The sequence below is a fragment of the Mauremys mutica genome, chromosome 5, assembly GCF_020497125.1.
Source record: "Mauremys mutica isolate MM-2020 ecotype Southern chromosome 5, ASM2049712v1, whole genome shotgun sequence".
Lineage (NCBI taxonomy): Eukaryota > Metazoa > Chordata > Testudines > Geoemydidae > Mauremys > Mauremys mutica.
In genome coordinates, this window is record NC_059076.1 from 603513 (window position 1) to 745252 (window position 141740).

The window sequence follows — 141740 nt, forward strand, 5'->3', positions numbered from 1 at the left end:
GACCCTACCGAATCCCAGCAGCCAAAAGAGAAGAAATCAAGGCCGAAGTAAAGAAAATGTTAGAATTAGGCGTTATTGAAGAATCCTATAGTCAGTGGTGCAGTCCAATTGTTCTAGTGCCCAAACCTGATGGTACCACGAGATTCTGTAATGACTTTCGCCGACTGAATGAAGTATCCCAATTTGATGCATACCCCATACCACGCATCGACGAACTGGTTGACCGACTGGGTAGTGCCCGATTCTTGACTACACTGGATCCGACAAAAGGGTACTGGCAGATTCCCCTGACCAAAGAAGCTAAAGAAAAGACAGCGTTCTCCACCCCAGACGGGCTATTCCAGTACACTGTTCTCCCTTTTGGGTTACATGGGGCCCCAGCCACATTCCAGCGCCTCATGGATAAGCTGCTGCGCCCCCATACTAGCTATGCAGCTGCATACCTAGATGATGTCATCATCCATACGCCAGACTGGGGAACTCACTTGGAGAAAGTTGAGGCAGTACTACGCACCTTAAGGGGGGCTGGCCTCACCGCTAATCCTGCTAAATGTGCCATAGGACTAGCAGAGGCTAGGTACCTGGGATATATTGTAGGAAGGGGTATAGTGAAGCCCCAAACTAATAAGCTAGAGGCGATTCAAAACTGGCCCCGGCCGACCCGAAAGAAGCAGGTCCGTGCGTTCCTAGGCGTGGTAGGCTACTACCGACGTTTTATTCCCCACTTTGCCTGAAGGGTGAGTCCTCTGACGGACCTGGTGAAGGCTCGAGGTCCAGACATGGTGAAGTGGCCCGACGCTGCAGAGGGGGCATTCATAGACCTTCGGACAGCCCTCTGTAATGACCCCATACTCATAGCCCCGGACTTTACCAAGGAATTTATTTTACAGACAGATGCTTCTGAGGTGGGGTTGGGGGCAGTTCTGTCACAAATGATTGGAGATGAAGAACACCCGATTCTCTACCTAAGCAGAAAGCTGCTGCCAAGAGAACAGAAGTATGCAGTAGTCAAGAGAGAATGCCTTGCTGTCAAATGGGCCATGGAGACACTGCGTTATTATCTCTTGGGCCGGCGATTTACTCTTGTGGCGGACCATGCACCCCTCCAGTGGATGCAGAGAAATAAGGAAAAGAATGCAAGGGTCACCAGGTGGTTCTTATCCCTCCAACCATTCCAGTTCCGCATACGGCACAGGGCTGGATGCCACCACGGCAACGCTGATGGTCTTTCACGAGCACACTGCCTGGCATCCCAAGTTGCCCAACCCTATGGTGTTGAGCAGAGGGGGTGGATATGTGATGGGACAAATCCCTAGCACTGTGGTAACCAAATGGCAGTTGCTCCAGGTTAATCAAGGCAGGCTAATCAGGGCACCTGGGGTCAATTAAGATCTTTCTAGAAGGCAGTGGAGATAGCTACACTGATTAGAACACCTGCAGCCAATCAAGGCAGGCTAATCAGGGCACCTGGTTTAAAAGGGGAGCTCACGCTAGTCAGGGGAGGAGGAGCCAGAGGAGAGAAGTGCGTGTGAGGAGCTGGGAGCAAGAGGTACAAGGAGCTGAGACTGAGAGCGTGTGCTGCTGGAGGATTGAAGAATTATCATACAATCCAGCATTATCAGACACCAGCAGGAAGGACCTGTGGTGAGGATAAAAAGGTGTTTGGAGGAGGCCATGGGGAAGTAGCCCAGGGAGTTGTAGCTGTCATGCAGCTGTTCAGGGCCGCCCAGAGGGGGAGGCAAAGGGGGCAATTTGCCCCGGGCTCCGCAGGGGCCCCCAAGAGAACAGCGGAGGCTCCTGCCTCCGCCCCTCTCCTGGAGCCTCAGCGCATCAAGCGACGTGTCTCCGGCCTAGCCCCTGAGCCCCGCCCCGCTCGGAGCCGCGTGGTGAGGGGGCGGGGCTGGGAGCTCCGGGCTGAGCTCAGCTCCCTCCGCTCGGCGTGGAGCTCCCAGCCCCACCCCCTCACCACGCGGCTCTGAGCGGGACGGAGCTCAGGCCCCGCCGGAGACACGCTGCGGCTGTCGGGCGAGGCGCTGAGACTCCGGGTGAGGAGGGAGCCGGGGGTAAGAGGCTGGGGCTGGGGCGGGGGGGAAGCGGGACCCGCCGCCGAAGCGCAGCCCGGTCTTCGGTGGCGGGGGGCCCCATCCGTTCTGGGACCCGCCGCCGAAGTGCCCCGAAGACCCGCGGCGGGGACCCCCCCCCCCACCGCCGAATTACCGCCAAAGACCGGGCTGCACTTTGGCGGCGGGTCCCGCTTCGGCGGTAATTCGGCGGCGGGGGGCTCCCGCCGCGGGTCTTCGGGGCACTTCGGCGGCGGGTCCCGGAACGGAAGGGCCCCCGCCGCCGAAGACCCCGGGCCCCCGGAATCCTCTGGGTGGCCCTGCAGCTGTTACAAGAGGCACTTTAGACAGCTGCAATCCACAGGGCCCTGGGCTGGAACCTGGAGTAGAGGGCGGGCCTGGGTTCCCCCCAAACCTCCCAACTCCTGATCAGACACAGGAGGAGTTGACCCAGACTGGGGGTTCCACCAGAGAGGAAGATCACTGAGGTGAGCAAATCCGCCAAGAAGCGCAGGACCCACCAAGGTAGAAGAGGAACTTTGTCACACCAGGCAGATGAAATTTTTATAAATCTATAGTTGCCTATTTCTGGTATTGACTGCAGAGTGGAGAGCTGCTGTAAATGGAAGAATAAATGTTGATATGTGCCAACTTTTCCCACCCCTTTTAACATGTTTTTTCTTATTGGCATGACTGAGACATGTGGGCATAACAGAACCACCTATCCCCTCAATTTGTGCTTTGTTTTGGGTGGTTAATCAGTTAGCTAGAGTGAAAGGGATAAAATACAGGTATTTAGAGGGCACACCTCCACATGGTATTTTGCTCTTTTGTAACCTAATCAACTTACACCAATGCAAACTTAATGTACATGCAGTTAAACTGGTTTGTCACTTTTAAAGCAGTTTAGCTTGATCTGATTATTTTACTGAATTCAGAGAACCAGTATAAACATGGTTTAAAGTAGTTTAAATGTGTCTGCACTAGGAGTTTGCTCTGATGTAATAAAACAATTTAACATTGATTCACATATACTGGTGATCTTTGCTAATATAGATAAGCCCTCATATTCGGTGAAAGGTCTGCTTTACAGCTACAGAAGCTAGAACATTCTCATGCTCTCGTGCTTAGAGATTGTAGTCCATTATTTTGAGAGAGAGCTAGTCTCTTGCATGCAAGACACCGCCCAGGTTTAATGAGCTCTCATAAAATGATTTATTCCAGAATGAGGCAAGTTGGATTCACCTGGCAACAACAATTTTTAAATCTACATGAAACGTCCACTAAAAAAGAAGTGGTTTCCACAGAAATGTCTATGCATATTCAGTTTAAGAACATAAGAGTGTCCATACTGGGTCAGACCAAAGGTCCATCTCACCCAGTATCCTGTCTTCTGACAGTGGCCAATGCCAGGTGCCCCAAAGAGAATGAACAGAACAGGCAGTCATCAAATGATCCATCCTGTCGCCTATTCCCAGCTTCTGGCAAACGGAGGCTAAGGATGCCATCCCTGCCCATCCTGGCCAATAGCCATTGATGGACCTATCCTCCATGAACTTATCTAGTTCTTTTTTGAACCCTTGGCCTTCACAACATCCTCTGGCAAGGAGTTCCACAGGTTGACTGTGCACTGTGTGAAAAAATACTTCCTTTTGTTTGTTTTAAACCTGCTGCCTAATAATTTCATTTGGTGACCCCTGATTCTTGTGTTGTGAGGAGTAAATAATGCTCCTCATTTACTTTCTCCACACCAGTCATGATTTTATAGACCTCCATCATATCCCCCCTTAGTTGTCTCTTTTCCATGCTAAGAAGTCCCAGTCTTTTTAATCTCTTCTCATACGGAAGCCATTCCATACCCCATTTTTCCCCTTGTCCCCACTATTCTCATCTTGTTCCTTCCTTCAGCAGAGAGCATGGCTACTTCTGCTGCTGAGAATTAGGATAGAACTCTTCTAACATTCAGGACTTTATGGACCAGCTCTTCAGTAGCGTACAGTAGAGCCCCATTGACTTTATGCCAATTTAAACCAGCTGGGGATCTGGCCCAATGAATATGTAAATTGTGCTTCCCTCTTCTAGGGATAGGATCAAGTCTATTTTGCCACGTCACCTTCTAGTGGCAACATTCAACATTGCACACAAGCCCTAAAACTATTACACAAGCAGGAATGTTGCTCGGGTTATCACTAGCAATTTAATATTGACAAGTCTCCCAAACTCCACTGTGCAAAATAAATGCTAAGTGGAAGAGAGGGTCTCCCAGCACTTTTTAATGAAAGCAGACCACTTCCATTTACATTCTTTTCTCTTCCTTTAGCCTAGCATTACCAGGATGGAAAATGATGAAAGTGTATTAAGGAGGAAATTAGAAATGGTCTGTGGTGTTCCCCTATTCTGGAGTATTGTTGAAGAATGGGCCCAGGTGGAATCATTCCAAGCGAGGCCAGATGACCTTCTCATTTCCACCTACCCGAAATCAGGTGAGTGCCACTGATCTATTAGGAGATTCTTCTTATGCAGCTAAAAGGCACAAACCCAGGGCAGAAATGGAGGCTACTGCCCAACTCTTATACTACATACATGCCACATTCACACCATAACCCCTTTATCAGTTCCTCAGTTACGTATAGAAATCTCTTACTCAAAGCCTCCTCCATCTGTGCCTTCGTGATCCCTTTTCCTCAGTAGCTGGTCCCTGTGAGTAGAACTGGGCCCAGCTTTCCTGCATCAGAGCACGTGAGCCCAATCCATCCAATTAAAGGGGGCTGGGTTACACCTGGGCCTATAAAGGGCTGCCAGAGAGCAGGAAATAAGAGGTGAAGGAAGTGGGTGGGATAGGCTGTGCCTGGGGAAGGGAAGCCATGGTGGAGTAGAGCTAACTCCTGCAGTGGGTCCCTGGAGCAAAGGGCTAGGTGCTGAGGAAAGCAGCGCTGAGCCTACTGCTCCAGGAAGGGAGCAGAGCTGATTAGAACTCAGTGGGGAACTACCAGGAGGAGAAGTGCCAGACTGTTTTCTGTTGCTCTTCTTGCCTGTGTTATGCGAATAAGCCTTCTCAAAGGTGACTGGGCAGGGCAGGGAGTGTTTGGAAGCTGGGGAGAAGCCATGCCCTGGGACAATGCTGTGCATAGAAAGAGAATAAGACCACAACCCCCTTTGTCCTAACAGGGATGTGTTCAAAAAGTGGCAAAACATTCCTTCCATGTTGCTCTCTTACCATCATTTACCATAAACTCTCCTGTTGCTGCAGCAAAGAATCCTGTGGCACCTTATAGGCTAACAGACGTTTTGCAGCATGAGCTTTCGTGGGTGAATACCCTCTTCTTCGGATGCAAGTTGCTGAATGCCATAGACTTTGTGGGCTAACACTGGAGTGCCCTCACTCAGTGTTCAGGAAGGGAAATTGTCAACTTGATTCTGACCAACATGAGCTGGGGGTGAGTTCTTCTTTCACAGGATGGATGAAGTGGCTTTTTGCCCTCAACATAGGCTCAGCGCTGAAGAGTGGCAGGATTCTATCAATTCACACCTCCATTTGTGAGTAGTTTATTTCCCACAAGCCTAGTGGGAAATTTGCATTGGGTCTTCAGGCAATAGCAGAAACATTGTGATGTTATATCAAGTTTGTTGATATTGGACTTCCATGATGATAGGCCCTTTGAGTCACTTCGTTACTGACATCACATATTCAAGCGCAGGCCAAGAAAGCCCAGGAGCACTGATTTCACCACCCTCAAAGTCTGTTGCTAAAGGCCAGAGGCTAGAAGGGATCATCATCTGGTGTAAATTGGCATAACTCCATTGTCTTCAATGTACACTGGGAGAGGATCTGACTCCGTGTTTATGACCTGCCTACTGCATGCTAGAAGAGTATTTAGCGAGGTTGCTTTATATTTCCAGGCACAACCTGGTTCAGTGAAATTGTGGACATGATCTATAACAACGGTGATGCAGAGAAGTGTAAACGGGATGCGATTTACGTTCGGGTCCCTTTCATGGAGCTGATCATCCCAGGAATTTCAAATGGTAAAGATTCGCACACTGCAGGCAGGCTCCGGGAGAGATTGGAGCTGCAGCTTTGACAACCCTCCCTTTAGGAATTGTGTTGCCCAAAACTGAATACGAGGATATATACTTACCTCCCTGGGCTGTTGGGAGGGTTGGTTAACTGGCGCCAAATTCTGTCCTCAGATATATACAAGCCAATCTCCCAGACTGTGCTGGGAGATGCACGTATAGATCTGAGGATAGAATTTAGCCTTTACTGTTTCTAAAGCACTCTGAGTTCTTTGGAATGAAAGGCACTCTGAATCTGATCCATAGTGCACTGAAGTCAGTGGAAAGATTCCCACTGGATCTGACCCTATATAAGTGCAAACTGTCAATGGTATTAGGATCCTGTGCACAAAGAACTTAAATATGAACTGAAATGTTTTAAAAATAACTTAATACAAAAATTGATTAAGGTGGGATTTTCAAAAGAGTTTATAGGAATTAGGTGCCGAATTCCCAGTTATGATCAACAGAGGTTGAGCACCTAACTCTCATATTTTCTTTTGAAAATCCCACCGTAAAGGTAAGATTTCCACTGTTCGCAAGGGGAGTTGTTAGGTGCTGAGCTCTTTTGAAAATCTGGCCCTAAAAGGGGTATAGAATATTATATGTTCACACTCTGACATTTTTAAGATGTGCTACTATATTTTTACAGAGCTATAGTCACACCTCATTAAAAGATGGGGGTGGGGGAGAGAAGATTTCTCATACAGCTTCACATAAGTACATTTCACTTGTATCAGAAAAGTTAGAGATGGACACGGCTGATTAGATGATCTAGTCTCACTTCCTGAAAACTACCCCCTGTGGAAACTCTGCCAGATGTGCACACAACTTGTGTGGCAAAGTACCTGCTTCTCCTCAGCTGGCTCAGTCCCTTTTTGCCTTGGAGACACAGGCTTGGGCAAAGTAAAAGCCTTCCCAGTCACGCAGGGTCTGGCTGATCCTCCTCTCAGTCAGTCCCTTGCTGTCTTACTCCGACAGAGTGCAGTCTTCCTTGCTGGAAGAGGGCAGAGCCTTGCTGCACCTATTTGCTGGCAGCTTCTCTGCTTCTCTCATCCCCCCCCCCCGTTTCCCTGCCAGGGAGGGTTTAAAAAGGTCACCAGCAATTGGGGCCAGCTGAACCTAATTAGTTCCCTGGTAACCCCTGTTCCAGCTGAACCTAATGTCTCACAGCTGTCTCTCCTCAATGGATAGGGAGAAGTCTTTTAAGCCCCCTGGGACTAATTCCTACCCTTCCCCCCCCCCCCTTTGTAGCCATTTGGCCTGGGTTTGCCACACTTGCCTACCCAGCAGTGAGGGAGATTTCACCAGCTCCACTTTCAGAACCAATGTATGGTTCTTTAGTTGCTTAAATCTACTTCTATCCTTATCCACATCTATCTGGACTTCATCCAGTAGAGAGAGACAGAATGGCAGCTCAGGATTATTAGTGGCTGCGGGCCCAATTCCTCTCTTCGTAACAATGGCCCTCTGAGTATAAACAGTTTACGATCAAAGCTGTAATAGTCCTGTTTTTCCCTTTAATCCCTTTTGTATTTTTTAGGTGTCGCACAGCTGGCTAAAATGCCCTCTCCCCGATTAGTAAAGACCCATCTTCCTGTTCAACTCCTTCCTGACTCCTTCTGGGAAAACAACTGCAAGGTTATTATTATTTCTTTGCATTGCGGTAGCAGAGGCTCCAAACAAGATGGACATCCCATTGCACTACACTCTGTGAATACACATGCAAGAGAAAATTCCTGCCCTGCAGAGTTTGCAATATAAATAGACAAAGGAAGCACTACTATACCCATTTTACAGATGGAGGACTAAGGAATGGAGAGATTAAGTGACTTGCCCAAGATCACATAATGAATCTGTGAGAGATCCGGCAGCTGAACCTAGATCTCAGGCAGTGCCTTCTCCATATGAGCAGCCTTCTATCTGAGATTTGCCACTGGAAATTAATACACTAATGGATTAAGCTGGAGTTTCCATAGGATTCTAGTGCTACTGTGTGTTTAGTTGTTTTTTTTAAACATACACAGAGATTCTCAGTGACTAAATCCAACCACCATCCTAAGTACTGATGGTCAAACAATGCATCACTCAAATGAGCCTAATTTGACATGAGATATCATCCCTGAATTTCTACAATCCATGCACTTTGCAGACATATTTGATACCCTCAGCAGTTTGCTTTTTTGACCGCCCTTGCACACTGCGTGCACATCTTCAGAGAACTATCCACGATGACTCCAAAATCTTTTTCCTGACTCGTTGTAGCTAAATTAGCTCCCATCATATTGTATGTATAGTTGGGGTTATTTTTTCCAATGTGCATTACTTTACATTTATCCACATTAAATTTCATTTGCCATTTTGTCACCCAATCACTTAGTTTTGTGAGATCTTTTTGAAGTTCTTCACAGTCTGCTTTTGTCTTAACTATCTTGAGCAGTTTAGTATCATCTGCAAACTTTGCCACCTCACTGTTTACCCCTTTCTCCAGATCATTCCACTAGTTACCCCTCTCCATTCTGAGAATTTACCATTAATTCCTACCCTTTGTTCCCTCTCTTTTAACCAGTTCTCAATCCATGAAAAGACCTTCCCTTTTATCCCATGACAACTTAATTTACGTAACAGTCTATTGTGTATAAAACTCACTCGCGATGCTCATGCGAGCTCATGCTCTCCTCCCGCACTGATAGGGCCCAGCTTAATGCATGGAGGCCTTCAGTGGCAGAGGCCAGGAAAGAATTAAGTGAGCACAAAGAGCGGAGGCAGGACATGATGCTGAGGCTAATGGGGGAGCAAACGGACATGATGAAGCGTCTGTTGGAGCTGCAGGAAAACCAACAAGAGCAGAGACCCCCACTGCATCCACTGTCTAACCGCCTGCCCTCCTCCCCATGTTCCATAGCCGCCTCACCCAGACGCGGGGGTTTTTTTTTGTTTTGTTTTTTAACCCTGCTTTGCTGGCTGCGCCATATTCCCCCGCCCCCTTTGCCGCTCCAGCCACACCGTTCCCCTGCCCCCCCCCGCTTTGCCGCTCCAGCCGTGCCGTGTTTCCCCCCCACTTTACCGCTCCAGCCATGGCATGTTCCCCCCCCCACTTTGCTGCTCCAGCCGCACGGTTACCCCCCCTCCTGCTTTGCCGCTCCGGCCGCGCTGTGTTTTTGTTTGTTTTTTTCCCCTGCTTTGCCGCTCCGGCCACCCCCCCCCCCCACTTTTTTTTTTTTTTTTTGCTTGGGGCAGCAAAAAAGCCAGAGCCGGCCCTGTTGGAAACGATCGCATCAAATGTAATGCCAAACCCTTCTGGACTGGGATTGGTTCCTTTCTGAAATTATCTTTCTATGGCCTCCAGCATCTGAAAGAGGAATACCCAGGCACCATGCAGTCACAGGGAGATGGATGGGCACGTCCCCTCCCTGAGAACGTAAAGGCACAAACTTAACATAGTACACCTCTACCTCAATATAACGCTGTCCTGGGGACCCAAAAAATCTTACCGCGGGTTATATTGAACTTGCTTTGATCCACCAGACTGCGCAGCCCCGCGTTCCCCCCCCTCCCCCCGGCCCCACCGAGCACTGCTTTACCATGTTATAGCCGAATTTGTGTTATATCGGGTCACGTTATATTGGGGTAGAGGTGTATTTTCTTGGGCTGTCCTAATGTTTGGTGATGTGCCTTGCTAGGCTGGAGACTCAGGCCTGGACTACACTACAAAGTTAGGCTGACATAAGCTGCGTTAGGTCGATTTATTAATGTTTGTTTCCAGTATAACACTATTCAGTTGTAAGGGGCTAGAGACTTTGTGGAGTCACTAAGGTCAGGTCCTGGGATACTTTGAGTTGTTCTGGTTGATTAAGGAGGGAGACTGATGCACAAACTGTGATCACCGCAGTGCAGCGCCTTAGAGCCCAGGTGCTATAGAAGAAGAGGGAAATTGAGGCACCCATGAATCATTTAACAAGTAAAAGGTCTTTGGTTCCAGGGACGGGTGAATTCTGAGCAATCTCAGGCAGTTCATTTGCCATCTGACCAATAATGTCTTATTTATTTATTTAATTAATATTTACTGGTTTTTGCAGCAGTTACTGTCACCTTCACTCATGCTGATTAGCACTTTCCTGCCGGGGATAGCTCCCAGAGTGAAGTAATATTAAATGTAAGCAACACCGGCAGAATCTGGCCCTGGAATTGATAGGTTGATTTTGAGTGGTTTGTTTATTTTACTTTAAGCATAAACAAAGCAGCAGGCTCAGAAGAGGTGGAATTAAAGGTCTGGATTTTCTCCATTATGCTGTGGATGGTTTAAATGGTTGTGAGCCAGAAGGGCTCAGAGTTCAAATTACTGATTCATCTTTCCAAACAGAGATCACCTACCATTCCAGCAAGGAACCAGTCACAGTCGGCAAACCTTGCTGTGACTCTATGGCATAGCTTGGAGGATTGTAGCACAAGCAGCTCTGCTGCACTGGCTCATAGGGAAGCCGGCAGGGGTTAGAAGAGGGGAAATTAAGATGTTGAAGGCCTAACATTGGGATGTGAGAGGGGGCAGCAGCATCTCTCTTGTCCCACATTAGCTGGGATAGGCCAGTGTGGTGCATTATATAAATGGTAAACTCCCCTCGGGGCTGCAACCATGTCTTCTCCTGTGTCATGTAGGCAGCTGCTGAGCACAGTGATGACGCCCATCAAAAACATAACAATGGAAAATCAACTAGCAGTTGTGTTGGCCTAGGAGAGGCCTCTCGCCATCCCTGAAAATGGGTATGGTGGCATGGGCTTGCAGGCCTGCCACAAAAAGAGCTGTGGAGTGAGCCACTTGCCATCAGTACCTGCATTTGACAACGCTGGCACACTATCATGTTTGACTACAGATTAATGCTATTCCATTGCTCCTCAGCCTCAGGCGAGCAGAAGAGATGTCGCTAGAACAGCGGTTCTCAAACTTCATTCCACTCTGCAACCCCCCCTTCTGACAACACAAATTGCTACATGACCCCAGGAGGGAGGACCAAAGCCTGAGTCCACCGGAGCCCTGCCGCCCCGGTTGGAGGCCATAGCCAAAGCCTGAGCCCCGCCCCCACTGCCTCAGGTGGGGGAGGGGCCCAAAGACAAAGCCCAAGGGCTTCAGTCCCAGGCAGGTGGGGGTCCCAGCAAGTCTAAGCCAGCCCTGGCAACTCCATTAAAATGGGGTCATGACTCACTTTGGGGTCCCGACCCACAGGGGAGAACCGCTGAGCTAGAATATTGAAGATCCTAAATGAATAGGCTGAATATCATAAGTGCTGTTTTGGCTGGAAGAACAGTGGATGGGGTTCCTGCTTGACTGTTCCTTGCGGGATAAACTTGGTTCTTGACTGGATTTTTGTTCTCTCCTCTTCTTTCCAGGCACTACATGGATGAGTGAAATTGTGGACATGATTCTGAACGATGGAGATCCTGACAAATGCAAGAGGGATGCAATTTTCAACAAAGTGCCCATGTTGGAATTTGCTGCCCCTGGAAAGATGCCACCAGGTAAACGTAGGACTAGTGTCGGGTGATTCCAGACAAAAAGGTCAATGATTCTGTGTGGCTGGCTTGCAGCTCAGGAGAGGAAAGAAGGGATTATGGCTGGAGCACTGGCCTAAGACTCAGAAGATCTAGGTTTGGTTCCTGACTTTCAGTGAGACTTGGATGCTTTTGGAAATGTTACCTTTAATGCCTTCTCTAGCGGCATCAATGATCCCTTTGAACCTCTGCTTCCCAGGTACAGAGAAACTGGCCGAGAAGTCATCTCCTCGTTTAGTGAAAACCCACCTCCCAGTCCAGCTCCTTCCAATGTCCTTCTGGGAAAATGGCTGCAAGGTAACCAGTAGCTGGGAACTCAGACCTTCTGGACAATGGGATGATAGGGGAAGTATCGTTTGCCTTGAGCACACAGAATACTCATGGTAGTCCCAACCTCCGCCAGGTTCCTCTTCCTCATTTTTACCCACTGACTCTTTTCTCCAGTGGGAAGAGTTTAATTGTGAGTTTCCATGGTGATATCTACCTAGAGCAGCATTTTTGCAGCTTTACCTTTACAACATTGGGATGCAAGTTTGTATTCATAGTTAGGCTGAGATTTTCAAAGATCCCTAAGGGATCCAGACATCCAGTTCCCATTAAAATTGGCCTCATGGGATTCCAGTGCCTTTAGTTGAGTGTTTTTCCAGCCTTCAGCTTTGCAGGCTCCCCCTGGGATCTGACAATCAGACTGGGTTCTTCCTGGCTCATACATCACCATCAGTAACAAAGATCCTGGAAAGCAAATTTTGCCAACATCACCAACATCTGTGCAACACCCATTGATTTAAAATACTGTTTCCTGGGCAATCCCCATTGTCTTCAATGGGGTTACCCACCCATAACTGGGGGGTAAATGTGGTCTTGCAATTGCAACTCAACTAACAGTTCCGCCTGATGGTATGAGAGCCAGAGTACAATCCAGCTCACTCCTCTGTAGCCATGTTGGCCCTGCAGGGCATGATGTATTTTGCCACGATATGAATGGCTATGTCTGAATACACATGGGAGCAGACCCACTGACTGCTACACCCAGGGGAGTAGAACGATGTGCCCCAAGGGCAGGGCACATCGGGATCGCATTGTTTCCATCCTTCAGAGGTAGGCTGGTTTAACCTGCAACTCAGGCTCCATAGGAGGTCCCCAGGGGGATGCACTGACTTAACTAATCCCCCAGGCATCCTGGTCACAATCCCTCCTTGGCAAACACCACTCCCTTTGGCAGTTGTGCTGACCGCTTGTTGTTCCCCTAGTGGAGTACTAGTACTGCCAGAGTTTCCATCCCTGCGGGGCCTGTGCACTAGGTTACACTGGCAGAAATGTGTGGTGTTGTTTTCCCCATTTTTACAGATGAGGAAGCTGAGAAACAGAGAGCTCGACCCAAGACCACAGAGCCAGTGGAAAAGCTAGTGTCCGAGCCAGGATTAGAGCTCCTGTAGCTTCCATTCCCATGCCCAGTCCATGGTGCGCTACTCTCAGACCACAGTGTCCAGGGGCGCTTCCAGTCCCTGCAGCTTTAATCTGGGCCTTGAGCCACAGTTTGGATCCCCTGCAGTAGGGCTGGGATTTTGAAAGGAGACTAAGGAAATTAGGCACCAAACTCCCTAAGGCACCTCTGAAAATCCAAGTCTAGAGCCACTCAGAACTCAAGGACACCGAGGCAATATGGATTCTTCTCTTCTTCCTGCCACAGATGATCTATGTTGCCCGAAATGCCAAAGATGTAGCTGTCTCCTTCTACCATTTTGACCTGATGAACAAGCTGCATCCAGACCCCGGCACGTGGGAGCAATACATTGAGAAATACATGGCAGGCAGAGGTGAGACTGACATCTGTTAGCAATTCATGTTCCTGAGGTTTTAAATTGATGCTGCTTGAAGCATAAAGGAAAAGAGACTTGCAACTGCAGGTGAATTTCTCCAGGCCAGGTTCTGCCTCTTGGTGGAAAAATTGGATGCTGTGCCTTTCAGTGTACTCTCTGTATACTAGGAAATGCAGTGAGAACTGAGGGAGGGAATTTTCCTAGTAGACCAGTGAGTTTGAGTAGCCTCCACTGCTTCTGGGCTCCCCTTCAGAGGGAGCAGTGGTTGGGGAATCTGCATAGCAATGCGGCCACTGGCCCAGACCTTATATAACTATAACGTAGGGCCAGATCCTCAGCAGCTGTAAATCAGCATAGATGCATTGACTTCAAGGGAGCTACACCTCTACCTCGATGTAACGCTGTCCTCGGGAGCCAAATTTTTTTACCGCGTTATAGGTGAAACCGCGTCATATCGAACTTGATTTGATCCGCCAGAGCGTGCAGCCCTGCCCCCCCACGGAGTGCTGCTTTACCGCGTTATATCCGAATTCGTGTTATATCAGGTGGCGTTATATCGAGGTAGAGGTGTATGGCTAATTTACACTAGCTAAGGATCTGGCCCATTTACTTTAATGAAGCTATGCTGATTTACACCAGCTGGGGATTGACTTCATTGAAAGTATGCCAGTACCCGCTGGGATCTGGCCCTAAGCTGTATTTATATAAGAGTTTGTTAATATCTAGTTTCTGCTCTAGTCACATAAAATAATAGATGAAGATTCTAACCTGACAGTGGAACCAAAGGGACAAAGAATTTGACCTAGTGTAGGCGAATAGCTGCAACTGGTGGTTTGTGCCCAGTTACCCAATTTACACGTGATGTCATAGTAATTGCACACACAATGCATTTCAGTGGCATTGAGCCAAAAGAGAACATGACCCCCAGGGACCTGACACGCTCATGTTACTAAGAGTATTTGTGTGTGTGCCTTTTTCTCTAAGTTTAGTTGCGTATGGTTCCTGGTATGACCATGTGAAAGGCTGGTGGGAGAAGAGAAAGGACCATCCCATTTTATACCTGTTCTATGAGGACATGAAAGAGGTGAGAGGGCAAGAGGTACCCACTTGAGGGGCCACTCCACACACACCAGGATGGAGGCAACGAATCTGACACCTGTTGAATGCCTTACCCTACTGTGCAATGTCCATCTGAAGAGCAGTCTGGCTGTCCTGAAGAGAATTTCTCTCTCTAGGGTAGTGCGGTCCACCATGAGTAAAAGGGCCAGACTGTGACTAGTTAAATGCTTTGGCTGGTGCTAATACTACCCCTGAGCTCCCTCCTTCCCCACTTATTCTCCCTTATCTAGAAATCATAGAATCATAGAATCTCAGGGTTGGAAGGGCCCTCAGGAGGTCATCTAGTCCAACCCCCTGCTCAAAGCAGGACCAAACCCAACTAAATCATCCCAGCCAGGGCTTTGTCAAGCCTGACCTTAAAAACCTCTAAGGAAGGAGATTCCACTACCTCCCTAGGTAACCCATTCCAGTTCTTCACCACCCTACTAGTGAAAAAGTTTTTCCTAATATCCAACCTAAACCTCCCCCATGTGTCTAGATTTATCATGAGCCTCATGATATCAAATGGATTTATCCTCATAACACCCCTGTGAGGGAGGTCAGTGCTGCTATTCCCCATTTTTACGGAACTGAGGCATAAAGAGGTTAAGTGACTTGCCCAGGGTCACACGGGAAGTGTGTGGCGGAACAAGGAACTGAATCCAGGTGTCCTGAGTCCCAAGCTAGTGCCCTAACCACTGGGGCATTTTGCTTTCCCAAAGCCTCTTGCCCATGCTGGAGTTCAGGCTTGTGAGAGTGCTTCTCTTGAAGAGCAAGCACCAAAAGAGAGCTCCTTTCTTTAAAGAGACTTTTACCCCTCTAATTTAAAAATGCTGATGTAGCACATTTATTAAGAGGCAGGAAGGGGAGGGGGAAGTTAGGGAAGCATATAATTAAAGATGGGGGAGCTAGTCTAGAAGGGACTTGACCTCTTGCTCAGGCCCAAAGTGAACCTTAGATGGGGATTTGAAAAAGAACAGTTGTTCCTGTTCCCTTTAATTTCACTCTGGAATTCCTGGTTTTAGCTGGGAGAGGAATTGGGTATTTCCAACCCAGCAGTACCAGAAATCTCATGAGAGCCTGATCTTGGGTGATTTCCGTACCAGAGAGATTTGGATAAACATCCCAACTATAGCTTTGAACCACACGAAATGGAATGAATCACTACCTTCCCAAGTAACAGTAATATGGGCTAGTATTTGGAGCTGGGTTATCCTGAAGCTTAGCATCCACGTATTGCTGAAGAACAGGAAGTGAAGTTTGAGAGCAAGGGACAGGTCCTTAAATCAGCAGAGTTCCACTGGTGTAGTCGTTAGGGCTGCAGCAGCTGCGGATCTGGCCCTAAGAATTCTGTGCCTGGCTGGGGAAGATGTGGCTGAAATGAGGGTCCCTCTGGAGTGGCCGTCTGCATCACTTTCTAAATAAAGTGATGGGACTGGTGAGTTACAGACCAGTCTTGGTCTCTCTCTCTCTACACATCTTGCACCCCCCAAAAAACTATGTTAAAATAACATTATTTGGGTAGCAAAGCCCAGTACTCAAAAGTTAGGCAGAGCCAGAATTAAGCTGGCCTGTGCAATGTGCTAATGCTAGGGAGGGAGACAAAGAAGGGTTTTTTTCTTTTTGGGCTATTAATCTCCGTTCTGTTTTGGGAAAGTGTGTAAGAATTGGGTGCAAGGTTGATGAAATGTATTGATGGGTTGCTGGATATTAGTTTTGATACAGTGGAACAACTAAGGTTGCTGGCATCTCATAAAAGTTCTAGACTTTCACTGTGTTACATGGTGGTAACCTGACTAGTTGAGCCACTGGGTCCCACCACCTGAAGTGCCACTTGTTTTTCTGTAGGATCCAAAGCGTGAAATTCGCAAGGTGATGCATTTCCTGGGGAAGGATCTGAAGGAAGAGGTTCTGGACAGGATCGTCTATCACACTTCATTTGAAATGATGAAAGAGAATCCCACCACAAATTATAAGATGACCCCAAATGATGTTATGGATCAAAGCATCTCCCCTTTCATGCGTAAAGGTAAGGATTCGCACAGGCACTAGCGAAGGGAAGGGCTATCGCTCCGGTAGTGTAGGAAAACTACCTGTTGCTGGTGCCATTAGGGACCCTGGGCTGGAACCTGGAGAAGAGGGTGGGCCTGGGTTCCCCCCAACCCTCTCCACACCTCTACAAAAGCGCTCCCTGAGTAGGAAGACAGGGAGTCAAGAGGGCTCTGACACCAAACCCATTGACTGACCGATGCTGAAGGTGGCTCAGTAAGCTGTAACCCTCCTCTCTAGGAGGGGAGAGAGGCTCTATTGAGGGTCACAGCAAACCTCTGAGGCCAGCCCTAACCGCCTAGAAGCGCAGGACCGCCTGAGGCAAAGCCGGAGCTCTGCCACAAGACAGAATGATACAGCGTGAGCCATTTGGGACTAAGCCTCTTTATTACTCTGTGTGTACAGCGCCTAGCACAATGGGGACCCAGTTTTGCTGTTCCCTGGACACTACTGTAATAAACATGTTTACTAATAATAATATAGGTGAGAGGGAATAATTTCCATACTAAAACTATGTTTAAAACAATCAATATGGAATGCAGGATCTGGTTAGCTGGTTTGCTTTCTCTGGCATCCACCCAGTGCTTCCACAAACTGTTAGCAAATTGACCAATACAATATTTCAGTTCACCAATTTTCCAGTGACTAATTTCCAGTTAAAAGCTAATTGCTACCAAAACATTTTTTTCAAAGTCTGCTCTTTTTATCAATTCGCTATCCTGGACACCAGCATTTTTCTTGATGCCTTTTTGTGCTCATTATATGGAAAAGGTGCTCAAAGTGTTAAGCTGTTAGGAGTTTTTATCCAATGAACATTCAGTTTAACTATATTTTTGTTTGTGATGCACAGAAAAATGTATTCACTTAATAGATCGAGGTTCAAATTCTCAGTTACACCCTCACAAATCTTTTGGAGCTTGAGGCAGTGGTTCTCAAACTTTTGTGTTGGTGACCCCTTTCCCATAGCAAGCCTCTGAGTGTGACCCTCGTTATACATTAAAAACGCATTTTAAATATCTAACACTATTATAAATGATGGAGGTGAAGTGGGGTTTGGGGCGGAGGCTGACAGCTCATGACCCCCCATGTAATAACCTTGTGACCCCCTGAGGGGTCATGATCCCCAGTTTGAGAACCCCTGAGCCAGAGAAAAGAATGTAACTGAGAGTAGAATTTAGACCATTAGTGTTTTCTTGATACTCTTTTTCTATTGCATTTCCACCACTGGGAGTTCTTCTGCTTCACCAAGAGCTCTGCTGTTTCATTCACTGTCTTTTTGTTTTTTGTTTTGTTTTTGTTTTTGTTTCAGGGATTGCTGGGGACTGGAAGAATCACTTTACTGTGGCCCAGAATGTAGGGTGACCAGATGACAAACATGAAATATCGGGACGCGGGGGGGGGGGGGGAGCAAATATCGGGACCCGAGGGGGGGTGGAGCAAAAAAAAAGCGCCCCATCTCCACCCAACTCTCAGCTCTGACCCCCAATACACTCCCAGCTCCCCCATCCCCTCGCTCCTGGGCCCCGAGCTGTGCAGCCGAGCCACGCTCCGGACCCCTCTTGCAGCTCCCGGCCCAGCCGCTCCCGGGCTTCATAGCACCAGCCCCACAGCAGAGGCTGCTCCACTCTGCCCCGCCTGGGACACTCGCCCCGGGCAGCCCCGCTCCGGCTGCAGGGAACTCGGGGACACCCCCCCCCCGGGCAGGGGGCGAACCAGGCAGCCGGGCCCGGCCCCTCCTGGCAGGAGCGTGTCTGCCCCACACGTGTCTCTGCCCCCTGCCTGCTCCACGCTGCCCTGCAGGCTGCAGGGCTGGAGTAGCCTCCGTGCTGCACTCCCAGCCCCGGCCATGGCCCGTGTGCAAACCTGGGAGGGAGGAGGAATGCCGCGTGCTTGGGGAAGAGGCGGGGCCAGGGCGGGGAGTTGGGGAGGGATCCAATGGGGCAGTGAGGGGCAGGGTTGGGGCGGGTCCAGGGCAGGGATTTGGGGAGGGGTCCAATGGGGGAAGAAGGGGGATGGTCGGGGGAAGTGGGGGGGGTGAAAGCCCCTCCGGGCTCCGTCTATGCACCGGAGCGGAGGGCAAAATTGCTTGTTTGTCCCGCGTCCCGACCGAACATCGGTCGGGACGCGGGACAAACAAGCAAATATCGGGACAGTCCCGATAAAATCGGGACGTCTGGTCACCCTACCAGAATGAGACATTCAATGAAGATTACGAGAGGAAAATGGCTGGGACCAACCTGCAGTTCCGAACAGAGATCTGAAGGAGCCTGGCATCTTAGTGCTGTAGTTCTAATTCACGGTTCTCTGTCGTTTCTGTTGAAAATAGCTTTCCCCCCCACCTCCTTTCTTCAACTAGAAGTAGTACACTGAGAAGTGTCTGTGCCCTGGTGATGGTCAGACACTTGAACCCGGAGTCTTGGGCCATCTAGACCATGGTGCAGTTACACTCCAGAGCAGAGGAATTGTGGAATCGACCTCACAAAGTCGAATTTGTGTGTCCACACTAAGGACACTAATTCGACTTTGTGAGTCCACACTAACGGGGCAAGCGTCGACACTGGAAGCGGTGCACTGTGGGAAGCTATCCCACAGTTCCCGCAGTCCCCGCTGCCCATTTGAATTCTGGGATTTCCCCACAATGCATGCTGGGGGGAAAAATGTGTCGAGCGTGGTCTTGGGTAACTGTCATCATTCAACGTGCTTTCGGACGTCTCAAGGGGAGATGGAGGAGCTTACTGACTCGCTCGGATCTCAGCGAAACCAATATCCCCATTGTTATTGCAGCTTGCTGTGTGCTCCACAATCTCTGTGAGAGCAAGGGGGAGACCTTTATGGCGGGATGGGAGGTTGAGGCAAATCGCCTGGCTGCTGATTACGCTCAGCCAGACAGCCGTGCAATTAGAAGAGCCCAGCGGGAAGCACTGTGCATCCAGGAGGCTTTGAAAGCTAGGTTCCTCAGGGAGCAGGGTAACCTGTGACTGTTCAGTTTCTTTACAGAGAAGCTGAACCTGCCCCTGCTTCAGTTACTGTTGACTTTCTTCTGCGGTTACATACCCCGTTCACCACGTTTTCCCCCCTTCCAACACACATTTAAAAATAAAGTTAATGGAACATTGTTAATTAACAACGTTTTCTTTATTAATGAATTCACGTTAAAGGGTTGAAACAGGGATGCAGACTGTAGTGGGTAGGGTGTGCAGTGATGTTAACACCGCTTCTACACTCGAGGAATGATAGGCTCCTGCTCCTAGAGCAGTCTGCAGTGCCGGACTGGTTGTTTCAACGGAGCCTGCCATCCCTCCTTTTCGGGACTCTGTGTGCGGGGGCTACGTGACCTTGTGGTGGGGGAGGACGGTTACAGATTCCCCTGCTGTGTGGCTCTGTGGTCCGGGACAAGGACCGCTGCATAAGTTCTGTAACCGCCCTCCCATGCCACAAAGTCACGTACCCCCCCACCCACACAGAACATGGAAAACACCTCCCAGACCGACCAGGGTGCCTACTGACTGCACTGTGTGTGTGACCCCCGTGTCTGTACCCTGATAAAGGTGACTGTCCTATGCAATTAACAACCCCCTTCCCCCCCCCCCTTCACAGACAGTCTTCTGTAGAAAAACTTGACGGAAATAGTAATTAACAGCAAACTACTTTTAATAATCAACTACACAGTTAGGGGATGAAACTGGGATTGGGGCTTTGGTGAGCCAGGAAGGGAAGGACTTCTCAACATTTAGGGAATGAGAGCCTTCTTGTATTTGTGCACTCTGCAGGGGTGCAGTGACAGTTTTCACGGCCCCTGTTGCCCCTCCTTCTTGTTACTTTGGGTGAGGGGGGTTTGGGACTTTGTGGCGGGGGAGGGCGGTTGCAGATACAGTGCAGGGGGGCTCTGTCCTCCTGCCTGCGGTCCTGCAGAACATCCACAAGGCGCCGGAGCGTGTCAAATTTTCCCTGGGCATTTCCTGTGTGGCTGGTCGGAACATCCAAGCTTGGACTGCTGTCCAGAGCGTCAACAGAGTGGTGCACTGTGGGATAGCTCCCGGAGCTACTAAGGTCGATTTCTGTCCACACATAGGCTAATTCGACATAGCCATGTCGAATTTAGCGCTACTCCCCTCGTTGGGGAGGAGTACAGAATTCGAACTAAAGAGCCCTCTAGGTCGAACTAATTAGCTTCCTGGTGTGGACGGGTGCACGGTTAAGTTGAATTAACGCTGCTAAATTCGACATAAACTCCTAGTGTAGACCAGGCCTAAGACACTTTAACAAGGGAGTGGGGCAAACAGGAGGGGAGAGGTAGCTTGGTGGGGAGAGAGGTGCTGGGGAGATTCAATGAAGAGAAAAATGAAATAGTGGAATTTGGTTTGGGAAAGGAGGCTTTCTTGATTTTGAAGGTATTAATTCTGAATGTACAGATTCATCAAGTATTGTAATTTCTCTAGAGAATGGTGGCTCATAAAGGGGATAGTGCCAGGGAGGTGGGCGACCAGTTCTCTCTTAAGAAGTGGTCCCCATTCTGACTAAATATGAGAGCTCCTGTATAAAACCACTTCTCCTTCTTCTAGTTTATGCTGACACAAAGTCAAATTCTACAACTGAAAAGTGCTTGCTCACCTGTGTAGCTTAGTCTATTCAGGTTCTTGTAGCCTTCCTGTCACCCTGGTATCTGTGCACCTTCCATTCACCCATGCAACAAGCAGCGTGTGCCTCCTTCTTCAACACTTGCAAGTGGGGACTTTTGAGTGTGTGCCTGGGTGCACAATGGGATCTCTTCTGCAAATAAGTGCTGCTTAACATGAGGAAAGGCTGCCCCCTAGTTTTGTTAATGAGCAGGGCAGTGAGCAAAAATATCAGCAGGGTTCACGAGTGGAAAATAAAATGTCTTTATGATGAAGTGCTACTTAAACTGGTCATCTTCAACTGCACGTTTTCACACTTAACGACTGGCCTTGTTTGACTTGTGCTGCTCTGAAAACCTGGAGGCCTACCAGCTAGAATATATAGAGAGAGAGTTCACTATTATGAGCACTCCTAACTTTATAATTATATTCGTATTCACTGTACAATGAAGTTTTGACTATAAATCTCAGTTTAACAAATAACATGACTGTTCCCTTCTGGGGTGACCCCTGGGTGAGTTCTTTGTAGCGTTAACCACTGAGAAAGAGTTGATTAAACACACCAGCAATTAACTAGTCTCACTACTCTTTAAATATAAAGTACCCCTAGAAAAGAATGCTTCAAGAAATCAAATTATACATTCTTGGTATATGTACATTACAAGAGTTTATTTTTTACTGGCAGTTACTGCACTTTGTTCTGTTTTGCTAAAAATCAAATAAGAATAGTACATATTAATATATACCCTCAAAACGAATGAATACTTCTTGCTATGCTCTTCTTGCCTGCCTGCAAAGAGATGATCAGATCCAAATCACCAGCTCCAGTACAGCAGACAGATTACAGTGGTGAATCCATATTGCACATGGACCATGCTGATGAATCATACATCATGATTACACTTGTACATGGATTACACTGCTGATTCGACACTGGACATAGCCTGTATTCCTGGATCCACATAGATTACAGCGCCAGATCGCCACTGGCTGCAGCGATACAACCATGTGGACATGGTACAATCATGTGGACGCAGCAGGGCAGTGCACACGGATGAGCCTGCTCGATCCACGTTGCGCGCAGCCCGGATCGCTGACTCCGGAGCGCAGCGGGGCGAGCCGGCAGCCTGCAGCCCTGCCATGCCCACCCCAAGCAGGACGCTCCTCTCCAGCTAAAGGCGCCCGGCTGTATTGCGTGCTGGGTATTTGCCCACGTGACGTCAGAAAAGCCCCTCGGGACGTCACAGGGCCCCTGAGTTTCCCACGGGGCGGGAGGGATGGAGGGGCTTTAGTGCGCGGGGCGGAGAAGGCAGCCAGCCAGCGCCCCCCACCGGCTGCCCAGCCCCACTGCGTGGGGCTGAGAGGGGCAGAGGCAGCTGATGCTATGGGGGAGAAGAAAGGTGAGAGGGACCAGGACATCTGGTCACCCTAAGAGGGAGGGGGCTTGCCCTGTGGAGCTTCCCTGCACAGAGACCAGGCTGCCCCTCTGCGCCAGCGGGGCGCAGCAACCCCAGCTATAGGGCACAGGGCCGGCTCCCAGCTCTCCCTGTGTACCCAGCCTCACTTTAGCACTGGTGTCCCAGCCCACACTCAGCTGGCAGCTGCCCTGGGCCCCAGGCTGGAAATGCTGCCGGCTCCCTCTGCTCCCCCAGATGTATTTTAAATGACACCCATTGCGCTAGCATCCAGGGAGCATGGCGGCAGTTCAAGCCCAACTCTGCCCTCAGGAGTCGCAGTCCAAGTCAGCTGGCCCAAAATACTAAACTGCAGATTTACCAGCATGATGATTCCTGAAAGGCCTGCCAGAACAAATATACCTTGGACCCAGAAAGGGGGAAATTTGGATCCTGACCTGGAAATGCCCTGGCCAGACAATAAAGTCTTGGGACTTGTCAGCAAGAGCAGCCCTGGTGATCTAAGAAAAGCCCCTCCATCCAGACAAGTCCATGTGGCTAAAACTCAGGAAAGCTTTAGTAAGCCACAGATCCCCAGGAGGTGTGTTTACACTTCTGTTTCATGTCCTTCTCCTGAGGTTGTTTAAAACATGGTCTGTGCTGGGGTTTATACCAGTTCAGGGAGTCTATGTATTTCTCTTGGTGTATAGTAACAATGCTTGAAAAGTCACTAGCATCTTTGGGTTTCTGATGTGGGAGCCTATTGTCATTGTGTCTCAGTCCTCTGATGTCTCCTGAGCGGCTCAACAAATCCATGGATTTTGCATCATGCTCTGAAGCCTTTACTGGGTTATATCAAGGCAGAGCTGAGATACCTAAAACTTATTTCACAAAGTACCACTTCATTATTATATTATAGCGCTACATCACATATGAGAAATGTTGGGGTCCCTCTATGGTGCTTCCAAATCACCTAATTGTCACAAGGATTCTTACATGGCATTTTTGAGGAATAACTGGTACACTATGCAGCTTAATTTTTTAAGTTCCATTCTATGCATCCGAAGAAGTGAGCTGTAGCCCACAAAAGCTTATGCTGAAATAAATTTCTTAGTCTCTAAGGTGCCACAAGTACTCCTGTTCTTTTTGCGGATACAGACTAACACAGCTGCTACTCTGAAACCTTACTTTTTTCTCTCTTTCATTCAAATTGTATCCCAAATTGCTTTGCTGAGTTAAACAACACAATAACAGCAGAGAGAAAAGTTATGTTTCCACCAGCTGTTTGAAATGAGATGGATAACTGGAGAGGCAGAGAGATTCAATCAGGCTGTTTCAGATGGCAATAACGGCAAAGGAGAAGCCTCCTTCACAGGCAGCACCCGGTTGCACGGAGGGAAGCAGATGCGGCCACATTAAAACAAGAGATGTGAAAAGTGAAAGGAGAGGGGCTAGACAAAATCTGTGAGATTGGCATCCCAGGAGCATGAGTTAAAGTGGTCAGTTTAGAACTGGATTTTGCAATGCATAGGGAGGCAGTAGAGTTGTTTGATGATGGAACTAATTTGGTCATGTCTTCCCACTCCAAAAAAAATGCTCACTTAACAGAAACAGGAGTCCCCAATGACTTTAAGATTTTTCTTTTCTGAATGGCCTTGTCTAGAAGAGTTTCCACTGTTGCTAATATTTCTGTGTTAGCCATGTGAGGAAGTGTGTCAGCACTGTGTCAGCTAGGCTCGCTTAAATAAGCTGATGCTGAAAATGGCTGATAGAGCCAGAAAGCTACCTACACTGGGGCTCCTAACATTGCAATGGTAGCAATCTTTTGCAAACATTTCCTAGTATAGACCTAGCCTATGCGTCTAATCAGCACCAGTTGCTCAGTTTGTGTTTAGGTTTAGAGAGTTCAGCCAGAGTCAGGGTTCATCTTAATACGGTGTAAATTTTTAATGGTGAGTGTAATCAATCATGGAAACAATTTACCATGGTAAAGTCTCCATCCCTGATAATTTTTAAATCCAGATTGGATGTTTTTCTAAAATATATGCTCTAGGAACTATTTTGGGGGCATTCTAGCACCTATCTTATACAGGAGATCAAACTAGATGTCCCTTCTGACCTTGGGAAGCTATAAATCAATCCCTTTCCAGGTTTAAGGTACATTGAAATCCCTGGGATGAATAAACTGGAAGGCAAAAGCCCTACTGTCCTTCTGTCTTTTGCTGTTCTGCTCACAGGGAGCTGGAAACAATGTTTTTGCTGTGCTGGCCCTCCGCAAACAAAATCTTCAATAAGGTAAGGCACGTTTCTGTTTCTAAGGAATTGACTAACTTGAAAGTTTTGTTGGCTTATCTATCTAGGTAGGTAGTGTGGAAAAATTGCCCCCTATCTGATATAGCAGCTGTGCCAGCAAAAACGCTCATGTAGATGCGGTTATACTAACATCCTTTTGCTGGTATAGCTTATTTTGTTTAGGGAACTGGTATAAGCAGTAAGAATTCTTTTGCTAGTTGTGGTAAACCCAGGACAAACAGCTGCCGGGGCGGGGGGGATTAGTCCCAGGGGGTTAAAAGGACTCAGCCGACCCACTGCAAGAGAGAACCACGGGGAAATAAGGTTCAGCTGGAAAAGGGGTTACCAGGGAACTAATTAGGTTCAGCTGGCTCCAACTGCTTGTGACCTTTTTAAACCCTCCCCTGCATGGAGGGGTGAGAGAAGCAGGGAAGTTGTCAGTAGGCTAGGTGTAGCAAGACATTGAACCCTTCTAGGAAGGAAGGCTGCACTCCCTCCCCAGAAGGGAAGGAAAACCAGCACAAGGGATTGACTGAGGAAAGGACTAGCCAAACCCTGTGCTACCTGTAAGGATTTGCCTTGCCCAAGCCTGTGTCTATGAGGGCTGGTCTACACTACAGGGGAATATCGATATAAGATATGCAACTTCAGCTACGTGAATAACGTAGCTGAAGTCGAAGTATCTTATATCGAATTACCTACCGTCCTCACAGCGCGGGATCGATGTCCGCGGCTCCCCATGTCGACTCCGCTACCGCCGTTCAGGTTGGTGGAGTTCCGGAGTCGACAGGAGCGCGTTTGGGGATCGATATATCGCGTCTAGATGAGATGAATATATCGATCCCCGAGAAATCGATTGCTACCCGCCGATACGGCGGGTAGTGAAGACGTACCCTGAGGCTAAAAAGAACTGAGCCTGCTGAGGAGAAGAAGGTACTTTGCCACACAGTATAGACTGTGTCTCCCCTAAGAGTGTTTTTCCACTATAGCTAAATAGGCACCCCATCTAGTGTAGACAAGGCCTTAGTTGTAAGTCTGGTATGAGACAATATGTGGCCCTGGGGAAGGTAGGGGAGAGATGGGGCCCTTTTAATAGGGAGATGTTGGCATTTCCAGAACAGTTCTGCTTTCCATGGCTTTGTTCTGCCCTTTGATGGAGGGCTGAGTGGTGTTAGACAGTTTAACAATACATTGCATATATAATCTTGTAAAGCACTTCAGGAAACCTTGAGATGAAAGGTGCTTTATTACCTTTATTACCTTTTATTACCTTTGCTAAACAAAGTTGCTGCAGGTATTTTGTAAAAGCAATGCAGTTTGTGATTGTCAGAAGGTATTAAATGTGTGACTGGTTATGGGCACAGTTATGCATAACAGTATGTAGGGGTCACTTCATCCTTCACTGAAATGCAGCCACCTCTGTGGTAGAACACGGCAGCTGTTTAATTGCTCACAAGAACACTACACAATGCTTTACGAAAGGAAGTGAGGAAGATGCTGTGATTATGGCATGTTGTTTATTCCCTTTTCCTCATAGCTCTGCTGTAGTCCCTTACCTTTTGCATTTGTTATGCTCCCTTTTAATCCTTATGTAAGAAAATGTACTATCAGCAATTTATTTTTGTCTTTAACAAAAAGTTGGTAACTGAAATACAATACAGTAATACTGGGTGTTCATCCTTATCAAATGCACTTTTCCAGTGCTCCCAAGTCCTGTACAATGCCATCAATTACATGCAAAAGTTCAAACTGACTCAGTTCAACCATAATTATTCTTCCCAATCCATAAAATTCAGAGCCTTTCCCCTTAGCCCTTCTCTCCCATTCACCTATCTTCCTGGAAATAGCATGTTTATAATAGTTCCTTGCAACACTCTGAAAGTCAGCAAATGGTGGCCTAGCTGGACCAGCAGGTCCCAAACTCTTTACCATCTGATCCTGTTCAAAGCAGACAAAGCTTGGGCCCGACCTTCCTGCATGCTAGGGACAGTGTTCACAGCCATCAGCTACTAATGCAGTACGAGGATACTACGGTCTGTATGGATATCCCAGCCCTGGCTGTGGCATGTTTCAGGGACACGGTGCAGGTGGTTTGAGTGCACAGAGCTTATCCTGCTGGGACAGAGTGACCCAAACTGAGACTGGGACTGACCTGCCAATCTCCCCCTTCATGGAAGGGCAGAATGGAGGTAGAAGGGCTCAAGGGGAACCCCCATGTTCCTTCTTGGAGCTGCTGTCCCTCCACCTTGTTCCCTCTTAAGTCCTCTTCCCTCCCCCCAGCCAGGCCCCCGAGCAATTTGCCCCTCATTGTGTCTGTCTTACCTGGCTGCTGGCAAGGCCCTGCGGCATCCAGCTGTGCCCTCTCCGTGGCTCCACGGGCAGGGTGCCCACAAGGAAAAGAGGCCATCTTGCTGCCCTTGGTGCTAGCACCCTGGCTGCCCCGGTGGCCAAGTGGGCTCCGTGCAGAGCCAGGCCTGGACAGGCTCCGCTGGGCTGGGTGTGTGGGAGGGACGGTGCGGTCTGAGCTGAGAGGAGTCACCAGGGGACTCTCAGGGCCTCCAGCCAGCCACAGGCATGGCCAGGGGAGAGTGTGAGTGAGTCCAGAGCAGGGCGCCCTGCCCCCAGCAGACACAACAAGGGGCCGTCGGCTCAAGCTCCACCAGCTGAGGTAAAATCATGAGGCGAGAGCCCAGCGCCAGTCTGAGCTCTCTGTCCTACGCCCAGCACAGGGGAGGGTGGAGGAGCTCGAGGTCGGCTTTGTTCTCCGTCCTCTGGGCCCTGCCTGACCCCTTCTGACAACAACATTTCTACGTGATCCCCGGGGGGGGAGGAGGGGCAGGGCCTGGGCCTCTCACTGCCCTGAGTGGGGGGAGATGGGGCCGGAGCCCAGGCCTCTTGCCGCCCCAGGTGGAGGTGGAGCTCCGATTTCAGCTTCAGCCCTGGGTCGCTGGCCCTGGCAACCCCAATAAAATGGGGTCACAGCCCACTTTGGGGTCCTGACCCACAGTTTGAGAACCGCTGCTGGCCCACACTCCGTTTCCCATAGCCCTCAAGGACCCAGCCAAGCAGAGAATAGCTGGAGCACAGTATGCTCTGGCTCCAGCCCCTTCGTGCCCCTTGCCCCGACATGAACCCTGCACCTGGGGCTGGGGACTGGCTTAGTGCTCCTCCAGCAGCTCTCCACCAGTGGGAGATGGCATGGCTAGACAAAAAGGGGTGTGGGACTGTAGGCAGCCAAGTGTGAAGTAGAACAGCCTTGAGGTTGCTCTACTTTATGCTGGGGGCCAGACTGACAGCCAGCTGGCCCTGTGATTGAAGATTTCGCTGCAAAGAGGGCTTAAAACCACCTGTGCCATCACCTCTGGCCCTCCATCCAGAAAGCATGTTCAGCACTGGATTGTTAAAGATGGAAATTCAGAAAGGACAGTTTTGTGTTTTGCTCTTTGTAGGTATAGAGATGTGTAGCAAAATCTCCAGTCCCTGGCCTAGAGAGTGTACAATCTAGGGGTGAAATCTTGGCCCCATTGAAGTTAATGGCAAAATTCTCATTGACGTCACTGGGACCAGGATTTCACATATGACAGGATGTGCTAGGTGGACAAAACAAATGTGGATTGCAGAGAGGGTGTTGGGTTGAAGTTTGGAAGGTGAAGTAACAATAAAATGAAGGTTTAGCAGGAAAGCTTAAGTCTCAGCTTGCCGGTTGCCTGCCAAAATGCCAGACAGGAGGGATTTATAGGTGTTTTGGCAGAGGTGGGTTTTAAGGAGGGACTGAAAGAATATAGGGTGGCAACTTTATGCATTTGTATGAGGAAGTTTTCCTACACATAAGGGGTGGCAAGGGAGAAAGCACAGCACCTCTACAAGTATCATTCCTTCCTGTGCCAAACGTGAGGGAAAGACATTCTGCTTGAAGTCACCCCAAAATTGTTAGAATCTGTTGGGGTCGTGTCCTTCCTATTTTACAGATTTTCTGTGTTGTGTATTATGATAGCTACGCATTATTTTATTGCAGGAGTCCCCAACCTTTTAGTGTGGCGGGTGCCGGACAAGCAGCCGCTGAGAATCAGCGTCATCAAGAGGTGTCGCCGTCGAAATGCTGCCGAAAATCAGCAGCATTTCAGCGGTGACGCTTCTTGATGACGCTGGTTCTCGGCGGCATTTCAGCGGCTGCTTGTGCGGTGGCCAGTAGGCGGGCGCACATAGATACCCCAGCGGGCACCATGGTGCCTGCAGGCACCGTGTTGGGGACCCCTGTTTTATTGTATTAATTAAATGCACCATTACAGAGAGATTAACAGGCTCTGAATCTCTCTGTCCCATCCCGTGTTGCAGTATAAATATAAACAATGTTGAGCCAGAGGAACCTGCTGAGGAGGCAGAAGAAATAAAACAGGTAAATATTTGCATGAGCAGAAGCACCCGTGGTGAGTGGTAGCTTTAATTACATATGCTCTTTTAAGTAAATAATGCATGACGCAGCGCGTGTTGTTATATATAATCACATGGGTTGTGTGCACTTTGAGTCGCATCTTTCCGACAGCCTCTCTGCTAAATTCACTATGATAAACATAGACATCATCTGGAGTGCCTTTGGGTTATAATATCATAGAAATCATAGACCTATAGGCCTGGAAGGGATCTTGAGAGGCAGAACCAAGTAAACTTAGACCATCCCCAGGTGTTTGTCCAGCCTGTTCTTAAAAACCTTCAGTGATGGGATTCCACAACCATCCTTGGAAGAGTATTCCAGAGCGTAACTACCCTTATAGTTAGAAAGTTTTTCCTAATCTCTCTTGCTTCAGATTAAGCTCATTACTTCTAGTCCTACCTTCAGTGAACATGGAGAACCATCCTCTTTCGTAGTAGCTCTTAGCATATTCGAAGACTGTCATCAGGTCTCCCCTCAGTCTTCTTTTCTCAGGACTAAACATGCCCATTTTTTTTAACCTTTCCTCACAGGTCAGGTTTTTTAAACCTCATTTTTGTTGCTTTGCTCTGGACTCTTTCCAGTTTGTCAGCATCTTTCCTAAAGTGTGGCACCCAGAACTGGACAAGTACTCCAGCTGAGGCCTCCCCAGTGCCGTGGGACAATTATTTTCTGTGTCTTTCAAATAACACTCCAGTTAGTACGTTCCAGAAAGATACTAGCCTTTTCGATATGTCCTACCCCATTTGTGTGTGTGCATGGATTTTAATGGGAGTTGGGCATCTACCTCTCTTAGGCGCTTTTGAAAATCACAATATATATCATGTAAGGCTAGCCCCTGATACTCTTACTGCACGCTGAATGCTAGTGTACTCCGGAAGTAGTCCCGTTTATTCATACAGGTGCTACTTGTGGAGTAAGGTCCTATTCATTGGGAGTACCTGTATCAGAATTTAGCTCTTAATAGCTTGCAATTTATTGTTATGCTACAAAGAATGAGTCCTTTTAAAATTTAAAGAAACACTGTCAAGGGATATAAAAGTAATTTTATTCTTCCATTGATTTCAAGAATAAAATGTCTTTCTGTTTTTATCTTTTTCCACTGTGCACATAATGAAATCCTACAGCTCCTCCCGCCCTCCTGTTTCTAACAGGATTTGGAATTTATTTGTCCTTTGATTTGTTTCATGTGTTTTCCCCCACCATCCAATAATCTTTGATTACTCAATCCAGATCCCCTCTTAAGACTCCTGAATTTTACCCTGTAGGCTTCAGTTGTAATCTGGAACGGTTTCAAAACCAGTTCCTTAAATTTACCATAGTTTGAAGCATCAGCAATAGGCATCTTATTGAATATGTCCAGAGCTCTCCCAGTCAATTTTGCAACCAAAGTGGTCATTTTTTGGTCCTCAGGAATCGCATGTAGAGTGCACGGTCTCTCAAAGGTGATGAAATATTCAGCAATATATCAATGGATTTGTCATACTGAGGGCATAACCGTTCCCATTTGTGGATTCTTGGGGAAGTGGGGCCAGCTGCTGGAGGGTTTTGCCTCTTCCACTCCATTACAGCCAGTTCATGCTTCTGGGCCACAATCTAGGCCTCGATTTCTTTGTCTTTTAACTCCAGGGCTAGCTGCTTCTCTCTTTCCTCCTTCTCCTGAGCATGCTGTCTCTCTTCTTGAGCAGCTTGTTGGGCTAAGCTGAGGGCTTCCATGGCTCTTTCGTGAGCAGCTTTTTCCCTGGCAATTTGCTCATCAATTTCCATTTGTCTTGATTCCATCTGTCTTCTATGTTCATTTTCCTTCTCAACAGTCTGAAACCTGTGCAGTTCTAGCTTCTTCGGAGCTTCACTCTCACTTTTTTTGTTGATTTTCCTGCCTCCATTTCCTTTACCCGAAATAAGCAAACAGAAAATAACAAACCAGTATCCATTTTCTGTTTTCTGGCCACCACACTTAAAAATCACTACCAGTGTCTCAAAGCTATCAGCTGTGCACAGATCCTCCTGACTGCACCACTGTGACAGGTTCTGTCACAGAGATCCCCTTGGGACTGTCACCTGACATGCTGGAATTACCTCTGAGCCCACTATCCCTGCCAGCTTGGGACTCCAGAACCCTGCCTTGTTGAGCCAGACATGCTAGCCTGCTGCAACACAGACCCAGGTCTAGTCCACACCCCCAAAGCTGCAGACTTTAACCAAAAACTGCTCAGCAGGTCCCCTATCTCCAGCACCCAGACACCCAACAACCAATGGGATCCAAACCCCAAATAAATCCGTTTTACTCTGATAAAGCGTATACAGGGTAAACTCATAAATTGTTCACCCTCTATAACACTGATAGAGAGATATGCACGGCTGTTTGCTCCTGCAGGTATTAATCACTTACTCTGGGTTTACTAATACATAAAATGATTTTATTAAGTATCAAAAATAGGATTTAAGTGGTTTCAAGTAATAACAGACAGAACAAAGTAAGTCACCAAGCAAAATAAAGCAAAAAAACCGCAAGTCTAAGCCTAATACATTAAGAAACTGTTTATAGGTAAAATCTCACCCTCAGAGATATTCCAATAAGCTTCTTTCACAGACTAGACGCCTTCCTAGTCTGGGCCCCATCCTTTCCCCGGGTACAGTCCTTGTTAGTTCCAGCTCAAGTGGTAACTAGGGGATTTCTCATGACTGGCAGCCCCCTTTGTTCTGTTCTACCCCTTTTTATAGCTTTGGCCCAAGTCAGGAATCTTTTGTTTCTCTGGGTCCCCATCCTCCTTCTAAATGGAAAAGTACCAGATTTAAGATGGATTTCAGCATCATGTGACATGGTCACATGTCCTGTGAGACCCCCCCAGCCTCCATTCTTCCTGGGCTGGCTTACACAAATACAGGAAGGCTTGCAAGTAAACAGAGCCATTTACAACCAATTGTCCTAGTCAATGAGAGCCATCAAGATTCTAAACCACCATCAATGGCCAACACTTTGCATAATTACAATAGGACCCCAGAGTTTTACTTTATATTTTTCTAGCTTCAGATACAAGAATGATACATACATACAAATAGGAGGAATATATTCAGTAGGTTATAACCTTTGTTATGATACCTTACAAGAGACCTTTTGCATAAAGCATGTTCCTGTTACATCATATTTACACTCATAAGCATATTTCCATAAAACATATGGAGGGCAACATCACAGGAGCTTCATTTTTGCTTTGAAAAGTAGATGGCCATATTTATGGGGGTTTGGTTTTTGTCGTTTACAGCATATTGCAGAAGACTCATTCTGTGCTGATGTCCAGGTGCAAACTTCCTATGTTGACATACCACCAGGAAATAGGTGGCGTTGGTCGTGATTACAAACAGAAGCTCAGGTGCAAACCTCAAATCTTGAACTACCAGACGAAGAGACTTTCCTCCCATTTGAAAGTGAGGTCCAGGTACAAACCTCAGATCTTGAAATATTAGAGGAGGAGACTTCATTGCCATCGCAAACGGAGGCCCAGGTGCAAACATCACTTATTGAAGTACTAGATACGGAGAGTTTATTCCCCATCGAAAGTGAGCCCCTGGAGCAGACCCCAGATCTTGACTTTCAAGACATGCAGGTGAAGAATTTATTCCCATTATTTGTTGAAGTTGAAGTGCAAACCTCATATGTAGACATACCAGCAGGGAATAAGTGGCGTTCGACACAACTACAAGCCGAGGCCCAAGTGCAAACCTCAAATCATGAATTATTAAAGACACTTTCTTCCCTCTCACAAAAGGAAGCCCAGGTGCAAACCTCCAAACTTTCAATAACAGAAGCAGAGGAGGTGCCTCTTTTCCCATCACTAACCGAGGCCCAGGTGCAAACTTCAAGACTTGCATTAACAGAAATGGAGGAGGAGGTGGCCCCATTCCTGGTAGAAGAAAAGCCTGTCCCCACAACTCAAAGTGAAGCTGCTGTGCAAACCTCGTATGTGGACATACCAGCAGGGAATAAGTGGCGTTCGACACGGCTACAAGCTGAGGCCCAGGTACAAACGTCAAGTATTGAGTTACTGAAGAAGCTTTCTTCCCTCTTAGTAACTGAGGCCCAGGTGCAAACGTCAAGTATTGAGTTACTGAAGACGCTTTCTTCCCCATCGCTAACCGAGGCCCAGGTGCAAACCTCTAAACTTGCAGTAACAGAAGCAGAGGAGGTGCCTCTTTCCTCCTCACTAACCGAGACCCAGGTGCAAACCTCTGAACTTGCAGTAACAGAAGCAGAGGAGGTGCCTCTTTCCTCCTCACTAACCGAGACCCAGGTGCAAACCTCTGAACTTGCAGTAACAGAAGCAGAGGAGGTGCCTCTTTCCCCCTCACTAACCGAGGCCCAGGTGCAAACCTCCGAACTTGCAGTAACAGAAGCAGAGGAGGAGGAAGCCCCATTCCCAATAGAAGAAAAGCCTCTCACCAAAACCGTAGCTGACGCTGCTGTGCAAACCTCATATGTGGACATACCAGCAGGGAATAAATGGCTTTTGACACGGCTACAAGCTGAGGCCCAAGTGCAAACCTCAGGTATTAAGTTACTGAAAAAGCTTTCTTCCCTCTTAGTAAACAAGGCCCAGGTGCAAACGTCAAGTATTGAGTTACTGAAGAAGCTTTCTTCCCCATCACTAACCGAGGCCCAGGTGCAAACCTCCAAACTTGCAGTAACGGAAGCGGAGGAGGTGCCTCTTTCCCCCTCACTGACTGAGGCCCAGGTGCAAACCTCCAAACTTGCAGTAACAGAAGCAGAGGAGGAGGAAGCCCCATTCCCAATAGAAGAAAAGCCTCTCACCCAAACCGTAGCTGACGCTGCTGTGCAAATCTCATATGTGGACATACAGGTAGGGAATAAGTGGCGCTTGTCACGGCTACAAGCTGAGGCTCAGGTACAAACGTCAAGTATTGAGTTACTAAAGAAGCTTTCTTCCCTCTTAGTAACTGAGGCCCAGGTGCAAACGTCAAGTATTGAGTTACTGAAGACGCTTTCTTCCCCATCACTAACCGAGGCCCAGGTGCAAACCTCCAAACTTGCAGTAGCAGAAGCAGAGGAGGTGCCTCTTTCCCCCTCACTAACCGTGGCCCAGGTGCAAACCTCCAAACTTGCAGTAACGGAAGTGGAGGAGATGCCTCTTTCCCTCTCACTAACTCAGGTCGAGATGCAAACCTCCAAACTTGCAGAAGCAGAAGCAAAGATGACCTTTCCTTCCCCATCACAAACTGAGGTTCACATCCAGTCTTCGTATTTTGAAGTACCAGAGTTGGAGGATGAGATGCCCAGAACCCCAATCAAAGAGAAGCCTCTCCCCCTAACACTGATGGAGGCCCAGGTGCAAACTTCGTATGTAGACATACCAGCAGGGAATAAGTGGCGTTCGTCATGACTACAAGTGGAAGCCAAGGTGCAAACCTCCAGGCTTGAACTGCCAGAGGCAAAAGAGAAGGCTCCTTCCCTATCCCAAACACAGGCTGAGATGCAAACCACCAGGGTTGAAATAACAGAAGAGAAAGCAGCACCTCTGACTCCTCCAGATGTTAAAATATTAGAAGAGGAGATGCTGAAGGAGGAGGTAGAGCTGAAGGTTCCATGCCCTGAATATACCGAGGCCCTGGTGCAGACCTCACTTGTTGAAATACCTGTGGGGCAGAAGAGGCGTTCATCCCGTTTATGTACCGAGGCCCAGGTGCAAACTTCATATCAAGAACTCCCAGTTGTGAAGAGCAAGACTTTGCCCCCACAAGGTACTGGGGTGGTAAAGAAGGTCACTGAGCGTGCAGCATCGAAGAAGTAAGTAGAAAAAGCTAGTTCTGCCATACTTTCCCTGCTGCAGGGCTGAGCATCCAATCTTTTCTTCTAGATCAGCATTGTAGAAAGCTAATACAGTGTTCAGTTTTGTGCAGATTTGAAAGGATTGGGTTGAAAGTTAGCTGTGAAGTCATTTACCGTTTACTCATCTCTTCAGAAAAACCTGTAGCTCTTGTACCACCAGTACATTCTTTGTATCCATAGATTCAGAGGATTTGAGAGCAGAAGGAGCCATTCGATCATCTAATCTGAGCTTCTGTATAGCACAGGCCATTACATTTCACCCAGTTACTCCTGTACTGAGCCCAGTAACTTGTTTGGCTAAAGCATCTCTTCCAGAAATTAGGGCTGTCAAGCGATTAAAAAAATTAATCCTGATTAATCATGTGATTAAAAAAAAGAATTGTGATTAATTGCATTGTTAAACAATAATGGAATACCATTTATTTAAATATTTTTGGACGCTTCCTATATTTTCAAATATATTGATTCAATTACAACACAGAATACAAAGTGTAGTGCTCACTTTACATTTATTTTTTATTACAAATATTTGCACTGTAAAAGACAAAAGAAATAGTATTTTTAATTCACCTCATACAAGTACTGTAGTATAATCTCTTTATCATGAAAGTTGAACTTACAAATGTAGAATTATGTACAAAAAAATAACTGCGTTGTTTTATTTTTCAATGTAAAACTTTAGAGCCTACAAGTCTGCTCAGTCCTACTTCAGCCAATCACTCAGACAAACAAACTTGGTTACAGTTTGCAGGAGATACTGCTGCCCACTTCTTGTGTACAAATATCACCTGAAAGTGAGAACAGGCATTTGCATGGCACTGTTGTAGCCGGTGTCACAATATATTTACGTGCCAGATGCACTAAAGATTCATATGTTCCTTCATGCTTCAACCACCCTTCTATAGGGCATGCATCCATGCTGATGATGGGTTCTGCTTGATAACAATCCAAAGCAAAAAGGACCGATGCATGTTCATTTTCATCATCTGAGTCAGATGCTACTAGCAGAAGGTTCATTTTCTTTTTTGGTGGTTTGGGTTCTGTAGTTTCCAGATCTGAGTGTTGCTCTTTTAAGACTTCTGAAAGCATGCTCCACACCTTGTTCCTCTCAGATTTTGGAAGGCACTTCTTATTCTTAAACCTTGGGTCTAGTGCTGTAGCTGTGTTTAGAAATCTCACACTGCTATCTTTGCGTTTTGTCAAATCTTCAGTGAAAGTATTTTTAATACAAATGTGCTGGGTCATCATCCGAGACTGCTATAACATGAGATATATGGCAGAACATGGGGAAAACATAGCCGAAGACATACAGTTCTCCCCCAAGGAGTTCAGTCACACAATTTTAATTAACACCTTATTTTTTAACGAGCGTCATCAGCATGGAAGCATGTCCTCTGGAATGGTGGCTGAAGCATGAAGGGACATACGAATGTTTAGCATATCTGGCACATAAATACCTTGCAACACCGACTACAAAAGTGCCATGTGAATGCCTGTTCTCACTTTCAGGTGATGTAAATAAGAAGCGGGCAGCAGCATCTCCTGTGAATGTAAACAGACTTGTTTCTCTTAGTGATTGGCTGAACAAGAAGTAGGACTGAGTGGACTTGTAGGCTCTAAAGTTTTACATTGTTTTGTTTTTGAGTGCAGTTATTTAACAAAAAAAATCTACCTTTGTAAGTTGCACTTTCATGATAAAGAGATTGCACTACAGCAGTGGGTCTCAAACTTTTTTCCAGCAGACCACTTGAAAATTTCTGGGGGTTTCGGCAGACCACTTAATGATCTTTCCAAATATTGTTTGTACAATTAGCTAACTATTGTAAAGTGCTTTGGATAAAAGCACTATACTGTATTTAAAAAAATATATTTAATTTTTTTTGTTCTACAAATAAAAGCACACAACTCATATTTTAATATCAGTAGTGTTACCTTTCTAATGGATGTGCCCTCTCTCCCCCACCACAGCAGCCCCTGAGCTGGGGGTGGGAAGGAGAGGGCTCTCTCCCCTGCTGCAACAGCCATAGAGCTGAGGCTGTGAAGGAGGGCCATCTCTCCCCAGCAGGCACAGCCCTGGAGCTGGGGAAAGTCTCCTCTTTCTCTGGCTGCTTCAGCCCTGCATGTCCCAAGTTCCCCACACTCGCTCATTTCACTCCACTGCCCCCTTCCACCTATGCCCTATTCCCCCCAAGGCCACCGACTCACCTTACATGTGCGTCTTCTCCAGGTTCCAGGCACCTAATTAGCGGAGCCATGCCTGTGTGGCTCCACTAATTAGGTGGGTGGCTCTTCATTCTCTCATATGCGGCCGCCCAGACGCACACCTTAGAGGAACTATCCATGGACCACCTGAATGGAACTCATGGACCACAGTTTGAGGAACCTCTGCGCTACAGTATTTGTACAAGGTGAACTGGCCTGCTAAACCCAGGGTTGTGAGTTCAATCCTTGAGGGGGCCACCTAGAGATCTGGGGCAAAATCAGCACTTGGTCCTGCTAGTGAAAGCAGGTGGCTGGACTCAATGACCCTTCAAGGTCCCTTCCAGTTCTATGAGATAGGTATATCTCCATATAATATTATATTCTTTCTTGTTTATCATTTTACAGTGCAAATATTTGTAATAAAAATAATATAAAGTGAGCACTGTACACTTTGTACTCTGTGATGTAATAGAAATCAATATATTTTAAAATGTGGAAAAACATACAAAAATATTTCATAAATTTCAATTGGTATTCTGTTGTTTAACAGTGCGATTAATCGTGATAATTTTTTAAAATTGTGATTAATTTTTTGAGTTAATCGTTTGAGTTAACTGCAATTAATTGACAGCCCTACCAGAAAGTCATCCCATGTTGATCTGAAGACATCAAGAGAGGGAGAATCCGCCACTTCCCTTGGTAGTATGCTCTAGTGGTTAATCACCCTCCTTGTTAAAAATGTGCCTTTTTTCTAATTTGAAATTGTCTGGCTTCAGCTTTCAGCCATTGGTTTTTGTACTGTCTTTCTCTGATGATTAAAGAGACCTTTAGTACCTGTTGTTTTCTTCTTGTGAAGGTACTTAGATGCATCTGAAGAAGTGGGGGGTTTTTTTACCCATGAAAGCTTATGCCCAAATAAATCTGTTCGTCTTTAAGGTGCCACCGGGCTCCTCACTGTTTTTACTTAGGCCAGGTCTACACTGAAGGGGATCGATCCAAGTTAGGCAACTTCAGCTACATGAATAACATGGCTGAAGTCGACATACTTAGATCGACTTACCATGATGTCTTCACCATGGTGCATCGACTGCTGCCGTTCCCCCGTCGACTCTGCCTGTGCCTCTCACCGAGCTGGAGTACAGGAGTCGATGAGAGAGCATTTGGGGATCGATTTATCATGTCTAGTCTAGACACAATAAATCTATCCCCACTGGGTCAATTGCTGCCCGCAGATCCGGCGATAGTGAAGACATACCCTTAGATACTGTAATCAAGTCCCCTCTCTATCTGCCTTTTGATAAGCTAAGTAGCTCTTTAAGTTTCTTACTGCAAGACATTTTCACCAGCCCTCAAATCCTTTTTGTGGCTCTTTTCTGCATCCTCTTCAATTTTTTGACATCCTTTTTAAAATATGGCATCGGTGTGGATGCAGTATTCTGGTATTGGTCTCACCAATGCTGTGTTCAGAGGCAAAATCACTTCCCCTGTTTACACACTCAAGGGTCTGGATGTCTGGAGACTAGTAATGGGGTGGCTTTTTGGGGGTTTCTCAATTGTCTGAAAGAGTTCGTTATAACATTCAGTGCATAGCTCTTTTGTATGTTCAGAAAGATTGAATTTTTAACTGAAGAGTAGGTTGTATTCCCTTAAATGCACCTAAAATGTTGGATTGTTATTCATGTGCTCATCCTCTTTAGGCAATCGGTGTATTTTTATTTTTTTATGATAACGAGATATATGTATTTATTTTACTTTTAACATTACGTGCTTTCAAGATGAAAAGCACTATATATCTACTAAAACATTCTTATTCTTATTATGATTTATTTATATTTGGAGAGTAATTTCTTTTCTCCTTTGGAATGACTCCAGTTGCTCCAAATAAGCAGCATTTCCTGGCAGAGAATCGACCTAGCAATGCCTTATCTTGCCCTCATCCCTAAACAAATTATTCGGTTTGAACCCTGATTGGCAGCTTGAGATGCTTGGCAGCTAGAGATGGGTCAGAGCCTGAAGCATTTATCTATTATGCCCTGAAACTGTGGGGATGTGGATGTAAGGGTCCTATATCCAAAGCACCTCAGATTTGGGTTTTGTTTGCCTAGAGCAAAATCTTGAGGAGCAAGTTTTGCAGAAGTGCGCCAAAAAGAAAATTAGAATTTGCCCAATGTTATTGTCAAAATTTTCAGATGTGTTGACCTATACCAAGTGAGGTTTACAAATCTAGGGGATTTGGTGCTAAAAACCCATTAATTTTGGCAAGAACTGGTTGTCCTGATCTTTTAAGCAGCTCTGAATAATCTGTTACCATATTTTATAGTAGTCCCAGCCAAAAAATGAGGTGGCACCACCTAAGGATTGAAAATGAGTATATATCACAAGGCATGGATAGTTAAACCCCTTTCCTTTTATTGTTTGTCTTTTTGTTGCAGACTAGCAAAAACCTCGACACGAGCAACACCAATATCTGTGCACTTACATGTAAAGATGACTCCACGGCGCCGGAATGGGAATAAAAAGAACTAGTAAAAACTTGAATTTAAACAAATAAAACCTTGTAAAATAACAAACTTAACCTGTGAGATTTTTCTGGAGATGGGCCTCACAGTTTGAATGCACAGGGCCATGCCCCAGCTAGTGTTTATTGGCATAGCTTCACTGAAGTAATTGGAGTTGTGCAGATACACACCAGCTGCAGATCTGACCTGTAATTTCTTACTTTGTCATAGTTAGTTGCTTGGCATGGTAAACTCCGGTTTTGGTCCTGTCCCCATCCTTACTAATTTGCTAGATTGCACACTGTGTAATTCACACACAAAACTGTGTTGCTACACCACATTCTAGTAAAATTTGGAACATAGTGCTCAAATGAGGCCTCATGCCGTAAACCAGGCAAAGCTTACTTTCCTTGTCTACACTATGAGTTTGTACCAGTTCAGATACATCATTGGCTGGCCATTAATTGCTCCAGTTGGGACAAATTTCCAGTGGATACTACTTCTGCCATAATAAAAGCATAAGCCTTGCTTTACTGAACAGTTACACTTGTGCCACTGCAGATATTTCAATTTGATGTTACGTCTGCATGATTGCACTGTAACTAGCATCCCTAGTTAGGAATGAATTGGGATTTAAATTATAGACCTCTTCTTTTATCAGTCTGATCATTTTCCCAAATAAAATGAGCTTTTTGGGCTTTGATTCCTAATGGAGCCTTCAGTTCAGAAGTTGCTTTTTTTCAGAAGAATTAACGGAAAACTGCAGTTGTTTGGAGTGATCCCAACATGAAGAAACATTGTTTTCCTGTTCAGAATCTTCTTGGCTATGGATGGGTCAAAAATGATTTGGAAATAAAATAGAAATGTCATATACACCTAGACACCACGGTGCAAATAAGTGATGGTCACATTACCACCACCCTATACCGAAACCTACCGACCGCTATGCCTACCTTCATGCCTCCAGCTTCCATCCCGGGCACACCACACGATCCATTGTCTACAGCCAAGCACTGAGGTACAACTGCATCTGCTCTAACCCCTTAGACAGAGACCAACACCTACAAAATCTCCACCAAGCATTCTCAAAACTACAATACCCGCACGAGGAAATAAGGAAACAGATCAACAGAGCCAGACGTGTACCCAGAAGCCTCCTGCTGCAAGACAAACCCAAGAAAGAAACCAACAGGATTCCACTGGCCATCACATACAGTCCCCAGCTAAAACCTCTCCAACGCATCATCAGGGATCTACAACCCATCCTGGAAAATGACCCCACACTTTCACAGGCCTTGGGTGGCAGGCCAGTCCTCGCCCATAGACAACCTGCCAACCTGAAGCATATTCTCACCAGTAACTGCACACCGCACCATAGTAACTCTAGCTCAGGAACCAATCCATGCAACAAACTTCGATGCCAACTCTGCCCACATATCTACACCAGCGACACCATCACAGGACCTAACCAGATCAGCCACACCATCACTGGTTCATTCACCTGCACGTCCACCAATGTAATATACGCCATCATATGCCAGCAATGCCCCTGTACATCGGTCAAACTGGACAGTCTCTACGGAAAAGGATATAAAGACACAAATCAGATATTAGGAATGGCAATATACAAAAACCTGTAGGAGAACACTTCAATCTCCCTGGCCACACCATAGCAGATCTTAAGGTGGCCATCCTGCAGCAAAAAAAACTTCAGGACCAGACTCCAAAGACAAACTGCTGAGCTTCAGTTCATCTGCAAATTTGACACCATCAGCTCAGGACTAAACAAAGACTGTGAATGGCTTGCGAACTACAAAACCAGTTTCTCCTCCCTTGGTTTTCACACCTTAACTGCTAGAACAGGGCCTCATCCTCCCTGATTGAACTAACCTCGTTATCTCTAGCTTGCTTCTTTCTTGCATATATATACCTGCCCCTGGAAATTTCCACTACTTGCATCCAACGAAGTGGGTATTCACCCACGAAAACTCATGCTCCAAAACATCTGTTAGTCTATAAGGTGCCACAGGATTCTTTGCTGCATATACACCTAGACCACGATTCAACAAAGTACTTAATTTGTACATGTACTTAAATTTTAGCATATGCTTAAGTCCCAGAGGTCTCCGTGGGAACCATAACTCTGAATTTCATAACTTTTGTGTGACTAAATCTCAACCTTGAAGAACCAGTGGCCACTAAAGCAGGTTAGAGATGTGTCAATTACTATGGGATTTGGGATTTGTAATACTGGAACTGTGAAACAGGTCTGAAACATAACACCTGCAATTTTCCAACCTACTTTCTCATTTGTTTGCCACACAAACCTTAAAAAAATTCTTTGTCAGTTAATCCTCTCAAAAGGCTTTTCTTCTCCTTTTTGCATTATGGATAATTTGATTATCAGCTTTGAAAAGTAACCACTGAGAATACTGGAACTTGAAACCTTTTTGCTTCCATTAGAAGTGACTCTAATTTCCCATGGAGCTATTTATTAAGAAGGAGGTTTTCAAAAGCACCTAAAAGATTTAGAAGTACTGCTTCCATTGACTTTCACAGGGACTTTTGCTTCTACGGGTTGGTCTACACCACAAATAAAGGTATAATTGCAACATGAGCAGGTATACCTGCCACTACCTTCAGGTAACAACATCAGTGAAGATATGACAGCAAGGACCCCGGCGCAAGTCAGCAACTCAAGTACATACCTAGAGTCCCTGGAGGGCTTGTACCACCGCATTTTCGCTGCTGTTGTTACCTGCACAAACTGGATTAAAGCAAGCACTGTACGCCTACCTGTGTTACAATCACACCTTAATTTGTGGTTTAGACATACCCTTAATCTCTTGTCTACCTAAGAAAGTTTTGCCAGTTGTGTCAATAGAGTTATACAGATATAATTCCTTGTGTCGACACTACTTATGGTATAGGAATGCCTTATCTTGATTTAACAAAATCCTTTCCAACGCAACATAAACAAAACCAAAAAAAAACCTGTTATATCATAATAAGTGTTGACGTGAGGTTATAGTGGTATGACAATGTTGGTTTAAATTCACATCATAGGTTATACTTTCCCATGTAGACAAGGCCATAGGTACTGTTGAAAATCTTGCCTCACAGTCACCTTTCTGGCCTGATTTTAATGGTAGAATGTGCCCTACATTCTGAAGGTTTTTCGGAAAGGTTTAAATTGAAATGTGATACTAAGGTCAACATTTTCTAAAATGGTGGCTCCTAAGTGTGTATGAAATGCATAAGTACGAGTCCTGATTTTCAAAAGTGCTGCAGACCCAGCAGCTCCTGCTGAAGTCAATGGGAGCTGTGAGCCACTGAGCATTTCTGAAAATTGTAAATAAAAACCACAAGCAATAGTTTCTCTCTGGACTTTGGTGGGGAACTACTGAGTGCTCAGCAACTTTGAAAATTAGGCTTTTATTTAAGGGTCAAATTTTCAGAAAAGGCACTTAAATGAACTGAGCAGATTTTTAAAAAGGCTCAGCACTCAGAAGTTCCCACGTTTTTCAGTGGAGCTGAGCATTTTTGAGAATTTGGATGCCTAAACTGAATTGATCGATTTAGATGCCTAAACTGAATTGATCTCTTCTGAAAATCTGGCCCTAGTAGATACTTAGCACTTGAAAATCTGGCCCTATTTGGCTATTGGAGGTTGCCAATTACGATGTTCCCCCACATACTAGATCTGTGGAAATAATATTTATTATTTAGTAATTGGAGCATAAAAAGGTGATAAATGATTCCTAAAAATATTTCCTGGTGCTTATCATATTACTTTCTTCCTGTTTAAGAGCTCTATTCGGGGTAAACATATTTAAGCTCCTTTTATTTTTGCCAGAGCACAAGTGCTGCCAGAGCTTCCAAGGGAAAGATCAGGTGAGTAGCAATGGGACAGAGTGTGCAGTTGGTAATACATTAGGTTGACATAAACTGGACTTAATTATGAAGAAAAAGAAGTAATTAGTTTAAATATATATCAGGATGTTCCGTTAGGTAAGAGATTTTTGCATGATTTTTTTCTGCAATTTTCTGTGGGGAAGTTCCATATTTTGTTTGTTTGGTGATGTAATTTTATATCGACTTCTTACAAGATCATCTTGTTGAGATAATGACAGGCAAACCAAAGCCCAGGTCTTGCAACTGCATCTGTGCTTTCAGGCTTCAAAGGAGAAATCTGACTAAGAGGAACCAGTTGCCGGATTAGGGCCCAAGAAGACTGCTTTCTGGTACATGTATATGCATCAGCTCTTAGGGCTTGTTTACATGGGGAAATTAACCAGAATACCTCCCAGTTTGGGCAGTCTATTCCAGACTAAAAGTCACTTTATTCTGGAATTATTAGTGGACTTTGTGAGTGCACAGATTATTCTGGAATACAGTGATTTTTATTCTGGAATAGTGTGTCCACAGCGGGGCTATTCCGGAATAGCCACTGCATAACAGTAAAATTGATTAGTGAAAATCGGGCACTGGCAGAATAGTTAATGTTACGAGGTTGGTGGTGAACTGCATTGGGGTATATAAGTGAACCCCACTTGTCTACTTAAATCATAGAATTAGTAGCAATTGAAAAACTACCTGTTGATTATAAGAACTAGGTATGAATTATTATTGTGATGGTAAATGATTTTGATTTGAGATATACTGTACTGTTCCAGGACACTGCCTTAATTTGCTTTAGATTCATGGATTTGGGGAATTTTGTCAATTTAAAAAGTCTGAATATGAAAAAGACCAAAAATTTCAAAATTGGGGATGTCATGTTAGACTCCTACATCCACATTTAGGCATCTAAATAACGGGTCTGATTTTCAGAGGGTTTGAGTACCCACAACTTCTATTAGTCAGAAAAAGCTTCATAGGATACTTATTTAGGTACCTAAGTAGAAACTATGGGGTTGAACTTGCGGTGCCTGTGTTTTAAATGTTGTCATGTGTGAATTACTAGTTATGCTGGATGGTATTGGGAGTGACAAATATTCACGGGTGTTGACAGAGGCTCAGAAGGTCATGGCAGTCAGAAAACATTGTTAAATCAGCCTCTGTACTAGTACTACTAGCTGATTAGAGGAGGGCTAATGTAATGCCTATTTTTTAAAAAAGACTGCTGAGATGATGTTGGCAATTCCAGGCCAGTAAGTCTAACTTCAGTTCTAGGCAATCTGGTAGTAAGGAACAGAATTATTAGACACATAGATGAACACAATATCTTGGGGAAGAGTCAAGATGGCTTTTGTAAAGGGGAAATCATGCCTCACCAATCTATTTCTTTGAGGGTGTCAGCACACGTGGACAGGGGTGATCCAGTTGATGTAGTATACGTGGACTTTCAGAAAGATCCCACACAAAAGGCTCTTAAACAAAGTAAGGAGTCGTGATAAGAGGGAAGGTCCTCTCATGGATCACTAACTCATTAAAAGACAGGAAACAAAGTGTAGTAATAAATGTTCAGTTTCCAGAATGGAGAAAGATAAATAGAAGGTCCCCTAAGGATCTGTACTGGGACATAAAATATCAGGGTTAGAAGGGACTTCAGGAGGTTCTAGTCCAACCCCCTGCTCAAAGCAGAACCAACCCCAACTAAATCATCCCAGCCAGGGCTTTGTCAAGCCTGACCTTAAAAACCTCCAAGGAAGGAGATTTCACAACCTCCCTAGGTAACCCATTCTAGTGCTTCACCACCCTCCTAGTGAAACAGTTTTTCCTAATATCCAACCTAAACCTCCACCACTGCAACTTGAGACCTTTACTCCTTGTTCTGTCATCTGCTACCACTGAGAACAGTCTAGATCCATTCTCTTTGGAACCCCCTTTCAGGTAGTTGAAAGCAGCTATCAAATCCCCCCCTCATTCTTTTCTTCTGCAATCCCAGTTCCCTCAGCCTCTCCTCATAAGTCATGTGCTCCTGCCCCCTAATCATTTTTGTTGCCCTCCGCTGAACTCTTTCCAATTTTTCCACATCCTTCTTGTAGTGTGGGGCCCAAAACTGGACACAGAACTCCAAATGAGTCCTCACCAGTGCTGAATAGAGAGGAACGATCATGTCCCTCGATCTGCTGGCAATGCTCCTACTTATACGTCCAAAATGCCATTAGCCTTCTTGGCAACAAGGGCACACTGTCGACTCATATCCAGCTTCTCGTCCACTGTGACCCCTAGGTCCTTTTCTGCAGAACTGCTGCCTAGCCACTCGGTCCCTAGTCTGTAGCAGTGCATGGGAGTCTTCCGTCCTAAGTGCAGGACTCTGCACTTGTCCTTGTTGAACCGCATCAGAACTTATGCTGGTCAACATATTCATAAATGACCTGAAAAAGGGGACAAATAGTGAAGTGGCAACATTTACAGATGTCACAAAATTCAATGTTGATAAGTGCAAAATAATGCACATTGGAAAACATCATCTCAATTATACATACAAAATGATGGGGTCTAAATTAGTGGTTGTCACTCAAGAAAGATCTTGGAGTCATTTTAGATAGTTCTCTGAAATCCTCCACTCAGTGTGCAGTGGCCATCAAATGTGCAGCAGCAGTCAAAAAAGCTATTGTGTAAGGAACCATTAGGAAAGGGAAAGATAATAAGACAGAAAATATCATAGTGCCACTATAGAAACCCCTGGTACGCCACTACCTTGAACACTGGAACTGGAAAAGGTATAGAGAAGGCCAACAAAAATGATGAACAGCTTCCGTATAAGGAGAGATTAAAAAGACTGGAATTGTTTATCTTGGAAAAGAGATGGCAAAACAGGGATACGATATTGGTCTATAAAATCATTATTGGTGTGGAAAGGGAATAGGGAAGAATTCTTTACCCCTTCACATAACACAAAAACAAGGGAACAGCCAATGAGATGAATAGGCAGCAGGTTTAAAACACACAAAAGGAAGTACTTCACACAACACACAGTCAACCTGTGGAACTCATTGCCAGGGATGTTGTGAAGGCCAAAAGTGTAAGTGGATTAAAAAAAGAATTGTATAAGTTCATGGAGTATAGGTCCATCAGTGGCTAAACCTTTGAGTGTCAAAAGGTGAGACTGGATGACCAGAGGTGGATCACTTGATAATTGCCCTGTTCTGTTCATTCCCTTCAAAGCACCTGGCATCGGCTACTGGGCTAGGTGGAACATGGGTTTGACCAGTATGGCCATTCTTATGTCCTTATGTACACAGTGATGTGAGTTGGTAGATAGCCAAGCTATCAGTGAGTAAGGTTAAGATGAATCTTAGTGTGTTTCTGCTCTTCAGGCAGCTGATAGGGATGAGGGGTTGGAGCCCAGGTTACTATGGGAGCAGGGGAGCCTTTGACCGCTGCTGCTGGCTCTCCTTAGGGAGGAGGAAGCCCTCCAGCCTCCACCACTGGTCCTTCAGTGAGCAGGCAAAGCTCACTCCTCCCTAACCCACCACAGCTGGTGCTGCCACTCATGAGACTTTGAGGGGAGGGGGCTACCCTGGCCCAGTATTCCTGTTCTATGGGTCACCCATCCTCAGGGCAGAGGGCCAGGAAAGTGGTGCTCTCCCCACCAGCCTTGGAGCAGATGGCTATGGGAGGCACCAGCCCCTCCTCATTGCAGAGAGCCCTATGGGGGATTCACCACCTCTGGCCCCTGCTATAGCAGCCTCTCCCCACGCAAGGCTCAGTGCTGTGGTGGCAGGTTGCCTCCCCAATGCCAATAAGCCTTTCTTGAATAGACCTTATCACACCGCTTATAACCGCACCACCTGCTGGCGGCCACTAGTGTCACCACATCTTTTTCTAAAAAGGGGGGGAGAAAAGAAAATATTTAGACCAAAAAAAATCCCTGTAAGTTACTATACTAAGTAACACAAACATTAGAACAAATAAATACCAATCATGCTACAGTTAAAAAAGCTAACCTTCACAGCCCTGAGACGGTGACATGCTTTCCAGTGGCCCTGCATGGGAAAATTAACAGGAGGCATATCCTCATACTCCCCTAACAAATCGATACATGAAGAGCATCATGAGACAGTCTGTACTTACCCTCATTTCCATGGTTAATATTTTTGTCTGGAAATACTGTGGTACTACCACAGATAAAGCCAAAGGATTAAATTCACCCCTATCAGAGGGATCAACACAAGGCTTATGTGCCACTTAAGTCTCATTTGAAGCCCTGTTTTTGAAGACTTAACTAATGTTTAGGATTTCTATTGGCCGTCTTTCTCCTCAGCCGAAACTAATGATTAAAAAACAAGTGGAAAGAGAAGAGCTAAGCAAGAAAGAAATGTCATAACCCTTTCTGTCTTTTTATTCCAGACACCTAAACTGTACTTGTGTTCCAGGTGTATCCATCGCCATCCAGGTTTGGAAAACCCACTCTTCTGGAGCGTGTCTGTTCATCGTTAGGAGTACTGGTCAAGTGGCTATTCCACATCACTGAGAGAGGCTGAGAAAGTGATTGAGAGTGAAAAATATATTCCTGTCCAGTCACCAAACCTGCCATGGCCTCCGCCACAGCCCGAACCAGTGTGTCAAAGAAGCACATCCAATTTATAGCTTTTCAGGTCACTCTGATAGGAACGGTCTTCTGTGGGAATGTGCTGATTTGGCCTGCGGAAGCCAGTCACTGGCTAAATGTTAAGATCATTATACAGGAACTGATACGCCGAGAGCACAATGTCACCATCCTAGTGGCAAATGCTTCCCTCTTCATCACACCGCATGCTGAGACGGCCGAGAGGTTCGAGGTGTACCCTGTGCCCTTCGGAAAGAACTACATTGACTCCTTGATCAAGGAGATCGTGAGCTTGTGGGTGTATAACAGACCAACTGCACTGACCTTCTGGCAGTTCTACAAGGAACTGGGGAAGCTGATCAGCAAAGCGAATGAGATGACTAGACAGCTGTGTGATGGCGTCCTAGGCAACCGGGATTTAATGGCCCGGCTGCAGAGGGACAAGTACGATGTGCTTCTCGCTGATCCGGTGACTATCGGCGGTGACCTAATTGCTCTCAAACTCGGAATTCCATTTGTGTACTCTCTGCGTTTCACACCAGCCTCAACAGTGGAGAGGCATTGTGGGAAGATGCCCTCTCCGCCTTCGTATGCACCCGCAGCCCTGTCTGAGCTCACAGACAAGTTGTCATTCGGCGAAAGAATAAAAAACATACTGTCTTACCTCTTACAAGACTATGTGTTTGAGAGCTACTGGGGAGAATGGGATTCGTATTACAGTGACATTCTAGGTAAGCATTTCACTCTTTCATTCTTAATGATATTACATCCAAAAATCTATGTCAGAAGAATGTTCATGTTGCAAAGACAAGCGCTTTAATTCTGGTACCTCCTAACTTTTAAGTTGCCCCAGACAACATCAGTCCGGCCCCACTGTGCATCTGCATAGGCATAACTGAGCCTTGCCCCGCACCACACCATTGTGGCACAGCTAGGAATAGAATTCAGTTCTCTTAGGTTCCAGTCCAGTGCCTTAACCATGGGAGAACAGCCTTTATTATTATAATTATTATTTATTATTTGTATTACTGTAGGACCTGGGAGTCCAACTCATGGACCAGAACCCGATTTTATAGGGACAGTCCTGATATTTGGAGCTTTGTCTTATATAGGCGCCTATTATTCCCTGCCCACTGTCCTGATTTTTCACACTTGCTGCCTGGTCACCCTGGGACCTGATTGTGCGAGGCACTTTAAGGACCTTACAATGCAACCTTTCCAACTGTCTGTCTCATTTACAGTCCCTCCGATGCACTGAATGAGGTAGGGGTCCTGTAGAACAAATTGCATGTGGTCATGTAATTACAGATTGTTATAATGTGTACTTACAAGAGGATAGATGAGGGACCCTGGTTCTAGTCTCAGCAGTGCCAGAAGTGAACTCATGTCTCCTGTGGACTACAGTTATCCCATCTCTAAAAGAGGGTTAATGATGCTTGTTTCTCTTCCAGGACAGGGGCACAATGACTATCTCAGTAATAAGGGGTGTGAGGGAACTACTAGTGCCAGGTGTTGGAAGAGGTGACACTAGAAATCCTAGCCCAGTGCTGCTCCTAGACCAAAGGATGTTTGATGGGCGTATATAAGTGTAACTCACTGGTTCAGTGATATTATGTGTCCTCTTCAAGTGGCTGGTTCCCATAAGATGATAAAACCTACAAGGGCTGTTTTAGCCCAAGTGGTAAAGATCTGTACTGTGGTGTTGGAGGTCCTGAGTTCAAATCCAGCTGAGAAGCAAGCAAGCACATCATTTTGCCCGTTCCCTCTGTGCTTTTTGTTAGGTTCAGAGGAGAGCTAGTGCTGAACTCAGTCAGGAGTCTGCAGACAATGCTAGTGAGCCAGACATTGATGGATTTTAAGGCCAGACAGGACTGTTGGTGGCACCAGGCATGACCCAGTGTTGACAGAGGGGTGGAAAATGACAGTGCCAATGAAGGCTCCCTGTATTAGGCCTCTGCTTGTCTGAACCGCTTCCATGTTTAAACTTTAATTAACCCCACAGGCTAGATGGAAAGAATGGAATGTGTGGCAACTAGTTATCAGTACCAGGAGGCAATTATACAGCCTGCTTGCACCTGGCTAAAGGGAGTGAAACAGAATGACCGGTCAAGAAAAGTTACTAACGAGATAATATGTTTTTTGCCAAGAATGATCTAACCTGTTTAGAGTAATTGCTGCTTCATAATGTATTTGCTGTATGGGAACTAAAAAGGAGGGAGAAGAGGGGGGGGAAGGGAGGAGCTGGGCATTGGGGGTAATAAACATGCTTAGCTAAAATCATGTATAAAGACAGAGAGCTGCTTTTCTGGGGGGTGCTTGATCTGAGACCTGACTGTGTCTCCGAGCACGCGCTTTGAGATCTCAAATAAACTTTTTTTTGCTTCTCCACCCTGGTGTGTCTAATTGGAGCGAGGCACTCCGGGCAACGAATCACTGTTTGCTGCCTCAGGCCTTTTGGGCCAGCAACAGGACCATTAGATCCCTTAGTCTGACCTCTATCCATGAATCACCAGCAGTCCCCGTGGTCTTTCCATAGCTCAAAAAAAAAATCCTAATACCTTTCTGAGTGGTAGCCATGTTAGTCTGTATCAGCAAAACGAACGATGAGTACTTGTGCCACCTCAGGTGCCACAAGTACTCCTCGTTCTTTTTGCTAATACCTTTCTGTATTTTATGTGCCAAATTTTCTTTGTAGTCCCAGGCACAAGATGTCAGCCACAAAAGCACAGGGCTAGACGTTTCACCCCTCACACAGGGTGAGCAGAAAACGTTACAATATTTTTTATTTTCAAAAGAGTCAATTTTTTAGTGTGCTATGTCTTAGGAACCCCTAGTTCAACTGACTTGAGATTCTCCCCATGAAGCGAACCCTGGCCCATGGCACAACCTGCCAACATTCTTTTCTGGGGCATTTTTAGAATCCTAGCTACAGCCTAAATTATAGAGAGGCTGCTGCCACAATGTTCTAAACAACCACCACGGATACTCTCCTCCTTGAACCGCTTCCATATTGGGTAGCACTGATATGATCCAGAACCCAAGCCATATTTTCCCCTAATGGCAAGATACGTTAACTTTGGAGGCTCTTCTGTGATATAGGGCTCAATATAGGGGTAACTGGGTGAAATTCTCTGGCCTGTGTTACACAGGAGATCAGATTAGATGATCTAATGAGCACCTTCTGGCCTTAAATCTATGAATATAGTGAAGATGCCTTTCAAGTTTTCTCTGTGTTAGTGCTACAAATCAGTTGTGGATAAAGCCTGAAGACAAAATACACTCTGCCCTAACTGTTTCTTTCCAGCATAGCAATTTGGCCGGGTGAATGAGAGGAAAATTCAGAGGTTCTCAGCGGATATACTGAAATCAAGCATGGCTTTGTAACCAAAGCTCATACTTACATCACAGGTTAGTTAAAACCGAGCCTCTCTTTTCAAAACAAATTATGCTTACATACACTGCATCCGGTAATAAGCAATGAGGGCACTGGGATTTCTTTCATTTCACATAGAACCTTGGTTTTGAATTGTTGTCAGTGGAGCTAATAGTTTACTTAAATATTAATTACATAGGATCAGTGAATGACATTTTAATAGGTTTGGAACTATGAACTGCACCTTCAACTCTCACTGACTCCAGCACCTGACCGAGGCTCGGCACCTTGCAAGACTGAGCCCTTCATGCTTTAAGAAAATGAACCTCTATTGTCATACTGCAGTCACAGCAGATCACTTGACTCCCCTTGGTTTCCCATAGCTATTCCATTACAATACCTGTCTGCTTTTGTATGGGAAGAATGGACAGAGAGAATGAAAAAGGAAAGAATGATCCAAACCGTACGCATAAGCTGCAATGAAAAACATTAGGACAATAACAATGTGACTTGGTAAACAATGAGAACTTTTGCAGAGCAGAAGCTTAGAAGCTATTTTTCTCTCACAGTGAAAGGGACTTTAAGTGATTTCTTAAGTGCAGGGAAAATAGGTTACCCGGAAAAAGCTAGTGCTTTACCAGACTTTCAAATCCAGTCTACAGTACGTTACTGTCCCCTAGTGGCATACAGAAGAGCAAGCAGCTCTTATACCAAACATCTCATTGCATGGTATCTAGTCTAGTTCCATTTCAGGTACTTATTTGTCCTTTGTTACTATAGCATCTGAGCATTTCACCATCTTTCATGTATTTATCCTCCCAACACCCCTGTGAGGTAACGAAGTGCTATTGTCTCCATTGTACAGAGTCAGGGCCACCTCAGCTCCCAGGGGGGGTCAGGGAAAGGAGCTCAACTTCCCCTCCCCCAAAGGGGCAGGGGCCCTCAGATCCTGGCTCGCATACAGGGGGCAGGGAAGGAGCTCAGACCCAGTCCCCCAGATCCCAGCTTGCATGGGGGTTTGAGGAGAGCCCCCCCCCCCCCCAAAAGTTAGAGCCCCTTCTAAATTAGCTGTTCTACCCAGGGCCCATTCCTAGGAAGAGGAAACCCATTTATCAGAAGCAGATGGTAGCAACAGGCCTGTAGCTCATTCTCACATTTCTGCCAAGGGCAGAACTTGGAGTTTGAACTTGGAGTGCAGCGCAGATTCTATGGCCACAGCAGGCCTCTCATCCACCCAGTTACTGAGAGAACAGGCTACCTGCAAACCCTTTTGTTTCAACAGAGCCCTGGGCTTGGTGCACGTGGGTATTTCATTCTCTTCAGCAGGTGGCAGTTGGGTGGGTATTGTTTGCTGCCAGGGTTATTTGGCCAGCCAGTAACACTGAGGAGTCCAGAAGGACCCCAAGCTGCAGAAAGACATCCTTGATCGCTGGGGATGCTGTAGAGGAGGCAAGTTCTTCAACCCACTTCCCTATGTGTGTGTGGTCAAACAGTGTTGCTTTAGAGCGGTTTCATTCTAAGCAGGTTAGGTGCCTAACTCCCTTTGAAGCTAAGGGGAGTTAGGCACTTGCCTAAATACCACTAGGCACCTAAGCAGGTTAAGCACCTGTCTGCCTCATTAGGCACCTAAAGACCTTTGTAAATCTGGCCCTTATCTCTGATTAAAAGTCGGTGGGTGCCGAACTCCCAGTTGTGCCGTTAGCTTTAAAAATCACATGAAACAGCAAGTTCATGGTGTTCACTGTTTGTACCGTCTGATAGGGAGATCTGCAAAGTTTGCTCCATTCCATGCTGAATAGAATTCCCATCCAGGTTTTCCAGAAAGAGATGGGTGTATCATAAATCATGGGATGTTTCTTACTGACAGCATGAATTTTTTATGACTCACTCTTTTAAGGCAGATCCCTGTGTGAACACAGCCTTTGTCTGCTGATTCACAGCTGCTGCAGCGATGCTAAATTTGCAGTGCACCTGCAGGGTACTAGTTTGCCTCTCCCTGCTGGCTGAGAATGTGCTCTCTGGGAAGGTGCTGGTGTGGCCTGCGGATTACAGCCACTGGATGAATCTGAAACTGGTGACTGAAGAACTGGCAAGCATGGGCCATAACATTACAGTGCTGGTCCATTCAGCATCCCTTTCTGTCAACGCTACTTCAGCTTCCGCTCTTCATTTTGAACCCATCGAGGTTGGATTTACATCTGACAGGCTGCGATCACTGTGGGAAAAATTCCTGCGTTTCTGGGTCTATGAGAAAGCTCAGGTCTCCTTCTGGGAAATGCATAGCATGATGAGGAGCCTCTCATGTAGCGTTTCTCACACGCAGAGGCAGATATGTGATGGGGCAGTAAAAAGCAGGAAGCTGCTGGAAAAGCTGCGGATGTCCCAGTATGATGTCCTTCTCTCAGACCCAGTGCTGCCCTGTGGGGAGCTGCTGGCGGAGCTGCTGAGGGTGCCGTTTATCTTCACCCTGAGGTTTTCCCCAGGTTTGCATTTGAGAGACTGTGTGGTCAGATATTGGCTCCTCCTTCTTACGTGCCAGCTGCCACCTCTGATCTACAAGAAAATATGTCCTTCTTGGAAAGGACTGAAAACCTATTGCTCTACCTCATTCATGACCTTCTGCAGCTCCTGATTTGGAAGGAATGGGACTCCTATTATAGCAGCGTATTGGGTGAGTTTCCATAAGTACTCACCTCTATTTTCGAAAGGGATGGGTAACATAAGGTGACAAAATGATTGAGGACAGGGCCAGATCCTCAGCTGGTGTAAATGGACTTCAGTGGAGTGACACTGGTTTCTATGAGCTGAGTATGTGGCCTTGTCAACGTAGAGGTTTCCCTGGAGGGTAAACATCTGTATATCAGAAGTAGGGAAACATAATCAATGGTCTGTTTCCTCTCACACAGAGGAAGATAGTTGATGAAGTCAGTGGGGCTGCCTCTTCTCTGACACTGTTGTAACTCAGGAGTGACTCTGTTGAAGTCAACAGAGACATTGGCCTAAAACAGAGATAAATGAGGTCCAGGACCCTCTGATTATAGCAGCTACATTGAATCCATACGACTCTCCTCCTTCCCCTTCTACTCAGCCAGTGACGCTGTCCATTCTGATGATGGAAGTGTGTGGCTGGAATCTCCTCTGAAGCACTTGTGAAAACCTTGCAGGAATGAAGACTCCTTTTGTTGTTTATGTGCAGTGGTGTCACATGTGGCTGCTACCAGTATGTTTCACCAAACCACAACTGGCCTGGAATGCCATTGGAAGAGAATAACAAGAGGATCCATGAATAGTTCACTTCCAATTATTTTCTTTGTCATGGTGCAATATTTCTTTAGAACAGGAGGATGCCATCATGCATATGGGTTGAAAATTTCCCTCCTCAGTCGGACACTTCTTGTTTCTCATGTCAAATGCAGCACGGGCCGCCTCAGTTATCCAAACTAAGGTCATGTCCATCTTTGGTTAAACCATCTTTGCACATAGACAAGCCCTTACACCAGAAACTCTTCTGCTATCTGAAACCTCACTTATCTCAGCTTATTCTTGCCTTCACTGCATTCAGATAATGGAGGTTATACCTAATTTTGAAACTGCGAGATACATCTGAGGGTATCTAATGCGTACGAAGGAGCTGGAGCTGATGACTGCAATTGTTCTGTTGCTTTTCTGCATGGCTTCTTCCAATTGCTTCATGATGAAACTGCATTTATTTTCTTTTGGGGACTACTTAAAGTTTAGGCCTGATTGACAGCCCGTTGGAAAGAATCCCATTGGCTTAACTGAGCCCTTCTGACACGTAAGAGGGAAACCCTTCCATGAAGAGGATTAAAGGCTGTATATTCCCTGCATAAGAAGAATTCCCAGGTGGCCAGGTCAGCTGGCTTTGGGGCCCTTTTATGCTATAGAGTGATAGAAGGAGGGCATGACAGAGTGAGAAGAGACCCAGGGTATTTAACCCAGCCTACTAGCCTAGGGAGAAGCAGCCAACATAGGAAACAAGACAAAGCAGAAGGAAGAAAAAAACGCTGGTGAAAACAGAGGCCAAAAGAGTCACAGATGAACTATCCCAAATAGAAGGGGCCTGTGCTTGTCTTCACTGGACTTTTGTAGCTGGAGATAATTGATTGACAATTAGCTTGAGGTACTTGATTGCCAGTTAACTCCAGGTAATTTAACATGTTCCTAAAGACTTAAGGCCTGGTCTACACTAGGACTTTAATTCGAATTTAGCAGCGTTAATTCGAACTAACCGCTCAACCGTCCACACCAGGAAGCCATTTAATTCGAACTAGAGGGCTCTTTAGTTCGAATTTGGTACTCCACCCCGGCAGGTGGAGTAAGGCTAAATTCGACATGGCTAGTTCGAATTAGGCTAGGTGTGGATGGAAATCGAACTTAGTAGCTCCGGGAGCTATCCCACACTGCACCACTCTGTTGACGCTCTGGACAGCAGCCCGAGCTTGGATTCTCTGCCCAGCCACACAGGAAATGACCCGCGAAAATTTGAATTCATTTTCCTGTCTGGGCTGTTTGAATCTGACGTTCTGGTTGCACATCGGGGCGAGCTCCGCAGCACCGGCAGCAATGCAGAGCTCTCCAGCAGAGGAGTTCATGTAATCTCTGAATAGAAAGAGGGACCCGGCATAGACTGACCGGGAACTCTTGGATCTGATCGGTGTGTGGGGTGAGGAGTCTGTGCTTTCGGAGCTGCGCTCCAACGAACGGAATGCAAAGACCTACGAGAAGGTCTCCAAAGCCATGATACAGACTGAGGATACAGCCGTCATGCAACGCAGCGCCGCGTGAAAATCAAGGACCCCAGACAAGGCTACCAAAAAATCAAAGCGGCCAACGGACGCTACGGAGCCTGCCACCACTGCCCCACCAGTGACCATGGACTCTGATGATGGGACAGTGTCGACGGACAGTTCCTCGACGATGTTCACGGACGGGGAAGATGAGGAAGGGTTTGTGGAGGACGAGGCAGGCGACAGCGCTTACAACGCTGGTTTCCCCGACAGCCAGGATCTCTTCATCACCCTCACGGAGATCCCCTACCAACCCTCCCCGGCCAGGAACCCGGATCCTGAATCAGGGGTAGGAGCAGTCGGTAAGTGCTTTAACCATGTTAACTTTTATTCTTAATATAACAGGAATCTGAAGTGTGTGAAAAGGAGGTCTCTGTATATATGGTGATAGAACAGAAATCCTCCTGGGAGAACGCCACGAAGCTCTCCTGCCGTTAATCGATAAGCATCAGCAGGAGGTTCCTGGGGAGAGCTGCCTTATTGGGTGCTCCGTGATAGCACACTTTTCCGCGCAGGGCTTTCATGCGGTATTCAGGGAGCACTGCCTCCCAGAGCACGGCTGCATAGGTCCGTGGTTCGTGCTAGATTTCACGCAGCATGCGCTCTCTATCTCCTTCAGTGCCTGTCCTCACGGTGATCTCGCTCGGAGACTCCTGCATCTAAGTAGGGGAAGAAATGTTACGTTACGCCTGGTCCAAAGTATTTTTAATAAATAAACGGACAGACGGCATAGCACAGACTCAGCACGCAGCTGCGTGACGAGCGTAACGGAAAGCCAAAGAATCAAATGGACGCTCATGGAGGGAGGGGGGAACGAGGACGCAAGGTATCCCACAGTTCCTGCTGTCTCCGAAAAGCATTTGCATTCTTGGCTGATCTCCAAATGCTTCTAGGGTCAAACACAGTGTCCGCGGTGGGACGGGGCATAGCTCGGCAATTTACGCACCCCCCCGACCCCCAGAAGTTAAAGGGAAAACAATCCTCTGTTGACTCTTTTACATGTCACCGTATCTGTACTGAATGCTGCAGATAGACGCGATGGTGCAGCACTCAACACCAACATCCTTGCTCCCCCCACGCTATGGATGGCTGATGGTACAAAACGATGGAAATCCATCCTCATCATCAGCCTATTGGCACATGGGGCAGTGCAAAAGGGCTGGTAACCATGACAACCGTACCAACTTGCTTGGGACCGGTCGGTCAAGGCCGCCTGTTGCTAATTTTTCATGGTAGATGGTGCAGTATGGCTGGTAACCGTCCTCATCATTGCAACAGGGGGCTGAGATCCATCAGCCCCCACCCTTCATTGTAAAGAAAAGATTCAATTGCCCCTGGACTAGCAGAGGGATGAGTGGCTCCCTCCTCCACACCCCTTAATGTCATCTCTGGACTATCATTGCAGCTGGAGGCTTCCTTCCACTCATTTCTCACAAACGACTACCTGTGTCTATATGCATTCTATATTACTTCATCACACAAGTGGGGGGACAATGGTATTGGAACCCAGGAAGGCTGGGGGAAGAACGGAATGAACAGCTGGGGTTGTTTCAGGAGCACACCCTGTGAATAGCGTTCAGCTCAAAATTTATGCAGGATTGGACAGAGAGCAGCTGTGGTCTCTGGTTGTATGATACAGTGGTTCTCTAGTACACTTGCACATAATCTAGGCAGGACTGATTCTATTTTTAGATATCCAAAAAGGAGGGATTGACTCGGGGAGTCATTCCCAAATTTTGCTTTTGCGCCCCTGGCTGATCGACCAGGGGCACTTATGACAGCACCAAATGGCGCAGTGCAAAAGGACAGGTAACCATGACCAGCTTATTACCGTCTTCTTACCAGTTCATGGTATGGTAGACGGTGCAGTATGCCTGGTAACCATCGCTGCTGTCATGCAAAAGCATAAGCATGCTGCTGCGTAGCGCTGCTGGTCCGCCTCTATCAGCGGCATACAGTACACATACGGTGACATACACAAAAGGCAAAATAGGGTCCATTGTTGCCACGCTATGGCGTGTGCCAGGGCATTTCATGGAAAACGTGATCGAAATGATTGTCTGCCCTTGCTTTCCCGGAGGAAGGAATGACTGGCGACATTTACCCAGAATCCACCGCGCAAATGATTTGTGCAACAGCAGGCACAGGGGTTCTCAACAAAAAATTCACAGAGACAGCCTAGACTCAGTTAATTGTTCGCAAAAAAGTATCATTGCAAGGAATTAACTAACTGTTTCCCATCTCACAGCTTCCACTGTCTCCAGACCTTCCACAGCATCCACCTCGCAGAGGCTGGCGAAGATTAGGCGGCGAAAGAAAAAGACAAGGGACACGATTTTCGATGAATGTGTGGGCTGCTACCTAGCCGAGGCGGACCAGCAGAGGCAGTGGAGGGAGAAAGTCTCTCTGTACCAGCGCTCACACAGCGAATGGGAGGAGAGGTGGCGTGAGGAACACAAGCAGGCGACTCAAGCAATGCTTGTACTACTGAGGGAGCAAACGGACACGCTCCGGCGACTTGTGTATGTTCTGCAGGTCCGCTGCAGGACAGAGCCCCCGGCAGTATCTCTGCAACCGCCCTCCCCCGCCACAAAGTCACATACCCCCCTCACCCTAAATAACCAGGAGGATGCCCGCCCTGGGCCGTGAATACTGTCACTGCACCCCAGCAGAGTGCTCAAGTAACCAAAAGCTCTCATACCCTACGTTTGCATAAGTCCTTCCCTTCCGGACTCAAACAAGTCCCAATCCCAGTCCCATCCCATAACTGTGTACTTAAGTAATAAAAATACTTTGCTGTTAAGTACTGTTTCCGTCATGTTTCCTCACTGAAGACTGTGTTTGAATGGGGTGCGTGGGGAAGTGCGTTGCTAATTGCATAGGACAGGCACCTTTCGCAGGGTACAGACACGGGGGCCGGATCAGCAGCGGGTAACACACACAGTGCAGTCAGCAGGCACCGTGGTCGGTATGGGAGGTGGTTTCCAGGTTCTGTGTGGGCGGTGGGGATGTGACTTTTTAGCGGGGGAGGTCGGGTACAGATCTTATACAGCGGTCCTTGTTGTGGACCGCTGAGTCACGCAGCAGAGGAATCTGTATCCGTCCTCCTCCGCCACAAGGCCACATAGCCGCCCGCACACAGAATCCCAAAAAGGAGGGATGGAAGGCTCCGTTGAAACAAGCAGTCCGGCAATGCGGACCACTGTAGGAGCAGGAGCCTGTCATTCCTTAAGTTTAGAGGCGGTCTTTACATCAGCGCACACCCTACCCACCGCAGTCTGCGTTCCAGTTTCGACCCTTTAACGAAAAGTCATGAATAAAGAAACCTCTCCTCAGTAACAGTGTGACATGTATTTTATTTTTACACGTGTCTTGGAAGTGGAGGAAACGGGGAGAACGGGGTATTTAACCGAAGAGGAGAGTCAACAGTAACTGGGTAAAGAAACTGGGGCAGGTTCAGCTTCTCTGTAAAGAAACTGAACAGTCACAGGTCACGCTGCTCGCTGCTCGCTGGTATTTGAAGAGTTCCTTGTCGCTGTCCCAGGCGCCTGTATAGGGCTTCATGAGCAAGTGCATTAGCGGGCAGGCTGGGTCACCGAGGATCACTATAGGCAAATGCACATCCACAACAGTTATTTCGTGGTACGGGAAGAAACTACCTTCCAGCAGGCGTCTGAGCAGCCCACAGTTCCTGAGAACACATGCATCAGGAACCTTGCCCGGCCATCCGACGTTCATGTTTTAAAACGTCCCCTATGGTCCCCCAGTGCTTGCAGAACCATTGAAAAGTAGCCCAATTTCTCAGCAGCTGAATGTGGAAGAGGTGGACGATAAAGTGCGAGGAGGAGAAAACGGCGAGGATCGCAGCGGGCTCCATGCTTGCAGTGCTGTGGCGTCCACGCTTTCACTGACCAGAAAAGTGCACGAACAGATTGCCCGCAGGCGCTTTCAGGGAGGGAGGGAGTGAGGGCGTGATTGACGGTTCAATGACAGTTACCCAAAACCACCCTCGACACATTTTTCCCCCCAGCATGCATTGGGGGGAAATCCCAGAATTCAAATGGGCAGCGGGGACTGCGGGAACTGTGGGATAGCTTCCCACAGTGCACCGCTTCGAAAGTCGACGCCGGCCCCGTGAATGTGGACTCAGAAGTTCGAATTAGTGTATTTAGTATGGATACACAAATTCGACTTCATAAGGTCGAATCCACAAATTCGAATTAAGTAGATTCGAAATAGTCCTGTAGTGCAGACAAGGCCTTACTGTGGACTCTCCCCACTGCAGACAGGCTGTGCTGATCCCTAGAGAAAAGAACAAGACCTGTGTAACATGATGAAATGTGTGCACTCAGGGGCGGCTCTAGGCATTTTGCCGCCCCAAGCACGGCAGGCAGGCTGCCTGCCGCACTCGCGGAGCCGGCAGAGCGCCCCCCGTGGCTTGCCGCCCCAAGCACGCGCTTGGTGTGCTGGAGCCGCCCCTGTGTGCACTGTGTCCACACCAGCCTTTACAAATCTGTTAATTACCTCAAGTTAATTGGCAATCAATTAACTCCAGGTATAAAAGTCTTGTGAAAGTGTCAGACTCAGGACTCAGTTTGTCAGACCACTCTGTTTTATTAGCACAGCGCTCTGCTAATAACACCCAGATAATGTGAGCCCCCATACAAGACCCAAACAGTCTTTTTTATACAGATAAAAGGGCGCGAACTACACAAAGGGACAAAAAGAGCAAAATTGTAAAATTTACCTGGGGCACAGCATGCATCTCCTACTTCCTTACTAACTCTTATCGATCTAAGGCTAATACTTCACCAATCGCCCTTAAGCGGAGCAATTGTTCTACCTTAATGTCTGCTTTCCTGACACCTGGATCACAGCATTCTTTTCATTTCTACTTAAAGGCACATCCAGCATTCTTTAATTCATTCTATTTCTTTAATATAATTCATTTCACTTTCACAAAAGCAAGCCCCTAACTTTACAGACTGGCTATAGTAGACATGCTGTCACTTTCCTGGCTTCCCTATCACAGCTCCTGTAGGATCTATCGCTGGAAAACAGTTACAGAAACCCACATGCTGCAATACAGTTGGCAATGCATTTCTTTCTTTCTCCTTAATGCTCTTTCTCCTACAGTAAGGCAATATTATTTTTCTAGAGTCCTTCCTTTATCTGGTGGCTAGTTCTCTCTCTGCAGTAGGGGCAGTAGCAGTTAGTACGAAGAGCAGTGATTCATCCAGAGCAAGAATGACTGTTAGTGATTGCTCAACAGAGGGTGTGATCTGACTCGAATCTTGTTTCCTGCTGTGGATTGAAGCAGGCAATTCATACGGTCTTATCCAGGACAGGATTATGTGCTAGCACAGATTGACTTTTACTGCCAAAGTATTCCCTGTGCTCTGAGACAATTAAGGTTAATCAATGTTGGAAGTTTTAGAACATAAACTCCTCCGTGGGCTGTCCTCTTGTGTACTGGCACCTGGATCGAAAGAAGTAGGCAAGTGCAACAGCTTACAAGGAAACGCAGCCACATGATGTCGGGGAAGTATATTGCAGCACTCTTTTTGGTTCTGGGCTCTGGCTTGGGCTCAGGGTCCTGTGGGAAGGTGCTGGTCTGGCCAGCTGATAACAGTCACTGGCTCAATGTAAAGTCCATTTTAGAAGAGCTCGCAGACAGGGGCCATGAGGTGACTGTGCTGTTGTCTTCATCCTTCCTGGGCATAGATGCCACCAGACCTTCCCCTTTCAATTTTGAGGTGATCCCTGTGCCATTCACAAAGGAGGATATGGCATCCCTGATGGAAGACATTCTCCACATGTGGCTTTATGAACTGCCCAACTTTTCATACTGGGAGACCACTTCCAGGATGTGTAACTTAGTATCACGGCTGCTGTCAATGAGCAAAGCAACTTGTGATTCGGTGGTGTGGAATGAGGAGCTGATGAAGATGCTGAGAGAGGCTGCCTTCGACATTCTCCTTGCAGATCCATTATTGCCGGGTGGGGAGCTAGTGGCAGAGAAGCTTGGTGTCCCATTTGTCTATACTTTCCGGTTCTCTATGGGGAACACAGTGGAGCGGCTGTGTGGCGGGCTTCCCGCCCCTCCTTCGTACGTGCCTGCCAGCATGGGCAGCCTGACGGACAGGATGTCCTTCATGGAGAGGATGAAAAACATGTTCTTTTATACTCTTCAGGATGTTCTGTTTCACCAGGTTTTCTGCAGAGAATGGAGTCAGTACTACAGTGATGTTTTAGGTAAGGCTGCTCTTGTTTGCCGTGATTGTGTCTTTACTGTGGGCTGCATTGTGCGAAAGGAAGCCTAGTCCAGTGGGGGAGGATTCCAGGCACCCAGCTTCAATTTCCTGGGCCGAGTCTAGACTGCAAGCTTTTGCCAGCATAGTGATGTCCATCAGGGCTGTGATCTCTGCCGGCAGCTGTGCCGGTACTAGCCCCTAGCATAAAGAAAGTTGAATCGGAAAAACTGCCCCTTTACTTGTATAGCTTGTTTTGCTGAGAGGGGCTGGAATAAGCTACACCGGAAGAGCCCAGTTTTGCTGGTATAAGCTGGTATGGGGCAGCCGAGCGGGTGGGAGGCAGAGGAGAAAGGGAAAGACCCTCGGACACTCTGCTGGTTGAAACATCCAGCTTTTTCTCTCCCCTCCATGGATTATTTCCCGGTAGAGGAAATTGGGGCCTAAAATCATTCCATCAGTTTCTTTTGGCATGATCCTATAAAGCAGCACAACAAGTAACCACCAGGCCTTGTGGTGAAAGCACTGGACTGGGGATGCAAGAGATCTGGATTCTAGTCCCAGCTCTGCCGCAGACTACCCATGTGACCTTGGGTACCTCACTTCACTTCTTCATGGCTCCATTTACTATGGGTCAAATAATCCTTCCTCTCTCCCATCTGTTTGTCATCTCACCTGTTTCGAGGGCAAGCTTTCTTGCTGTGTGTTTGTACAGCTCCTAGCACAACGGGGCCAGATTTTCAATTGGGGCTTCTAGGTTTTATTGTGACATTAGTAATAATAGGGTGGCTCACAATAGGTATACCAGGAACCATTTTGAAAGCTGTTGGCTGTTTGCAGTGAATTGATCAAATGTTACACTCTGGGCTCTAGTTTCTATTTTGAACTTTATTATAAGAATAACAAAATGAGGCCTGATTTCCAAAGGGGCTAAGCGTGTGCGGGTTCCCTTGACGTAAACAAAGCTGCCAGGGCTCATCAGTCAGGTCCTGACTAATCCGCCTTTTCAAAGAATGTGTTTCAAATGGCCCCAATTAAGGTGTCATCAGGGCAAATACTGCAATGGAACAACGAGTAGCTAGTTAGAAGTGCCTAGCGCTGTTGAAATGGAGACATCACCCAGTGAAGGTGCAGCCTAGTGAGTTTCCCGAATGAGAAGGGGTAGCAGTAGAGTTGTTGTCACATTCATCTGGTTTTGTCTTTTGAGACTGTCGTCTCTTTGGGGCCCAGCCTGCTGTCCTGTGCGTCCGTACAGGACTTAGCCTATATCAGGGGCTACCGCCCTGCAAATAATGCTGCTGTGCAAAGAGGGAGAAGATGAATCATTCCCCATGTGAACCCGGATTTAAAATGGAGTCATGCTGGTTTGCTTTCCCTGGTTTGATTGACCGACATTGCTCACCGAAAAAAGAATTTAAACCCACTGATCTAAAGTCACTAGGTAGTTGGCTCTTTGTCTTATGTACAAAGAGTTTCGACTGTCTTTACAAGATAAAAGATCTAGACCAAAGGAGAGATTTTCAAAAGTGTGCAGGGATTTAGGAGCACAAGCACCATTGAGGGACTTAAGCTTCTAAATCCTTTGGGTGTTTTTTGAAACCCCTCCTATTATTTATTCAAATCGACTAGCTACTTTTCTAGATACCAATCTAATTTATTATGCTCATGGTAATTGGCTGTTTATTCTGTGGTAGCTCCTGTGAACCACAGATGCATCAAAACCTTAATATTCTCTGATATTACCCAAAACATCTTATGTTCTAAATATCTGCATTGCAGTGCATTCCATAGCTATCACAGTATGTTTGTTTGTTTTTTTTACTTTCATTTGTTTTTGTAATAGGTTGTTCTGTAGCTGGTATTAGCTTTTTCTGATTTTCTGAAAGAAAAAAATAACATTTTTCTACCCCTTTCGGGGTGGCAATGATTATTGCTTAAAAGATTCCTTTCTTTTACAAATACCCTTGCTGATTGCAGGCAAAACAGAGGAATTACCCCCATATTTTCCTGTGTTTTTGTTCCATAGGCAGGCCAGGTTTTAATGCCTTTTACTTTTTAAGGGTTTTGGGGAAATTATCCCACTGTTTAGTCATTAGATTAATGAGGTGGTGTACCTTAGTTTTTCTTCTTATATAGCAGACCAAGTTTGTAATGTTTTTCCTGCTGTGTTAAGCTTTAAGTTTATTCACAGCTAATAACTGAGGCTGTGGCTACACTTAGCGCTTCTAAGTGCTGCCGCGGCAGCGCTTTGAAGCGCTAAGTGTAGTCAAAGCGCCAGCGCTGGGAGAGAGCTCTCCCAGCGCTGTCCGTACTCCACCTCCCTGTGGGGAATAACGTACAGCGCTGGGAGCCGCGCTCCCAGCGCTGGGGCTTTGACCACACTGGCGCTTTGCAGCGCCGCAATTTGCAGCGCTGGAGAGGGTGTGTTTTCACACCCTGCTGCAGCGCTGCAAATTTGTAAGTGTAGCCAAGCCCTCAGAAGCATCATTACCATATTACCTTAAAGGATTTTTCCAAAAATCATACACACTATATGTTACAGGGGTACTTATTAACATTAAATTTATTTCAATGTTTAATATTAACAATAACATTAGCGTCAAATCTATTAAAGGGATCTTGTTATACCAGGCTTTTTATTTAGGCAATTTGTTTGCTGACCAGGTATGTCCTTTACTTGCAGCTTCTTCTGTGCTGGCAGTTCTCACCTTCCTTTATCAGTTAAGTAATTTGCATCAACACAGACTTGGCTTTTGGATTCAAAGCCATCAGCAGAGCTCAGAAACTCTGTCTTAAAAGGGACACAATCAACTTCCACCAGAGTTTTGATTTCTTTCCACTTTCAACTCCTGCTTACAAAACACACAGAGATCTGAAAAAGAAAACACAGGGCTTGGCTACACTTGCAAGTTGCAGCGCTGGTAGAGGCTTTCCAGCGCTGCAATTAGTAACCGTCCACACCTGCAAGGCACATCCAGCGCTGCAACTCCCTGGCTGCAGCGCTGGCTGTACACCTGGTCAGGTTGGGGTGTAGCGATTGCAGCGCTGGTGATCCAGCGCTGCTCATCAAGTGTGGACACACACCAGTGCTTTTATTGGCCTCCAGGGAATAAGGAGATATCCCAGAATGCTTTTAACTAAATTACTCTCTTTGTTTTGTTATGCAGCCTCTCTTTGTTTTGTTGTGAACTCTGATCGGAGCTCCGTTGAACTGCTTATCTAAAAAACAAACACTGATCACAGCAAACAGGAGCTATCTGTACCTGGCTGTGAACGATCAAATGAGAGGCAAGCAGGGAGTGAATGTTTGCTTGACAGAGAAACAGCGTTGGATGCAGGCTGTTTGCAATTAAGACTAAGGGTTCACGAACATTTCGTGATTTTTCAATCCAGGAAGCTAACACACAGTGTTGGCTCCAAAAATCCACTCTCTCTATCCTCCCCGCTCCCTGTCACAGTACACCACCCTCCACCCCCCTCTTTTGAAAAGCACGTTGTTGCCACTTGAATGCTGGGATAGCTGCCCATAATGCAGCACTCCCAACAGCGGGGCAAATGCTGCAAATGTGGCCACACACCAGCGCTGGTAGCTGTGAGTGTGGCCACACACCAGCACTGTTCCTGCACAGCTGCATGACCAGCGCTGCAACTTTCAAGTGTAGCCAAGCCCACAGTCTATGGCGGCTCTTTTTGGAGCCCTAATAGGATTTTAATTCAGTAGCATGTTTCATTTGCATTTCTTTTACCCCTTTGTACAATATACACTGCACATGTCCTAGGGAAAATGCACATTCCTTCTATACTATAACTTTTAAAACATTAGCCATATCAATTTTTACATAAGGTGTAACTGTTTATTTTGTTCTTACAGAGTTTTCATGTACCCTTATCAAGGTGACAGTCTGATTACACAGAGCCATTTTGAGGCTCAGTGTTTTTAACATTAATTCTTTTTGTTTTGTGCACATCACCTCTGCTGTTGCTTCAGAGGGGCACTGTCTTTTTAATTCTTCTACTACAGCTCTTATCTGCTATTTTGTTACAAAAACAAACAAAAAGAATCCAGAATCTTTTCCTATTCTTCTGATTTTGACTGCCCTGCTGCAGCCATGAGTTGGTCTTTATTTAAAAACATTTTAAATTTTGTAAAAGAATCAAGTTACCCCTTAAGGGTTAAATGCCAAATCCCAAAGCCAAACAACACTGATGACCTGTGTCTGGCAAAAGGTCTTGTCAGTTTTGCAACTCTGAATTAAAGAATTAAATGAATTTTTAGTGGCATTAAAAACAAAAACAATGTATCTTAAATCTACAAAACAGGAGTTTTACAAACCAGATGTGCTGGTTTAGATTCTCAGAACCTTACATATTTCCACAGACAAATAGATACACACATTTTCTTTTCCTTAACATTCCTTTTACACTGTTTTGTTTTTACATACCTGTACATAGATTACATTCTCTTTATACATTTGAGTTGATTACATTCCCTTTATACATATGGGGCAGTTAAGTTTCAATAGAACCTCCTCATGTTTTTTTAGTGAATTTGACTAAATTGTCCATAGTCAAATGATTTCAATCAAATAGTCTCTTTATTTGGATTATTTACAGGCATTGTTTTGGAAAAGGGCTCATTTTCCCTTCAGAATGGCTGCAAAGAAACCAAGAATTTTCTCTTTTTAACATGGTCCTTTTTAACATTTTCACAAAGTTTAACTGCTTAATTCTGTCCAGCCTCTGTAGAGTTAACTTTTCACTCTCTTTCCTTAAATCACTTGTTTATCTCCCAAAACGACACCTTTATGAACTCAAATTTAACTATTTTAAGTATTGTTCCAGGGGTTCATGCCTGCACTTACTGCTTTTCTTACTCCCGACACTATGCCCTTAGGGCTTCCAACCTGTTTTTCAGTTTCTATATCTGTTGCTTGCCAGCTTTTCTGGGCCCGATCTTGTTTTTTCCAATGAACCGTTTGTGAGTGATTTGTGGTCATTTCACAATTTTGAAAGAAATGTTTAAGGAAAGGGACCAGGAAGGGTGGGGGCTAGTTGAGGAGGCCCCCCCCCCCTTGCTGAATTGGTAGTGGAACACTAAAGAATCAGTTTCTGAGGCAGACAACAAAGGGGAACAGAACAAGGGGCTTTGTCCTTTTTACAATGAGATGGGAGTATGAAGGGAGTTGGGATTGATCTGGGGTTTGGAGAACGGGGTAAAGGGGAGCACTCGGTCTGGTGGTGGGAGAGGAGGCTTTTAATGAAGCTTTTAACTTATTATGTGAATATTTGAGAGAGGCGAGTTTTGATTTTGTCCGCCTACGATTTGCCTCTTCCCACCACTGCATGAAACAATTAACCTCTCCTTTAGCCAATTTAGTTTTAGGTTGGCCGAGTTTGTCTTTTAAGACATCCACTCGGTCTTTGTTCCAAGATTTTAACAGTGGCCACTGAGTTTTGGGATCCCTCTGAGTTAGCCTAGACCATTTTCCCAGAAATTTACAGGAGTCCGGACCCTTTTTACAAGAGTCCGGACCCTTCCTAAAATACATAAAATGAGCCGGCATTCGTTTAGGGAACTCTCCCGACTTAGACGTCTGGTTACCCATACAGGAGGACTTCACACACTAATCGCACAAGAAGGAAATTCGGGTTCGTCAGAGCGATGCCCAGTGCAACACACAAAAGGAGCCCACAGGCTACTGCCTCAATCGCCCTTGCTTTCACACCAAGGGTTTTACCCAAAGTGCATTGCGGCTGCGATTGTGCAGGTTCCACTTACTCAGACCGCGGGGACAGGAACCCCTTGGTCGGCTGATCCCCAGACGGAGATGGCACCCAGACTCAAACACTCTAGAGGGAGGCTGGATAGACACACAGACAGGACAGTCCTCAGTCCAGACAAAACACAGAAATAATTACCTGACCAGATTCCTGATGTAGATCCCAGGATAGCTACCAGAACAGAGTGGGAACCAACAGGTTCGATGGCGTAGACGTAACTGTGGTCGTGCGCCTTTCTGTTCTGGTGGAGGACCGCTCGGGCCAAATGCCCAGGTGCCGGCTGCCACGGTCGTCCTACAAAAACGGTCAGGAATCACACAGCACCAGTGAAGACGGTTGCCATCTCAGTGGGACCTCCAAATTGTCAAAGTTAGACTCAGGACTCTCAGTTTGTCAGACCACTCTGTTTTATTAGCACAGCGCTCTGCTAATAACATCCAGATAATGTGAGCCCCCATGCAAGACCCAAACAGTCTTATTTATACAGATAAAAGGGCGCGAACTACACAAAGGGACAAAGAGAGCAAAACTGTAACATTTACCTGGGGCACAGCATGCATCTCCTACTTCCTTACTAACTCTTATCGATCTAAGGCTAATACTTCACCAATCGCCCTTAAGCGGAGCAATTGTTCTACCTTAATGTCTGCTTTCCTGACACCTGGATCACAGCATTCTTTTCATTTCTACTTAAAGGCACATCCAGCATTCTTTAATTCATTATATTTCTTTAATATAATTCATTTCACTTTCACAAAAGCAAGCCCCTAACCTTACAGACTGGCTATAGTAGACATGCTGTCACTTTCCTGGCTTCCCTATCACAGCTCCTGTAGGATCTATCGCTGGAAAACGGTTACAGAAACCCACATGCTGCAATACAGTTGGCAATGCATTTCTTTCTTTCTCCTTAATGCTCTTTCTCCTGTAGTGAGGCAATATTATTTTTCTAGAGTCCTTCCTCTATCTGCTGGCTAGTTCTTTCTCTGCAGTAGGGGCAGTAGCAGTTAGTACGAAGAGCAGTGATTCATCCAGAGCAAGAATGACTGTTAGTGATTGCTCAACAGAGGGAGTGGTCTACCTCGAATCTTGTTTCCTGCTGTGGATTGAAGCAGGCAATTCATACGGTCTTATCCAGGACAGGATTATGTGCTAGCACAGATTGATTTTACTGCCAAGGTATTCCCTGTGCTCTGAGACAACTAAGGTTAATTAATGTTGGAAGTTTTAGAACATAATCTCCACCGTGGGCTGTCCTCTTGTGTACTGGCACCTGGATCGAAAGAAGTAGGCAAGCAAGCAAGCAGAGTGCAACAGCTTACAAGGAAACGCAGCCACATGATGTCGGGGAAGTATATTGCAGCACTCTTTTTGGTTCTGGGCTCTGGCTTGGGCTCAGGGTCCTGTGGGAAGGTGCTGGTCTGGCCAGCTGATAACAGTCACTGGCTCAATGTAAAGTCCATTTTAGAAGAGCTCGCAGACAGGGGCCATGAGGTGACTGTGCTGTTGTCTTCATCCTTCCTGGGCATAGATCCCACCAGACCTTCCCCTTTCAATTTTGAGGTGATCCCTGTGCCATTCACAAAGGAGGATATGGCGTCCCTGATGGAAGACTTTATCCACGTGTGGCTTTATGAACTGCCCAACTTTTCATACTGGGAGACCACTTCCAGGATGTGTAACTTAGTATCACAGCTGCTGTCTATGAACAAAGCAACTTGTGATTCGGTGGTGTGGAATGAGGAGCTGATGGAGATGCTGAGAGAGGCTGCCTTCGACATTCTCCTTGCAGATCCGTTAGTGCTGGGTGGGGAGCTAGTGGCAGAGAAGCTTGGTGTCCCATTTGTCTATACTTTCCGGTTCTCTATGGGGAACACAGTGGAGCGGCTGTGTGGGGGGCTTCCCGCCCCTCCTTCGTACGTGCCTGCCAGCATGGGCAGCCTGACGGACAGGATGTCCTTCATGGAGAGGATGAAAAACATGTTCTTTTATGCTCTTCAGGATGTTCTGTTTCACCAGGTTTTCTGCAGAGAATGGAATCAGTACTACAGCGATGTTTTAGGTAAGGCTGCTCTTGTTTGCCGTGATTGTGTCTTTACTGTGGGCTGCATTGTGCGAAAGGAAGCCTAGTCCAGTGGGGGAGGATTCCAGGCACCCAGCTTCAATTTCCTGGGCCGAGTCTAGACTGCAAGCTTTTGCCAGCATAGTGATGTCCATCAGGGCTGTGATCTCTGCCGGCACCTGTGCCGGTACTAGCCCCTAGCATAAACAAAGTTGTATCGGAAAAACTGCCCCTTTACTTGTATAGCTTGTTTTGCTGAGAGGGGCTGGAATAAGCTACACCGGAAGAGCCCAGTTTTGCTGGTATAAGCTGCAGTCCTCTAAGGAACACTTGCCAAGCTAGGATACTGGCTTAACACTCCTGGCCCAAGGCACTTCTGTATCAGTTTAACTGTGTCTGCACCAGGGGCTGTCCCGGCATAGGTATTTTGGTAAAAAATGACATCCCTAAACCGAAAAGGTCCATCAATACAAGAACTGCGTGGAGCCCACCCCTTCATCGCGCTGTGCTTAGTTCCCCAGCTGTACATCCTTGTGGCATTTCCAGCCTTGCCACTTCCCTTCACAGCTAGAAAGGGGAGTGAAGAAAAAGCCTTGGTCGCAGTGTCCGGCTGTGCCAACTTCCTGCTCTACATGGGGCAGCCGAGCAGGTGGGAGGCAGAGGAGAAAGGGAAAGACCCTCGGACACCCTGCTGGTTGAAACACCCAGCTTTTTCTCTCCCCTCCATGGATTATATCCCGGTAGAGGAAATTGGGGCCTAAAATCATTCCATCAGTTTCTTTTGGCATGATCCTAGAAAGCAGCACAACAAGTAACCACCAGGCCTTGTGGTGAAAGCACTGGACTGGGGATGCAAGAGATCTGGATTCTAGTCCCAGCTCTGCCACAGACTACCCATGTGACCTTGGGTACCTCACTTCACTTCTTCATGGCTCCATTTACTATGGGTCAAATAGTCCTTCCTCTCTCCCATCTGTTTGTCATCTCACCTGTTTCGAGGGCAAGCTTTCTTGCTGTGTGTTTGTACAGCTCCTAGCACAACGGGGCCAGATTTTCAATTGGGGCTTCTAGGTTGTATTGTGACATTAGTAATAATAAGGTGGCTCACAATAGGTATACCAGGAACCATTTTGAAAGCTGTTGGCTGTTTGCAGTGAATTGATCAAATGTTACACTCTGGGCTCTAGTTTCTATTTTTGAACTTTATTATAAGAATAACAAAATGAGGCCTGATTTCCAAAGGGGCTAAGCGTGTGCGGGTCCCCTTGACGTAAACAAAGCTGCCAGGGCTCATCAGTCAGGTCCTGACTAATCCACCTTTTCAAAGAATGTGTTTCAAATGGCCCCAATTAAGGTGTCATCAGGGCAAATACTGTAATGGAACAAGGGGTAGCTAGTTAGAAGTGCCTAGCGCTGTTGAAATGGAGACATCACCCAGTGAAGGTGCAGCATAGTGAGTTTCCTGAATGACAAGGGGTAGCTGTAGAGTTGTCACATTCATCTGGTTTTGTCTTTTGAGACTGTCATCTCTTTGGGAACCAGCCTGCTGTCCTGTGCGTCCGTACAGGACTTAGCCTATATCAGGGGCTACCGCCCTGCAAATAATGCTGCTGTGCAAAGAGGGAGAAGATGAATCATTCCCCATGTGAACCCGGATATAAAATGGAGTCATGCTGGTTTGCTTTCCCTGGTTTGATTGACCAACCTTGCTCACCGAAAAAAGAATTTAAACCCACTGATCTAAAGTCACTAGGTAGTTGGCTCTTTGTCTTATGTACAAAGAGTTTCGACTGTCTTTACAAAATAAAAAATCTAGACCAAAGGAGAGATTTTCAAAAGTGTGTAGGGATTTAGGAGCACAAGCACCATTGAGGGACTTAAGCTTCTAAATCCTTTGGGTGTTTTTTGAAACCCCTCCTATTATTTATTCAAATCGACTAGCTACTTTTCTAGATACTAATTTAATTTATTATGCTCATGGTAGTTGGCTGTTTATTCTGTGGTAGCTCCTGTGAACCACAATCAAGGCCCCTGTGCTAAGCCTTGTACAGATAAGTAACAGAAAAGATAAGCCCTGATTCAGAGCTCTTGTAATCTGGGTGTCAGACCTGATGTGAGAGGTGGACAAAACGGATACATGCTATTGAGAGGATGTGGGAACAATACATTGATGTGAGTTCAGCAGAGAAGCGAAATTGTCAGCTTGCCATATGCCAAGAGGTGCCAGACAGGAATGATTTGTTGGCATCATGGCAGAAGTAGTTAAAACTTGTTGGCGTTTGATTTTTATCAGAGTTTTATTAAATAAACTACAGGCAATATTATGAGGAATCCAGGCATTGACAATGTACCTGTGTAACCCCCGCACCTCCTGGGTGTGGTGTTCTGTCCCATGTAGTAGCACCGAGACCACTTGGAGAGATTGAGTCTGCTCTACAGCTTTAGCTAACAGCTGGGGCGGCTCCAGGCACCAGCACACCAAGCGCGTGCCTGGGTCGGAAAGCCGCGAGGGGAGGCCTGCCAGAAGCCATGAGGACGGCAGTCAGGTAGACTTTGGTGGCATGCCTGCGGGAGATCCGCCGGTCCCGCGGCTTCGGTGGCAATTTGGCGGCGGGTATGCCGAAGACACAGGACTGGTGGACCTCCCGCAGGCATGCCACCGAATCCACGTTACCAGCGGACCTCCCGCAGGCATGCAGCCGCAGGCATGCAGCCGAAGGCTGCCTGACTGCCATGCTTGGGGCAGCAAAATACATAGAGCCGCCCCTGCTAACAGCCATGTGACTTTTAGCTCATGCAGTAGAGGTTCGTGCATTTAGCTCCAGAGGTCCCCGGTTTGATCCTGCCTGATGACAACCGGGATCTGTCAGCATTACCCCTGCTCTGAGAACGGACACTTACATGAAACCCTCTACTCCCAAAGGCTTAACTGGTTGATCAAAAATGGCATTCCTCCAAGTGCAGAAGAGAACATTAAGCTGAGAGACCTGGCTCCTAACCAGTTTCCCTCTTAATGATAAAAGCAGGCTCTAATGTTCAAGGCTGTGTGTGTCATAGCTGTGCTATTATCTAAATGCACTAGCAGTATCGCACTTTGCAGTGTATGCAAAAACCTTTGGCCCTGACTGTGCCCTAGTGATGGAGTGGGATGAGGCCGAGGTAGAGGTGATGCGGTGTCCCATGGAAAGATAATACAGTGATCTGTGCCCCATCCTTCAGTTGCCTTCACGGCCACCTCCTCGGTTGCTCCCAGAGCTGGCACAGAGCTCCCTGTGGGGTCAGGGATCTGTGCGCACACAGGGCTGGGGGAGGGTGATTAGGATTGTCCCACCATCAGCCCTGCAGTTTCCCAGAGAGAGATAATCCTGTCCCCAGCTCTGTTATCATTCTGCCCCTCCCCCACTGTGTGAGTCCCCCACTTACAGGAGGGATCGTGGAGACATCTGTCTTTGGTGGGGTCCCTGTGATCCTGGCTCCATTGGGCCATGGCTAGGGAATGGCTCAGAGTCCCTCTGTGCAAGTGTGGAGGCGCAGGGCGTCCATGCAATTTGCCCAGGCCTCTTGCTGATTTGGTGAGATCCACGTGGCTCTTGGGGGATGGTGGGGTTAGTGGGATGCCCCATTCTGTGTGGGGCCGTCCCCCGTGGAGCATCTCAGGAGAACCCGCCCCCCCTTTACTTTGCCCTGGGGGTTTTCCCACAGGGGGAGGGGCAATCCGGCCCTATGTTTTGTGTGTAATAGGTGCTGGCCCGTGTGACACAGAGGCTCCGCTGCCGTGCCCCCACCACCACGGAGAAATTGGGAGCCAGTTTAAGCGCTTCACTTGGGTAGCAAGGGAAGCCACAGCAGCAGCCCATGTGGGCAAGAACTGTGAAACTCTGATGATCATAGAATCATAGGATTGGAAGGGACCTCAGGAGGTCATCTAGTCCAACCGCCTGCTCAAAGCAGGACCAATCCCCAGATTTTTACCCCAGTTCCCCAAATGGCCCCCTCAAGGATTGAACTCATAAGCCTGGGTTTAGCAGACCAATGCTCAAACCACTGAGCTATCCCTCCCTCTAAAGCTTCCTCTGCCTGCCTGTCTCCTGGAGTTCCTGCCACAATCCCCAGGGACCTCCTCCAGCACTACTCCTATCACCCAGCGCGGAGGCAGAAGCCAGGCGACATTCACATTCAGGACAAGTGTTCCCAAATACCGCAGACCCAAATGCATCTGTAAAACTATTCGTCAGCCAATCACAAATCATGAATAAGTTGGTGACAGTGAGTCATGATTGGTGGAAGAGAAACCAGTGATTACAGGGTCAAGTCCTGGTAATAAGGGTCTGCTCTAAAGCCCACGGCAATCATAGGAAAGACTCGCGTTGATGTAGTGAGCTTTGGACTGGGGCCATAGTTTGCAATTCAAAGATGACAATTTTCCTGCAGATCTGAAAATGCACATTGTGTAACAATAGCTGTCCAGCCGAGGGAGCAGGTTGTTTTCAATCCTGCAGGAGAATCCATCAGTTTCATTCCAGAAGGAGAATTCTAGGTGATCCAGAACAGGATTTGGTACTTGCTGAGTGTTTCCTCACATATGGTAATTTTGCATTGAAATGACCTTATATGAAGATTGCAACGTTCAAGATCCAGTCTTTGTGGGCTGTGCTTAGAAGTGTTTACACTGTGGACTATAGAACTGAACTTAGCTCCAGTGAGAGGTGCAGCCAGGATGTTGAAGAAGTGGCTTTTGCTGGTGCTGTGGGTTCACATGAGCCACTGGGGCTCAGGATCCTGTGGGAAGGTGCTGGTCTGGCCCACCGATGCCAGTCACTGGCTCAACATAAAACGGGTGCTGGAGGAACTCTCCCTTCGGGGCCACGATGTGACTGTGCTGGTGCCTTCAGCAAATTTGCTCATCGATTACAATGAGTCCTCTTCCCCATTTGACTTTGAAGTCCTGCCGGTGCCCTTTACCAAGGAGACCATGGTTGCCCAGTTGGAGGACTTCCTGCACCTGTGGATGTACGAGTTTCCCCATCTGTCCTACTGGGAGGGCCTGGTGAAAATGATGAATAGCGTGGAAGTCTTTCTCAACATGTCAAAGCAGACCTGTGACAGTGTGGTGCTGAACCCCAGGCTGATAGCAAAGCTCCGGCAAGCGGGGTTTGATATGCTAATCTCAGACCCTCTTTCTCCGGGCGGTGAGCTGATAGCAGAGTTGCTTGAAATCCCTTTTGTCTATACTTTCCGGTTCTCTGAAGGGAACACAGCGGAGCGGCTGTGTGGGGGGCTTCCAGCCCCTCCTTCGTACGTACCTGCCAGCACGGGGGGACTGACAGACAGGATGTCCTACATGGAGAGATTGCAAAATCTGCTCTTTTATGCTCTTCAGGATGTTCTGTTTCACCAGGTTTTGTGGAAAGAATGGAATCAGTACTACAGCGATGTTTTAGGTAAGGCTGCTCTTGTTTGCCGTGATTGTGTTTATACCATAACATCAAAAATGTAGGGCCGCAGTTTCCGAAAGGAAGTCTAGTCCAGTGGGTAGGGTGCTACTCTGGGACTCCGGACATGTTGGTTCAACTTCATGCTCTGCCACACATTTCCTGGATGACCTTGGGCAAGTCACATAAGGCTTGTCTGTAGATAAAAGTTGTACTGCTTTAGCTATACCATTGTAGCTATAATGGTACCGCCCCTGGACTGAGGAGGGACGTGTTAAGGTGTTTATAGCAGCATCGCCTCTTCCCATGTGGAAAGGGGAATACGTTATATGGGTATAAGGCACGTTTCAGTCAACATCACTGAGTCCTCGCTAGCGATTATACTGGTATAGCTATTTTGGTTTTTTTTTTTTAAAAACCTCAAACATATCTTGATGGAAATAGTTGTACTGGTTGAAAACAAACAAACACTAAAAACCTGTTTAGATAAGGCCTCCATCTCTCTGTGCCTCAGTTCCTTATCTGTATATGGGGATGCTAGTAGTGCATTACCTCACAGGGGTGTTTTCAGGAGAAATATATTAAACATTGTGATGTGCTGGTCAGATAAATACAGTCATAGGTTGGGTTAAACCTTGTTGAAACTGGTGGGTGTTTCAGTGCCCCCTCATTCCAGATAAATGTAAAAAATAAATAAATAGACAAACTTCTTCATGGAACCAGATAGCTGAACCAGTTAGGGGCGGCCACTGCCCAGAACAAAGTCACGTGGAAGGCTGGAGTAGGAGTTGTCATGTGACCCACAGCGTTCCTCTGTGATCTGATAACAGTCTTGGGGGCAGGGGATTTATTGGATTGGATTGCATCAGAGAAGCAGATTAACATACCGGAGAAGCTAGGAGAAAAGGAACAGAAAGCCAAGGAGACAGCTGAACAAGCACTGGGACTGGGAGAATGGCCCTTGGGGGGCGGGAAGAGCTTCTATAGGGAGCTTATTGAGCATCGTGCTGGCTGGAAGACACTGCCTCCTACTGTCTGATTCCTCCTGTGTGGAAGGAAACTGGACTTTGTGCACTCTTTACAAGTAAACAGGATTGCTTCACAGAGAGACCTGTCTCCGTTCTCAATTTCTCTTGCTAACAGAAACAACCCACAGGACTCTAAACTTTGGTTAACCCTTCAGGGCAAAAAATGGGATCCAGTTTTCAAGGAGAGAGCTTGTGAGTTGGCCTTTCTGTTGAACCAAGATGGAACAGATAATGGAAGTGCTCAGAGAAATCAAAGCTGGACAAAAGGAAGTATAACAAGACCTAAAACAAGTGGAGACTTTGCAAAAGGAATGAAAGCAGCATCCGGAGTCTTCCCAGAATAGCCTGAGGGACGACTTGCAGGCAGAGGTGAAATCTCTATTGGAGTGGCAACTACAAAGAGTCTGGAGTTGCAACACTGCCAGTTTGCAATAGTAAGACAGATCAGATCAGTAAGTCAGATTACCTGACTGCCATAGACCAGAAGGGTTTCCATGAATTACCGGAGACCAAAGAAAACTCTGGCTAATTTGGAACTTGCTAACAGAGATGAGCTGCAGAAGGATTTCAGGATCTGAGAAATCGCCTTGAAAAGAAAATCAAAGGGTCACAGACCACAGTGAAAGGCGGCCCCTAGATGAGCCAGCTGGAGGAGGTGGGGAAGACCAGACATTTAACAATAAATGCCAAGAAAAGGTCTCTTACAGATTCATTATGTGGATATTTCCTTTAAAGATGTGGCTCAGGTAAAGCAAATATTAAATGCAAACAAGTAGCTGAAGTAAAAGGTGCCTGTGTAGACAAGTAGCAGTTTCAGTTTGTCACATGCATAAACCGTGCCAGAGCCGAGTTATTTGTTGGCATCGTCATAGAGGTAGTTAAACCTGTGTGAGTTTGTGGGATGGGAATAGTTCTGAGAACACACCACAGACACAGCATTTGCCCACAGGCAAGGTAACGAGGAAGCCGGGTGTTTGCCAGCTACCTGCTCTGAGAATGGAAACTTCACCAGAAGGAGGGTTACGCCTTTCAACTCCCAAAGGTTAATTGATTGATCCAATAATGGCATTCCCCGAGTTGCTGAAGAGAACGCTAAGCAGAGAGGTCTGGTTCCTAACCAACTTCCCTCTGACTGATAAGAACAGATGCTCATGTTCGAGGCTGTGAGTGTGTGATGGCTGCTCTGTGGCCTGTATGCACTAGCAGTATCGCGCTGGGCATTGAATGCAACAAGCTCTGGCTCTGATTGTGCCCCAGTGATCCGTGAGTAGGGCAGGCTAGGCGGTAAGGGTGATGCAGAGTTTCCTGTGGGAAGATAATATAGTGATCCATGCGCTATCACCCAAGGATGGATCACGCTCTCCTCCTTGGAAAGAGGCCTCAGCTGCATCCACAGACACCTTCTCCACACATTGCATTACAACAGTTGTCCTGCAGAGGTAGCAGTGCCTTCTCCTGTAGGAGAATCCTAGGTGATCCACAACAGAGTTTGTACTTGCTGAGCCTGTCCCCACCCACATATGGTAATTTTGCACTGAAATGACCTTATATGAAGATTGCGACGTTCAAGATCCAGTCTTTGAGGACTGTTCTTAGAAGTGTTTACACTCTCGACTTTGGAACTGAACTTAGCTCCAGTGAGAGGTGCAGCCAGGATGTTGAAGTGGCTTTTGCTGGTGCTGTGGGTTCACATGAGCTGCTGGGGCTCAGGATCCTGTGGGAAGGTGCTGGTCTGGCCCACCGATGCCTGTCACTGGCTCAACATAAAACGGGTGCTGGAGGAACTCTCCCTTCGGGGCCATGATGTGACTGTGCTGGTGCCTTCAGCAAATTTGCTCATCGATTACAATGAGTCCTCTTCCCCATTTGACTTTGAGGTCCTGCCGGTGCCCTTTACCGAGGAGACCGTGGCGGCCCTGTTGGAGGACTTGCTGCACCTGTGGATGTATGAGCTTCCCCATCTGTCCTACTGGAAGGGCCTGGTGAAAATGATGAATAGCGTGGAAGTCTTTCACAAGATGTCGAAGCAGACCTGTGACAGTGTGGTGCTGAACCCCAGGCTGATAGCAAAGCTCCGTCAAGCGGGGTTTGATATGCTAATCTCAGACCCTCTTTCTCCGGGCGGTGAGCTGATAGCAGAGTTGCTTGAAATCCCTTTTGTCTATACTTTCCGATTCTCTGACGGGAACACAGCGGAGCGGCTGTGTGGGGGGCTTCCAGCCCCTCCTTCGTACGTACCTGACAGCACGGGGGGACTGACGGACAGGATGTCCTACATGGAGAGATTGCAAAACCTGCTCTTTTATGCTCTTCAGGATGTTCTGTTTCACCAGGTTTTGTGGAAAGAATGGAATCAGTACTACAGCGATGTTTTAGGTAAGGTGCTTTTGTTTGCCGTGACTGTGTCTAAACCATAATATCAAAAATGTAGGGCCGCAGTTTCTGAGAGGAAGTCTGGTCCAGTGGGTAGGGTGCTACCCCGGGACTCCAGACACCTTGGTTCAACTTCATGCTCTGCCACACATTTCCTGGATGACCTTGGGCAAGTCACATAAGGCTTGTCTGTAGATAAAAGTTGTACTGGTTTAGCTATACCATTGTAGCTAAAATGGTACCGCCCCTGGACTGAGGAGGGACGTGTTAAGGTGTTTATAGCAGCATCGCCTCTTCCCATGTGGAAAGGGGAATACGTTATATGGGTATAAGGCACATTTCAGTCAACATCACTGAGTCCTCGCTAGCGATTATACTGGTATAGTTATTTTGGTTTTTTTTTAAAAACTTCAAACATACCTTGATGGAAATTGTTGTACTGGTTAAAAACAAACACACACAAAAAACCTGTTTAGATAAGGCCTCCATCTCTCTGTGTCTCAGTTCCATTTCTGTATATAGGGATGCAAGCAGTGCATTACCTCACAGGGGTGTTGTCAGGACAAATATATTAAACATTGTGATGTGCTGGTCAGATAAATACAGTCATAGGTTGGGTTAAACCTTGTTGAAACTGGTGGGTGTATCAGTGCCCCTCATTCCAGATAAATGTAAAAAATAAATGAATAAATAAACAAACTTCTTCATGGAACCAGATAGCTGAACCAGTTAGGGGCGTCCTCTGCCCAGAACAAAGTCACGTGGAAGGCTGGAGTAGGAGTTGTCATGTGACCCACAGCGTTCCTCTGTGATCTGATAACAGTCTTGGGGGCAGGGGATTTATTGGATTGGATTGTGTCAGAGAAGCAGATTAACATACCGGAGAAGCTAGGAGAAAAGGAACAGAAAGCCAAGGAGACAGCTGAACAAGCACTGGGACTGGGAGAATGGCCCTTAGGGGGTGGAAAAAGCTTCTATAGGGAGCTTTTTGAGCATCGTGCTGGCTGGAAGACACTGCCTCCTGCTGTCTGATTCCTCCTGTGTGGAAGGAAACTGGACTTTGTGCACTCTTTACAAGTAAACAGGATTGCTTCACAGAGAGACCTGTCTCCGTTCTCAATTTCTCTTGCTAACAGAAACAACCCACAGGGCTCTGAACTTTGGTTAACCCTTCAGGGCAAAAAATGGGATCCAGTTTTCAAGGAGAGAGCTTGTGAGTTGGCCTTTCTGTTGAACCAAGATGGAACAGATAATGGAAGTGCTCAGAGAAATCAAAGCTGGACAAAAGGAAGTATAACAAGACCTAAAACAAGTGGAGACTTTGCAAAAGGAATGAAAGCAGCATCCGGAGTCTTCTCAGAATAGCCTGAGGGACGACTTGCAGGCAGAGGTGAAATCTCTATTGGAGTGGCAACTACAAAGAGTCTGGAGTTGCAACACTGCCAGTTTGCAATAGTAAGACAGATCAGATCAGTAAATCAGATTAGCTGACTGCCATAGACCAGAAGGGTTTCCATGAATTAGCGGAGACCAAAGAAAACTCTGGCTAATTTGGAACTTGCTAACAGAGATGAGCTGCAGAACGAGTTCAGGATCTGAGAAATCGCCTTGAAAAGAAAATCAAAGGGTCACAGACCACAGCGAAAGGCGGCCGCCTGGATGAGCCAGCTGGAGGAGTTGGGGAAGACCAGACATTTAACAATAAATGCCAAGAAAAGGTGTCTTACAAATTCATTATGTGGACATTTCCTTTAAAGATGTGGCTCAGGTAAAGCAAATATTAAATGCAAACAAGTAGCTGAAGTAAAAGGTGCCTGTATAGACAAGTAGCAGTTTCAGTTTGTCACATGCATAAACCGTGCCAGAGCCGAGTTATTTGTTGGCATCGTGATAGAGGTAGTTAAACCTGTGTGAGTTTGTGGGATGGGACTAGTTCTGAGAACACACCACAGACACAGCATTTGCCCACAGGCAAGGTAACGAGAAAGCTGGGTGTTTGCCAGCTACCTGCTCTGAGAATGGAAACTTCACCAGAAGGAGGGTTACGCCTTTCAACTCCCAAAGGTTAATTGATTGATCCAATAATGGCATTCCCCGAGTTGCTGAAGAGAACGCTAAGCAGAGAGGTCTGGTTCCTAACCAACTTCCCTCTGACTGATAAGAACAGATGCTCATGTTCGAGGCTGTGAGTGTGTGATGGCTGCTCTGTGACCTGTATGCACTAGCAGTATCGCGCTGGGCATTGAATGCAACAAGCTCTGGCTCTGATTGTGCCCCAGTGATCCATGAGTAGGGCAGGCTAGGCGGTAAGGGTGATGCAGAGTTTCCTGTGGGAAGATAATATAGTGATCCATGCGCTATCACCCAAGGATGGATCGCGCTCTCCTCCTTGGAAAGAGGCCTCAGCTGCATCCACAGCCACCTTCTCCACACATTGCATTACAACAGTTGTCCTGCAGAGGTAAGAGTGCCTTCTCCTGTAGGAGAATCCTAGGTGATCCACGACAGAGTTTGTACTTGCTGAGCCTGTCCCCACCCACATATGGTAATTTTGCACTGAAATGACCTTATATGAAGATTGCGACATTCAAGATCCAGTCTTTGTGGGCTGTGCTTAGAAGTGTTTACACTCTCGACTTTGGAACTGAACTTAGCTCCAGTGAGAGGTGCAGCCAGGATGTTGAAGAAGTGGCTTTTGCTGGTGCTGTGGGTTCACATGAGCTGCTGGGGCTCAGGATCCTGTGGGAAGGTGCTGGTCTGGCCCACCGATGCCAGTCACTGGCTCAACATAAAACGGGTGCTGGAGTAACTCTCCCTTCGGGGCCACGATGTGACTGTGCTGGTGCCTTCAGCAAATTTGCTCATCGATTACAATGAGTCCTCTTCCCCATTTGACTTTGAGGTCCTGCCGGTGCCCTTTACCGAGGAGACCGTGGCGGCCCTGTTGGAGGACTTGCTGCACCTGTGGATGTATGAGCTTCCCCATCTGTCCTACTGGGAGGGCCTGGTGAAAATGATGAATAGCGTGGAAGTCTTTCACAAGATGTCGAAGCAGACCTGTGACAGTGTGGTGCTGAACCCCAGGCTGATAGCAAAGCTCCGTCAAGCGGGGTTTGATATGCTAATCTCAGACCCTCTTTCTCCGGGCGGTGAGCTGATAGCAGAGTTGCTTGAAATCCCTTTTGTCTATACTTTCCGGTTCTCTGACGGGAACACAGTGGAGCGGCTGTGTGGGGGGCTTCCAGCCCCTCCTTCGTACGTACCTGACAGCACGGGGGGACTGACGGACAGGATGTCCTACATGGAGAGATTGCAAAACCTGCTCTTTTATGCTCTTCAGGATGTTCTGTTTCACCAGGTTTTGTGGAAAGAATGGAATCAGTACTACAGCGATGTTTTAGGTAAGGTGCTTTTGTTTGCCGTGATTGTGTCTAAACCATAATATCAAAAATGTAGGGCCGCAGTTTCTGAGAGGAAGTCTGGTCCAGTGGGTAGGGTGCTACCCCGGGTCTCCAGACACCTTGGTTCAACTTCATGCTCTGCCACACATTTCCTGGATGACCTTGGGCAAGTCACATAAGGCTTGTCTGTAGATAAAAGTTGTACTGGTTTAGCTATACCATTGTAGCTAATGGTACTGCCCCTGGACTGAGGAGGGACGTGTTAAGGTGTTTATAGCAGCATCGCCTCTTCCCATGTGGAAAGGGGAATACGTTATATGGGTATAAGGCACATTTCAGTCAACATCACTGAGTCCTCGCTAGCGATTATACTGGTATAGCTATTTTGGTTTTTTTTAAAAAACTTCAAACATACCTTGATGGAAATTGTTGTACTGGTTAAAAACAAACACACACAAAAAACCTGTTTAGATAAGGCCTCCATCTCTCTGTGTCTCAGTTCCATTTCTGTATATAGGGATGCTAGCAGTGCATTACCTCACAGGGGTGTTGTCAGGACAAATATATTAAACATTGTGATGTGCTGGTCAGATAAATACAGTCATAGGATAGGTTAAACCTTGTTGAAACTGGTGGGTGTATCAGTGCCCCTCATTCCAGATAAATGTAAAAAATAAATGAATAAATAAACAAACTTCTTCATGGAACCAGATAGCTGAACCAGTTAGGGGCGTCCTCTGCCCAGAACAAAGTCACGTGGAAGGCTGGAGTAGGAGTTGTCATGTGACCCACAGCGTTCCTCTGTGATCTGATAACAGTCTTGGGGGCAGGGGATTTATTGGATTGGATTGTGTCAGAGAAGCAGATTAACATACCGGAGAAGCTAGGAGAAAAGGAACAGAAAGCCAAGGAGACAGCTGAACAAGCACTGGGACTGGGAGAATGGCCCTTAGGGGGTGGAAAAAGCTTCTATAGGGAGCTTTTTGAGCATCGTGCTGGCTGGAAGACACTGCCTCCTGCTGTCTGATTCCTCCTGTGTGGAAGGAAACTGGACTTTGTGCACTCTTTACAAGTAAACAGGATTGCTTCACAGAGAGACCTGTCTCCGTTCTCAATTTCTCTTGCTAACAGAAACAACCCACAGGGCTCTGAACTTTGGTTAACCCTTCAGGGCAAAAAATGGGATCCAGTTTTCAAGGAGAGAGCTTGTGAGTTGGCCTTTCTGTTGAACCAAGATGGAACAGATAATGGAAGTGCTCAGAGAAATCAAAGCTGGACAAAAGGAAGTATAACAAGACCTAAAACAAGTGGAGACTTTGCAAAAGGAATGAAAGCAGCATCCGGAGTCTTCCCAGAATAGCCTGAGGGACGACTTGCAGGCAGAGGTGAAATCTCTATTGGAGTGGCAACTACAAAGAGTCTGGAGTTGCAACACTGCCAGTTTGCAATAGTAAGACAGATCAGATCAGTAAGTCAGATTACCTGACTGCCATAGACCAGAAGGGTTTCCATGAATTAGCGGAGACCAAAGAAAACTCTGGCTAATTTGGAACTTGCTAACAGAGATGAGCTGCAGAACGAGTTCAGGATCTGAGAAATCGCCTTGAAAAGAAAATCAAAGGGTCACAGACCACAGTGAAAGGCGGCCGCCTGGATGAGCCAGCTGGAGGAGTTGGGGAAGACCAGACATTTAACCATAAATGCCAAGAAAAGGTGTCTTACAAATTCATTATGTGGACATTTCCTTTAAAGATGTGGCTCAGGTAAAGCAAATATTAAATGCAAACAAGTAGCTGAAGTAAAAGGTGCCTGTGTAGACAAGTAGCAGTTTCAGTTTGTCACATGCATAAACCGTGCCAGAGCCGAGTTATTTGTTGGCATCGTCATAGAGGTAGTTAAATCTGTGTGAGTTTGTGGGATGGGACTAGTTCTGAGAACACACCACAGACACAGCATTTGCCCACAGGCAAGATAACGAGGAAGCTGGGTGTTTGCCAGCTACCTGCTCTGAGAATGGAAACTTCACCAGAAGGAGGGTTACGCCTTTCAACTCCCAAAGGTTAATTGGTTGATCCAAAAATGGCATTCCCCGAGTTGCTGAAGAGAACGCTAAGCAGAGAGGTCTGGTTCCTAACCAACTTCCCTCTGACTGATAAGAACAGATGCTCATGTTCGAGGCTGTGAGTGTGTGATGGCTGCTCTGTGACCTGTATGCACTAGCAGTATCGCGCTGGGCATTGAATGCAACAAGCTCTGGCTCTGATTGTGCCCCAGTGATCCGTGAGTAGGGCAGGCTAGACGGTAAGGGTGATGCAGAGTTTCCTGTGGGAAGATAATATAGTGATCCATGCGCTATCACCCAAGGATGGATCGCGCTCTCCTCCTTGGAAAGAGGCCTCAGCTGCATCCACAGCCAATTTCTCCACACATTGCATTACAACAGTTGTCCTGCAGAGGTAGCAGTGCCTTCTCCTGTAGGAGAATCCTAGGTGATCCACAACAGAGTTTGGTACTTGCTGAGCCTGTCCCCACCCACATATGGTAATTTTGCACTGAAATGACCTTATATGAAGATTGCGACGTTCAAGATCCAGTCTTTGAGGGCTGTGCTTAGAAGTGTTTACACTGTGGACTTTAGAACTGAACTTAGCTCCAGTGAGAGGTGCAGCCAGGATGTTGAAGTGGCTTTTGCTGGTGCTGTGGGTTCACATGAGCTGCTGGGGCTCAGGATCCTGTGGGAAGGTGCTGGTCTGGCCCACCGATGCCAGTCACTGGCTCAACATAAAACGGGTGCTGGAGGAACTCTCCCTTCGGGGCCACGATGTGACTGTGCTGGTGCCTTCAGCAAATTTGCTCATCAATCACAATGAGTCCTCTTCCCCATTTGACTTTGAGGTCCTGCCGGTGCCCTTTACCGAGGAGACAAAGGCGGCCCTGTTGGAGGACTTCTTGCACCTGTGGATGTACGAGCTTCCCCATCTGTCCTACTGGAAGTTCATGTTGAAAATGAAAGAATTCATGGAAGTCTCTATCAAGATGTTCAAGCAGACCTGTGACAGTGTGGTGCTGAACCCCAGGCTGATAGCAAAGCTCCGGCAAGCGGGGTTTGATGTGCTAATCTCAGATCCTCTTTCTCCGGGCGGTGAGCTGATAGCAGAGTTGCTTGAAATCCCTTTTGTCTATACTTTCCGGTTCTCTGACGGGAACACAGCGGAGCGGCTGTGTGGGGGGCTTCCAGCCCCTCCTTCGTACGTACCTGCCAGCACAGAGGGACTGACGGACAGGATGTCCTTCACAGAGAAGATGACAAACTTGCTGCTTTATATTTACCATGATGTGTTTTTCCTGCATTTCTGAGTGGATGAATTGACTCAGTATTACAGTGATGTCTTAGGTGAGACAGCGACTGGACAGACATAGCATTTTTGCCCAGGCCAAGACTTTAAAAATTAGGGGCCTCAAATTAGGAACTGAATTTAGGTCCCTAAGTGGTCTTCTTTTTGAAGAGGACTGAGCACTTTCACCTCCAAAGCCAGATATAAACATTGAACGAAATTTTAGATGTAATTTTCTTTTCACTGTTCGATCAATTTTTGCATTTCTCTGAGTTGGGACAATTAGTTTTATAAAAGTTTCGAATACATTTCACTTCCTGGTTTTCCCATGTGAGCACAGTCCTGCAGAGACCACGGAGGATTCCTTAAGGATAAGTTGTTTACATTTTAAATGAAATTTAACGTCCTAGGTTTTGTAGAAACTTGTATTCACAAAGCCTCAAGAGTCAGCCAAACATGCCCTGAATGTGGGCACAGTTCCGCTCCCTTTTTAATAAACAGGAGCTAAGCTTTACCACTGATCTCCAATTAACCTCCTTTGCAGTCTTAGTCTCATCTCCCTGGGAAATATCTAAATGAGGCCTAGGGTCAAAGTTAAGCCCCCAATTCAGTAAAGTATCCCTACTCAAGAAGGGTGCCTAAGCATGTGCTTTAACTTGAAGACAATGGGATCTAAGCACATGTTTATGTGCTTTCCGGAATTGGGGCCAGATTGTGCTGAGATCTTAATTACCTTGTATATTATAAAAATAATGTTTATTATATGGGCAATGTAAGAGGTGTGATCTTAAATGCTGGTTTTCTTGCTCGTACGTGCTTGAGTTTTGTAATGGCCATGAGAGGTGAGACCGCGGCTTTCAGAGAGCAGCCTGAAGACTTGGTCATCATCTTTGCAGGTTCATGTGCTAGTTCTAGTGCAGTCAATAGGCAACATTTTCAAGCACAATGAAGTCCCGTTTTTGAAAGTGACTAAGGAACCGACTGACAAAGGGAATTTAGGCTCCTAGTGGGATTTACAACAGTGCCTCTGTGTTACAGTGGATGAAAAGCTGAATATGAGTCAACAGTGTGCCCTTGTTGCCAAGAAGGCTAATGGCATTTTGGGTTGTATAAGTAGGGGCATTTCCAGCAGATCGAGGGATGTGATCATTCCCCTCTACTCAGCACTGGTGAGGCCTCATTTGGAGTACTGTGTCCAGTTTTGGGCTCCACGCTACAAGAAGGATGTGGATAAATTGTAGAGAGTCCAGCGGAGGGCAACAAAACTGATTAGGGGGCTGGAGCACATGACTTATGAGGGAACTGGGATTGTTTAGTCTGCAGAAGAGAAGAATGAGGGGGGATTTGATAGCTGCTTTCAACTACCTGAAAGGGGGTTCCAAAGAGGATGGATCTAGACAGTTCTCTGTGGTAGAAGATGACAGAACAAGGAGTAATGGTCTCAAGTTGCAGAGGGGGAGGTCTAAGTTGGATATTAGAAAAAACTTTTTCACTAGTAGGGTGGTGAAGAACTGGAATGGGTTACCTAGGGAGGTAGTGGAATCTCCTTCCTTAGAGGTTTTTAAGGTCAGGCTTGACAAAGCCCTGGCTGGGGTGATTTAGTTGGGTTTGGTCCTGCTTTGAGCAGGGGGTTGGACTGGATGACCTCCTGAGGTCCCTTCCAACCCTGGGATTCTATGATTCTATGATTCTCTGTGAGTTTGTCCCTTTGAGTTTCAATGGGAGCTAAACACCTAACCTGCCTAGGCACATCTATAAATTCCACACTGCCACCTGCGGCATCTTTAGGCACTTAAATACCTTTGAAAATCTACCCCTAAGACACTTAGGATATGTCTACACTGCAGTTGAAACCCCGCGGCTGTTCCAGGCCAGCTGATCTGGACTCAGGCAGACTGTGGGGCTGTTTAACTGCAGTGTAGGTGTCTGGGCTTGGGCTCTAGAGCCCCGTGAGATGGGAGCTTTTGAAATTTATGCGCATTGAGACAACTTTCTGGAGTAAGTTGTATGCGCAGGCTTGAGGCCTGCACCGGCGAGGTGTGTGCAGCACAGCCGGCCTTCCCTCTCAACATCAGGAAAAAGTGATCAATGATCAGAGCAAATGAAGTATCAGACAGAAGGCAGCCAATACCCTAAGCCCTAGGCCTGTGGCCCTCCCAACCAAGCCCCTGACCCTCGCCGGGCCTTGGTTAACCCATCTGAAAAAGATAAGGCTACTAACAATGATGTATATGTCTGTAGTGCCACACTTTAAAGATGTGGGTAAGCACTGCGAGCCCAATAGAACGCTTGGCCCAGCAAAGCACAGACGTGCTGTAGCCTGATGATTTGGGAGGTCTTTATATAGTGTTGTCGGCTATGGACTGTTTTCCAAACTGTGTCTATGCAGAAAGGAGAGCAAACGCCTATATGATTATCAGCTGCCCAGCAGGGGAGCAGTTTGCTGGGACTGCTGTTGAACTTCTTGGCTCCTTTAGCAGAACAACCAGTCACCCGGGACAGGATTTGGTTCTTGCAGAGTCTTCTCTGCCTCCCCACCGCTCCCCTTCTCCAGTTAGGTTGTGCTCAGCAGAGATCAGTCGCTCAGGGCAGGGATGCCCTGTGGGCTGCCTGTGGGGATGGTGTTACTAACTCGGCGTACAGAGGCATTAGGTCGACGCAAGGCAGCTTACATTGACCTAACCGTGTAGTGTAGACCAGGCCTGAAGGAAAGATCTGTGTAGCTCAAAAGCTTGTCTCTCTCACCAATAGAAGTTTGTCCAATAAAAGAGGTGACTTCACCCACCTTGTCTCTCTAATATCCTGGGACCGACACAGCTACAACAACACTGCATACTAACTAACCTGTGTCATGATCAAAGTTGACTGTATCATGGTGTCACGTGGGTATGAAATCCTGTTAGTCAGCACTTCAGCTCTGAACAGGGCAGGTCATGGGGCTGCATCATTGACAATCTTAATTCCTAGCTGTGATCAGCCTGATTGAGACTGTAGACAAAGTTTCCTATTCTTTATCTGAGAGTAGCAGCTAGAGTGTCCCCTGTGCTAAACCCTGGACAAACGCATAATCTCTGCCCTGAAGAGTTTGCAATCTAAGGCCTGGTCTAAACACACAGTTGTAGGATTCAGCTAAAGGTGTAACTTTATACCAGTTTAGTTAAACCTCTGTGACTTTGTGTGGCCACTGCTATTGATTCACTTTACATACATAAGTGTACAGGCACCAGTTCAACTGGTAGATCTGACTAAAACAAATTATAAGAAAGTCCAGAGACACCGTTGCACCATTTGAACAAACCCAATTTAAAGTAAATCAGTGAAGCTGCAGTGTGTCAGCCTGAAGGATGGAAGAGGAGAGAGCGTTGAGGTCACCTGCCCAAGGCCATGCAACAACTCAGTGGCAGAGCTGTGATAAAACCCAGGTTTCCTGAGTCCCAGCTCTGTTCACTAGGCCACACTGCACTGAACAGTGTCCAGGAGTGCCAGGTCTCAGATGCAGGGCTGGTATGTTTCAATAGACAATGAGCAAGATGCTCCCTCCTGCGACTAATTTTAACTCCCTATCTTTTGCTTGCAGGAAGGCCCACGACGCTGTGTGAAACGATGGGCAAAGCAGAGATGTGGCTGATCCGGACGTACTGGGACTTTGAATTCCCTCGCCCTTTCCTGCCTAACTTTGAGTTTGTCGGGGGACTCCACTGCAAGCCTGCAAAGCCTTTACCTGAGGTACCTTAATACTCTCCCTTGGTCTAGTCATCTGCCCATCAGATCAACGGCTGTTTGTTTCTCTGGTTTCCACACACAGGGTATGCCATATCCTGAGAAACTCGCTGAGAACAATGTCAGCTTTGGGCAAGAGAAATCTGCTACGCATCACTGCAATGTTGGATGATGCTCTGTTGCTGATTGAAAATACAGGGCCAGTTTCAGAGCTGTGCTGATTTACACCAGCTCAGGAGCTGGCCTGTAGTCAATCGCCTCTCTGCCTGCTGGGGGGACAGGATGAGTGAGGTAATATATTTTATTGGACCAACTTCTATTGGCGAGAGAGACAAACTTTCCAGCCACACACGGCTCTTCTTCAGGTCTGGGAAACAGAGTGTCATATCTAAATGCAAGGAGGAACAGATTGTTTAGCACAAGTAACTACCACGTTTCACGTGACCATTTGAAGTGAAGTGACCTGTTAACATCTCTCCGGTGATAGGGTGCAGGGCCAGCTCTAGGCACCAGCAAACCAAGCACGTGCTTGAGGCGGCACATTTTCAGGGGCGGCATTCCGGCCTCCCCTTTTTATTTATTTATTTTGTTTACTTTGGGCGGCAAAAGCCTAGAGTCGACCCTGGCAGCAGCAGCGCGTCGTGTGTGGGGGCGGCTGGGGGCCGCTGCGGTTTGCACCGTGGGGAGCAGCACCCGCACCTTGTGGCTGGGCCAAGCAGGCTCTGAGTGGGGGACACTCGGGTTTGGGGCTGCCCCACAGGGCACACGGAGCCGCCTGCAGGTGCTGCAGGGCGGCCACCCCCCAGCGCCACAGCTGGGGCTGGGCGAAGTGACCCGAGCCGCCCAGGGACTGCAGCAGGGCGGCCAGAAGCAGCAGCAGAACCATAGAGGGCGGGGCACTGCCGTGCGAGGCCCGCATCCCGCTCCCTCTGGAGCTGCCCTGCCCCGGCTCCTCAGCCCCCTGCTGGGGGGCTCCCCTGGCTCTGCCCTCCCGGGTCCCGGCCAGTCCTGGAGACGGGAGCCCTGGCTGGAGGGACTCCGCTGCTTACCCCGACCCTGCCAGCGCCGGACCGGCTGGAGGCGAGGGGGGAGCGGGCGGAGTCAGCACTGGTGGGGGGGAGCCCAGGGCTGGGGCGGCAGGGGGTGCGGGTGAGGGGGAGAGAGAGCCCAGGGCTGGGGCGGCAGGGGGTGCGGGTGAGGGGGGAGAGAGAGCCCAGGGCTGGGGCGGCAGGGGGTGCGGGTGAGGGGGAGAGAGAGCCCAGGGCTGGGGCGGCAGGGGGTGCGGGTGAGGCGGAGAGAGAGCCCAGGGCTGGGGCGCCAGCCGGAGCGGGTGCGGGGGAGAGAGAGCCCAGGGCTGGGGCGGCAGGGGGTGCGGGTGAGGGGGAGAGAGAGCCTAGCCCTGGGGCGGCAGGGAGTGAGGGGGAGAGAGAGCCCAGGGCTGGGGCGGCAGGGGGTGCGGGTGAGGGAGAGAGAGCCCAGGGCTGGGGCGGCAGGGGGTGAGGGGGAGAGAGAGCCCAGGGCTGGGGCGGCAGGGGGTGCGGGTGAGGGGAGAGAGAGCCCAGGGCTGGGGCGGCAGGGGTGCGGGTGAGGGGGGAGAGAGAGCCCAGGGCTGGGGCGGCAGGGGGTGAGAGCGAGAGAGCCCAGGGCTGGGGCGGCAGGGGGTGCGGGTGAGGGGGGAGAGAGAGCCCAGGGCTGGGGCGGCAGGGGGTGAGGGGGAGAGAGAGCCCAGGGCTGGGGCGGCAGGGGGTGAGGGGGAGAGAGAGCCCAGGGCTGGAGCGGCAGGGGGTGCGGGTGAGGGGGGAGAGAGAGCCCAGGGCTGGGGCGGCAGGGGGTGAGGGGGAGAGAGAGCCCAGGGCTGGGGCGGCAGGGGGTGCGGGTGAGGGGGAGAGAGAGCCCAGGGCTGGGGCGGCAGGGGGTGCGGGTGAGGGGGAGAGAGAGCCCAGGGCTGGGGCGGCAGGGGGTGCGGGTGAGGGGGGAGAGAGAGCCCAGGGCTGGGGCGGCAGGGGGTGCGGGTGAGGGGGAGAGAGAGCCCAGGGCTGGGGCGGCAGGGGGTGCGGGTGAGGGGGAGAGAGAGCCCAGGGCTGGGGCGGCAGGGGGTGCGGGTGAGGGGGAGAGAGAGCCCAGGGCTGGGGCGGCAGGGGGTGCGGGTGAGGGGGAGAGAGAGCCCAGCCCGGGGGCGGCAGGGGTGAGGGGGAGAGAGAGCCCAGGGCTGGGGCGGCAGGGGGTGCGGGTGAGGGGGAGAGAGAGCCCAGGCCTGGGGCGGCAGGGGGTGACGGGAGAGAGAGCCCAGGGCTGGGGCGGCAGGGGGTGCGGGTGAGGGGGAGAGAGAGCCCAGGGCTGGGGCGGCAGGGGGTGCGGGTGAGGGGGAGAGAGAGCCCAGGGCACGCAGGGGGTGCGGGTGAGGGGGAGAGAGAGCCCAGGGCTGGGGCGGCAGGGGGTGTGGGTGTGGGGGGAGAGAGAGCCCAGGGCTGGGGCGGCAGGGGTGCGGGTGAGGGGGAGAGAGAGCCCAGGGCTGGGGCGGCAGGGGGTGCGGGTGAGGGGGAGAGAGAGCCCAGGGCTGGGGCGGCAGGGGGTGCGGGTGAGGGGGGAGAGAGAGCCCAGGGCTGGGGCGGCAGGGGGTGCGGTGTGGGGGGAGAGAGAGCCCAGGGCTGGGGCGGCAGGGGGTGCGGGTGAGGGGGAGAGAGAGCCCAGGGCTGGGGTGGCAGGGGGTGCGGGTGAGGGGGGAGAGAGAGCCCAGGGCTGGGGCGGCAGGGGGTGCTGGTGAGGGGGAGAGAGAGCCCAGGGCTGGGGCGGCAGGGGGTGCGGGTGAGGGGGAGAGAGAGCCCAGGGCTGGGGCGGCAGGGGGTGCGGGTGAGGGGGAGAGAGAGCCCAGGGCTGGGGCGGCAGGGGTGCGGGTGAGGGGGGGAGAGAGCCCAGGGCTGGGGCGGCAGGGGGTGCGGGTGAGGGGGAGAGAGAGCCCAGGGCTGGGGCGGCGGGGGGTGGGGGGAGGGAGGAGAGAGAGCCCAGGGCTGGGGCGGCAGGGGGTGCGGGTGAGGGGGGAGAGAGAGCCCAGGGCTGGGGCGGCAGGGGGTGCGGGTGAGGGGAGAGAGAGCCCAGGGCTGGGGCGGCCGGGGGTGAGGGTGAGAGAGATCACAGGGCTGGGGCCGCAGGGGGTGCGGGTGAGGGGGAGAGAGAGCCCAGGGCAGGGGCAGCAGGGGTGAGGGGGAGAGAGCCCAGGGCTGGGGCGGCAGGGGGTGCGGGTGAGGGGGCAGAGAGAGCCCAGGGCTGGGGCGGCAGGGGGTGGGGTGAGGGGAGAGAGAGCCCAGGGCTGGGGCGGCAGGGGGTGAGGGGGAGAGAGAGCCCAGGGCTGGGGCGGCAGGGGGTGCGGGTGGGGGGGGAGAGAGAGCCCAGGGCTGGGGCGGCAGGGGGTGCGGGTGAGGGGAGAGAGAGCCCAGGGCTGGGGCGGCAGGGCGTGCGGGTGAAGGGGAGAGAGCCCAGGGCTGGGGCGGCAGGGGGTGAGGGGGGAGAGAGAGCCCAGGGCTGGGGCGGCAGGGGGTGCGGGTGAGGGGGAGAGAGAGCCCAGGGCTGGGGCGGCAGGGGGACCGGTTGATTGTGGAGAGAGAGCCCAGGGCTGGGGCGGCAGGGGGTGCGGGGGGGGGGAGAGAGAGCCCAGGGCTGGGGCGGCAGGGGGTGTGGTTGGAGGAGGGCACTGGTGGGGGCAGGGAGTGAGAGCCCAGGGCTGGGATGGAGGGCAGCCAAAAATGTTTTTGCTTGGGGCGGCAAAAAACCTAGAGCCGGCCCTGCTAGGAGGAAAGGAAGGGGCAGGGGGGAAAGCACCTGTGGGGGGGTGTCATTTAGGGGGTTACAGGTGGTTGTAATAAGCCATAAATCCAGGTTTCAGAGTAGCAGCCGTGTTAGTCTGTATCCACAAAAAGAACAGGAGTACCTGTGGCACCTTAAAGACTAACAAATTTATTGTAGCATGAGCTTTCGTGAGCTGCAGCTCACTTCTTCGGATGCATAGAATGGAGCACACAGACAGGGGATATTTATACATACAGAGAACATGAAAAGGTGGAAGTATGCATACCAACAGGAAAAGTCTAATCAATTGAGATGAGCTATCGTCAGCAGGAGGAAAAAAAACTTTTTGAAGTGATAATTAAGATGGCCCATAGAAGGTGTGAGGAGAACTTAACATAGGGAAATAGATTCAATTAGTGTAATGACCCAACCATTCCCAGTCTCTGTTTAGGCCAGAGTTAATTGTATCTAATTTGCATATTAATTCGAGTTCAGCAGTTTCTCTTTGGAGTCTGTTTTTGAAGTTTTTTTGTTGCAAAATTGCCACCTTCAAGTCTGTCACTGAGTGGTTAGAGAGGTTGAAGTGTTCTCCCACTGGTTTTTGAATGTTATGATTCCTGATGTCAGATTTGTGTCCATTTATTCTTTTGCGTAGAGACTGTCCGGTTTGGCCAATGTACATGGCAGAGGGGCATTGCTGGCACATGATGGCATATATCACGTTGGTAGATGTGCAGGTGTACGAGCCCCTGATGGCGTGGCTGATGTGATTAGGTCCTATGATGGTGTCACTTGAATGGATATGTGGACAGAGCTGGCATCGGGCTTTGTTGCAAGGATAGGTTCCTGGGTTAGTGTTTATGTTGTATGGCGTGCGGTTGCTGGTGAGTATTTGCTTCAGGTTGGGAGGCTGTCTGTAAGCGAGGACTGGCCTGTCTCCCAAGATCTGTGAGAGTGAGGGATCATCTTTAAGGATAGGTTGTAGATCTTTGATGATGCGCTGGAGAGGTTTTAGTTGGGGGCTGTAGGTGATGGCTAGTGGTGTTCTGTTATTTTCTTTTTTAGGCCTGTCTTGTAGTAGGTGACTTCTGGGTACTCTTCTGGCTCTGTCAATCTGTTTTTTCACTTCAGCAGGTGGGTATTGTAGTTTTAAGAATGCTTGATAGAGATCTTGTAGGTGTTTGTCTCTGTCTTAGGGATTGGAGCAAATACGGTTGTATCTTAGAGCTTGGCTGTAGACAATGGATCGTGTGGTGTGTCCGGGATGGAAGCTGGAGGCATGTAGGTAAGTATAGCGGTCAGTACGTTTCCGGTATAGGGTAGTATTTATGTGACCATCGTTTATTAGCACAGTAGTGTCTAGGAAATGGACCGCTTGTGTGGATTGGTCTAGGCTGAGGTTGATGGTGGGATGGAAATTGTTGAAATCACGGTGGAATTCCTCGAGGGCTTCTTTTCCATGAGTCCAGATGATGAAGATGTCATCAATGTAGCGCAAGTAGAGTAGGGGCGTTAGGGAACGAGAGCTAAGGAAGCGTTGTTCTAAGTCAGCCATAAAGATGTGAGCATACTGAGGGGCCATGCGGGTACCCATAGCAGTGCCGCTGACTTGAAGATATATATTGTCCCCAAATGTGAAATAGTTGTGGGTGAGGACAAAGTCACAAAGTTCAGCCACCAGGTTTGCCGTGATATTATCGGGGATACTGTTCCTGATGGCTTGTAGTCCATCTTCGTGTGGAATGTTAGTGTAGAGGGCTTCCACATCCATAGTGGCCAGAATGGTGTTTTCTGGAAGATCACCGATGGATTGTAGTTTCCTCAGGAAGTCAGTGGTGTCTTGAAGATAGCTGGGGGTGCTGGTAGCATAGGGCCTGAGGAGAGAGTCCACATAGCCAGACAATCCTGCTGTTAAGGTGCCAATGCTTGAGATGATGGGGCGTCCAAGATTTCCAGGTTTATGGATCTTGGGTAGCAAATAGAATACACCTGGTCGGGGTTCTAGGCATGTGTCTGTACAGATCTGTTCCTGTGCTTTCTCAGGGAGTTTTTTGAGCAGATGGTGTAGTTTCTTTTGGTAATCATCAGTGGGATCAGAGGGTAATGGCTTGTAGAATGTGGAGTTAGAGAGCTGCCTAGCAGCCTCTTGTTCATATTCCGACCTATTCATGATGACGACAGCACCTCCTTTGTCTGCCTGTTTGATTATGATGTCAGAGTTGTTCTTGAGGCTGTTGATGGCATTGTGTTCAGCACGGCTTAGGTTATGGGGCAAGTGATGTTGCTTTTCCACAATAAATCCAGTGTCTCTGTTCAGTCCATGATTTTTAGTCTCTAGCAGAGTCGTGAATTTAAGCTCCCAGGCTCGGCATTTGAAAGTGCTGGGCAGGTTTCCTTTGAGGATGAGGCCTGAGAGCTCCGATATGGAGCGATCGTTCTGTGAAAAATGCTCACCCACAGGTGACAGGGTGTTTTTGTCTGTTATCGTTTTCCTGGGTGAGTTCATTCGAGAGTGTAGCTATTATCTGGCTCCACCCCATAGTTGTGGTTGAGGTATTTAGTGCACTGGATGAGGTAGGACCCTGTGTAGGACCCACCTGTGGATCTTTATGGGGGAGAGGGTCATTAAGGCACAGCAGTGGTGAATCCAGTGCTCAGCTTAAAAAATACCCGAGTACACCCCTCATCCCATGGCTCTCTACTCACCCAAGCTGTGCCTCCCACCTCTGTATTGCTGTTTTTAGCAGCATCACATCTGGCCGCTGGAGCCTTTGGCGGGGGGAAGCATCAGGAAAAGGGTCCCTCCCTCCACAGGGAAAGGCTCTGGCAGCGGGAAAAGGCAGCAGGGACAGACTGAGGCTTTCCTTGCTGCCTCCCCCCCTGCCAGAGCCCTTTCGCGCCGACGAAAGTGGTGTGTAGCGTAGACGTCGCCTGAGTCAGATAGGAATGATGGACAGATTGAACTGCTTGGCGCCAGGCATGTGCCTGTGCTGCAGGGCCGCCCAGAGAATTCCGGGGGCCTGGGGTCTTCGGCGGCGGGGGCCCCTTCCGTTCCAGGACTCGCCGTTGAAGTGTCCCGAAGACCCGCGGCGGGGCCCCCCTGCCGCTGAATTACCGCCGAAGCGGGACCTGCCGCCGAAGTGCAGCCCGGTCATGGGCGGGAGTTCGGCGGCGGGGGGCCCCGCCACGGGTCTTCGGGGCACTTTGGCGGCTGGTCCCGGAACGGAAGGGCCCCCCGCCGCCAAATTACCGCCGAAGACCGAGCTGAACTTCGGCGGCGGGTCCCACTTTGGCGGTAATTTGGCGGCGGCGGGGGGGTTCTTCCGCCCCGGAGCGGAAGGACCCCCCCGCAGGCGAAGACCAGGAGCGAGTGAGGGACCCTGCTCCAGGGGCCCTGAAAAACTCTTGTGGGGGCCCCTGCGAGGCCCGGGGCCTGGGGCAAATTGCCCCTCTTGCCCCCCCCCGGGCGGCCCTGCTGTGCTGAGCAGCTAATAAACGATGACGATGAAAGCTTTGTTAAACCAGCTGCCCATGCAATCGCCTTTTTTAAAAGCTAGCCATTGGCTCATTATACCTGTGTCAGCTAGATTCAAGAACCCTCTGCGGTAAGAAATTTCCCCATGTAGGAGCTTAGAGACCATGATCAAATAACATTTTAGCCTTCTCTTTGATAAGCTTTGTATTTACATTAATATGTCTCTTCCCATGTGTATTTCTACTGAGTACCTTTCACCTAGTTCACTATGCAGTGCCTTGAAAAGTGGGTTAGAATTTAAAGGGATAGCGTGTCATTTTAAGGGGTTTTCTGCTCCTGTTTGCAGACTACCCTGTAGGGAAGCGGAGATCAGCAGTCAGTCTGCAAAAGAGCCAGCCTAGGGCATGGTCAATTGAGTTGTGCCTCTCTTCCTGAGGTGCGGCTCTGGATTTGGTGGTTGTGTGAGAGATTTCTGGAGTCTAAGGGAAAAAACAGTGTTACGCTTAGACTTTCAGGTTAGAGTATTTCGGTTTTATTTCGTAGGTGTGCTGTGAACAGAACACAATAGCACTGGATGGTGTGGCTGCTTTGCAACATTAAAAGGCTCTTGTCTCTCTCCAGGAAATGGAAGAGTTTGTCCAGAGTTCAGGGGAACATGGTATCGTGGTGTTTTCTCTTGGCTCGATGATTTACAACTTAACCGAGGAGAAAAGTAACATGGTTGCCTTGGCCCTCAGCCAGATTCCACAAAAGGTCAGTTATTGTCAGTGAACTGCTTTCCTGCCAACAAGATCAGCAGCACTCCTGTAAAATCCCTGCTTCCCTCAGGCCACAGCTTTCAAACTGCATTGCCTAAAGGTAGGCTCTTTACTTCCTCTCAATATAAGTGCTCTGATTTTTTATTTTTTTCTTCTCCTGCAGCTTCAATTGAAGTAACTGGGTTTGGGGCTTGCAAAGAAACAGGGTTGAGTCCTGAGTGGTCACAGAAATTAACTTGATAGTATTTTTCTTGTATATGACTCACTTGAATAAAACCATGTGGGGTGAGTTCCCATGCCACAATGAGGCAGTGTGGACTAGTGGATAGAGAGCAGGACTGGGTTCCATTCCTGGTTTGGCCACTGGCCTGCTGGGTGACCTTGGGCAAGTTACGTCCCCACCCATGCCTCAGTTTCCCCATCTGTACAATGGGGATAATGATACTGCTCTCAAAGCGCTGTGTGGGAGATCTAATCAATAGTATAATACCTTACTATAAACGTGCGTGTAAATAACTCAAGCAGCTCAAAAGAAGCCTTGCTAACCAAGGGCCTCATCTAAACCCACTGAAATCAATGGAAAGGCTCCAGTAGACGTCAGTGGGCTTTGGCTCGGGCCCCAGATTGCACTGCAGTGCGATGGTGCAGCTTGAACTACAGCACGTGTATCTTCAAACGTTTTCATTCCAGGTTCTTTGGCGGTACAAAGGGAAGAAACCAGAAACTTTAGGACCCAACACTAGGATTTATGACTGGATACCCCAGAATGACCTGCTTGGTAAGACTCTGCTGGAACTGTTCCTAGTTGAGCTTTTCTCAGTATTGACAAGCGTGTTCCCTCCCCTCTTTACTCATTTCATTTATGACAAAAAGAGACTAGATTGCCCATTATACACACACAAGCTCATCCCCTAGCCAAATGCAGCACCTGAGGTCACTTGGAGGCCAGGGTATTTAGTGTGTTGGTGATCTAGGGAGAGGTGCTTACTCAGCCTTAATTACACTGGTGACGGTAGCAGAACAAGGATAGGATTCACAAAAGGTACCGAGGGCTTGGCTACACTTGAAAATTGCAGCGCTGGGAGTTACAGCGCTGGTCGTGCAGCCGTGTAGGGACAGCGCTGGTGTGTGGCCACACTGACAGCTACCAGCGCTGCCGTGTGGCCACACTTGCAGCATTTGCAGCACTGTATTGAGAGGTGCATTGTGGGCAGCTATCCCACAGAGCACCTCGTCCCATTTTGGCGCTGTGGGTTGTGGGAAGGGGACAGAAGGGTGCGGGTCATTAGGGATGCCTTGAGGGAAGAATTTGAGGCTGAAAGCCAACAGTAATGTTTGCTGCCTTGCATGGGAGTGAAGTGCAGTGGTTACACTGTTAGGATTCTATTATCCCTAACATGATTTGCAGTGCCTGTTTCTTTACTGGGCTAAGGTATCTTTCACCATCTGCAATAATAAAGACTGTTTTCAAAGCCAAGATTTATTTTATTGAAAAGAAAAAAACTTCCTTGACAGACACACAACATTTCAGGAACCTAAAAGGGCAGGGGGGTGGGTTGGTGAACTATACAGTCACAGGTTTGCATATGTCCTGTCTGCAGTGCTGTGGAATGGCTGCTGCACTTCAGGGTGCATATACTGCATGGTGATGGGGGTTGAGTGCAGAGAGTAAGGGTCGTAGTTCTCAGGGCTGGTTGGTGAACGTACAGGTGTTGGAGGCAGCTGGTGGTGGTAAGAACCTGGATGCTGGGGAAGGGGGGTTTGAGCTGACATTGGGGCACAAGGGGAAAAGCTTTGGGACGGGGGGGCGGGGGAGTAGCACGGGACTGCTCTGCTTGCATAGCTGCGAGTGACTCAATAGAGTCCGCTTGGCGCGACAGGATGCCTAGCAGCTGCTCTGTGCTCTTCCTCTTGGCCACTGTGTTTCTCTGGCGGATCCTGCTGTCCCTCTGGCGGATCCTGCTTTCCCTTTCTCTCCACTCCTGCAGCTGTTTACTCTCTCGAGCAGAGTGATCAATAACTGTTTTCAGCATGTCTTCCCTGGTTTTTCGCGGTTTTTTCCTCAGATTCTGTAGTCTCTGTGCTGTGGTAGATCTGGGCAGTCCAGCAGTCAAGGTCACTTCTTGAAGGCAAAAATGGCAACATTTAACAGGGTAGCATTGTTAATTATCTCATCCAAGCAGTAATTCCCACACACTGAAGGAGTTTTCAGTGTTCACTTTAGCATTCTTTTCCCATACCAAATAAGACCACACATAACACAACAGGAGACAGGAAATGGTGAGTAAGGGGTACTGATTGCTTCAGGGCTGTGCAGGGGTTTCTGTGCGTTGGGGACAGCAAACAGCTACAGGGGGGATCTGCACTAAACAGTCTCCCAACATTTTCCACAGGAGTTACTCCTGGAAGATATCTCCCTGCTGCAGGTCACCAGGGAAGAGCGGGAAGGTCTTCTACAGCAATGCGGATTCCGCCCTGGCCCCTATGCAGCTTGCCAGTGTGCAGCAATGGTCCCCCCACCCTCGCGGCACAGTGGCGCGGACGCGTTAGCCTGACTGGGACAAGGACCACAGTGTCTCTCCCTATAAACCTGCGCAGGCACATTGCCCACGCTCTGGCTGAAACTTTTGAGGAGAGTACTGCAGCCGATTACCGCGACGTGATAGACCACATCAATGGGCTATTCCACATCTAGGCATGCATGTATGCAGCCCTAACCCCCCCTCCTCACCCGAAACATTTCCACCCTGAAAACAAAAGCCGCTTACCGGTAACTCGCTCCTCTGTTTGTCCTTCAGCAACTGCTGGCTGCTGCGATTGGCTTCCTTCGTCCTGGCTTGAGAAGAGCTCCTGGCTGCATGCCTCTAGGGACTCTGGGGTGTCTTCCCCATCCCAGTAGCTTCACTTGCGGTTTCCACACCCCCCTGCCTCCTCCTCCTCCTCCTCCTCCTCCTGCTGCTCCTGTCCCCCACCCTGCTCAGAAGTGTCCATCGTGGTCCTCGGATTGGCAGTGGGGTCACCCCCAAGTATCGCGTCCATCTCCCTGTAAAAACGGCAGGTCGTGGGGGCAGCGCCGGAGCGGCGGTTTCCCTCGCGGGCTTTGTAATAGGCACTCCGCAGCTCCTTTACTTTAACCCTGCATTGCAGCGCGTCCCGCTCATGGCCCCTATCCAGCATGGACCTTGACACCTGCTCAAAGATATCATAATTCCTATGGCTGGAGCGCAGCTGGGACTGCACAGCTTCCTCCCCCCAAACACTAATGAGGTCCAGCAACTCACCAGTGCTCCATGCTGGGGCTCATTTGCTACGTGGAGGCATGGTCACCTGGAAAGATTAACTGATTGCACTCCACACCTGGCTGCAGCAAACAGGAAGGGGATTTTTAAAATTCCTGGGGCACTTAAAGGGCGGGTCACCTGAGGCCAGAGCAGTACAGTGCAAACTGATGAGCAGAGTGGCTGAACAGGAATTCTGGGATATCTCCTTATTCCCTGGAGGCCAATTAAAGCGCTGGTGTGTGTCCACACCTGATGAGCAGCGCTGGATCACCAGCGCTGCAACCGCTACACCCCAACCCGACCGGGTGTACAGCCAGCGCTGCAGCCAGGGAGTTGCAGCGCTGGATGTGCCTTGCAAGTGTGGACGGAGAATAATTGCAGCGCTGGAAAGCCTCCACCAGCGCTGCAACTTGCAAGTGTAGCCAAGCCCTAAGGTGCTTAACTCTCCCTGATAACAGTGGAAGTTAGAAGCCTGAATACCTGTGTGGCCCTGGCCCTTCGTAGTTCAGCTTCAGCAGTGAAGACGTGTTCTTCTAGCTGTGTGTGTCCCAGGTTGCTGTTGGCCTACGTGGGATCAGTTAGACAAGCGTGATGGGGACCAGAGCTATGGAGAGAGTGGAACAGGCAACAACCTGAGTGAGACTCAGTATGGCCAAGTGGAGACTCTTCTCCGGGGGCAGCGGGGTGTAAACTGCACACTTGACTGTTAGGAAAGCAGTGAGCCAAGTGGGAGCGACGGTAAAGCTCTATCTGGGTAGCAGCTTTGGGTCTAAAGTCCTGAAACCAGCCAGTGCTGTTCTCAGCTGCATGGCCTGAAACACCATTGCCATAAAACCAGAGAGAACAATATTGCTTTGTCCTGGTGCTACTACCCTTGGAATCAGTGTGTGTGGCTCCCGTGACAAAAACTAGAGTAAACACAAAGAAGGGGAGCAGAAGTGGTGCAAAAACTGGAGTTACACTGGGATAAACGGGAGTGAATCAGACCCAGTAACTGGTGTGTAGCATTTAAACATCAGTATCTAGAAGGCAGCCACTGCCTTTCCCTTTTTATTTGTATTCTATTGAATCTGCTTTTTATGAAAATAAGGGGAGAACCAGGGAGTAAAAAGAGCAAGAAGTGAAGGAGGGGAAGGAAAGGAAAGAAAGAGGGGAAGGAAAGGGCGGGGGAAGGAGAGTAACAGCTCTGTTTCCATCCGCTAGGGATTAGTCAAAAGTTTCAAAAAGTTTAACCAATTTGAAAATACTTGGTCTGAGGTCCCTCTTCTCTGAAACGGTACCCGCCCTTTAACTGCCAGGTCAGCAAAGCCACTGAGCCAGGAATCTAGCTGAGCAATCAGTTGTCTGGCTAGAAGCCTGGCTCTAGAGAGCCGAGCTTTCTGTGAGTTGGAGAGTTGCCCAGCTGATGGGATAGATCCAGGGGTGAGCTGGAGCCGGTTCGCACCGGTTCGCGCGAACCCGTTGTTAAATTTAGAAGCGGTTTTAGAACTGCTTGTTAACTAGCTTCCCTGCGAGGGAAGCTTTGATGGGCTCTGCCTGGGAAGCCTGTAATTCCTCCTCCCGGCCGCCGGGGGGCGCTGTGCTGTGCTGCGAGAGCCATGTGAGCTGCCTCCTGGCCCTGTTGCTGCTCCTGCTCTTTGGACCTCTGGCCCTGGGGCTCCTGCTGCTGCTGCCCCGTGAGTCCCCGGCTGCGTCCTGCTGCTCCCAGCCCCCCCCCCCGTGTGAGTATCTGCGCCCCTCCCCCGCCTTCCCTGCCCCCAGCCACTCCCTGCCCACAGCCGCCCTCTGCCCACAGCCACCCGCAGCCACCCGCAGCCAGCCCCTGCCCCCAGCCACCCGCAGCCAGCCCCTGCCCCCAGCCACCCGCAGCCAGCCTCTGCCCCCAGCCACCCGCAGCCAGCCCCTGCCCCCAGCCACCCCCATGCCCCCAGCCACCCCCTGCCCCCAGCCGCCCTCTGCCCACAGCCACCCGCAGCCAGCCCCTGCCCACAGCCAGCCCCTACCCACAGCCACCCCTAGCCACCCCCTGCCCCCAGCCACCCACAGCCAGCCCCTGCCCACAGCCGCCCCCCTGCCCCCAGCCAGCCACAGCCACCCCCTGCCCCAGCCAGCCCCTGCCCACAGCTGCCCCCCTCCCCGCAGCCAGCCCCTGCCCGCAGCCAGCCTCTGCCCCCAGCCACCCACAGCCAGCCCCTGCCCCCAGCCAGCCCCTGCCCACAGCCGCCCCCTGCCCGCAGCCAGCCTCTGCCTGCAGCCCCTGCCCACAGCCACCCGCAGCCAGCCCCTGCCCACAGCCGCCCTCTGCCCACAGCCAGCCCTTGCCACAGCCACCCCCAGCCAGCCCCTGCCCACAGCCGCCCTCTGCCCCACCCTCTGCCCACAGCCACCCACAGCCAGCCCCTGCTCACAGCCACCCTCTGCCCGCAGCCAGCCTCTGCCTGCAGCCCCTGTCACAGCCACCCCCTGCCTGCAGCCAGCCTCTGCCCACAGCCGCCCGCAGCCACCCCCTGCCCACAGCCACCCGCAGCCCGCCCATCTGCATCACCTGCCCACAGCCAGCCCGTGTCACTCCCTGCCTCCAGCTAGCCCTGCCCCACGCCCCTATCTGCAGCCAGCCCCACATCCACTGGTGCCCTGCAGTTCCCAGGGCAGTAACCCTGCACACCTGCTTTAATGATGGGGGGGCAGGGAGCAGCTGGGACCCACACATGTGCACACCCTAGAGTGACCAGACAGCAAGTGTGAAAAATCGGGACGGGGGGAGAGGGGTAATAGGAGCCTATATAAGAAAAAGACCCAAAAATTGAGACTGTCCCTGATCACCACCCACACATGTGAAACGGAGCTCATTTCTAGTTCAGCCCCATCTTTTTAAAAAAGAACTTTAGGTAGGGTTAAAATACATCTGTATTTTCCTGGACATGTCAGGCTTTTCGGTTCTTAATCACCTCCTGGGAAAATATGGACGTATGGTAACCCTATTGGTACAAAAAATACATGCTGTCGCACATCCCTTAAATCAGAACTTTTTATAGGGAACCCGTTGTTAAATCAGAACTTTTTATAGGGAACCCGTTGTTAAGATTTTGGCAGCTCATCACTGGATAGATCCCAAAGCACACTTCGGGGAAGTAGTTTTTAGGGAGGTTCTGTATCTATCATCATCGTAACCCTCCTGCCTACGTCTAGCTATAAGGATTGTGTCCCGGTCCCAGAACATGTGAGCCAGCCTGGCTCCAGGAGACCTACTTCTCCAGCTCCACCCATGCAGCATAACCTGTGCAGGGATCGGTGTGAATGAAATATAACTTCCTGCTGGGTCAGCCTTAATCGGAGATCAATAGCAGAGTTTGTAAAGTTTTGCAAGGTACTTCCCCATTGGCTGGCGTTTGTGCATGTACACACCATTATCCGTTTCTAATGCTAATGTGGAGTAATCATGACTAGCCCCTTGTCAAACAAACCATTATTTACCTAGTTAGTACAAAATTGTTGCCTTTTCTCTGGAATCTGAGCATTTATGTACCCATCGTTCCTAAACGCTTCTCTCCTCCTATTCCAGGCCACCCCAAGACCAAAGCCTTTATTACTCACGGTGGAACCAATGGGATCTATGAAGCTATCTACCATGGGATTCCCATGGTTGGGATTCCCATCTTCGCTGACCAGCCGGATAACATTGCTCACATGAAAGCGAAAGGGATGGCAGTGGAGCTGGATTTTAACACAATGCAAACCCAGGATTTAATCGATGCATTGGATATGGTCATTAACAACTCCAGGTGAGTTCAGTCTCTGCCTAATGGGACAGGGTTGTGGTAGCTGTGTTGGTTCAAGGATACTAAGAAGACAAGGTGGGCGAGGTGGTATCTTTTATTACCTTGTATCTCTAATGGGACAGGGTCAGTTTACTGAAACCCAGTGCTGCTGAGGCGAGAAACCCAGCTGGCTCTCTCTTCTGGGAACTCTGTCACCAAAAATGCTGAACAATCTGAGCATAAACCAAGTGGTAACCTCACAGATTCTTGCATTAAGCATGTCTCTATCTGCACAAGCAACAGCTCCTGGAAGGGGTGGGCCGGAAATCAATTTCTCTCACACTGTATTTTGTGATCTCTTTGGGAAAGATCCCTCTGAAAAGGCCTTGAGCAGCCCCTGAGATTGTGTTTTCTGCTCCCTTCTTGCAGCGAGTTCGAATGAAGTCACCCAGCCCTTTCCAATGCACACATGCGACGACAGGCAAACTTCCTTCTTGGCTAGTTTGTGACCCTGCATCTTAGCTTCCCAACTTGCTACCACTGTCCATAGGGCACTGGGGGAATTCCACCTGTCTCAAGCTGCGAAACACCAGATCAGGAGGGAAAACCCTGCAAATGATCTTCCCAGAAGTATTTTTTGCAAGGGAAAATTACAATAGAAAAAGCTGGAGGGTAGGAGTGTCTTGTGGCAAACCCTCTGAAGGAGTCTCATTATGTAATAGAAAAAGGGGCTAGTTCACCTTTTCGGCTCACTTTACATCTTGACCGAGGCCATGCCTACACTCCACAATTAAGTTGATCTAACTTATGTCAGCAGTCACCGCAGTTATTAAATCGCTTGTGTGCGCACACGCTTGGGTCCTTGTGTCGGCGGTGCGCGTCCTCAGCAGGAGCGCGTCTGTTGACTGCATTGTCGGTGTGGGGCATTGTGGGATGGCTCCTGAAAGCCGGTAGCAGTCATAGAATCATAGAATCATAGAATCTCAGGGTTGGAAGGGACCTCAGGAGGTCATCTAGTCCAACCCCCTGCTCAAAGCAGGACCAAACCCAACTAAATCATCCCAGCCACGGCTTTGTCAAGCCTGACCTTAAAAACCTCTAAGGAAGGAGATTCCACTACCTCCTAGGTAACCCATTCCAGTTCTTCACCACCCTACTAGTGAAAAAGTTTTTCCTAATATCCAGCCTAAACCTCCCCCTCTGCAACTTGAGACCATTACTCCTTGTTCTGTCATCTTCTACCACTGAGAACAGTCTAGATCCATCCTCTTTGGAACCCCCTTTCAGGTAGTTGAAAGCAGCTATCAAATCCCCCCTCATTCTTCTCTTCTGCAGACTAAACAATCCCAGTTCCCTCAGCCTCTCCTCATAAGTCATGTGCTCCAGCCCCCTAATCATTTTTGTTGCCCTCCGCTGGACTCTCTCCAATTTATCCACATCCTTCTTGTAGTGTGGGGCCCAAAACTGGACACAGTACTCCAAATGAGGCCTCACCAGTGCTGAGTAGAGGGGAATGATCACATCCCTTGATCTGCTGGAAATGACCCTACTTATACAACCCAAAATGCCATTAGCCTTCTTGGCAACAAGGGCACACTGTTGACTCATATTCAGCTTTTCGTCCACCGTAACCCCTAGGTCCTTTTCTGCAGAACTGCTGCCCAGCCATTCGGTCCCTAGTCTGTAGCAGTGCATGGGATTCTTCCGTCCTAAGTGCAGGACTCTGCACTTGTCCTTGTTGAACCTCATCATATTTCTTTTGGCCCAATCCTCTAATTTGTCTAGGTCCCTCTGTATCCTATCCCTACCCTTCAGCGTATCAACCACTCCTCCCAGTTTAGTGTCATCTGCAAACTTGCTAAGGGTGCAGTCCACACCATCCTCCAGATCGTTAATGAAGATATTGACTAAAACCGGCCCCAGCACCGACCCTTGGGGCACTCCACTTGATACCAGCTGCCAACTAGACATGGAACCATTGATCACCACCCGTTGAGCCCGACCATCTAGCCAGTTTTCTATCCACCTTACCGTCCATTCATCCAGCCCATACTTCTTTAACTTGCTGGCAAGAATACTGTGGGAGACTGTATCAAAAGCTTTGCTAAAGTCCAGAAATAGCACATCCACTGCTTTCCCCTCATCCACAGAGCCGGTTATCTTGTCATAGAAGGCAATTAGGTTAGTCAGGCATGACTTGCCCTTGGTGAATCCATGCTGACTGTTCCTGATCACTTTCCCCTCCTTTAAGTGGTTCAGGATTGATTCCTTGAGGACCTGTTCCATGATTTTTCCAGGGACTGAGGTGAGACTGACTGGCCTGTAGTTCCCTGGATCTTCCTTCTTCCCTTTTTTAAAAGATGGGCACTACATTAGCTTTTTTCCAGTTATCCGGGACCTCCCCCGATCGCCATGATTTTTCAAAGATAATGGCCAATGGCTCTGCAATCTCATCGGCCAACTCCTTTAGCACCCTCGGATGCAGCGCATCCAGCCCCATAGACATGTGCTCGTCCAGCTTTCCTAAATAGCCCCGAACTACTTCTTTCTCCACAGAGAGCTGGTCACCTCCTCCCCATACCGTGCTGCAGAGTGCAGCTGTCTGGGAGCTGACCTTGTCTGTGAAGACAGAGGCAAAAAAAGCATTGAGTACACTAGCTTTCTCCACATCCTCCGTCACTAGGTTCCCTCCCTCATTCAGCAAGGGGCCCACATTTTCCTTGACTTTCTTCCTGTTGCTAACATACCTAAAGAAACCCTTCTTGTTACTCCTAAAAGCAGTCTCCATAAGCAATGCAGTGTCTGCGCTGACACTGCATGGACCTAATGACATCGACCATGACTCTACACTGCTCGGGGAGGGGGTGTTACTCAGTTGGCATAGAGAGGCACCTACGTCGGTGAGCGCCAAATTTAAGTGAAGATGCTTCCGCAGCTTACATTGACCTGACCCTGTAGTTTGGAGCAGGGAGTCTGGTCAGCGATCCCTTTGCTTGCAAGGTGCCCCATACTGTAGCTGTGTTGGGGAAAGCGCTGTTTCAGAATAACCACCACTTGTTTTGGTTTTCCCCCCATTTCTTCAGCTATAAGGAAAATGCAGTGAGGTTATCCGAGATTCACCACGACCAGCCCATAAAGCCTCTGGACCGAGCTGTCTTCTGGATCGAATTTGTCATGCGCCATAAAGGAGCGAAGCACTTGAGACCAGCAGCTCATGAGCTCACCTGGTACCAGTATCACTGCCTGGACGTCCTGGCGTTCTTGCTCATCTGTGCAGCAGCTGCTGTTTTCATTGCTGTCAGGTGCTGCTTGTTTTGCTGTAAGAAATGCGGTAGGATTGTAACGAAAAAGAAAACGGAGTAGATTTGCTGTTCCCATTGGCCACGCTTGTCTCTGGTTAGGCCGTGGTTCAGCCAGGTACTTCAGCTTGTTCGTGGTCCTGTCGATCAAGGCATATGCTGAAAATGAGGCGCACGCTGTAATACCCATGCGTAATCAGGGCCATGTTCTGGTGATGTATCAGGAAAGCTGCACACTTAGCAAATGTGATGTTTACAGTAATTTCCTTTTGGCTTGAATAAGAATGAATCATTAGCTTGATCCACCAATCGGACTCCTTCGGTGATTACACAGGGACTTGTCATATGCTAACTGTGGCAATGATTTTCAGAATGTAACTTTCCGGAGACTTTATTTTAAAAGGACAAAGCCCATATGTTTTAGGTCCTTTGCTGTGTCTTCCACCTGCAGGTATTAAAGTTGATTTGCCCAACCTGTGATCTGTGAGAGTGTGTCCTCACTAGATCACCCAGAACCAGAATATCTGTGTCTCTGTTGTATGGCTCCTGGAAAAGCAGACACTGACTAGTTCGGAGCTCAGATAAGTGGTCAGATGCTCCTAGAAGATGCCCACCTAACAAGGCCAAGACTTCTGAAAATAGCCATCTGCCTGTAGGTTCCTATGTCCATATTTAAGTGTCTTAATAGATAACCTGATTTTCAAATGTTCTGGGCATGCAGCAGCTCCGTCTGACTTCAGTTGGAGATGCTGGGTGCTCAACATGTTTGAAAATCAGGGATTTTTTTAGCAACCATGGTGAGGATCGAGGAATAGGCTCCTTTGAAAATCCAATGTTAGTGAGGTGTGCCACTCCCATTGAATTTCACCATACTCTCTTGGCCTCCTTTCAGAATCTCAGCCAAAGAGAAGAACTTCATGGCCTGTGTCTGAAAGCCTCATCTGGAGTATAAAATGGGAATGGTTTGTGTAGTGCTATGGGGGCTCCAATTGGATCCCTTCTGCTTTGGCTTTCGTGAAAAATCTTTCCAACATTTAATGAAACTTTATCCTGAGTTTAATTTCTGTGGGTGAAGCCACAATTTGATGGCTGAGAATTATAGCGCTGGGAATTCAGTAGGCATGTGCTAGAGCATGGGCCCAAGAAAGGGGGTGGCTGTTAGAACGGCAGCCTTCCCAGACGTGCAATTGAAGGGCAGTAACTCTATATGCTGGGAATATCAGTCTCTACAGCGTAGAACTCCCAATGGTCAAACCAGTACACAAGGGGATCCAGGAAATGGCAGACTAACTCAAGGGGTTTTATGTGCATAGGTCTGCCCCCTTTGCTCCCTAGTCCAGTGCTCAGTCTCCAGCCCCGGCCCAAAGCAACTCAGCAAGCTGAAGAAAACAGCTGCTCTGCCCAACCAAGGTGTGGAGACAGACTGGTAGGGGGAAGGCATTCCACTGTGTCCCATCCCCTCCATACACACATCCATGCATTCTTCTGGCCTGCTGTATAGGGAGTCCTGTGCTGCAGGATTCCCTCTTCCCCGTGGTCCCCCTTCTGTGGGGCATGGAGTTAGCCTTAGGGCACATGGTCTCTGTTTATCTTGCTAGCTGGCCTCCACAGCAGAACCAGCAACTTGTACATCCTGCCAGCTGCCAACGCTCCCTGAAGACTCGTATTAACGTCAGCGGGCTTTGGCGCAGGCCTTTACTGGCTTAGCTCATCGTGCCATCACTAATTCCCAAGCGTCTGCTGCCATACACAGGAGTGGTGCACCTGTGCTACAGCATTCCAGAGCTTCTGGAGAGGAGACCTGCTGAATAATGGGCCCTGTGGCTTCATTGGTCTGTAAGAGGTTGTCTTAAAATGCTCCTGGAACCGCCAAGTGGAATTTCCCTCCATAATGGGCAAACCTACTATCGGCCTAGTGGAACAACTCCTCAGCAGCTGTAGATCCGTATCAGTTATTCTGGTGAGCGCCATGAAGCTGTGCCAATTTTATAACAGCTGAGGTCTGTCCCACTTATGAGCCTGGGGCTTGCTACAGATCGTGTCTAAGAGTGCCTTTAAACTTGCCTTCATTGTCAGAGTTGGGTTGCATTTGTAAATATGATCCAGCGGCTCATAAACTAAGGGCCTCTCCCTACAGGGTACTCACACAGGAGAGACTAACGAGGATGACCACGACTCTCCTACACCTCCCTTCAGCAAAGAGTGTCGGCTAGTCTCTGGGAGACGGCGCCGCTTACTCTGATTGCATCCAGTTAGATGATCAGACTGTCAGTAGCCCACACGGAAAGGAAAGGGGAGGGAAGATGGGTTCACATGCTCCAGGACCCAGGTAGCTTCCTCGCCGGATGATGCCAGGCCGAGTCAGCCCACCGTGCTTGCGTTAGAGTAGTCCTGGTCACAAGCTTTCGCTTCACAGGGTACTCTGGGCATCTTCCGGTAACAGTCACTCACACTGGTGTACACACACACACACCAAGGCCTTTATTTCCTATTACCACGATGCATCTTTACCTTACGTCCGGACCCAATACCATGAGGCGGTATGACAACCCCTCTTGAGGCAGTAAAAACCCCTCAGCACCGGTGCATACCTAATGCATTTACCTATGCATTACCTAATGCATTTACCTATGCATTAACTTTGTTGGCCAACCCAGCAGTTCCCCAGTACTGCTATAAACTAACCTTGTTGGGGCCTTTCCCCAATACCACTTGCATCTGATCTTGCTGCACAGTCAATAAGTTCAGATGGCGTGAGCCCAACAGAGACAGACGTCCCCACGGACAGTCCTCCTCCGATACCCCAATAGAGATTTCAAAAGGTCTTTTACCTCTATTGTGGCGCCATGGGGTTCGAAGGGGAACGATCCGTAGTAGCCGTCTGTGGGTCCGTGGGCGTTGCCATCCCGGACGAGCCCCCAAATTGTTGGAGAAAAACTCAGTTCTCGCTTTTTCTTTGGGTGCAGCAAAATCAAATACTTTATTATTTCTCCAGTAATTACAATAGAGGGAGGTATCAGAGGGGTAGCCGTGTTAGTCTGGTTCTATAGAAGCAGCAAAGAATCCTGTGGCACCTTATAGACTAACAGACGTTTTGCAGCATGAGCTTTCGTGGGTTAATACCCATTTCTTCTTGCATCCGAAGAAGTGGGTATTCACCCACGAAAGCTCATGCTGCAAAACGTCTGTTAGTCTATAAGGTGCCACAGGATTCTTTGCTGCTTCAATAGAGGGAGGGAGTATCCTAGGACACAGGGTTGCCTCAGTCCCGGACAGGTCTCTGAACTGGTAAACAATTACAGCAAGCCTTTATACCTTTGTTACAGACAATAACAAGCAATAATACAGACAATAATGAGCAACAACTGCATTTTGTTTATACATAAGCCATCCTGCTATCTTATTTTTCTCACTTCTAGGAGACGCCAGTCTACATATTTGTTCATCAGTTGCAAGGTCGTAATAACTTCTTACACAGTTCTTTCCCTCTCGCCTCACACCATCCTTGCTTCTACAAGTCTCACGTCATTAGGGTTACAGTGTGGCCTAACTCTTGCTAACTACTAGCCTGACTCTTGCTAACTGACTGACATGCATTAAGATCCCCTTCAAATCCTTGTTAATTCTTTCCCTACTTCCACAATTGTCAAAAAATTGCAGCTCACTTGCAGACAAGCTGTGGAAAAGTAATTACCTTGTTATTTGCAATAATAAAGTCCATTATTACTTTTCCGCCATTTTCCACTATCGGCCACCCGGGGCTGAGAGCAGGGGCCTGGGGCTGAGAGCAGGAACATGGGGCTGACAGTGGGGGCTCCCACTGTCAAAATCGTGGTGGAAGCCTAATATTGCGGAATCCCCAGTTTCTGCAAGTTAAGTAGGGCCTTGGCCAATATGCATTATAAAAGAGCTAAGCCCTAATGGGGACACAATCATGACAGCCAATCTGCAGCTGCCATCCTGTTTTCCCAATCAAGGCTAACATAGGCACCTATGGTCTCCAAACAACCATAAGCTCAGTTAACTCTTCCACTGCCTAACACATACAGTAGGACTAGTGTAAGAATCATCCCTGCTGAGAGCTGCATGGAGATCCGGTGTGTGCATCTCCCCTCCTCCACATGTAACTGGAGCTCCAGATCCTCCCTGGCACCATCCCCCTGCACTTCCTAGACTCTGCAGAGGGCTCACTGCAGGCTCTAAGATCCACACTGGGGGAGGAGAGGGCTGGAGTAGAATCAGGGAGATGCATATCATCCACCCTCCAACTCCCCAGAAGATGCCTGAAAAAAATAATACTGTTCCAGGCCATATTGACTTATCTTGGCAGCCCTTGTCCCAGGAACCTGGGAACTTCCACAGCCACAGGGGGAATCCAATGGCACTGGCAGGGGGTTCGGGTGTCCAACAAACAAGAGAAGGAATGTGGGGCCTTTGTACAGATGGCTGTGGCCTCTTGCAGATCCCCCCAGGATCGAGGTGAATCTTGTGGAATCGAAAGGTCTGGGAGATGGCAACCTTGCTCCCAATGGGGCAATTTGGGTTCATCTTCATGAGGATTTTCAGTAAACATTCCCCTGTCATGGCTATTAATGCCAGAGGGGACAATCTATGTGAGTGCAATGTTAAGTCTGAGATTTTAAAACAAAAACAGAGAGAAAACTGTTCAATTCTCATGGCAGCATAAGCTCATGTGCAAGTGAATGATAGCTAGGGTGACCAGATGTCCCAATTTTATAGGGACAGTCCCAATATTTGGGGCTTTTTCTTATATAGGCTCCTATTACTCCCCACCCCATCCCGATTTTTCACACTTGCTGTCTGGTCACCCTAATGATAGCAGGACCTTTCCTTACATGGTTTATTTACAGGCATACTCATCAGTATAGGCTGACTGCATAACAGTGGGTGATGTGACAAGTTATCGGGCAAATATGGCACAAATATGGGTTAATGAAAACTTGCAGCAGCAAAGACCTTTTCAGACTATTAATGTCAGTCTCTGGAGTTTGCTAATCTCTCATGACCTCCTACACCACAAAGTAAACAACAGTGTTATAAAGGAAACTAGAAACTCCTCTAATTACTGAAACAGCTTAAGCCACTGCTGAGTATTAGTGGGCTGAAAAGACAGAGGCCAGTACTTTTTCAACACTCTTTGTATTATGTGTTATGGTTTTCTCTATGGAGAGTGCTGCCATAATGGCTCTCTGGGTCTTTTGTGTAGTGCTGAGAGAGGCTTCTAAAATCAGTGATTGGGATGGATGTAGGAATCACTGGATGAAATTCTCAGGCCTGTGTAATGCAGCTAGTCAGATTAGATGATCATAATGATCCCTGATGGCTTTAAAATCTCCAACGCAGAAAGTAACTTTTTATTTTCAAAAGCCAGTGTGATGGGGCAAGGCCAGATGGCTACAGTAAAGTACTGAGGAACAGGTATGTTAGCCCCAGGCTAAACAAATCCCTAGCACCATGGTAACCAAATGGCAGTTTCTCCAGGTTAATCAAGGCAGGCTAATCAGGGCACCTGGGGTCAAATAAGATCTTTCTAGAAGGCAGTGGAGATAGCTACACTGATTTGGCTGCTGCAAGCCAAACGTGTAGCAGTGACGTGTGTGCATGGGGCCATGAGCCATTACCCCACCATCCCAGTGGAGATAGAGGTCCAGGGGAACCCCATTGAGGTGACAGTGGGCGTTGTTCCTAAACTCCCATATCCTGTAGTTATTGGGAGGGACTATCCAGGGTTTGATAATTTACTCCCCCCGGAGAGACTGGAGGGAGGTGGAGACCCTGTTGGCAGCGACTCATCATTGGGGGAATGTCAACCCCCAATGTTTTCTGAGTTTTCTCAGGATCTATTGTCAGCCGCCCAAAAGGCCCGGAAGACAAAAAAAGAAAGGAAGGCCGCGAAGGCTTTGGGAACCCGGATCCTGACCCAGGGCCAGAAGACCACGCTAGTAGGTAGATGGACACGAGCAGCCATCAGAGAAACTACCAACACGGAAGGTGAGCCGGAGGCTGGCCCCGGCCGTGATGGCGACGAGCCGTTGGAAGAAGCAGAAGCCGGCCCCAGGGAGCTCAGGCAGGTTAGTCCTGGGAGAGAGACTTTCGGACGGGACCAGGCAGAGGACCCTAGATATGATAACGTCAGGAAAGAGGTGGCTGAGATAGATGGGAAAGACTGGGATACCCTATTGCCTTACCTCATGTTCGCCATCCGGGAAGTTCCACAAGCCTCCACAGGTTTCTCTCCATTCAAACTACTATATGGGCGCCATCCCCGAGGCATATTGGATATAGCCAGAGAAACCTGGGAAGAGGAGCCAAATCCCGGAAGGAACATAGTAGAGCATGTACGACAGATGAGGGATCGGATAGCCCAAGTTACACCCATTGTACGAGAACATTTGGAGAAAGCACAGGAGACCCAACGGACCCATTATAACCACCAAGCAAAGCTTCGACGGTTCCAAACAGGGGATCGAGTAATGGTCCTGGTGCCCACAGCAGAAAGCAAGCTGTTGGCCCAGTAGCAGGGACCAGTGATGAGCTGCCAAATTTTTAACAACGGGTTCCCTCCTCCCTCCAAAATTTTAACAACGGGTTCCCTCCTTCCCAGGGCCTTCCTTAGCCATAGGCAGAACAGGCAGCCGCCTAGGGCACCACTAGGTCTGGGGGCACCGCTCTGCTGGGAGCCCGGACAGACGGGAAGCAGTGGAGCATGTAAGAGCAGGGCTGCTGAGTCCTAAAGAGAGCTGAATGCAAAACAGTCTGAGGGAGGGGATGGGCTGCTGGGGTCTCTGGGAAGGAACTCACCTGTAGGGTGACCAGATGTCCTGATTTTATAGGGACAGTCCTGATTTTTGGGTCTTTTTCTTATATAGGCTCCTATTCCCCCCACCCCCGTCCCGATTTTTCACATTTGCTGTCTGGTCACCCTAGGTGGGGGTGATTGGTACCTATATAAGAAAAAGGCCCAAATATTGGGACTGGCCCTATAAAATTAGGACATCTGGATCTGGTCACCCTAGCTGGGGAGTGCGTCTCTCCCCCGGGCTGGCAGTGATCCATCTCATCCCGGGGGGAGCTGCACAGGGCAGGATGAGCTGCTGTGGCTCCATGGGTGCCCCGTCCCTGAGATCAGATGCTGTGCTAACTTCACCATGGTCATTGGGCTGGCGGTGGTGCTCATTGGCATGTGATCGGAGATGAGGGTTTGCTGCTGCTGTTGCCACTCTGCACCCCAAGAGGTGGATTTTGGGGTCCTGCAGTTTTCCACCTATCTCCTCCTCTACTGCAGCTGTTGGACCAGCAGGCTGGGGGGTGAGCCAAGCAAGGACGCAGTACTGAGTTGCCATTTAGATTGTCATTTAACAACTTTGTTTGCCAAAAGAGCTTGCTAACAATCCTGAATTCAATTTCAATATTTTTTTTAAATCAATATCTTAGCCAAAAACAGAAAATTAAGTTGTTGGCAATTATTTGTGACAAGTTTGGTATGGGGAAGGGAGTGGGCCAGTTTTCATCAGAGAAACAAAAAATGTTGACTGACTTTCCTATAGCTCTGTTACTGCTAAATAGAGCCCTCCAACAACTGTAATATGCTCATCTCCTTACTAATGTATAGAGCAGGGGTCGGCAACCTACGGCACACGTGCCAAAGGTGGCACGTGAGCTGATTTTCGATGGCACACTGCTCTGGGGTTCTGGCTGCTGCCCCATTGCCACCCGGGGTCCCGGCTGCCAGCCCCACTCAGCACCCACTGCTGGCCTGGGGACCCCCAAGGAACCCCAGGCTGGCAGCAGGCTGAGCAGGCCGGGGGCTGATACCCTGGCTGAGCCACTGTCGGCCTGGGATTCCATTCACTCAGCTGGTACGTGGGCTGAGTGGGACTAAATTCAACGAAATAGGAAAACAAGAGCAACTAATGACAAAGTGCAAGAACCGAGAGCAGTGGTCGCCAGACGAAGGACCGTGGCAGTGGACGAGCATCAGCCGAATTTCGGTGGCATTTCAGCGGCGACGCCTCTGGATGACACTGCTTATCGGCGGCAAGCAGCGTCATCCAGAGGAGTCGCTGCCGAAATGGCGCCGAATTTTGGCGGCATTTCGGCGGATGCTCATCCACCAGCCAGTACGCAGGTGCACTGAGAGGCCCCTGTGGGCGCCATGGCACCCGCAGGCACCGCGTTGTGGACCCCTGACCTAGAGAGCCTCCTGAAGCACGGCGATCGTTTTAAATGGACTTGAACTGTATGAAGAATTGAGGACACTGTCATCAATGTTGCCACATGCAAAATCGATAATGGACATTGTACAGTTTACTCATACCAGCAAACTTGTTGACATATATCCTAATGTGTACATTGCCACTCGTATTCTACTGACAATTCCTGTAACAGTAGCACCAGGAGAACGGAGTTTCTCAAAACTAAAGCTCATTAAAAACTATCTCCACTCTACAAGGAGTCAGGAACACTTGACTGGTCTTGCTATTCTTGCAATCAAACAAGACATCACTTTGTCTTTGTCATACAATGACATTATTACTGATTTTGCAGCCAAAAAAGCCAGAAAGATGCTTTTAATTAAAAACTAATCCTTGTTTCAATACCTCTTCATAGAAATTGCCAATAAAATGTTGACAAATTAAAAAAATTACATTATTTGCATCATTCTGTCAAACCAGAATTTTTTCTATAGTGCTACTTCTTTAGTGCTAGTCCATCATCATTACAGTGTCCTTCATTAAGTTAAACTGGTTTTAATAACATGCATGTGGCAAGTTTTCCAACAGTGTAAGCTTATGTTTGTGTTGCTAAGAGCAAGACAGGCACAGGGGCACCAGTTTAATAATCCTGCCTAGGGCACCATAAATCCTAAGGACGGCCCTGCTCCTTCCCCCCCCCCTCTCCGGGGGGGGGGGTCATGCCCCATCCAACCCCTCATGTTCCTTGACACACACACTCCGAGACCCCTGACCCATCCCCCCCTTCCCTGTCCCCTGACTGCCCCTTGCCGCCCCACCCAACCCCTCCTCTCATTCTCAATGGCCCCCCAGAACCCCTACCCCATACAACTACCCCTTCTCTCTGTCCCTGAGTGCCCCCACCACCTCATCCAACCCTGCTCTTTCCTGACTGCTCCCCCGGACCCTTGCCCCCATTCAATCCCCCTGTTCCCTGCCCTCTGACCCCCCCACCCCCAAACTCCCCTACCCTCTCTCCAACACCCCCTCTCTGCCCCCTTACCACGCTGCCTGGACGTGGCTGGGCCAGGACAGGAGTCACGCAGCCGGAGCCGGAGGACGGGAGCCCAGCGGCCGGAGCCAGGTGGCTGGCCGGGTGGAGCCAGGGAGGGCTGCGGCCAGAGCTGGAGCCGGGCAGCCAGGGCCGCCGCCACGCCCAGACCCGCGCTGCCGGAGCCCGGCCCCCTGGCAAAACAGCAGGGGCGGCTGGAGCCACGGGGCCAGGCCGGGCTGGAGGTGGGGGGCCGTGTCCAGAGCCGAGCATCCCGGTAGGTGGGGGCACAGCAGGGCCGGGGGGGTTGCGGCCGGAGCCGGGCGGCCGGGGAGGGGTTCGGGGGGGGGGTCGGGGACGCGGGGACGTGCCGCAGCCGGTGAGGGTCGGGCGGGGACCCGGGGACGGGGGGGTGGCCGGGTGGCCGGGCAGGGTCCCGGCCGGGAACGCGGGGGGGGGGGGACGCGGCCAGGGAGGGTCGGGCGGGGACCCGGGGATGGGGGGGGGGGCGGGCAGGGCCGCGAACGCGGGGCCGGGGATGCAGCCAGGGAGGGACAGGCGGGGACCCGGGGACGGGGGGGGGGGCGGGTGGCCGGGCAGGGTCGCGGCCGGGACCGCGGGGGGGGACCCGGCCAGGGAGGCCGGTGAGGGTCGGGCAGGGACCCGGGGCCAGGGGGGGGGCCGGGAACGCGGGGCCGGGAACGCGGGGGGGGGGGGACGTGGCCAGGGAGGGTCGGGCGGGGACCCGGGGACGGGGGGGGGGGCGGGTGGCCGGGCCGGGGCGCGGCCGGGAACGCGGGGGGGGACCCGGCCAGGGGGGCCCGGGAGGGTCGGGCGGGGACCCGGGGCCGGGCAGGGTCGTGGCCGGGAACGCGGGGCGGGGAACGCGCGGGGGGGGGGGGGGGATGCGGCCAGGGAGGGTCGGGCGGGGACCCGGGGACGGGGGGGGGGGGGGCGGGTGGCCAGGCAGGGTCGCGGCCGGGAACGCGGGGGGGGACGCGGCCAGGGAGGCCGGTGAGGGTCGGGCAGGGACCCGGGGACGGGGGGGTGGCCGGGTGGCCGGGCAGGGTCCCGGCCGGGAACGCGGGGGGGGGGGGACGCGGCCAGAGAGGGTCGGGCGGGGACCCGGGGATGGTGGGGGGATTGGGCCAGGGAGGGTAGGGCGGGGACCCGGGGACGGGGGGGGGGGGGGGTGGCCAGGCAGGGTCGCGGCCGGGAACGCGGGGCCGGGAACGCGGGGGGGGGGGGGACGCGGCCAGGGAGGGTCGGGCGGGGACCCGGGGACGGTAGGTGGGGGCACGGCAGGGCCGGGGGCGGGTGCGGCCGGAGCCGGGCAGGGGTTCGGGGGGAGTCGGGGACGCGGGGCCGGGCAGGGTCGCGGCCGGGGAGGCGGGGACGGGCCGCGGCCAGGGACCGGCCGGGACACACGCCCCCCCTAGTTTCCTACCTTAGGGTCGTCTTCCTGGGCCGGGGAAGCCTGCTTGCTTCTCAGCCCTCCCAGGCTTCCCGCGCGAACAGCTGATTCGCGGGAAGCCGTGGGGGAGGAGAAGCAAGGAGGAGCTTCATGGCAGGAGGTGGAGGTAGAATTCGCAACGGTTCGCGCCAACTGTTTGCTAAAATTAGACGCCGGACAGAGAACCAGATGCTAAAGTTCTCTGTCCGGCGTCTAATTTTAGCAAACGGTTCACGCGAACCGTTGCGAACCGTCTGCAGCTCACCCCTGGCAGGGACCCTATGAAGTGATTGAAGCCGTGGGAGAGGTAAACTATAAGGTGCGGCAGCCAGGCCGCAGGAAACCGGAGCAAATTTACCACATTAATCTTCTAAAACCTTGGCATGATCGAGAGGCATGCTTAGTCACCCGGGAGACCCTTCCCCAGGAGCAACAAAGAATCCTGTGGCACCTTATAGACTAACAGACGTTTTGCAGCATGAGCTTTCGTGGGTGAATACCCACTTCTTCAGATGCAAGTCCCAGGATGCAAGTTATCCCCAGGAGGATAACTTACATGAGCAAGTGAAGATATCACCCGACTTGACGCCAATCCAAAAGATCGAGGCAGCCGACATGATTAATCGCAACCGAGATGTGTTCTCTACAAAACCGGGGCGAACGACTGAGACCTATTACCATATCCGCACGATCCCTGGAGCCAAGGTAACACTGAGACCCTACCGAATCCCAGCAGCCAAAAGAGAAGAAATCAAGGCCGAAGTAAAGAAAATGTTAGAATTAGGCGTTATTGAAGAATCCTATAGTCAGTGGTGCAGTCCAATTGTTCTAGTGCCCAAACCTGATGGTACCACGAGATTCTGTAATGACTTTCGCCGACTGAATGAAGTATCCCAATTTGATGCATACCCCATACCACGCATCGACGAACTGGTTGACCGACTGGGTAGTGCCCGATTCTTGACTACACTGGATCTGACAAAAGGGTACTGGCAGATTCCCCTGACCAAAGAAGCTAAAGAAAAGACAGCATACTCCACCCCAGACGGGCTATTCCAGTACACTGTTCTCCCTTTTGGGTTACATGGGGCCCCAGCCACATTCCAGCGCCTCATGGATAAGCTGCTGCGCCCCCATACTAGCTATGCAGCTGCATACCTAGATGATGTCATCATCCATACGCCAGACTGGGGAACCCACTTGGAGAAAGTTGAGGCAGTACTACGCACCTTAAGGCGGGCTGGCCTCACCGCTAATCCTGCTAAATGTGCCATAGGACTAGCAGAGGCTAGGAACCTGGGATATATTGTAGGAAGGGGTATAGTGAAGCCCCAAACTAATAAGCTAGAGGCGATTCAAAACTGGCCCCGGCCGACCCGAAAGAAGCAGGTCCGTGCGTTCCTAGGCGTGGTAGGCTACTACCGACGTTTTATTCCCCACTTCGCCTGTAGGGCAAGTCCTCTGACAGACCTGGTGAAGGCTCGAGGTCCAGACATGGTGAAGTGGCCCGACGCTGCAGAGGGGGCATTCATAGACCTTCGGACAGCCCTCTGTAATGACCCCATACTCATAGCCCCGGACTTTACCAAGGAATTTATTTTACAGACAGATGCTTCTGAGGTGGGGTTGGGGGCAGTTCTGTCACAAATGATTGGAGATGAAGAACACCCGATTCTCTACCTAAGCAGAAAGCTGCTGCCAAGAGAACAGAAGTATGCAGTAGTCAAGAGAGAATGCCTTGCTGTCAAATGGGCCATGGAGACACTGCGTTATTATCTCTTGGGCCGGCGATTTACTCTTGTGGCGGACCATGCACCCCTCCAGTGGATGCAGAGAAATAAGGAAAAGAATGCAAGGGTCACCAGGTGGTTCTTATCCCTCCAACCATTCCAGTTCCGCATACGGCACAGGGCTGGATGCCACCACGGCAACGCTGATGGTCTTTCACGAGCACACTGCCTGGCATCCCAAGTTGCCCAACCCTATGGTGTTGAGCAGAGGGGGTGGATATGTGATGGGACAAATTCCTAGCACTGTGGTAACCAAATGGCAGTTGCTCCAGGTTAATCAAGGCAGGCTAATCAGGGCACCTGGGGTCAATTAAGATCTTTCTAGAAGGCAGTGGAGATAGCTACACTGATTAGAACACCTGCAGCCAATCAAGGCAGGCTAATCAGGGCACCTGGTTTAAAAGGGGAGCTCACGCTAGTCAGGGGAGGAGGAGCCAGAGGAGAGAAGTGCGTGTGAGGAGCTGGCAGCAAGAGGCACAAGGAGCTGAGACTGAGAGGGTGTGCTGCTGGAGGACTGAGGAATTATCATACAATCCAGCATTATCAGACACCAGCAGGAAGGACCTGTGGTGAGGATAAAAAGGTGTTTGGAGGAGGCCATGGGGAAGTAGCCCAGGGAGTTGTAGCTGTCATGCAGCTGTTCAGGGCCGCCCAGAGGGGGAGGCAAAGGGGGCAATTTGCCCCGGGCTCCGCAGGGGCCCCCAAGAGAACAGCGGAGGCTCCTGCCTCCGCCCCTCTCCTGGAGCCTCAGCGCATCAAGCGACGTGTCTCCGGCCGAGCCCCTGAGCCCCGCCCCGCTCGGAGCCGCGTGGGGAGGGGGCGGGGCTGGGAGCTCCGGGCTGAGCTCAGCTCCCTCCGCTCGGCGTGGAGCTCCCAGCCCCGCCCCCTCACCACGCGGCTCTGAGCGGGACGGAGCTCAGGCCCCGCCGGAGACACGCTGCGGCTGTCGGGCGAGGCGCTGAGACTCCGGGTGAGGAGGGAGCCGGGGGTAAGAGGCTGGGGCTGGGGCGGGGGGGAAGCGGGACCCGCCGCCGAAGCGCAGCCCGGTCTTCGGTGGCGGGGGGCCCCATCCGTTCTGGGACCCGCCGCCGAAGTGCCCCGAAGACCCGCGGCAGAGACCCCCCCCCGCCGCCGAATTACCGCCGAAGACCGGGCTGCACTTCGGCGGCGGGGGGCTCCCGCCGCGGGTCTTCGGGGCACTTCGGCGGCGGGTCCTGGAACGGAAGGGCCCCCGCCGCCGAAGACCCCGGGCCCCCGGAATCCTCTGGGTGGCCCTGCAGCTGTTACAAGAGGCACTTTAGACAGCTGCAATCCACAGGGCCCTGGGCTGGAACCTGGAGTAGAGGGCGGGCCTGGGTTCCCCCCAAACCTCCCAACTCCTGATCAGACACAGGAGGAGTTGACCCAGACTGGGGGTTCCACCAGAGAGGAAGATCACTGAGGTGAGCAAATCTGCCAAGAAGCGCAGGACCCACCAAGGTAGAAGAGGAACTTTGTCACACCAGGCAGATGAAATTTTTATAAATCTATAGTTGCCTATTCCTGGTATTGACTGCAGAGTGGAGAGCTGCTGTAAATGGAAGAATAAATGTTGATATGTGCCAACTTTTCCCACCCCTTTTAACATGTTTTTTCTTATTGGCATCACTGAGACATGTGGGCATAACAGAACCACCTATCCCCTCAATTTGTGCTTTGTTTTGGGTGGTTAATCAGTTAGCTAGAGTGAAAGGGATAAAATACAGGTATCTAGAGGGCACACCTCCACATGGTATTTTGCTCTTTTGTAACCTAATCAACTTACACCAATGCAAACTTTTAATGTACATGCAGTTAAAGTGGTTTGTCACTTTTAAAGCAGTTTAGCTTGATCTGATTATTTTACTGAATTCAGAGAACCAGTATAAACATGGTTTAAAGTAGTTTAAATGTGTCTGCACTAGGAGTTTGCTCTGATGTAATAAAACAATTTAACATTGATTCACATATACTGGTGATCTTTGCTAATATAGATAAGCCCTCATATTCGGTGAAAGGTCTGCTTTACAGCTACAGAAGCTAGAACATTCTCATGCTCTCGTGCTTAGAGATTGTAGTCCATTATTTTGAGAGAGAGCTAGTCTCTTGCATGCAAGACACCGCCCAGGTTTAATGAGCTCTCATAAAATGATTTATTCTAGAATGAGGCAAGTTGGATTCACCTGGCAACAACAATTTTTAAATCTACATGAAACGTCCACTAAAAAAGAAGTGGTTTCCACAGAAATGTCTATGCATATTCAGTTTAAGAACATAAGTGTGTCCATACTGGGTCAGACCAAAGGTCCATCTCACCCAGTATCCTGTCTTCTGACAGTGGCCAATGCCAGGTGCCCCAAAGAGAATGAACAGAACAGGCAGTCATCAAATGATCCATCCTGTCGCCTATTCCCAGCTTCTGGCAAACGGAGGCTAAGGATGCCATCCCTGCCCATCCTGGCCAATAGCCATTGATGGACCTATCCTCCATGAACTTATCTAGTTCTTTTTTGAACCCTTGGCCTTCACAGCATCCTCTGGCAAGGAGTTCCACAGGTTGACTGTGCACTGTGTGAAAAAATACTTCCTTTTGTTTGTTTTAAACCTGCTGCCTAATAATTTCATTTGGTGACCCCTGATTCTTGTGTTATGAGGAGTAAATAATGCTCCTCATTTACTTTCTCCACACCAGTCATGATTTTATAGACCTCCATCATATCCCCCCTTAGTTGTCTCTTTTCCATGCTAAGAAGTCCCAGTCTTTTTAATCTCTTCTCATACGGAAGCCATTCCATACCCCATTTTTCCCCTTGTCCCCACTATTCTCATCTTGTTCCTTCCTTCAGCTGAGAGCATGGCTACTTCTGCTGCTGAGAATTAGGATAGAACTCTTCTAACATTCAGGACTTTATGGACCAGCTCTTCAGTAGCGTACAGTAGAGCCCCATTGACTTTATACCAGTTTAAACCAGCTGGGGATCTGGCCCAATGAATATGTAAATTGTGCTTCCCTCTTCTAGGGATAGGATCAAGTCTATTTTGCCACGTCACCTTCTAGTGGCAACATTCAACATTGCACACAAGCCCTAAAACTATTACACAAGCAGGAATGTTGCTCGGGTTATCACTAGCAATTTAATATTGACAAGTCTCCCAAACTCCACTGTGCAAAATAAATGCTAAGTGGAAGAGAGGGTCTCCCAGCACTTTTTAATGGAAGCAGACCACTTCCATTTACATTCTTTTCTCTTCCTTTAGCCTAGCATTACCAGGATGGAAAATGATGAAAGTGTATTAAGGAGGAAATTAGAAATGGTCTGTGGTGTTCCCCTATTCTGGAGTATTGTTGAAGAATGGGCCCAGGTGGAATCATTCCAAGCGAGGCCAGATGACCTTCTCATTTCCACCTACCCGAAATCAGGTGAGTGCCACTGATCTATTAGGAGATTCTTCTTATGCAGCTAAAAGGCACAAACCCAGGGCAGAAATGGAGGCTACTGCCCAACTCTTATACTACATACATGCCACATTCACACCATAACCCCTTTATCAGTTCCTCAGTTAGGTATAGAAATCTCTTACTCAAAGCCTCCTCCATCTGTGCCTTCGTGATCCCTTTTCCTCAGTAGCTGGTCCCTGTGAGTAGAACTGGGCCCAGCTTTCCTGCATCAGAGCACGTGAGCCCAATCCATCCAATTAAAGGGGGCTGGGTTACACCTGGGCCTATAAAGGGCTGCCAGAGAGCAGGAAATAAGAGGTGAAGGAAGTGGGTGGGATAGGCTGTGCCTGGGGAAGGGAAGCCATGGTGGAGTAGAGCTAACTCCTGCAGTGGGTCCCTGGAGCAAAGGGCTAGGTGCTGAGGAAAGCAGCGCTGAGCCTACTGCTCCAGGAAGGGAGCAGAGCTGATTAGAACTCAGTGGGGAACTACCAGGAGGAGAAGTGCCAGACTGTTTTCTGTTGCTCTTCTTGCCTGTGTTATGCGAATAAGCCTTCTCAAAGGTGACTGGGCAGGGCAGGGAGTGTTTGGAAGCTGGGGAGAAGCCATGCCCTGGGACAATGCTGTGCATAGAAAGAGAATAAGACCACAACCCCCTTTGTCCTAACAGGGATGTGTTCAAAAAGTGGCAAAACATTCCTTCCATGTTGCTCTCTTACCATCATTTACCATAGACTCTCCTGTTGCTGCAGCAAAGAATCCTGTGGCACATTATAGACTAACAGACGTTTTGCAGCATGAGCTTTCGTGGGTGAATACCCTCTTCTTCGGATGCAAGTTGCTGAATGCCATAGACTTTGTGGGCTAACACTGGAGTGCCCTCACTCAGTGTTCAGGAAGGGAAATTGTCAACTTGATTCTGACCAACATGAGCCGGGGATGAGTTCTTCTTTCACAGGATGGATGAAGTGGCTTTTTGCCCTCAACATAGGCTCAGCGCTGAAGAGTGGCAGGATTCTATCAATTCACACCTCCATTTGTGAGTAGTTTATTTCCCACAAGCCTAGTGGGAAATTTGCATTGGGTCTTCAGGCAGTAGCAGAAACATTGTGATGTTATATCAAGTTTGTTGATATTGGACTTCCATGATGATAGGCCCTTTGAGTCACTTCGTTACTGACATCACATATTCAAGCGCAGGCCAAGAAAGCCCAGGAGCACTGATTTCACCACCCTCAAAGTCTGTTGCTAAAGGCCAGAGGCTAGAAGGGATCATCATCTGGTGTAAATTGGCATAACTCCATTGTCTTCAATGTACACTGGGAGAGGATCTGACTCCGTGTTTATGACCTGCCTCTACTGCATGCTAGAAGAGTATTTAGCGAGGTTGCTTTATATTTCCAGGCACAACCTGGTTCAGTGAAATTGTGGACATGATCTATAACAACAGTGATGCAGAGAAGTGTAAACGGGATGCGATTTACGTTCGGGTCCCTTTCATGGAGCTGATCATCCCAGGAATTTCAAATGGTAAAGATTCGCACACTGCAGGTAGGTTCCCGGAGAGATTGGAGCTGCAGCTTTGACAACCCTCCCTTTAGGAATTGTGTTGCCCAAAACTGAATACGAGGATATATACTTACCTCCCTGGGCTGTTGGGAGGGTTGGTTAACTGGCGCCAAATTCTGTCCTCAGATATATACAAGCCAATCTCCCAGACTGTGCTGGGAGATGCACGTATAGATCTGAGGATAGAATTTAGCCTTTACTGTTTCTAAAGCACTCTGAGTTCTTTGGAATGAAAGGCACTCTGAATCTGATCCATAGTGCACTGAAGTCAGTGGAAAGATTCCCACTGGATCTGACCCTATATAAGTGCAAACTGTCAATGGTATTAGGATCCTGTGCACAAAGAACTTAAATATGAACTGAAATGTTTTAAAAATAACTTAATACAAAAATTGATTAAGGTGGGATTTTCAAAAGAGTTTATAGGAATTAGGTGCCGAATTCCCAGTTATGATCAACAGAGGTTGAGCACCTAACTCTCATATTTTCTTTTGAAAATCCCACCGTAAAGGTAAGATTTCCACTGTTCGCAAGGGGAGTTGTTAGGTGCTGAGCTCTTTTGAAAATCTGGCCCTAAAAGGGGTATAGAATATTATATGTTCACACTCTGACATTTTTAAGATGTGCTACTATGTTTTTACAGAGCTATAGTCACACCTCATTAAAAGATGGGGGTGGGGGAGAGAAGATTTCTCATACAGCTTCACATAAGTACATTTCACTTGTATCAGAAAAGTTAGAGATGGACACGGCTGATTAGATGATCTAGTCTCACTTCCTGAAAACTACCCCCTGTGGAAACTCTGCCAGATGTGCACACAACTTGTGTGGCAAAGTACCTGCTTCTCCTCAGCTGGCTCAGTCCCTTTTTGCCTTGGAGACACAGGCTTGGGCAAAGTAAAAGCCTTCCCAGTCACGCAGGGTCTGGCTGATCCTCCTCTCAGTCAGTCCCTTGCTGTCTTACTCCCCTTCTGGGGACAGAGTGCAGTCTTCCTTGCTGGAAGAGGCCAGAGCCTTACTGCACCTATTTGCTGGCAGCTTCTCTCACCACCACCCCCCTCCCACTCCCCCGTTTCCCTGCCAGGGAGGGTTTAAAAAGGTCGCCAGCAATTGGGGCCAGCTGAACCAAATTAGTTCCCTGGTAACCCCTGTTCCAGCTGAACCTAATTTCTCACAGCTGTCTCTCCTCAATGGATAGGGAGAAGTCTTTTAAGCCCCCTGGGACTAATTCCTACCCTTCCCCCCCCCCTTTGTAGCCATTTGGCCTGGGTTTGCCACACTTGCCTACCCAGCAGTGAGGGAGATTTCACCAGCTCCACTTTCAGAACCAATGTATGGTTCTTTAGTTGCTTAAATCTACTTCTATCCTTATCCACATCTATCTGGACTTCATCCAGTAGAGAGAGACAGAATGGCAGCTCAGGATTATTAGTGGCTGCGGGCCCAATTCCTCTCTTCGTAACAATGGCCCTCTGAGTATAAACAGTTTACGATCAAAGCTGCAATAGTGCTGTTTTTCCCTTTAATCCCTTTTGTATTTTTTAGGTGTCGCACAGCTGGCTAAAATGCCCTCTCCCCGATTAGTAAAGACCCATCTTCCTGTTCAACTCCTTCCTGACTCCTTCTGGGAAAACAACTGCAAGGTTATTATTATTTCTTTGCATTGCGGTAGCAGAGGCTCCAAACAAGATGGACATCCCATTGCACTACACTCTGTGAATACACATGCAAGAGAAAATTCCTGCCCTGCAGAGTTTGCAATATAAATAGACAAAGGAAGCACTACTATACCCATTTTACAGATGGAGGACTAAGGAATGGAGAGATTAAGTGACTTGCCCAAGATCACATAATGAATCTGTGAGAGATCCGGCAGCTGAACCTAGATCTCAGGCAGTGCCTTCTCCATATGAGCAGCCTTCTATCTGAGATTTGCCACTGGAAATTAATACACTAATGGATTAAGCTGGAGTTTCCATAGGATTCTAGTGCTACTGTGTGTTTAGTTGTTTTTTTTAAACATACACAGAGATTCTCAGTGACTAAATCCAACCACCATCCTAAGTACTGATGGTCAAACAATGCATCACTCAAATGAGCCTAATTTGACATGAGATATCATCCCTGAATTTCTACAATCCATGCACTTTGCAGACATATTTGATACCCTCAGCAGTTTGCTTTTTTGACCGCCCTTGCACACTGCGTGCACATCTTCAGAGAACTATCCACGATGACTCCAAAATCTTTTTCCTGACTCGTTGTAGCTAAATTAGCCCCCATCATATTGTATGTATAGTTGGGGTTATTTTTTCCAATGTGCATTACTGTACATTTATCCACATTAAATTTCATTTGCCATTTTGTCATCCAATCACTTAGTTTTGTGAGATCTTTTTGAAGTTCTTCACAGTCTGCTTTTGTCTTAACTATCTTGAGCAGTTTAGTATCATCTGCAAACTTTGCCACCTCACTGTTTACCCCTTTCTCCAGATCATTCCACTAGTTACCCCTCTCCATTCTGAGAATTTACCATTAATTCCTACCCTTTGTTCCCTCTCTTTTAACCAGTTCTCAATCCATGAAAAGACCTTCCCTTTTATCCCATGACAACTTAATTTACGTAACAGTCTATTGTGTATAAAACTCACTTGCGATGCTCATGCGAGCTCATGCTCTCCTCCCGCACTGATAGGGCCCAGCTTAATGCATGGAGGCCTTCAGTGGCAGAGGCCAGGAAAGAATTAAGTAAGCACAAAGAGCGGAGGCAGGACATGATGCTGAGGCTAATGGGGGAGCAAACGGACATGATGAAGCGTCTGTTGGAGCTGCAGGAAAACCAACAAGAGCAGAGACCCCCACTGCATCCACTGTCTAACCGCCTGCCCTCCTCCCCATGTTCCATAGCCGCCTCACCCAGATGCGGGTTTTTTTTTTGTTTTGTTTTTTAACCCTGCTTTGCTGGCTGCGCCATATTCCCCCGCCCCCTTTGCCGCTCCAGCCACACCGTTCCCCTGCCCCCCCCCGCTTTGCCGCTCCAGCCGTGCCGTGTTTCCCCCCCACTTTGCTGCTCCAGCCGCACGGTTCCTCCCCCCCCGCTTTGCCGCTCCAGCCACACGGTTCCCCCCCCCCGCTTTGCCACTCCGGCCGTGCTGTGTTCCCCCCTCCCCGCTTTGCTGCTCCAGCCGCACGGTTCCCCCCCCCGCTTTGCCACTCCGCCCGTGCTGTTTTCCGCCCCCCCCCGCTTTGCTGCTCCCGCCGCACGGTCCCTGCCCCCCCGCGTTGCCGCTCCAGCCACACCGTTCCCCCGCACCCCCCCCGCTTTGCCGCTCCGGCCGTGCTGTGTTCCCCCGCCCCCGCTTTGCTGCTTCAGCCGCACGGTCCGGTCCCCCCTGCTTTGCGGCTCCGGCCGCGCCGTGTTTTCCCCCCCCCCCGCTTTGCCGCTCCAGCCGCATGGTTACCCCCCCTCCCGCTTTGCCGCTCCGGCCGCGCGGTGTTTTTGTTTGTTTTTTTCCCCTGCTTTGCCGCTCCGGCCACCCCCCCCCCCCTTTTTTTTTTTTTTTGCTTGGGGCGGCAAAAAAGCCAGAGCCGGCCCTGCTGGAAACGATCACATCAAATGTAATGCCAAACCCTTCTGGACTGGGATTGGTTCCTTTCTGAAATTATCTTTCTATGGCCTCTAGCATCTGAAAGAGGAATGCCCAGGCACCATGCAGTCACAGGGAGATGGATGGGCACGTCCCCTCCCTGAGAACGTAAAGGCACAAACTTAACATAGTACACCTCTACCTCAATATAACGCTGTCCTGGGGACCCAAAAAATCTTACCGCGGGTTATATTGAACTTGCTTTGATCCACCAGACTGCGCAGCCCCGCGTTCCCCCCCCTCCCCCCGGCCCCGCCGAGCACTGCTTTACCACGTTATAGCCGAATTTGTGTTATATCGGGTCACGTTATATTGGGGAAGAGGTGTATTTTCTTGGGCTGTCCTAGTGTTTGGTGATGTGCCTTGCTAGGCTGGAGACTCAGGCCTGGACTACACTACAAAGTTAGGCTGACATAAGCTGCGTTAGGTCGATTTATTAATGTTTGTTTCCAGTATAACACTATTCAGTTGTAAGGGGCTAGAGACTTTGTGGAGTCACTAAGGTCAGGTCCTGGGATACTTTGAGTTGTTCTGGTTGATTAAGGAGGGAGACTGATGCACAAACTGTGATCACCGCAGTGCAGCGCCTTAGAGCCCAGGTGCTATAGAAGAAGAGGGAAATTGAGGCACCCATGAATCATTTAACAAGTAAAAGGTCTTTGGTTCCAGGGATGGGTGAATTCTGAGCAATCTCAGGCAGTTCATTTGCCATCTGACCAATAATGTCTTATTTATTTATTTAATTAATATTTACTGTTTTTTTGCAGCAGTTTCTGTCACTGTCCCTCATGCTGATTAGCACTTTCCTGCCGGGGATAGGTCCCAGAGTGAAGTAATATTAAATGTAAGCAACATTGGCAGAATCTGGCCCTGGAATTGATAGGTTGATTTTGAGTGGTTTGTTTATTTTACTTTAAGCATAAACAAAGCAGCAGGCTCAGAAGAGGTGGAATTAAAGGTCTGGATTTTCTCCATTATGCTGTGGATGGTTTAAATGGTTGTGAGCCAGAAGGGCTCAGAGTTCAAATTACTGATTCATCTTTCCAAACAGAGATCACCTACCATTCCAGCAAGGAACCAGTCACAGTCGGCAAACCTTGCTGTGACTCTATGGCATAGCTTGGAGGATTGTAGCACAAGCAGCTCTGCTGCACTGACTCATAGGGAAGCCGGCAGGGGTTAGAGGAGGGGAAATTAAGATGTTGGGATGTGAGAGGGGGCAGCAGCATCTCTCTTGTCCCACATTAGCTGGGATAGGCCAGTGTGGTGCATTATATAAATGGTAAACTCCCCTTGGGGCTGCAACCATGTCTTCTCCTGTGTCGTGTAGGCAGCTGCTGAGCACAGTGATGACGCCCATCAAAAACATAACAATGGAAAATCAACTAGCAGTTGTGTTGGCCTAGGAGAGGCCTCTCGCCATCCCTGAAAATGGGTGTGGTGGCATGGGCTTGCAGGCCTGCCACAAAAAGAGCTGTGGAGTGAGCCGCTTGCCATCAGTACCTGCATTTGACAACGCTGGCACACTATCATGTTTGACTACAGATTAATGCTATTCCATTGCTCCTCAGCCTCAGGCGAGCAGAAGAGATGTCACTAGAACAGCGGTTCTCAAACTTCATTCCACTCTGCAACCCCCCCTTCTGACAACACAAATTGCTACATGACCCCAGGAGGGAGGACCAAAGCCCGAGTCCACCGGAGCCCTGCCGCCCCGGTTGGAGGCCATAGCCAAAGCCTGAGCCCCGCCCCCACTGCCTCAGGTGGGGGAGGAGCCCAAAGACAAAGCCCAAGGGCTTCAGTCCCAGGCAGGTGGGGGTCCCAGCAAGTCTAAGCCAGCCCTGGCAACTCCATTAAAATGGGGTCATGACTCACTTTGGGGTCCCGACCCACAGGGGAGAACCGCTGAGCTAGAATATTGAAGATCCTAAATGAATAGGCTGAATACCGTAAGTGCTGTTTTGGCTGGAAGAACAGTGGATGGGGTTCCTGCTTGACTGTTCCTTGCGGGATAAACTTGGTTCTTGACTGGATTTTTGTTCTCTCGTCTTCTTTCCAGGCACTACATGGATGAGTGAAATTGTGGACATGATTCTGAACGATGGAGATCCTGACAAATGCAAGAGGGATGCAATTTTCAACAAAGTGCCCATGTTGGAATTTGCTGCCCCTGGAAAGATGCCACCAGGTAAACGTAGGACTAGTGTCGGGTGATTCCAAACAAAAAGGTCAATGATTCTGTGTGTCTGGCTTGCAGCTCAGGAGAGGAAAGAACGGATTGTGGCTAGAGCACTGGCCTAAGACTCAGAAGATCTTGGTTTGGTTCCTGACTTTCAGTGAGACTTGGATGCTTTTGGAAATGTTACCTTTAATGCCTTCTCTAACGGCATCAATGATCCCTTTGAACCTCTGCTTACCAGGTACAGAGAAACTGGCCGAGAAGTCATCTCCTCGTTTAGTGAAAACCCACCTCCCAGTCCAGCTCCTTCCAATGTCCTTCTGGGAAAATGGCTGCAAGGTAACCAGTAGCTGGGAACTCAGACCTTCTGGACAATAGGATGATAGGGGAAGTATCGTTTGCCTTGAGCACACAGAATACTCATGGTAGTCCCACCCTCCGCCAGGTTCCTCTTCCTCATTTTTACCCACTGACTCTTTTCTCCAGTGGGAAGAGTTTAATTGTGAGTTTCCATGGTGATATCTACCTAGAGCAGCATTTTTGCAGCTTTACCTTGACAACATTGGGATGCAAGTTTGTATTCATAGTTAGGCTGAGATTTTCAAAGGTCCCTAAGGGATCCGGACATCCAGTTCCCATTAAAATTGGCCTCATGGGATTCCAGTGCCTTTAGTTGAGTGTTTTTCCAGCCTTCAGCTTTGCAGGCTCCCCCTGGGATCTGACAATCAGACTGGGTTCTTCCTGGCTCATACATCACCATCAGTAACAAAGATCCTGGAAAGCAAATTTTGCCAACATCACCAACATCTGTGCAACACCCATTGTCTTAAAATACTGTTTCCTGGGCAATCCCTATTGTCTTCAATGGGGTTATCCACCCATAACTGGGGGGTAAATGTGGTCTTGCAATTGCAACTCAACTAACAGTTCCGCCTGATGGTATGAGAGCCAGAGTACAATCCAGCTCACTCCTCTGTAGCCATGTTGGCCCTGCAGGGCATGATGTATTTTGCCACGATATGAATGGCTATGTCTGAATACACATGGGAGCAGACCCACTGACTGCTACACCCAGGGGAGTAGAACGATGTGCCCCAAGGGCCGGGCACATCGGGATCGCATTGTTTCCATCCTTCAGAGGTAGGCTGGTTTAACCTGCGACTCAGGCTCCAGAGGAGGTCCCCAGGGGGATGCACTGACTTAACTAATCCCCCAGGCATCCTGGTCACAATCCCTCCTTGGCAAACACCACTCCCTTTGGCAGTTGTGCTGACCGCCTGTTGTTCCCCTAGTGGAGTACTAGTACCGCCAGAGTTCCCATCCCTGCGGGGCCTGTGCACTAGGTTACACTGGCAGAAATGTGTGGTGTTGTTTTCCCCGTTTTTACAGACGGGGAAGCTGAGAAACAGAGAGCTCGACCCAAGACCACAGAGCCAGTGGAAAAGCTAGTGTCCGAGCCAGGATTAGAGCTCCTGTAGCTTCCATTCCCATGCCCAGTCCATGGTGCGCTACTCTCAGACCACAGTGTCCAGGGGCGCTTCCAGTCCCTGCAGCTTTAATTTGGGCCTTGAGCCACAGTTTGGATCCCCTGCAGTAGGGCTGGGATTTTGAAAGGAGACTAAGGCAATTAGGCACCAAACTCCCTAAGGCACCTCTGAAAATCCAAGTCTAGAGCCACTCAGAACTCAAGGACACCGAGGCAATATGGATTCTTCTCTTCTTCCTGCCACAGATGATCTATGTTGCCCAAAATGCCAAAGATGTAGCTGTCTCCTTCTACCATTTTGACCTGATGAACAAGCTGCATCCAGACCCCGGCACGTGGGAGCAATACATTGAGAAATACATGGCAGGCAGAGGTGAGACTGACATCTGTTAGCAATTCATGTTCCTGAGGTTTTAAATTGATGCTGCTTGAAGCATAAAGGAAAAGAGACTTGCAACTGCAGGTGAATTTCTCCAGGCCAGGTTCTGCCTCTTGGTGGAAAAATTGGATGCTGTGCCTTTCAGTGTACTCTCTGTATACTAGGAAATGCAGTGAGAACTGAGGGAGGGAATTTTCCTAGTAGACCAGTGAGTTTGAGTAGCCTCCACTGCTTCTGGGCTCCCCTTCAGAGGGAGCAGTGGTTGGGGAATCTGCATAGCAGTGCGGCCACTGGCCCAGACCTTATATAACTATAACGTAGGGCCAGATCCTCAGCAGCTGTAAATCAGCATAGATGCATTGACTTCAAGGGAGCTACACCTCTACCTCGATATAACGCTGTCCTCGGGAGCCAAAATTTTTTACCGCGTTATAGGTGAAACCGCGTCATATCGAACTTGATTTGATCCGCCAGAGCGTGCAGCCCTGCCCCCCCACGGAGTGCTGCTTTACCGCGTTATATCCGAATTTGTGTTATATCAGGTGGCGTTATATCGAGGTAGAGGTGTATGGCTAATTTACACTAGCTAAGGATCTGGCCCATTTACTTTAATGAAGCTACGCTGATTTACAGCAGCTGTGGATTGACTTCATTGAAAGTATGCCAGTACCAGCTGGGATCTGGCCCTAAGCTGTATTTATATAAGAGTTTGTTAATATCTAGTTTCTGCTCCAGTCACACAAAATAATAGATGAAGATTCTAACCTGACAGTGGAACCAAAGGGACAAAGAATTTGACCTAATGTAGGCGAATAGCTGCAACTGGTGGTTTGTGCCCAGTTACCCAATTTACACGTGATGTCATAGTAATTGCACACACAATGCATTTCAGTGGCATTGAGCCAAAAGAGAACATGACCCCCAGGGACCTGACACGCTCATGTTACTAAGAGTATTTGTGTGTGTGCCTTTTTCTCTAAGTTTAGTTGCGTATGGTTCCTGGTATGACCATGTGAAAGGCTGGTGGGAGAAGAGAAAGGACCATCCCATTTTATACCTGTTCTATGAGGACATGAAAGAGGTGAGAGGGCAAGAGGTACCCACTTGAGGGGCCACTCCACACACACCAGGATGGAGGCAACGAATCTGACACCTGTTGAATGCCTTACCCTACTGTGCAATGTCCATCTGAAGAGCAGTCTGGCTGTCCTGAAGAGAATTTCTCTCTCTAGGGTAGTGCGGGCCACCATGAGTAAAAGGGCCAGACTGTGACTCGTTAAATGCTTTGGCTGGTGCTAATACTACCCCTGAGCTCCCTCCTTCCCCACTTATTCTCCCTTATCTAGAAATCATAGAATCATAGAATCTCAGGGTTGGAAGGGACCTCAGGAGGTCATCTAGTCCAACCCCCTGCTCAAAGCAGGACCAAACCCAACTAAATCATCCCAGCCAGGGCTTTGTCAAGCCTGACCTTAAAAACCTCTAAGGAAGGAGATTCCACCACCTCCCTAGGTAACCCATTCCAGTGTTTCACCACCCTACTAGTGAAAAAGTTTTTCCTAATATCCAACCTAAACCTCCCCCATGTGTCTAGATTTATCATGAGCCTCATGATATCAAATGGATTTATCCTCATAGCACCCCTGTGAGGGAGGTCAGTGCTGCTATTCCCCATTTTTACGGAACTGAGGCATAAAGAGGTTAAGTGACTTGCCCAGGGTCACACAGGAAGTGTGTGGCAGAACAAGGAACTGAATCCAGGTGTCCTGAGTCCCAAGCTAGTGCCCTAACCACTGGGCCATTTTGCTTTCCCAAAGCCTCTTGCCCATGCTGGAGTTCAGGCTTGTGGGAGTGCTTCTCTTGAAGAGCAAGCACCAAAAGAGAGCTCCTTTCTTTAAAGAGACTTTTACCCCTCTCATTTAAAAATGCTGAGGTAGCACATTTATTAAGAGGCAGGAAGGGGAGGGGGAAGTTAGGGAAGCATATAATTAAAGATGGGGGAGCTAGTCTAGAAGGGACTTAACCTCTTGCTCAGGCCCAAAGTGAACCTTAGATGGGGATTTGAAAAAGAACAGTTGTTCCTGTTCCCTTTCATTTCACTCTGGAATTCCTGGTTTTAGCTGGGAGAGGAATTGGGTATTTCCAACCCAGCAGTACCAGAAATCTCATGAGAGCCTGATCTTGGGTGATTTCCGTACCAGAGAGATTTGGATAAACATCCCAACTATAGCTTTGAACCACACGAAATGGAATGAATCACTACCTTCCCAAGTAACAGTAATATGGGCTAGTATTTGGAGCTGGGTTATCCTGAAGCTTAGCATCCACGTATTGCTGAAGAACAGGAAGTGAAGTTTGAGAGCAAGGGCCAGGTCCTTAAATCAGCAGAGTTCCACTGGTGTAGTCGTTAGGGCTGCAGCAGCTGTGGATCTGGCCCTAAGAATTCTGTGCGTGGCTGGGGAAGATGTGGCTGAAATGAGGGTCCCTCTGGAGTGGCCGTCTGCATCACTTTCTAAATAAAGTGATGGGACTGGTGAGTTACAGACCAGTCTTGGTCTCTCTCTCTCTACACATCTTGCACCCCCCAAAAAACTATGTTAAAATAACATTATTTGGGTAGCAAAGCCCAGTACTCAAAAGTTAGGCAGAGCCAGAATTAAGCTGGCCTGTGCAATGTGCTAATGCTAGGGAGGGAGACAAAGAAGGGTTTTTTTCTTTTTGGGCTATTAATCTCCGTTCTGTTTTGGGAAAGTGTGTAAGAATTGGGTGCAAGGTTGATGAAATGTATTGATGGGTTGCTGGATATTAGTTTTGATACAGTGGAACAACTAAGGTTGCTGGCATCTCATAAAAGTTCTAGACTTTCACTGTGTTACATGGTGGTAACCTGACTAGTTGAGCCACTGGGTCCCACCACCTGAAGTGCCACTTGTTTTTCTGTAGGATCCAAAGCGTGAAATTCGCAAGGTGATGCATTTCCTGGGGAAGGATCTGAAGGAAGAGGTTCTGGACAGGATCGTCTATCACACTTCATTTGAAATGATGAAAGAGAATCCCACCACAAATTATAAGATGACCCCAAATGATGTTATGGATCAAAGCATCTCCCCTTTCATGCGTAAAGGTAAGGATTCGCACAGGAACTAGCGAAGGGAAGGGCTATCGCTCCGGTATTGTAGGAAAACTACCTGTTGCTGGTGCCATTAGGGACCCTGGGCTGAAACCTGGAGAAGAGGGTGGGCCTGGGTTCCCCCCAACCCTCTCCACACCTCTACAAAAGCGCTCCCTGAGTAGGAAGACAGGGAGTCAAGAGGGCTCTGACACCAAACCCATTGACTGACCGATGCTGAAGGTGGCTCAGTAAGCTGTAACCCTCCTCTCTAGGAGGGGAGAGAGGCTCAATTGAGGGTCACAGCAAACCTCTGAGACCAGCCCTAACCGCCTAGAAGTGCAGGACCCCCTGAGGCAAAGCCGGAGCTCTGCCACAAGACAGAATGATACAGCGTGCACCATTTGGGACTAAGCCTCTTTATTACTCTGTGTGTACAGCGCCTAGCACAATGGGGACCCAGTTTTGCTGTTCCCTGGACACTACCGTAATAAACATGTTTACTAATAATAATATAGGTGAGAGGGAATAATTTCCATACTAAAACTATGTTTAAAACAATCAATATGGAATGCAGGATCTGGTTAGCTGGTTTGCTTTCTCTGGCATCCACCCAGTGCTTCCACAAACTGTTAGCAAATTGACCAATACAATATTTCAGTTCACCAATTTTCCAGTGACTAATTTCCAGTTAAAAGCTAATTGCTACCAAAACATTTTTTTCAAAGTCTGCTCTTTTTATCAATCCGCTATCCTGGACACCAGCATTTTTCTTGATGCCTTTTTGTGCTCATTATATGGAAAAGGTGCTCAAAGTGTTAAGCTGTTAGGAGTTTTTATCCAATGAACATTCAGTTTAACTATATTTTTGTTTGTGATGCACCCTCACAAATCTTTTGGAGCTTGAGGCAGTGGTTCTCAAACTTTTGTCCTGGTGACCCCTTTCCCCTAGCAAGCCTCTGAGTGTGACCCCGTTATAAATTAAAAACGCATTTTAAATATCTAACACTATTATAAATGATGGAGGTGAAGTGGGGTTTGGGGCGGAGGCTGACAGCTCATGACCCCCCATGTAATAACCTTGTGACCCCCTGAGGGGTCATGATCCCCAGTTTGAGAACCCCTGAGCCAGAGAAAAGAATGTAACTGAGAGTAGAATTTAGACCATTAGTGTTTTCTTGATACTCTTTTTCTATTGCATTTCCACCACTGGGAGTTCTTCTGCTTCACCAAGAGCTCTGCTGTTTCATTCACTGTCTTTTTGTTTTTTGTTTTGTTTTGTTTTTGTTTTTGTTTCAGGGATTGCTGGGGACTGGAAGAATCACTTTACTGTGGCCCAGAATGTAGGGTGACCAGATGACAAACATGAAATATCGGGACGCGGGGGGTGGGTGGGGGGGGTGGAACAAATATCGGGACGCGGGGGGGGGTGTGGAGCAAAAAAAAAAAAAGCCAGAGCGCCCCGTCTCCACCCAACTCTCAGCTCTGACCCCCAATACACTCCCAGCTCCCCCATCCCCTCGCTCCTGGGCCCCGAGCTGTGCAGCCGAGCCACGCTCCGGACCCCTCTTGCAGCTCCCGGCCCAGCCGCTCCCGGGCTTCATAGCACCAGCCCCTCAGCAGAGGCTGCTCCACTCTGCCCCGCCTGGGACACTCGCCCCGGGCAGCCCCGCTCCGGCTGCAGGGAACTCGGGGACACCCCCCCCCGGGCAGGGGGCGAACCAGGCAGCCGGGCCCGGCCCCTCCTGGCAGGAGCGTGTCTGCCCCACACGTGTCTCTGCCCCCTGCCTGCTCCACGCTGCCCTGCAGGCTGCAGGGCTGGAGTAGCCTCCGTGCTGCACTCCCAGCCCCGGCCATGGCCCGTGTGCAAACCTGGGAGGGAGGAGGAATGCCGCGTGCTTGGGGAAGAGGCGGGGCCAGGGCGGGGAGTTGGGGAGGTATCCAATGGGGCAGTGAGGGGCAGGGTTGGGGCGGGTCCAGGGCAGGGATTTGGGGAGGGGTCCAATGGGGGAAGAAGGGGGATGGTCGGGGGAAGTGGGGGTGTGAAAGCCCCTCCGGGCTCCGTCTATGCACCGGAGCGGAGGGCAAAATTGCTTATTTGTCCCATGTCCCGACCGAACATCGGTCAGGACGCGGGACAAACAAGCAAATATCGGGACAGTCCCGATAAAATCGGGACGTCTGGTCACCCTACCAGAATGAGACATTCAATGAAGATTACGAGAGGAAAATGGCTGGGACCAACCTGCAGTTCCGAACAGAGATCTGAAGGAGCCTGGCATCTTAGTGCTGTAGTTCTAATTCACGGTTCTCTGTCGTTTCTGTTGAGAATAGCTTTCCCCCCCACCTCCTTTCTTCAACTAGAAGTAGTACACTGAGAAGTGTCTGTGCCCTGGTGATGGTCAGACACTTGAACCCGGAGTCTTGGGCCATCTAGACCATGGTGCAGTTACACTCCAGAGCAGAGGAATTGTGGAATCGACCTCACAAAGTCGAATTTGTGTGTCCACACTAAGGACACTAATTCGACTTTGTGAGTCCACACTAACGGGGCAAGCGTCGACACTGGAAGCGGTGCACTGTGGGAAGCTATCCCACAGTTCCCGCAGTCCCCGCTGCCCATTTGAATTCTGGGATTTCCCCACAATGCATGCTGGGGGGAAAAATGTGTCGAGCGTGGTCTTGGGTAACTGTCATCATTCAACGTGCTTTCGGACGTCTCAAGGGGAGATGGAGGAGCTTACTGACTCGCTCGGATCTCAGCGAAACCAATATCCCCATTGTTATTGCAGCTTGCTGTGTGCTCCACAATCTCTCTGAGAGCAAGGGGGAGACCTTTATGGCAGGATGGGAGGTTGAGGCAAATCGCCTGGCTGCTGATTACGCTCAGCCAGACAGCCGTGCAATTAGAAGAGCCCAGCGGGAAGCACTGTGCATCCAGGAGGCTTTGAAAGCTAGGTTCCTCAGGGAGCAGGGTAACCTGTGACTGTTCAGTTTCTTTACAGAGAAGCTGAACCTGCCCCTGCTTCAGTTACTGTTGACTTTCTTCTGCGGTTACATACCCCGTTCACCACGTTTTCCCCCCTTCCAACACACGTTTAAAAATAAAGTTAATGGAACATTGTTAATTAACAACGTTTTCTTTATTAATGAATTCACGTTAAAGGGTTGAAACAGGGATGCAGACTGTAGTGGGTAGGGTGTGCAGTGATGTTAACACCGCTTCTACACTCGAGGAATGATAGGCTCCTGCTCCTAGAGCAGTCTGCAGTGCCGGACTGGTTGTTTCAACGGAGCCTGCCATCCCTCCTTTTCGGGACTCTGTGTGCGGGGGCTACGTGACCTTGTGGTGGGGGAGGACGGTTACAGATTCCCCTGCTGTGTGGCTCTGTGGTCCGGGACAAGGACCACTGCATAAGTTCTGTAACCGCCCTCCCATGCCACAAAGTCACGTACCCCCCCACCCACACAGAACATGGAAAACACCTCCCAGACCGACCAGGGTGCCTACTGACTGCACTGTGTGTGTGACCCCCGTGTCTGTACCCTGATAAAGGTGACTGTCCTATGCAATTAACAACCCCCTTCCCCCCCCCCTTCACAGACAGTCTTCTGTAGAAAAACTTGACGGAAATAGTAATTAACAGCAAACTACTTTTAATAATCAACTACACAGTTAGGGGATGAAACTGGGATTGGGGCTTCGGTGAGCCAGGAAGGGAAGGACTTCTCAACATTTAGGGAATGAGAGCCTTCTTGTATTTGTGCACTCTGCAGGGGTGCAGTGACAGTTTTCACGGCCCCTGTTGCCCCTCCTTCTTGTTACTTTGGGTGAGGGGGGTTTGGGACTTTGTGGCGGGGGAGGGCGGTTGCAGATACAGTGCAGGGGGGCTCTGTCCTCCTGCCTGCGGTCCTGCAGAACATCCACAAGGCGCCGGAGCGTGTCAAATTTTCCCTGGGCATTTCCTGTGTGGCTGGTCGGAACATCCAAGCTTGGACTGCTGTCCAGAGCGTCAACAGAGTGGTGCACTGTGGGATAGCTCCCGGAGCTACTAAGGTCGATTTCTGTCCACACATAGGCTAATTCGACATAGCCATGTCGAATTTAGCGCTACTCCCCTCGTTGGGGAGGAGTACAGAATTCGAACTAAAGAGCCCTCTAGGTCGAACTAATTAGCTTCCTGGTGTGGACGGGTGCACGGTTAAGTTGAATTAACGCTGCTAAATTCGACATAAACTCCTAGTGTAGACCAGGCCTAAGGCCTTGTCTACACTACAGGACTATTTCGAATCTACTTAATTCGAATTTGTGGATTCGACCTTATGAAGTCGAATTTGTGTATCCATACTAAATACACTAATTCGAACTTCTGAGTCCACATTCACGGGGCCGGCGTCGACTTTCGAAGCGGTGCACAGTGGGAAGCTATCCCACAGTTCCCGCAGTCCCCGCTGCCCATTTGAATTCTGGGATTTCCCCCCAATGCATGCTGGGGGAAAAAATGTGTCGAGGGTGGTTTTGGGTAACTGTCGTCATTGAACCGTCAATCACGCCCTCACTCCCTCCCTCCCTGAAAGCGCCTGCGGGCAATCTGTTCGTGCACTTTTCTGGTCAGTGAAAGCGTGGACACCACAGCACTGCAAGCATGGAGCCCGCTGCGATCCTCGCCGTTTTCTCCTCCTCGCACTTTATCGTCCACCTCTTCCACATTCAGCTGCTGAGAAATTGGGCTACTTTTCAATGGTTCTGCAAGCACTGGGGGACCATAGGGGACGTTTTACCAACATGAACGTCGGATGGCCGGGCAAGGTTCCTGATGCATGTGTTCTCAGGAACTGTGGGCTGCTCAGACGCCTGCTGGAAGGTAGTTTCTTCCCGTACCACGAAATAACTGTTGTGGATGTGCATTTGCCTATAGTGATCCTCGGTGACCCAGCCTGCCCGCTAATGCACTTGCTCATGAAGCCCTATACAGGCGCCTGGGACAGCGACAAGGAACTCTTCAAATACCAGCGAGCAGCGAGCAGCGTGACCTGTGACTGTTCAGTTTCTTTACAGAGAAGCTGAACCTGCCCCTGTTTCTTTACCCAGTTACTGTTGACT

At 48.9% G+C, this 141740-nt stretch overlaps 4 protein-coding genes across 11 annotated transcripts; all 4 read left to right on the forward strand.

Moving 5' to 3' along the window:
• Window positions 1-4361: 4361 nt before the first annotated feature.
• LOC123372010 (sulfotransferase 1 family member D1-like) lies at window positions 4362-18945 on the forward strand. 4 transcript variants are annotated; one of them, XM_045019938.1, is made up of 8 exons: window positions 4362-4543; window positions 11502-11630; window positions 11863-11960; window positions 13354-13480; window positions 14473-14567; window positions 16430-16610; window positions 17940-17983; window positions 18823-18945. In XM_045019938.1, the coding sequence occupies exons 1-8, from the start codon at window positions 4396-4398 to the stop codon at window positions 18889-18891; spliced, it is 891 nt and encodes a 296-aa protein (XP_044875873.1). In that variant the 5' UTR covers window positions 4362-4395; the 3' UTR covers window positions 18892-18945. The 4 variants fall into 4 exon arrangements, with proteins under 4 accessions (XP_044875873.1, XP_044875876.1, XP_044875874.1 ...); XM_045019941.1 differs by lacking the exons at window positions 11502-11630; window positions 11863-11960 and adding exons at window positions 5961-6086; window positions 7660-7757 and having other exon boundaries at window positions 4363-4543; XM_045019939.1 differs by lacking the exon at window positions 4362-4543 and adding an exon at window positions 7685-7757.
• Window positions 18946-27312: 8367 nt separating this feature from the next.
• Window positions 27313-34760, forward strand: LOC123371161 (uro-adherence factor A-like). Its single transcript, XM_045018455.1, has 3 exons — window positions 27313-27600; window positions 29268-29328; window positions 32628-34760. Exon 3 carries the CDS (start codon window positions 32964-32966, stop codon window positions 34758-34760), a length of 1797 nt encoding a protein of 598 aa, XP_044874390.1. The 5' UTR covers window positions 27313-27600; window positions 29268-29328; window positions 32628-32963.
• Window positions 34761-48270: 13510 nt separating this feature from the next.
• LOC123371349 (UDP-glucuronosyltransferase 2A2-like) lies at window positions 48271-108801 on the forward strand. Of its 4 annotated transcripts, none has more exons than XM_045018850.1 (6): window positions 48271-49137; window positions 89828-89976; window positions 97850-97981; window positions 98677-98764; window positions 104830-105049; window positions 108109-108801. In XM_045018850.1, the coding sequence occupies exons 1-6, from the start codon at window positions 48393-48395 to the stop codon at window positions 108386-108388; spliced, it is 1614 nt and encodes a 537-aa protein (XP_044874785.1). In that variant the 5' UTR covers window positions 48271-48392; the 3' UTR covers window positions 108389-108801. The 4 variants fall into 4 exon arrangements, with proteins under 4 accessions (XP_044874785.1, XP_044874788.1, XP_044874784.1 ...); XM_045018853.1 differs by lacking the exon at window positions 48271-49137 and adding an exon at window positions 62105-62842; XM_045018849.1 differs by lacking the exon at window positions 48271-49137 and adding an exon at window positions 69744-70681.
• Window positions 108802-124089: 15288 nt separating this feature from the next.
• Window positions 124090-139223, forward strand: LOC123371351 (sulfotransferase family cytosolic 1B member 1-like). Of its 2 annotated transcripts, none has more exons than XM_045018864.1 (8): window positions 124090-124252; window positions 131543-131671; window positions 131904-132001; window positions 133395-133521; window positions 134514-134608; window positions 136471-136651; window positions 137936-137979; window positions 138837-139223. In XM_045018864.1, exons 1-8 carry the CDS (start codon window positions 124105-124107, stop codon window positions 138903-138905), a joined length of 891 nt encoding a protein of 296 aa, XP_044874799.1. In that variant the 5' UTR covers window positions 124090-124104; the 3' UTR covers window positions 138906-139223. The 2 variants fall into 2 exon arrangements, with proteins under 2 accessions (XP_044874799.1, XP_044874800.1); XM_045018865.1 differs by lacking the exon at window positions 124090-124252 and adding an exon at window positions 130304-130327 and having other exon boundaries at window positions 138837-139222.
• Window positions 139224-141740: the final 2517 nt, after the last annotated feature.

Excerpts from the sequence above, each read along its gene's own strand:
- LOC123372010 (XM_045019938.1), top strand. The coding sequence starts at position 4,396 with ATGGAAAATGATGAAAGTGTATTAAGGAGGAAATTAGAAATGGTCTGT. Across the intron at positions 4,544-11,501 it reads TTCCACCTACCCGAAATCAG|GCACTACATGGATGAGTGAA; the intron begins GTGAGTGCCACT and ends TCTTCTTTCCAG. Across the intron at positions 11,961-13,353 it reads TCTGGGAAAATGGCTGCAAG|ATGATCTATGTTGCCCGAAA; the intron begins GTAACCAGTAGC and ends TTCCTGCCACAG.
- LOC123371161 (XM_045018455.1), top strand. The coding sequence starts at position 32,964 with ATGCAGGTGAAGAATTTATTCCCATTATTTGTTGAAGTTGAAGTGCAA.
- LOC123371349 (XM_045018849.1), top strand. The coding sequence starts at position 69,835 with ATGTTGGAAGTTTTAGAACATAATCTCCACCGTGGGCTGTCCTCTTGT. Across the intron at positions 70,682-89,827 it reads GTACTACAGCGATGTTTTAG|GAAGGCCCACGACGCTGTGT; the intron begins GTAAGGCTGCTC and ends TTTTGCTTGCAG. Across the intron at positions 89,977-97,849 it reads CTGCAAAGCCTTTACCTGAG|GAAATGGAAGAGTTTGTCCA; the intron begins GTACCTTAATAC and ends GTCTCTCTCCAG.
- LOC123371351 (XM_045018864.1), top strand. The coding sequence starts at position 124,105 with ATGGAAAATGATGAAAGTGTATTAAGGAGGAAATTAGAAATGGTCTGT. Across the intron at positions 132,002-133,394 it reads TCTGGGAAAATGGCTGCAAG|ATGATCTATGTTGCCCAAAA; the intron begins GTAACCAGTAGC and ends TTCCTGCCACAG. Across the intron at positions 134,609-136,470 it reads TCTATGAGGACATGAAAGAG|GATCCAAAGCGTGAAATTCG; the intron begins GTGAGAGGGCAA and ends GTTTTTCTGTAG.